The following is a 104,050-nucleotide window of genomic DNA, read 5'->3' as shown; positions in this document are numbered from 1 at the left end:
TCGGGTGGGAGCGGGAGGGGACAAACTGTGCTTTTTTCGTCCACGAGTTTTCAGTTGATGAGGACTTCTCTGCATGGATCACTTTTTTTTTCCAACTCATGCAACCACGGGAGAGTCGTCGTTTACCCCCTCGGTTTCTTCCTTTACCTCTTTTCTTCCTTTTCCCCCCCTAAAAATCGCATGGCAGCGACGCGGGGAGGCAGGGGGCTGCCTGGAGGACCCCCGGGGAGGACGGGGCGCACGGCGTGGCCCCGTGCCCGGCAAACAGGGTAAGGGTATCTGTGGCACGGGACCCTGGCGTGTGCGCCCACCCGTCCCACCCGTTGCCATGGGGTCTGGCTCCTTGCCGTGCTTTGGGTTTGGTTTGGGGTTTTTTTTGTTTGTTTGTTTGTTTTTGTTTGGTTTTGGTTTTGGTTTTGGTTTTGGTTTTGGTTTTTTACTTTATCCAGCTCTGTGGGTCAAATCCCAAGTGCAGATGAGAGAAGGAGAGACAATCAGCCACCACGACCTGAGCCGGCAAAAGCCACAGGGCTCCTCGTGTGCTCTGAGACAAGGGAAATGGCCCCCAGGCACCCCACACCTCCCCCTGGGGCTGAGACCTTTCCAGGGGATGCTCCCAAGTCCCCGTCGCTTGGGGTGACCCCGCAGACCTGCCTCTGCCCTTGCCCTGCATGGAAGGAGGTGCTGAAGACGGTGCTGCATCAGCGCCCAGCCGGACCCAGGGATGGACTGGAGCGGCCCATTTCTGAGGTTTTTATCCCCAAGGATACACAGTGTCTGCCCCTGCCAGGCTTTCCTGGGCCACCCAGCCTGGCTCTTGCCCTGCCCGGAGGCACCCGCTCTGGTTGACGGGGTAAGAAGAAGGGTCCAGCCAGTGGAAGAGGTCCTGGCCGCCAGTAGGTCTCAAGGGGCTTTGGAAGATCTCCCTGCCTGCCCTGGACAGCCAGGGAGCTTTCTGCAAATGTCTAGAGAGCCCACCCCGAACAGGGCTGCATCCTCTGCTCCTTCCTCCCCCCTGCTCCTCCTCCTCTCCTTGCTTTAAGACGGGAGGAGAGCAGCGGTAAAGGAGTCACGTCTTTGGAGGTCAGGAAAGTGATGGAGGCCTGGAGGAGGCAGTGGAGCCTGCTTCTTTCTGCTTCCCCACCATTACCAGAGCATTTACCTTAAAATGATGATTCCCCAGCCCTCTCTGGCATCTTCACCACTCCATCCTCCACTTTCATCACTAGAGGTGACCCCAAAACTCAGCCCACTGTGAGGAAAGAGATCTCAGCTTCTTCAGGCCCCACCAAAGGGCCCCCCCAAAAGCAACGTTGGGTTTTCTTTTTTAAATCTGCATCTTTCGTCTAATGCGGTGTCCCTGCGGCCTTCACCTTCTTCATGGCCAGCGCTGGGATGCTCAGTACCAGGTGGCAATGGGAGACATGGGACCCTCTGACCGAGGACCAGGGTTTTAAGAGGACATGATGTTTATTCCAACAGCACCATTCATCTACTAACCAACTGTCCTCTGGGGAGCTCTGCATCCCTGCCACATCCCATTTCCTCCTACAAGACCTTGTCCAGCACGAGAAGCTTTGATACTTGGAGGCCAAGACCTTGTTTCCAACCGCAAGAAGGTCTCACCAGGCTTGGATGCAACCCGCAGCCACAAGTCCTCGGCCCTTACAGAGACCAGCTGGTTTCCCTCACAGGGCATGAATCAAGTGGCTTGGGAAGCCCTGGAGAAGCCAAGAGCCGAGCTCTCTCCCCTGTCCTTTAGCCCACCAGGACTCGCTGGATCAACCCCAGGCAGGCTGAGCCCTGCCCCACGCCGGATCTGGCCGTGCCTGCTGCCCACATCAACCAAAATACCTTGAGGAGCAACTTGCCACGATACCAAAGATTTTTTTTTTTTTTTTTTTTTTCCCTTGCAGGTAATGACAATCCGAGCTCTGTCCTAAAGACAATTCTCTTGACCAGGGTTGCCCCCAAAGGGTGTTTTTGTGCTGTGGTGAGCAGGAGCAAAATTGGGGCCCCAAGGGCACCTCCGAGGGTGATGGAGAGCAGATGACTGAAGGGTGAGGAAGAGGAGGGGACCCAGGATGTCCCACTGAGACCTGCTGGTTCAGCCTGGCCACTGTGTTCTACTTCAGTTGTGGAAGTTTTCAGGGATTTGGGTCATTTCATTACTCATGACACCCTCCGGGCACTCTGGTACTACCTTGGGTGGAAGTTTTCCACCGATGGCTTTTGTGCTTTGAAGACCCACCACTGGTGGCAGGGCAGTGCTGTCCCTGTCCCACGGGGCAAGCAGGAGGAGTGCGGGCTCCCGGGGACACCCAGATGGGTTTTAGCCATTGTCACCTTGCTGTGGCACAGCCAGGGCCGAGCTTTTTCCTGCTCTAACGATGGCTCTGCTGATGGGACATCGGCGCAGAGCGGGCCAGGAGCTGGCGTCTCCCGTGTCGAGAAATGGCTTTGCAAAGAAAATGACCCTCCGTCCTTTTCCCTGAGCGTCCGGAGTCTGGGTGGGGAAGATGATCGGCTCCTCGTTACCCCCTTCCCCAACCTCCTTTGGTCACCGTGGGCCGGGTTGGCCGCCGGCGCCGCGCCAGCCTCATCACCGCAGCGCATCCCCCGCGTTAAATCAGCTCGTTTTCCCTTGTCTCAGAGGACACCCGCCCCCGAGGTGGCGTTGGCAGCCGGCGGTGGGGCTGGACCTGCAGACGCTGCTGTGCAGAATCCAGTTCCTCTTATGTCTTTCTTTGTTTGGGGTTTTTAAAGGGAGGAAATTAAAAATGCAAAGAACAAAATTCAGGTGTTTGTTTTTCTTTTCCTTTTTCCCCTTAAATTTCTAACGGGAAAAAAAAGAAGTCAGACAGAATTAATCCCAGCCAGGAAGAACCTGCAGCCTCGGGTTTGCCAGTCCAGCCACCTCCAGAAAACATTGCTCATTTTTCTGTATAGCAATAGGCAACGCTTGCCCTCATCCCACATGGTCTGAGGGCCACATGTCTGAGTTTTTAAATTACTTTTTCCTTCTAATTAAATTGAATTTTTTTTGTTTATATTTTTTTTTTTTTTGCTACTGCTTCATTGTTACTCTCATGGGATAGGTTTTACTCTACAGCGAAATGCAATTGTTACTCCTCTGTGTCTTGCAACTATATTTGTTTAAGCTATTTACAAACGTTAAAAAAGAAAAAAAAAATTAAAAAGAGTCTTATGTGTCAGGCACTTTATCCAAACTGTGCTGTGTGCTCTGGAGTTTGTTTCTTGTTCTTTGCAATGACTTACGCAGGGGAAGTTACTAGGAAACTTAACTCCAGCCTGTCAACAGGTTTTAAAAGAGAAAAAAAAAAAAAAAAATTAATCTCTATTTGTTCATCCTCTACTGGTCATGACTGTGTTGTATTTCTGCAGCTTTCTGTTTCTTCAATAAATTATTTTCTAGTCATTCACCCTGGGGTGTGTGTGTGTCCCGCAGTGATGCTCAGGGGTCAGGTCCCTCCTGATGCCCCAGGAGCTGCTCGGGCAGGACACGGGCTGCTTTGCAGGAGTAGCCTCATTTTAACCAGCTCGACTCCTCGCCCTTAGACCTGCCCTGGGAGCAGCAGGGGCGAGATCTGGGGATCCCAGGCAGCTGGGAAAGGCTTCCCCCCCTCCCCAGTTTTCCACCTGGTAGTTGCAGGGGTGAGAGCTTTCCCAGAGGAAGCCTCATACTTTTATTTCTTGGCACCATCCAGCATCCTTCTGGCCAGAGCCCAAAGAAAACACTTTAATTCTCACAAACTCGGTGTAGATGAGGCCAAAGCACTTGTTAAACAAACCCATCAAGTCATGTGTGCTGCAGGCAGGTCCAAGCCCCCAGGGCTGATTTAATCATTTTTCTTTTTACCCAGATATCTGGTCCTACCTTGCATTTTGCCATGGCACAAGTGCTGGCAGGTGGCAAAGAGCTGGTGACACCCACCAAGAGACCACAGGACCTTTCCGTGAAGCTTTCTCCCTTGGTAGCATAGCAGAGATTTACAGGGGAGGAGAGAAAAGCTGAAGTCCTTTTAATTAAAAAATAAAAACAATAAAAAGGATGATCTGATCACCAGTCAGTTGTTCACCGACAGCTTCTCCAGCAGCCACCGCTGATGTCCCCCAAAAGTACTTTTCAGGGCTTTGCAGCAAACAGCCTGTGGCTACCAGCTGTCCCCAAAGATGGGGACATCAGTCCTGGGGGCAGTGGGACACGGCCGCTGCGGAGACAGGACATGGCACATAGTAGACGCCACCACCACGTGCCCCTCGTGCAGGGATGGCAAAGACAAGGAGGTAGAGACGGTGGGGAGCAATGAAGGCTGCAAGAAGCTGGGCTGGTTTGGTTGAAGAAGAAAAACCTGCAGCTAATCAATGCTACCTAGGTCCTGCTCCAGGAAAGAGGGGGGCATTTTAAAACTACGGTGCTGGGGTCTGATCTGGGTTGGGGCGACGCGTATGAAAGCTGTGGGCACTGGATCCAGCCCTGAGTGGGGATGGTGCTGGCTCTGCCCTGCACTCCTCGCAGCCGCGGGAAAACCAGATGAGGATCTTCATGCAGCCGCTGCAGGTCAGCCCCCGGCGTGGGAGCGGGTGAGCGGGGCTGAGGGGCTGCACTCACCACCCGGCCCCACTGCTGGTCTTGCGTCAGGGCATCTTATTAATTCAGAGGTGGAATAATAAGCCCTGGGACAGCAGAATTGCTGTTTGTGGGTCCAGCCTGGAGCGAGATCAGTCTCGAGCAGGAGGAGGCCCTGGCTCCAAGGGGGCTCCGGCTGGGGTGCCAGCCAGGATCTCGTAGGGCGAGGGGCCGAGCGTGGTGGCAGAGGTTGGTGGTTTTCACGGTTTTACAGGCTCCTGCAAAACCCAGGCACACACTGCATGGAGGAGAGGGAGCCACTGGCGGGACACGTCCCAGGGCTCAGCACCCAGAGCCCTCCAGGCTGGGCCAGCCTCTCTGCAGCCACAGGGGCTGCTCATGCTTCAAAACCATTCAGATAAGGTTTAAAAAAATGCCCCTCATTGGAGGGAGCTGGCCGGTTCTGTGCCTTGATGGCACCTCCCCTGCCCGCCATGGCGGGAGGCTGATGCCAGCCAGAGCAGCTACGCTGGGGGTCTGGGGAGGGAGGACAAAGCCGGGGCGGTTTCTGGGTGCAGGAGACCTGGGGCGGTGCTGCGGGTGGTCCCGGCACGCAGGCTGTCCCCGCGGGTGATGAGGCCGGCGTAGCCCTCCTGGTGGGAGAAGGCGTAGCTGGAGCGGCGGTGGAAGGAGCCGCGAGGGACGTGGGCACGCAGCTCCACCAAGGGCTCCGGCTCCCGCTTGGCCTTCAAGCGGATCTTCTGCAAGGAGATGGGGAGGTCAGGGCTGTGACCACCTCGCAGGCAAGCCCCCCCACCCCAAGGCAGGACACACAGCACAGGGACCCCCTCCACCGAGACATAGTTTGGCTCCCAGCTCCACCATGACCTGAGTTACCATGATGGGACACATAATGTGGGGACCCTCCCAGGGGGTCTAAAAAGCTCCCGGAGCTCTGGAGCACGATCTCAACTCCTGCTCTCATCTGGGACCTTTTTGTACCACCAGGAAGGTATCATCCACAACCCAGATGGGGATGAGCTCTTCCAAGGCTGGGGGTGGCACCAAGACCTGCATCAGACCCCAGTGCCTGAGTGTCAGGTCCGGAGAGTCCCGAAGGCCTGTTCCTTACTGCAGCCAAAAGCAGACCCTCTCCAAGAGCTGAAACCAGGGTCTTGCCCCAGGGCCATGAACCCATTTGGGGAGAGGGCTCTGGAGCCAGACTTGGGCACCAGTGTCACGAGAGACCACCACCAGCTGAGCGGTGCCACTAAGGAGCGTTGACACGTCCCACCACTACAGTCCAGGCAGTGGCTTCCCTGGGCAACCTCATCCTTCCCATGACCAGGAGCACCGTGACCAGCCCCGGACACCAACGGCAGCAGGAGGCAGACCCCCCCACCCCACGCCAGCCCCTGCACAGCCCTCACCTGCGCGGCAGTTTTGCCTGTGATGGTGCGGTACACGTGGATGGTGAGCGAGGGGATGGTGTTCACAACCAGGGACAGCAGGACCACGAGCAGGACGTAGGGGTCAGTCAGGGCATTCTGGCTGGCATCTGTCAATGAGAGAAATCGGTGGGCGTTTTTAAGTAGGGAAGGTGGAGAGAACAGAGGGAGCAACTGTTGGGGAACAGGCCCCCTCCCATGGAGGTGTTGAGGTGTCTAAAGAGGAGACGGCACCTAAACTGAAGTCAAAAATCAAGGCAGCGAGATCGAGAAGTGGCGATGAAGAGATGATCTACAAGGTGGGAAATGGCTCATAGCACCAAACCCAAGCTGGGCTTCCCTGGCTGGGACAGGGAAGGACCGTGGGGGTCCCTGGGGCATCTCACCTGGGAAGCAGAAGATGGCAGGGGCTACCCTGAAGGCATCAATGCTTTGGGTCAGGAAGGAAAAGAGGCAGAAGAGCAGCAGACTGGCTGTGACCATCAGGAAGGACAATGCCGTCCAGAACTTGGTGTCCAGGACGATCTGCAGGGATAAGTGCAGAGCACACAGCGTCTCATGGAGGCGGCAGGGACCCTCTTCCATTTGACGGCTTGTCCCGAATTCCTCCCCTGCCTCAAGGGAGATCACCCCCCCAGCCACAAAGCTGCTGGGGATGGTGTCAGAGAGCTCAGGGCTGCAGTCCTTAAACATTTACTGCTGGGCCAGGATGGGGAAGGGCAGATCAGCGCTCACCTCTATGAGGACCGATAGCAGCGCTGACGTGGCCACCGTGACGGCGAAGGACTCGTAGTCGCCAACAGCCTTGCTGCCAACGCGGTCCTCGAAGGCCCAGAGTGTGATGTAGAAGCTGGCGAGTGAGGTGCTGACCCCGTGCAGCAGGGTGACACCAAAAACGCGGTAGTTGAAGAGCTCATCTTGCTGCCCAACCACATAAAGCTCAGGGAACTCCAGGCTCTTCTTGGCACTCACATCCTGCCAGGAGAGCACCAAGCATCACCCTCCCCACCCACACTGGGGAGCAGGATTGGGCCGCCCCACCCAACAAACCCTTGGGTGAGTCCCTCCACCTGCTTCCTCTGGGGCGATGGGGAACAGGGGCACCCCAAGACCGGTGGTGAGCTCCAAATCCCCATCGAGAGGCTTGGAACCACGTCCCAACACAAAGAAGCGTGCAGATGGGGTGCAACGGCCGCTGGGCTGATTCATACCCGCTGGGGATGCAACATCCAGGCCCAGGGGCTGGGTGCAGCCCGAGGAACCCATACCTGCTCCAGAAGGCCCACAGACAGCACGGGGTAGGCAGTATAGAAAATGTTGTAGAGTGCAAGGAACCAGCCCTCGTACAGAGGCTAGAAGGGAGAAGAAAGCAGCTGTGAGCTCAGTAGTGCTTTGGAAAGACTCAGAAAGGGTGCCTAGGCACCAGGGGTGAGCCAAAGAGGCTCACACCCAAACTCTGGGGAAATCTCCACAGACTTGCCCCACATTGTTGCAGTGACCACGGGCCGTGCTGCAGCCACACAGTGGTGGTCAAGTCACACTGATGGCCCTTGGGATAGAAGCTCCCATTTTAGAGGAAACCAGCTTAATGCATGTGGGAGCTTTCCCTGTGTCTATCTGAGACTGAGCTGCAGCTCACAAAGACATCCCGAATCTCCCCAGGATGATTTTCCCAATCCGGCCAGGTAAGAGGAGGATAACCAGTTGCATCTCAGCCAGACACTGACGTGAACACGTGCCCGTCAGACAGTACCAGCCCCGAGACCTGCGTGGGATCCTCAGCAGGGGGTTTGAAACACCGGTGTGCAGACCTCCGTGGGATGGATGGGACCCCTGTTAACGGCAGCATCCCTCACCTGAGCTGTGAATCCGCTGTGGAAAGCGAACCAGACCTGGGCCATGAGGCCAGCAAAGGTCTTGTAGAAGAAGTAGCGGAGGAACTTGCAGATGCGGAGATACGCCCAGCGGCCGTGGATGAGCAGGAGCCGCTGGAGGTAGGAGAACTGCGCCAGGGCGTAGTCGCTGCACTGCACGGCTTGCATGCCCTCCAGCCCGCTGATGCCCACCCCGATGTCAGCGGCTGCGGAGGACAGGGGGGTGTGAAATGCCGGTGGGGAGGTTTTTCAGGGGATTGAATTTCCCTGTGGATTTCCCCCAGGCTGATGGGCAGAAGGTAAATCCAGGAGTGACGGGCAAAGGGAAGAAGCTGCCGCTACCGCATGCCACGGCTGCCGGAGTGACATGCCAGGCACCACCACTCCCCACCAGTGGGATGCACTGGCTGAAACCCCCCAGTCCCCCCCTGCCCCAAACCTCACTTTTGATCATGTTGACATCATTGGCGCCGTCCCCAATAGCCAGTGTGGTGGCCTTCTTGTGCTTCTTAACCAGCTGCACGATGAGGGCTTTCTGCTTGGGGGTCACCCTGCAGCAGATCACTGCCTGGCAGCTGGTGGCCAAGTCCACAAAGGCCTTCTCCACCAGGCTGCCCTGCTCCTGTGAGCCTGTAGTCTTGAAACAAGCCAGCCGCCGCCACAGCCGCCCCTTCTCCTTCAGCACCTCTCCCGTGTGGAGGATTTTGTCCTTAGGGGAGAAGACATGTGGTTGGGACCTCACCCATTGCCTTCATGGCATGAGGGCCCCCAGCTCCTCAACGATGTTCTTAAATCTCGTAGGTGCTACAAAGGAGTGACCCCAGTTTTCTCCAAGTTCAACACGCAGCAGGCACTGTGACCATGAGACCAGTTTATCCCAGTATGACCAGGAGAGCATGCGATTACCCACCAGCCTGAGTCATCCCAAAAGACCAGGCAGGCAGGTGTGGTCAAAGCCCCGCCAACGCCAAATGATGGGTGCAAGGTTGTCCTCCTCTTCCCTTTTCATTCCCCAACCCAAAATGGGCTTTTCCCACCCCTTGGACAGGAGGAGCATCACCTCCTCCACGTGCTGGTGCCAGCCAGGACTCTGACAGCACCAGGGCAGAAATGGCAATCTACCCGTGCAGGCAGGGAGCAGAGAAGAGCATCCGAGTGCCACCTTACCAGGAAGTCCCCACTGATGATGAGAGCTCTCTTCTTGTGGCACGAAGCCTCTGGGCGCTGCTGGGAGAGGCGGCCGCTGCACAGGGCTTCCCCGCTGCCGCTGAGGTTGTTGTTGCTCACCCAATAAACCTTGAGGATCTCGCTGTGCGAGGAAGGGGTGGTTGGAGTTGAGCCGGGGGCACTGGGCTCACTGCCTGGCTTTCACTGGGACCTACAGTTGGCCTTTGCCATCTCAAATCCAGCTCCGGGGAGGTGGAGTTGGTACCCGGTGGTGGGAACAGAGGGGACAGAGAGGGGGCCCCAAGGGCTCACTGATATCAGAAATCAGCCTCTGTCCCTGTGGTCTAGAGGCTGGAGAGACAATGTAAGCTCTTTCTGGTCAAAGCCTGCTAGGGAAGAGAATGCTGCAGGGGCAGAAACAGATGGGGAGGCCTGGAAAAGCATCGGGTCATGGACATCCAGGCTGGGACAGGGAAGGAGAAACATCTCTGCCAGAGTCCAGCTCTGCCCATCCTGAAAGGGTTCCTATGCCCTCGGGTATCTTCAGTGGGACAACAGTGTCCTGAACCAGGAGGCCACGGTTCCTCACCTGATCTCCTTCTCCTCCAGGATCTCCATGTCGCCCGTCAGCAGCTTGCACGCGTAGCCAATGTTCATTGCGGTCTCTGCAACACGCAGGTGTCAGTGGCCGATGGCCACGTGGTGCTGCCCCCTCCATCCTGGGCAGCCCCCAGCCCTTGGGTCCTACAGCCCTCGGTGGGCACCAGCTGCTGGGGGCTCTGCTCCAGCTCCGTGCCACCGCGCAGATGGCTTCCCCTGCCTCAGTTTCCCCGTGGGCGACATGATCTGTGGGATGTGCTATTACTTTATATTACAGGGAACATCAGAACCTGGTTGTTGCCCACTCCCAGGGTCTCATCTCTCTTCTCTGGTCCTGGTTAGGGGAAAAGCTGAAGCGTGTTGGTGGGGTCTGGCGTTGCCTCCACTGACCTTGTTTATCTCCCGTTAGCACCCACACTTTAATGTTGCCCAGTTTCAGCAGCTGGATGGTCTCAGGGACTCCATCTTGCAACTTGTCCTCGATGGCCGTGGCCCCAAGCAGCTGGAAGGAGGGTAAGTGGGTGTCATGCCGTGGGACAGGGCGAGATGCAGAGGTGGGACTTGCCCCTGGATCCAACCACAGGTCCATGCCCGTGGGTGGACACGACCTGACAGATCTCTGAGTGTCTACTGGCATTTCACCAAGTCACCCTTGGGGGGCAACTCCACCTGCCCTCCCACCCAGGGAACGGGTGCTGGGTTGGAGACTTCACTCCCTCATCCTGGGAAGCAAATCCCCACACTCCTGCCCTCCATGGGACCAGCACAGCCGGTTCCTCCTGAACCCCAGCCTCATCCCACCTGCAGGTTCTGCTCCATCTCCTCATACAGCTTGTCCAGCTCCTGTGCGCGGTCCTGCAGCAGGATGCTGGCCTCGTGGTACCTCCTGCTCCATACGCTGTACTCGACCTCGCTCACCTCCTTGCTGGCCAGGCACAAAGTCCTCAGTGTCTCCTCTGCAAAGCGCTGCAGAGATGAGACATCAGGTTTCCCTTCTCTTGACTGAGATGATTTTCCTGATGGACCAGGGCATCCTGCCAGCCAGCCAGGATGCTCCCATGGGCAGGGACAGAGACCCTCCAGGATCTGAGGGTCTCTCTCTGGGCACTGACTCCCTCCCCCATCCTATAGCATCCCCCATGAGCATCCTTGCAATGCAGCTGGTCCATGCAGAACACTGAAGGTGGATTTGATGCCCTCTTAGCCCCTGTCCCATATGCAGGTAAGGCTCCTAGAGCAGAAGGAAGAAGGAAGGACCAAAATCCTGAAGCCAGAGGGAGAAAGAGCAGCAGGGGACTCCAGAACACCCAGCTCAAAACCAGCAGCAGGGAGACCTGCCCTTTCCACCTCAGACTGGCATGGGACTCACATCCAGCGCCATCTCAGTGAAGGTCTCATTGGGCCCTCGCCGCTGCAGTCTCTCCAGGATGACGGTGTCAGCCCCCTTGGTGTAGAGCCGGATTGTGCCCTGGGGGTCTCGCACTGGGAGGGAGGGGAAGGACAGCTTAGGTACCCAGAGACAGATCCCACTCATCGCTCTCCCCATCAATGGCTGAGCTGCAGAAGGTGCCACGGGGGACACCAGTGCTTTTCTGCTTGCAGTCATAGGAAGCACAGGAATGTCCCCAAATCTACACCGCCATGAGGTACCATCAGGCTTCAAGGACTGTCAGTTCCTCACCCGCCTCCTCTGAGCCCCTGATTTACTTGCTCTCTCTTGGCTGCTCAAACCTGTCACCAAGGTATCAGGGTGAGCAAAACCACAGAGATGACCAGGACAGTCCTTAGGAGTCCCTGTGCCAGTTGAGGTCAACCACAGCCATCCCGTTGGCATCCCTTGCAGGGTTGGGTATGGAAGGGACCCTCCGTGTTCCTGGAGGGCCCCCTCCCTCAGACGCCCTGTCCCGCTCACCCAGGACAGACATCCTCTTGCGATCGCTGTTGAAGTCCAACATGGCCAGCACTTTGTACGTCCTCTTCACCCCCAGCTCGCTGATGGTGATGGTGTCTTGCGTTCGGGCCAGAAAGACGTACCCCAAGTTCCTGGCTGCCAGCACCAGCGCTTCTTCATCTGGTGAAGCTGCCTGATAAACCAGCTGGTCTGCACAAGAGGAGTAGGGGTTAGACAAAGATTCCCAGCCAAGCAGCTCTTGGACATCTGAAATACCCTGTTCTTGCCCAGCACCAACATTATCTATGGAGATCCTACAGTCCAAGCCACCAGGCTTGGGAAACTCAGTCCTGCTTTCTTATGTCTTCTGCTCATTATCCCAGGCAGGACAAGTTCCCAGACAGGGATAGATTATCTCTCCTGTGCTTCTGTTCCAACTAATTAGCTAATAAACCCAAATGTACACGTTTGTGATGCAAGGACCGTGGCCCAAAGCATCCCCGGGCTCTCACGCCACCTGCACCCCCACAGCAGAGCTTTGCTGGGTGATGCAAGAAGTCACCGCGGCCTCAATGCCTTGAACAGCAGCTCGACCCCACTCGGAGCGCGTCGACCACCGCGGCCAACCCACCACCCTTCTCCTCCACCATGACGGTGTGGCAGAGGGCCAGCAGCCTCAGGAACTCCCTCAGCACGGGGTCGCTGTCCCGCCGGGCAGCTTCCAGCAGCGTTGAATCGCAAAAGTCCAACTTCTTCTCCCCACGGTGGCTCCAGGTCAACCCCGACCCCTGCAAGAGGCATGGGCAGGCTGCAGGAGCCCGGGAGAGAGACCGAGGATGGGGCTCTGCACGGGGGATGCGGCTGGCTTGCAGTACAGCCACCCTGGGCTGGCACAGTCCGATCCAGATCGGAGTCCGTAAGCCAAGCTCTGCCCTGCCTACACAAAGGGGCTGAGTATAAAAAGGTTGGAAATAAAAAAAAAATTAAAAAAAAAAAAAAAAAAATTGGAACTGCATTATTTTATACACCAGGTTCCCCTGTCCTTAACCAGCAGCTGAGAACTGGCAAACTCGCCTGCCCGAGGAAGCACGTGCCTCTCTGTTACAGCATGGGACCCCACTGTAAGCAAGCTGTGCCCCAGAACAAAAGGCTGGTCCTGCTGCCGGTGTGATCAATAACTGCTACAGCTTTGGCCCCGATGAGGAGCAGCATCCAGCCCCACGCTACATGGGAGAGGAGAGTTACGCACCGATGGTTGCTTGTTCTCACAGTCTGTGCCTGTACCTGCCAAAATAAAAATAATTCCATTAACAGAGAGCTGACAGGGGGCCTCACTAGGAAGGGCTTGGAGCAGTTTCTTTAGATGGGACTGCTGCTTTTGCTGGTCAGAAGCCTGGCAAGAAGGGATCTGCTCAGTGCAGATCCAGCATCTGCTCAGTGCCGGTCATGAGCCAGACTCTGTTAGGATGTCCAGGTTTGACTTATTTGGCTCTTGTACTGTTCAGACTTTCTACACGTTTTTAATGTTAAAAATTCAGGTCTAGCCTTCATCCACGTTTCCCGGGAGACTCTGCAGTTGGCCAGAGACTAGTGGGATTATGGCGATGCTGCTATCACAGAGGTGCAACACAATACATCAGGCAGGGGAAAATTGGTTTTATTCCTGCTTAAAAACCTTTGCTAGATTTTTTTTTTCCCCCTCTTTGCTTTTATCACTGTCCATTTGTCTCAAGTGCCTGATACTTTCCTGATCCTCAGGAAAAAGGAGCTCCATGCTAAAGCTCTGGCCCACCCCACTTGCTAAATTTCACTAATTAAACACTGAAACAGCTCCCAAAAGCCAGCTGAGAGCTTGAGTAAGTATATCAATAAGAAAAGGAAGAACTTGGCAATTCTTGGGCTTCTAAGGGGAAAACCAAGCAGAATCATAAAAAAATCCCAAAGAGTAAGCACATGCGTTCACTGTAAAGAAACAATATATTGGAAATAATTATTTCTTTCCCTCCTCCATAGGTCACTTGAAAGCCTCAGAGTGCCCAGATTTGGAAACCAAGCTGGAGATCCACCAGAAAATGATGCAAAGAAAAGCAAAACCTCCTTTTTCTCTATGAGACCTTCATAGAAAATTAAAATCCATGGGCCTCACTGGCCCATCACCTCGTGGCTCCTCTGTCTGCCCAGTCCTGGACACCTGGGCCAGCATCAGATAATTATTCCAGGTGGGATCCACCTCACTCAGAATATGTGTTTGCCATGTAGCTGTGCTGAGCTCCTCACCCCAGGCTCCCTTTTGTACCAGGGAAGACCTAGCTGATCTCAGCTGAGTTTGGGGCACGATACATCTCCTGGAAGGTGGGCGCCCATTTCAGGAGGGCAGAACTGTGCCCTGACTCAATGCATTGGGAGCACAAGACAACTGTGCCTGCAGGTGTTGTGGCCCCTGCAAAGCACCAGTAACATGGGAGATGAGAACAAGCTGAATTCCTACAGCTTCTGCTTACACACTGGACCACCAACATCAATCCACATGCCCCAAGCTTCCTAGCAAGCCAGGAGTGGAAATAACCAAAGTGGCCTAAATTCAAGGTCTACCTCACGTCTCTACAAACTTGTGTCCACCAAAAGTTACCATAGATGGTCCCATTGATGCAGCACTTCTTGAAGCTCATAACATTTTGTGTCAAGGTGCCAGTCTTGTCCGAGAAGATATATTCGATCTGGCCGAGCTGATCATTGAGGCTGGTGCTTCTGGCTTTTGCTGGAATGTCCTTGACAGCGTAATACATTCCCAGATCCCAGTTGATAAAAAAGCTGTTCACCAGATAGATGAATTCAAACCTAGAGGGTGAGATGGAAGTAAACTTATGCTGGGGAAGAAGATGGCATTACTTGCATCCCAGGGACACTTGGGGGTCTGACACAGGAAGAAAGGGCAGAGGGGGACTCCCCACCACGATCGTATTGCTCTGAGCTTGGGAGAAGCAAGAGGGTTTTCATTGTTTGTGGCCAGTTTTCCAGAAAGCTCATCACACCAGACTGAGAGCTCACGGGGTCCCAGGCAGCTGGGCATCCCTCTGAAAATCTGGCCCTTGATGATACAAATTCATAGATCTGGAGATTCAGTGAAGGGCTGAAAAGTTTGGAAACTGCTTCTTCCAGCACAAATTGTGATTATTGCCTGCTCAGAACGGCTGTGCCCTTCCTCTTCCCCACCCTGCTGCTGCTGCTCAGTGGGGAAACATCACCTTCATGAGTCTCAACCTCAGCCTGCCCACAAATTCCAACATCAGTACGTGTCTTTGCATTTCTTTTCTGGCTTTTCTCTGGGAAGATCTCAAAGCACTTCATCAATGTTTGTAAGATACACACCCCATCCATCCTTACCCTCTTACGGCTAAGGGAACACATGGGAATGACTTGCTCAGGGCCACGGCTGGATCTCTGTGCAGCCCCATTTTGTGGCTGTAAACCAAGGTGCCAGCTGATGGCCAAGGACGGGGAGTGGGGCACTGCCTTCCGATCACTTCCAAGTTCTGTTTTTTTCTTACGTTATATACATGGACATGGGTATGATGATGCTCAGGAGGATCGTGAAGCCCCAGAAGTTGAAGAAGGCCTGCTGGGCAGGAGTTGTGTGTTTGTAGAGAGCAGAGAGGTAGCTGTGCTTCTCCTGGAACATCCTGGCCCAGAACCCAGAGGCAACGGCGAGGCCCAGCGACGTGACCAACAGCACCAGGAAGATCTGAGGTGGGAAGCCAGGATGACAAAGTCCCATCACACAGAGCCCACCAGACTCTTTTCTAGGACCAACCATTGCCCCTCCCAGACTCTTTGTCACATTTAGCTGTAAGCCTGCGGAAAGGTGTTCTTGTGCCTGAAATTGGCTCTCAGAGCTCATTCTGGGCTGAGGTGAAGGATTGCAGCACCTATTTCAGCTCGACACGTCTGCCACATACACACAGCAAACCCCAACTTTCCCACCCTCCTAAATGCCTCAGACACCATCTCCCTGGACACGGGGTGTCCTACAGCCTTCCAGCTGAAGTACCAGGACTGCTACTGGCCCATCTGAGAAGTGATGGCACTCAACCCCCAGGGAGAGGACTAAGAGCCATCCAGTTCCTCGTTATGACCGTGCTGCTTTGCTTCCCGCGGAGGAAAGGCTCCTCCTTCCTCTGTCCTCCATCTGCTCCGTGCTGAGCCACAGCCCGCAGCCCCCCCAGCACAAGGCACCCCCCCCGGGACCTGCACGGTGAGGCACTAGAAAAGCAGGCCGGGAGGGGTTGGAGATCCTGAATACTGCAGCTCCGTGGTTCAAGTCCTCTACAGCCGAGGACACAGAGCTACCAGGGTCCAGGGTTTAAGCAACACAACCATGATGCAGACTGCTCCAGACCCAGCAACTGCCACTTCCTGGGAACGTCAGCTTGGTATTTGCTCATGAAACGTTAAACGCAAGATATTTTGAACAGAATATCGCAAGCTTAAGAAAATCAGCATCAATCACCCAAGCAAGAAGCCTTTCCTGAGAAGACCTAGAAAGCCCAGGAGGCCGGTGGACCAGGGCGGGAGGTGTTTGCACCACACTCACTATGATCACCAGCCGGTCCATCATGCGGTCCAGCTTGGTTTTCTTCCGCTTGATCTTTCCACAGTTCCTCATAATTTTGGAATCAAATCCTGGACGAGAAACATTTTAGAAGTAAAGACGCAAGTCCACAGCCCCGTGGAGGTTGACTTGCAGCTAAGTGATGCTGGTTTCCTCCACAGCAACAGCTCCCCCCCCCTCTGAAAACCTCAGAGGACTGCATCTCCTGATCAAGCTGTGGCTGCACACTCGGGGAAGTGCTGCTTACTGCAGATCCTACCCCTCCTACAAAATGCATGAGGCCACAAAGTGGAATGGATCCGGGACATGATGCAGGTGAAATATAACCTGGGATGAGTAGAAGTTTGGTACCACCACATCATCTCCCTGCCAGCAAGTCCAACACCAACAAAGCTTAGGACAAACTTCAGGGGGGGGGGGAGCGGACAGGGGGGGCGTCGGTTACAGCTGCAGGTCCTCCCATTTTTGCATCAGCTGGGAATGGGACCTGCTGATGCCAGAAGCACTTGGGCAGCTTAAAATCCCCGGGAACCTGAGTGTTTTCTGTCCTTCCCGATCTGGGCCCGGGCACTCACCTGCGTAGATAACCAAGCCGTAGCAAACGTCGGTGTTGCGAAGCTTGCAGCCTCGCAGCAAGATCCTTTCGCTGTCGAGCGAGTAGGTCTCGCCCCTCCACTCCAGCGTGCCGGTGAAGCTGTGCATGCGGCTGTTGGGCTCCTCGCAGGTCACTCTCCCTTGAGCAGAGGGCACAATTCAGGTGATGGTGCTGGGGGAAATAAGAGGACCTTCCTCTCCCTCATCCCCCATGCCTGCCCCCCTCCAAAGAGGGGTGCTGGGGGCTTCTCAGGGAGATTCAGGTTTTGTCAGGGCATCTCCAGGTACAGTTGGGATATGGACGGCTCAAATTAAGGCTAAGCAGGAGGGCCACCCCGCAGTGCTGGGAGGGTGCTCAGCCCAGGAACCGCACTGGGCTATAAATACTGGAGAAGGTACAAACACAACCCCCTTCATCCCCAGAGCCTCTGAGAGGAGAGTCTGCGTCCTATGGAGGTCTGAGCTCAGGTTTGGGAGCCAAGCACTTGATTCCAGTGGGGAAATCAAGAGCCAGGGCAGGGGGAAGGTGCACAACCCCGATGGCCCCATCACAGAGACACTCTGCTGGGGAAGGGCCTCCACGCAAGGTCTCTGGCTCCTTGCAGACTGGAGCAAATGCAACCTCCCGCTGGACTGAGGACACTTGGTGCCCGAGGGGACAGAGACTTCCCGAGGCTGAACCCTTCCCATCCCAGCGGGCTGGCCGCATCCTCGCCTCTCCGGGAGACTCACCATCAAAGGCAGCCATGCTCTCCTCGCTCACCAGCTCCTGGTGGGTGGCCAGAAGGGCTTGTCTGAACTTCAGGTTTGTTTCCCTGCGAACAAGAGCCAGAGAGGGAAAGATAAGACGACCCTGTGGGGTGACAGAGTTGTTAATTCTGCTCTCAGACCCATGGGATGGAGAGAGCCATTAATTATCAGGTGATTACATGAGTGATTGCAATGAAAAGCGAGCTAGGGATCTATCATGCCAGACATCGAGCACTCATGCAGGGAGAGAGCCCTGGCCTGGAGACCCTGCCATTAAATCATCCTGCCGAGGGAGGCGGGAGGCATGGGCAGCTGCTCTCCTCAGCCTGGCTGGGAGGAAGCCAAGAGATGGAGGGAGATGCTCGAGGTCACAAGCTGTGCTGCGGAAGCCTCAAAAGTGTTTTTGGAGTCCCATTTTCAAAATCTGGGGCTCGGATCCCATTTCTGGGGCGTCTGTAGGTTTAGCTTCCAGAGGATTCCCCACAGCCCGTGGTTTCTGCTGAACTTGCAGCCCTCCCAGCCTGCCTGAGCCCCCAGTGCCAGGGGATCCGCAAGGCTGGAGGCTTCACCCACTGACTGGGATGTCTCTGTCCCTCTCCTCCCGTGGTAACGGTGGGCCCCTGCCCCTCTCCTTACCCATCAATGTCGGCAGTCTCCACGTAGCACAGGCTGCTGGGCTCCGAGCTGCACAGCAAGAGCATATCGGCCTTGGAGAGCAAAAAGGGGGAGAGAGCATCTGGCTGAGCTTCTCCTCACCAAACCCCCCCACTACTATGCCTGGCACACAGAGAGCTCCAGGCCACTCACCGGGACCAAGCTCTCCTTACGCAGGCGGACGATGTCCCCGACGCAGATGTCGCGCCATTTTTGCCAGCGGAAGCTGCAGGAGAATTAGGAGGGAAAATTTTATCCTTGAAGGGCTTTGGGAATGGACGCTGTGGCTGTTTCTGTCCTCTGGGCCAGCCTGTGTCTGTCCCAGCTTCTTGCATGAATGGGATCTCTGGACTGTTGATTCCTCTGCCACCGTGGTGGCCTCCCATCTGCCGAGCACCGAGGATGGCACGGGACCCATTTGTCACATCCATATCCCCTGTACCCACGGGTGGCAAGGACTTTCAGCCCCCTGGACACCGGTGGGAAATGTTGGTCCTTCCCCAAATCAGTGCTTAGCAGTGATAGGACTCCATGGATTAAATATGAGGGCATGAAGGAACTTATGTGGCCAAGGAGACCCTCCTCCAAGCATACCACAGCAAATCAGGGCTTTTTTTAGACCTGTTGTCTGTGACTGAAGTATGATCATCCCTACAAGGGAACAGCTGGGCCTGCGGCAGATTTTGGGAAGCGATGGGAGTTTGCAGAGTCAGGGACAGTCCCCCCAAACCCCTTCCCAGCTGCTCTGCTCAAGGATGCTCAGTGCTTCAGATGATCCATCGTTCTACACGGGCCTGGAAAACACAGGTACAGCTTCCCAAAGCCCCTCACCTCTTCCCAGACAGGATTTCACATGGCCTGCTGTTGATGTTTCTGTCACTTTGGTGACGGCCCTGCAGAGAGGCGAGAAAGAAAGAGGCCAAAAGAAAGGGTTGGGCCATGCCAGACTTACTCGTCCCATGAAAACAACCCTCTTAATGCTACAGCTTGCCTCCTCAGCCCCAGGGCAAGACCTGATTTCTGAAGCAATCAGAAGATGTATTCTGGTGAATAAAGAGGCTAAATTCCCCCAGGGTATTTCTGGGGACCAACCTGGGAATATAGCCATTGCTTAAGAAATCAGAGATGGGGATCTATACCCCGAGGAAAGCAACTGGCTGGTCACATCCTTCCCAAGGGATAATACAAAGCAGTTTGGACATGGTAGAGTTGATGGTACCTCAGAAACGATGAATGACAGCAATTCCCAAGCTTTTCAGTTCACTGCTGATCATTGCCCCCCAGAACCTGTGCCGAACAGTCACTTCACAACCCATACTCACAATGTCATCAATCAGGTCTCGTAGACCCCGGATGGTGAGAAGGCAGCTCAGGGGGAACAGCAGAGTGTACCAGGGCAACGTGGAGATCTCAGGGAAGGTCTAGAGAAGGAGAATTTTACACCACTGACACAACTTTCATCCCACCTTGGGATGTATGAGGTGACTGAGTAACTCCTCCTTGCTCCCAGCTCCTCTCCCTAGCCAGTGCTGAGGACAGCAGGACCCATCTAAGAAGAATCAAATCAACATTTCTGTCTAGAGAGAACTGCTTTGTTGAATTTCCATCTCTTTTTAAAGTGGAGGTGTGAAATACATGTGGGTCCCTGAATGTGGAGGGTAGGATTTCTATTTCAGTGTGATCTACATGAGCTTTGCTTGCATCCAAACCAAGTCAAAGTAACCAAACTTAACATAGGTTAAACCCCTCAAAGTTCACGAAAGACAATGAACCCCACTGAAAAGCAGCATCCTCAGCACCATTTGAGACCAGGGTCCCCTATTCTAAACACCAGACAACCCTCCTTTGCTAGGCAGGCTCACACACACTTGCTCTTACCTTGGTGTTAATCTCACCTGTAAAAGGATGACAAAGACAAAGTAGACGTTGGCCATTCGGTGGAACTGCTCATAGAGGTTCAGCGGCAGGAAGGTAAAGATGTTGTACTTGGCTGTCTTAATAGCGTTGCCCTGCAGAAGAAAGCCAGGTCAAAGCCACAGTGGGAGTCCAGCCACATGAAAGCTAGGATGTGTTTTGAAAATGCCCAAAACATTTTGATGTTTTTAGGACGTCTCAACTTTTCATGCTGTAAGAGACGCCATTAAAAATTTACCAAAGCCATAAAGAAAAAAAAGAGGTTTATTAGAGCAAAGTGCTATATAAAATTGAAACAAAATATTTTGCTCCTGATCATCTAAAGCGTATTTAACTGACCCCCAACTAGATGGTCATTATTTAGCTGGGAAAAAAAACATCTGGTTTTGTTCAATCAAAACTTTTAAAAAAATCTTTCTATTGATTTGACCATCAGACTAAAAATTATCCTTCAGACAGTTCTGCTCCTTGACTGACTGCTTCAGAGGGCATCTGGGGCACTAGGCAGGAAGCAGCCCTTCCTCTCCATTGAGGCTTACCCGTGTGATGCTCCATCCTACTGGAGATCACTCTGCAGCATCTCTGTCATGTCCCCCCCACCCCCCACCAGCTCTGAGTAAAGAAATGGCCCAGGAGTGGCCCAGGCTGACTCACCGCATATTTCTTCTTGGTCAGACAGAAGGCAAATTTCTTCTTGAATTGCATGTGGTAGTTTCGGTCGTTGGCCCTCACCTCCCAGGTGAAAGCTGGAAAAGCAAGTAAATACCCAGCAGCTCTCATCAGATCCAGGCCATGGACATCAGCCTCTGGCCCCTGAGGACACAAGGACCAGTGACGGTGCCACTGGGCTCACGGTGACCCACTGCTGGTCAGATGGGCTTTCCACAGAGCACTTACACCTTGAGAGATGCTGGAGGCACAACTGGGACAGAGCTGGATCTTTGGGATCAGCTGGGTTACAGAGTGGATTAGAGGAGGCAGGAGGCCAGAAGCTTCCAGAGATGGAGGACAGCAGTGCACGCTTCCCCTCTGAGCCCCAGGCTAACCCTTTGGGCTTAGGTTTTGCTTTAACAGTATAACCAGGCCAGGTGAAGGACGACTCCTCCAAGCACAGTCTTTGCTGTTCTGAAGACTGGTCCTTCATCTCCTGATTTCATTTTTGCTATCCCAGTGCAGATACTGCCAAGCAAGGGACATCCCAGGCATGTTCCCCAACTCCTGCAACCCAGCTGACGGTCCATCCTTTCAGACCATTTCACCCCAAATCTGCTGCTTCCCCATCTCACAACCCTGCCCACATTCAACTTTCTCATAAACTGTCTGAAAAAAAAGAAAAACCCCAAAAGACACTCATTGCACACTGACCTGGCAGCTGCTTCTTTCCATGCAGGCAGCCTGGGGCTGGGTCCTGCTCAGCCATGCTGGCACTGCTGCCAGGATCTAGGAACAAGGACAAGCACAGATATTTGAGCAATGACAACATGATCCCACTGGGATGCTTCAAAATGCCAAAGCTGGATCCTCCACCTCTCCAAGACAGGACATCGTGCAGATGGGACACTCTTCTGCACACAGCTGGGGATGGGTGTCTTCCCCAAGCTGCAAACTTACTTAGACCTTTTTATTACCCCAGAGATGTAAAACCCCACACTGACATGCAGTCCTCTGTAGCCATCTGAGTGTCACAGATCAGTGACATCAGGCTGAATATTTGTTATCAGGAAATGTCTTTCTCCCTTTAATGCCCGATGTTCTTTTCCCTGCCTTCTGCAGGACCGGCCACAGCTCAGATCTGAATTGAAATCCACTTCACCCGGGCATTTTTTTCCAACAGTCACAGAGTCACCCTTCACGGGTGCCTTATGCTTACTCAAATCTTGTGTGGGCATTGGTGCTGGGGGTTGCCTGGATAGACCCCCTGCCTTCTCAGTGGCCTCAGGGATGCTCGACAGCTTTGGCATGGGCCATCTTTCAGACCCACCTTCGTCCAGTCCCAGCTGCCCCTGACAACTCAAAGACATTTTTCCTCTCTGAAGAAGTTATGGGAAATCATTTGAAGTCATCAGCGAGGAATAGAAACTCTCCCCATCCTGCCATCACACCCGAGCATCCGTCATGCCTAGAGAGCAGCCACCTTCATCAATGACAAGATTTCCCTTACGCTCAGTAGCTCAGTGACCTTCCCTGCAGGGATGTTAGGGAAGATTAATTAATGTTTGTGAAGCGCTTTGTGATCCTTACATGAAAGGATTCAGTGAGGTATAAAGCATTAATTAACTTATTATTAAATAATCCCACACAGAAGTCTGTCCCTGCCATTATTTTTTATCTCACTCCTTTGATCACTTCTTTTTTAACATTCCTTCACTGAAGTATCTACTTCTCTCACTATTGCTCTTCATGGTACAAGGCAAATTTGATATTGGTTTATCCCAACACACGACACTGCCCTGAGATGCTCACGGATGCCACCAGCTGGGCCAGAGCTGTCACCTCATCCCAGGTCAAAGAGACCCTGAACAGCAACACGGGCAGCGCCTCAGCCCCTGTGTCCAAGAACTTATCCCCAAAAAGCTTTGATCCGCAACATCACCCTTCTTTACCATAAAGGACTCAGCATTTGTCCCTATACTTGGATCCTAAATGGCACCCATGAACTCAGCATCTTTGGGGCCCATCTTTCTTTTCACGACGTGGCTGAGAAGGAAGGAAGGGTTGCAGGGAGCCCCTGTGCTTGGTGGGAAACTCATGCTACATCCCACGGCTCCAACTACTATTTGTCACCTGGATAAGAGAGCATGGGAAGAACAAGGCTACATGGAGGGACGAGATTTCTTCCATACCCAGCTGCACAGAAGCCCCTTGGGGCCCAGACTGGCTGTTCCCGCTTTGTGTGGGCAAAATAAGGTGGCAAAGGATCTTCCCTCTTCAAGGACTTGACACAGAGAAATGCAGATCTCCCACCTTCCTCACTGCTGTGACCCCACTCGTGTCCTTGGCCCACTGAAGCTGTCAGCCTGGGACATCTTTCCCTGCAGACAGCCAATTCTGGGCTACATCTAATTGCAGAGAGACAAGGAGGGGGGGACACCAAACCACCCTCCACCCCCTGCTCCTGCCAGGCATGTTTCCCTGCCTCCTTCTAGCAGAGGGTCACGTACCCCCCAACCACTCAGGGGTACCTCCTCCTCCTGGACCATAAATGGACCAAGGGATACAGGCTCACTGGAGGCATCTGCACCGTGGGAAACATCCAACAGGAGACAAGATGAACCTCAGGGCGTCCAGAACGGGGAAAACTGAGCCGCCTGCTCACGTCCCTCTAAGCTAGCCACTGCCCCTTGGTTCATCCTGGTGAAGGAACCATCCCTGCTGTGAGCCCATCCCCAACGCGGGGCCAGGGCACAGCAAGGTCCTCCCAGCAGCCCCCAACCACGGGCAAGCAGGGAGGGCAGCCAAGGTCACCTCTGAGCCCAGATCTCCAGTCGAGCTTGTGATGATGGAGTAAGTCCAAATTCAAGCCAGGAAGCCAACGTGCAGGTCAGGATCCGGGCTGGTGACAAAGGCCAAGGTGAGACGCAGCCTGGTGATTGCTGGGCAGGTCCACTGGGACAAGATCAGCTCCAGGGCCAGGCCAGAAGGTCAGTCCATGAGTAGAGGGCTGGGTGATGGCCAAGCACAGGCCTGTGGTCAAGCTGGAGACAGAGCCATCTACAGCAAAGCTTGGGCTAGGACTGAACCCCAGGGCTGAGTTTAACTAGAGCCCGTGGGTGGGTGCAGAGAGGTACCAGGTGAGGCTGCTCAGGGCCATTAACTCCAGTCAGTGCCCTTGGGGCCCTGGCCCGTTGCTCAAAGCATCTTCTGACCTTGCTCCTTGCTCCAGGATATTAAGATGAAAGCTGAGGCTGACAGTGATGGGTGCCAAGACGTGTGCCTGGGCTCACTGCTTCCAAACCAGCAAACGGTGCGATCGCTTTAATCAAAGGATCAGGCCCTGCCCTGCCCCGAGTCTCACCGAGATGCACTGGAAAACCTTAATTTTGTCTGTGGTCATCCTCTCAGAAAGTCCCTCTTGTGCTCAGGATCAGGCCAGAAGTTGACTATCCATCATGTCCCCGCTGTGTTTGGCATCCCTGAGCCCCATTGTACCCAGTAACAATCACCGGCACCCCCTCCACACACTGCTCATTGGCTCCAAAGAGCCCCTGTTCCCAGGTGATGCCAAACGAAAGTATGACTAATTAAGCACCTGCAGTTGGCTAGTGCAGGACGCTCTGTGCAGCTGAGTGCTGTGCAAAGGCAGCCAGGAGAACAGCCTCTTGCCAGAGCCCAGGAGCAGGGGGAAGAGGGAAAACAAGGGAAAAAAAAAAAAAAAAAAAAAAAAAGAGAGTAATTGAAAGCACTGGAGAAGTATCCAAGAAACCTCAGTTCCAAGAAACTCTCGACAAGCCTCACTCATCGCCTCAATAATTAGAAATAAAAATTGCACTTAGGGTAGGCGGGAACGGGCTGGAAGTGGGTGCCAGGGCGCCCTGCCAGCCCCAGCCGTGCGGGCGGGCAGCCAGACCCTGCACCGGCCCCAGCCCGGCGCTTCCCGCGCCCAGAAAGGGTCAGCGATGGCCAAAGGCAGGAGACATCCTCTGCCCGCTGCTCCACACCTCCCCCAGACCAGCAGTGATTTACTAACCCACGGGATGTTCCTCCAGCTCAAAGCCTGGGATTGAACCAGCTGGTCCACCCACCCCAGCAGGGAACGTCCCGTCCCACCGGTCCCTGAGGTCTCCAGCTGTAATGCAGCCACACGGTGCTGCTGGGTGCTAACAAGACCCAAAGCAGAGCTTTCTCACCCCAAAACCCATAGTTTTAGGCTAGTGAAGGTTTGCATGGCTGAATACAAATAAACCAGTTTTAAGTGGGAACGGGCACTGCGCCACAAGGGTTTGGCTTAGGTTAGCGAAACACGCGGAGATTTATGTCAGGTGCTGATCCGACCCGCTGCTACGGGGTTTCTGTGACGGTTTTGTTTCTGAAATCTCCAGATAAATGTTGTTGCTCGGTACAGGAATCAGTGTGAGACGTGTCGGGTGCCCTGGGAGCTCCCAGCAGACCCAGCACAGCCAGCACCCGCAGCCGGGGCTTTCTGGTTGCCTTTGTACCCCTCCTGCTCCCTCCCAGCCAAAAAAAAATGGGGGACCGGGACCAGCCTGACCTCCCCCCCCCCCCCGGTTCCCCTGCCCAGGGCTGGTGGGTGTTGCTGTTGTTTACCCGATTGCAGCGTCTCTGCGGGACCCCGGCCCCCATCCCGCCGCCCCGGGGAGCCCCCTCACCCCAGGCTCAGCCCCATCGCGACAGCGGTCGGTGACCCCGGCCCAAGGACGGGCGACGAGCGGCTGGGTGGGCGCACGCAGCTCGTGTCTCCTCCTGCCCTCGTCACGCCAGAAATGCCCCCACGCTCCGGCCGGGTGGATCACGGCTCATTAAAGCCTCTCGGGGTATTTTCCCCAGCCCCATTGACGTGCCCGGGCCATGAGTTTCCCTCCGCTCGCCCTATTTTTTCCACCTGCTTTGATGTGACTCCAGGTGAAAAGGCGGCTCCCCCATCCCGAAACACTCCCCCGTGCCCAGCATCCAACCACAGCTTTGTTCGAGGGGTGCTGCCCTGGGCTCCCTCCTTCTCCCCGGGGTCCACAGGGAGGGACGCAGCTCCCAGAGGAGCCCCAAAGCACCCGCTGGCAATGAACCCCCACCACACCCACTGCCCACTCGAGTCCCAGTCGGCACCCATGGGTGCCCCGAAAGCGAGGAGGAGGAGGATGGCAGCTCTTGGGACCTGCTTCCCTGAGCGGGGCGGGTGCCACTGTGCCGCGCCCCCCCTGGTCCCCGTACCTGCACCAATCCTGCCCACGGCCCCGCCGACAGCCCCGGGCAGCCGCTGAGCTCCTGCCACCGCAGCACCCAGGGGGAACTGCTGCCACCCATCCGGCCCCACGCAGGGACTGTGGGGACAGCCCATGCCACACCTCCAGCCCTGGCCAAGCAGGGACCTGCCTCCCATCCTGGCTGCCTGCCTCTCCCTGCCTGCTGCCCGGGCACCCCCGGGGGCTCCCCCTCCTCGCTGGCAGCCGGGCACGGATCAAAACCTGCCCTGATTTATCGTCTCAGCGCAGCCTGGGTCAAAACAACCCGGAGCCGCTGCTGCAGGAGCTGTTCCCGTGGGATCTGCCAGGGGATGGGGACACGGTGTCAGGGCCAGGGCGTCCCCACCACCGTCCCAGTGGAGAGGCAGGTGGTCCCAAACTGGGTCTGAGGACAACGGGTGGGCACAAGCATGTCCAGGGCAGTGTTTAGGAAGAGAGCAGGCAGATTCGGGCAGCGGGGGCGTTGGGCTGCACTGGGGATGAACTGGTTTCACTGGGGAGTTCCCAATCCCCCCCACCTCAGAGCCCCCGGGGCCTGGCAGCAGCTCAGTGGGGCTCGGGCTGTTCCTTGAAAAATGAGGAAGGTGGGAGCAGGGGCCAGCTGAGGAAGAGGAGGCTGAAGGCACGAGCGAACCCCGCCACCTCTGAGCAGCCCCGAGGTGACAGAGCTGGGACTGCAAACCCAGCTGGGGACAGAGGCCGCCTCGTTAGTGACAGCATCTAACGAGATGAGAGCCAGCCCCCTCACCCATCCCACCCCACCCTCATCCCGCCCGCCCGCAGAGAGGCCCCACCATAGTGATCCTGCAGTTCGCCATCATTAGATTAATTGCTCGCTGCAATTAACCACAGAAACCCGGAGGCAATTAACCAAGCGCTGGCCCGACAGTCCATAAAGCATTTACTGCGCAGTCAGGAATAACTCGTTTGAGGTCCATAAACAACACAGCTGTGCCGTGTCCCCACACCCCCACGTCCCCATGGGGCACTGGGCGACACTGGCCAGCACCTGACCTGCAGTGGTGGGGGGCAGATTTGGGTGCCTCCCCATCCCAGGGCTGCTCCTCGCCTCCTGAAAAGGGAGAGGGAAACCTCGCCCAAGCGGCTAGGGCTGTGAGAGCAGCCAAATTAATGAGTTATTATTAATTCTCATGTAAAGTGGTGAACAGCGTCATTTTGAAATAAAACGTGGTGGCTGCACGAGAGGGATTCAGCTCGAAGGGAGAGATCTGGGTCACAGCGGGCAGGGCAGGATGTTTTGATTAGACGGGCTGAGCAAATGCCAGTGCTGAGGTTGGGCAGACGCCGGAGCGGGGCCGGGGCCGGGGAGTCTCCATCCTTGGCCATGGAGGGGTCTGGCCAGCCCCACCGGGAGCAATTTTTTGCATTTTTGCAGCCCCGGATCACCACCCTTAACATTAATCCAACCTCTCCCTCTAAATACAAGTGGAATTTCTCCCTTCCAGAGCCCACCGCCTGCCTTTCACACCTTCTCTCTCCCGGCAGCTCCTCTGCTGCCGCAGTGATCCCCGGCAGCTCCCGTGGGGCTGATACCCGGCCCTGGAGCAGCACCCACAAGGAAATTTGGCGGTTTGGTCCTCACCTGCCATCTCCTACCCTCTCCTTCCGAGCCGGTGGCATGTGCGGCACCGGAGGCCCTTGAAGAACCTCAGATGAAGGCGGCACCAGCGCCGCTGGGAAGTGCCAGCGGCTATTTGGGCATGATGGGGACAGGACCCGGCCCCAAAACTCCACGTCCCCTCAGCTTTTGCAGCCGCTTGCTGCTTCTGGCAGCAGCGGGCCAGATCCGGAGGAAGGAGAGGGATTTCCACGTCCTGCCCCGGTGTCTCCCCCGCAGGGACATGTGGCGGGTGGCTTTGGGCACCCGGGAACCAATAACCCCGGCGGAGAACGGCTGGGGTCAGCCTGGCAACTGCAGCCAGCGAAGATGATATTTTTTGAAATCAATTGCCCCCTGCAATCAGCTGAACACCCACCCCCTGCCCCCCCGTGCGATGAAGTAAGCGCTGGGAGGCCGCACACGGCCCAGTGCCGGAGCAGAGGATGCTCCTCTGGGCGCTGCAATGACCGTCCCAATGCGTCCCCATCTCTGGGTGCAGAAGACCCTGGGGGGGGGGGGGGGCTGCCCCACGGCAGCAGCGGCCAGATCCTGTGTGCAGCCTCCTGCGCTTGCAGGGAAGGGTTAAACCTTTGAGCCTGGTTTTTTACCTTTGCTTGTGGACCGAGCAGCTCCAGGTGCCCTGTTCCAACCGGCCGAGCAGCTACAAAGCCCCGCTTGTTTGGAGAAAATAATAATAATTTAGAAAAGTTTCCCTATGGGACAGGGGTTGTTTCTCAGCCTGGGAGCAGCCCCAGGTGCAGCCCCCGGCCTCGAGCTGCCACCTCCCTGGCCTCCCGTTAGTGCCCCAAACTTTGGTCCGGGCTCGGCTGCCGGCAGACGCGACGGCGGGGCCGTCACCGTGCGATGGACGGGCAGCATCCATCGCTGCCTCCGGGCGTGGCCGCCGCCTCCCGTGAGCCCCCGGAGCAGAACGGCCCCGCGCAGAGGCAGTGGCAGGAGTCAGGGATGCCCTCAGCACCCGCATCCAACACCCAAAAGCTCACAACTCCCCCCCTCCAAAACCTGCGCAGCCAGTTGGCTGCTGTCCCCGTTCCTGCTCAGCCCCTCTTCCTCCTCCTCTGATCCCGGCCACCGTGCAGCCACCTCAGGCCAGGGGACAGTGCTGGGAAGGGGACAGGGCAGGTCACTGGTGGTGACCCTGTTTCTCACCCACTGCCAGCCCCTGCTCCCCAGTCTGGCCAGTTCCCCCTCTCTTGCTGGTGGCTGGAGGGAGCAGGAGGACCCTGGTGCCTGCAGTGACATGGGTGTCACCCCCCTCGTCCTGCTGCAAGTTTAGGGCTGGGAACAGGGACCCCCACGTATGGGGAGCCCTGCAGGCCCCGTGCACTGTGGGGCAGTTCGGGGGTCCAGGGCCGTGGCAAGGGCACATCCCTCGCTACCACCCCGGGGGAAACTGAGGCACGGAGCAGAGCAGCTGAAGTGCCCGGGCTCAGGGCACTGACCCTGGGTCGGGCCAAGCGAAAGGCTGGAGCAAGGAGGAATGTGGAGCGAACGAGTGCGTGGGGGCTGCCACCAGATCCCTGTCCCCATTGACGGTGGCAGGAGGGACCTCACTGCGCCCATGTCCCCGCACAAGGAGCTTTCCTGCCTGCACACACAAGCCATGCGACCCCTGACACATGATGGATACTACCCCCCCCCCTCAGCCCCAGCCCTCGCCCTCCTGGACAAACTGTGGTAAAAAGCTTTTTAAAGAGAGGATCGATGACCGCAGTCACCTCTGACCCACGCCGGGTGGCTCAGTGGCAGGGGGTGACACTCAGATGCCCCAACGATGCTCCTTGAGGAGGCGGGGGACACACACACACACACACAATGCTGCAGGGTGAGACGGGCGCTGGTGCAAACCCTGGTAGCCTCTCCAAATGCAGGGTTGCATGTGATGAGCCGCCCAGTCTCAGCTGCAGAAAAGGGACACGTAATGACGCCATGTGCTCAACCAGCTCCCTGGGCCGTTCCAAAACCTCGCCCCTCCTTGCAAGGGGGCAGGAGGCTGCTTCGATTGGGGTTTGGAAACTCCCTCCTCCCTGCTTGAGAAAGCAAAGCCATGGGCAGGGAGGGCAGCGGGCGCGCAAAGCCGAGCAGCAGAGGCAGGAGGGGGACAGGGACCCTCCTCCAGGGCTGAAACAAGCTCTGACAGTGCCATCAGGGACCCGGCGGGTCCCTGGCCATGACAGCTGCGAGGACACGGCCAGCCCAGTGGCACCAATTTGCTGGTAAAGAGTTTAGACTGGGACAGGGGCCAGAGGCTCTTTCCACGGATCGATACAGGCACAGTGTGCGGGGACAGAGGCCAGACCCCTGGTGGGGGGGGGGGACAAAGTGGGGGGCTTTGTAACACCCCAGCACCTCTGAGCTGCTGTGGATGGTGAGCCTTCTTTACCAGCAAGCTACTTCGCATCATCTCTCCAAATTTCAGCTCACCCTGAAGGAGCTGGCTGTGCCAGCCCAGCCACCCCAGGGGGGTTTCGGGAGGTGAGGCACTGGGGTTACAGCTCAGGGGTGTCTCTGCTCAGTTTGCTTCCCCCAATTCAGCTCCAGCACCTGAAAGCTGAGCCAGTGGCGGGGACAGGCAGCACCAAGCCCAGGGGCTACCCCAAAGGAGCAAAGGTTTCAGAGAACAAGCACACTCCTCCCTGTGGGTTCTGTTGGCAATGCCCCAGCCGCCAGCAGTACCCCCGGGGTGAGAAGGTTTTCCAGGATAAAACAAGAGTCTCAGATGTCCGAGACAGATCTTGAACACACACCTGCAGCACCAGTGTCCATCCGCACACCTGAGGCTGCTCACTGGGGACCGGGGCTCTCCCTACCCTAAAACCCTGCCTGCCTCACAAGAGGGGGGAGTTGTGGGAGGAGAGGGGCAAGGGCTGGCACCCCAGGAGGTTAATGCCAGAGCTCAGCACACCCAGCACCTCGGAGGTCCGCAAAGGTGGCTGAGAACACAGGGCAGCCGTGACTTTTACAGCATCTTAAGTAACCGCTGCCAGCACCAAGCCATCACCAGCACGTTAAATAAAACACATTGCCAGTGAGGTCATCTAATAGCCCATTATTTTTTTATTTGAACTTTTTACCTTCACCTCTTCCTCCGTGCTGAATCAGCTCCTTCGCTTGGCACTTTCATTCCTGCCCCATTTGCGAGATCGATAAGGGCTCTCCTGGGGAGCCCTGCCAGGCGGCGGGAGGGTGCCCGAGGCAAGAGGAGCCGGGACCTGCCTGGAGGGGGAGAAGGGTTTGCACAGAGCAAGGACACAGCCCAGGGCATCCCGGGCATCACCTCGTCTCGCAGTTCCAGAGGGTTGGGCTGAACTTTTGCAGCTGCTGAGTGGCACCGGTTTCGCCCCCTTTCCTCCAGCTCCTCGGCTTGCCCCGGCAGGCTGACGTGCCACGGAGAGGCAGGGACCCCTGAGAGCTGGTGACAAGTGCTGGGGGAAGGCCAGGCTCTGCTGCAGAGCCACTGTGTGAGGAGACGAGGAAATAACAGCAGCTCCAAGTTGAAGGGATGCTCGAGGGAAGCCTGCCCAGGCCCACCCCTCCTCCGGGATGGCTCCAGCACCCAGCCTCCCCAATCCGGCCGCAAGCAGAGCAGACCCAGACTCAGGAGCGTGCGTCTAGTCAACACTCTTTTATTAAAAACAATTACAAAAAGTTACAGGTTACAATAGTTATGTACAACCCAAAAACCTCTTACCAACCACAAACCTCTGGGTTTACAGTGTTATGGTGCCCGGGGGTGGAGGTGACAGCAGCCTGTGTGTCCGACGCTTGCTCTGACCCACACTGACTGGGTGGAAGTGGTCTGCTTTCCCACAGGACGGGCACCTTCCCCCCCCACACACCCCAAAAGCCTCATTTTAGGGGGTCCCAGCTGAACAGTGGGGAAAAGAAGGGGAAAAAAAAAAAAAATGACCTGGCAGGACTCATGCCTGGAGGAACACACCCTGCAGCGATGCTCTGCCTTCCCCAGGCCCAGGCGGTGGGATGAAGCCAAGCAACCAGCTCCCCAAGCGGGACAGCAGCACACCAGGTCCGCGTTAGGAACGTGCCGGCTTTTCCAGGGAAAGCAGCAGCTGCTGAGGGCCGGGGAACCGGGACTGCCTGGCGGGTAACAGGGGAACCTCAAGGCAAGAACCAGCTTTAAAGTCTAACGCGGCTGCGCGGTGGATCGGCGGGTTGCTCCAGGTACATTCTGTCACTGCAGCCAGGCGTGAAGATAAATGGAGGGATAAACAAGGGAAAGAGGCAGAAGCGGGAACAAACCTTCTCTCCCTGGTTAGGAAGCACTGAACTTTCTCGCCGCCTCTCCCATGGCCTGGGCAGGAACAGCATCAGCGTCATTCCCTGCCGGCGATGGGAGAGGGGGGATGAGACAAGGTGTCCTGAGGCTGCTTCATGCGGAAGCGCCGCGGCAGCGGCGGCTGCAACGCCTGGCAAAGGTGGGCTGCAGGGAGAGCTGGATGCAACGTGCCCCGCGGAGCAGCGGGGGAGTGGCAGGGAGCTGCACGACCCAAAATTTGGGGGTAACCAACAGGCTGGGAGGCCGTGCCACTGCGTGCCAGAGGAAACACAGAATGGCTCAGCCGTAACAGGAGGCTTTACGGTCCCCCACTTTTCCCGGTGGCTTTAGGAGCCCGGGAGAGGTCAGACACTGGAAGCCACATCCTCGTCTCTGAGGACGGCAGCAGGGCAGGGAGAGCCCAGGGCTTGCGCGTGTGCCAGCATCCTCTGGCCCACACAGAGGGGCCCAAGCAGGAGACCCCTGCCCGCGGCACACAGCCCAGCCCCACGCTCCTCCCCACCGCCGCGGTGGGACAGGTCAGCAGGACGTGCCAGGGGACACGCAGCAAGTCCCCAAACTCTGAGGCCAGCGCTGCCAGCGGGGGGGACAAAGGAGAGAGCCAGAGCCAGCCCCGACAGCCACCAAAACCCAGCAGCTCCCCTGCCCCAGGGCCACCACAGCCAGCCCGTGCCAGGGAGCAGCACAGCAGCCACCGCTGGGAAGCAGTGCCAGTCCTGCCTGGGAGGGGCCAGGCGATCGCTGCTCCAGTAACGGGGCTGAGCCGCTCCCTGGACCTCAGCTAAAAGACCTCATCTACCAGGGACTATTTTCCATCAGCTCTGCTGTGCCCCCACCAGCCACAGAACTGGGCAGAGACCGACCACTGGAGCCCTCCAGTCTGCCTGTGCTCCTGCCCCAGTCACCCCAAGCACGACAGCAACAGGTCTCAACAGTTCCTTTTGTCCCGGGGTCAGACAGACACTAACTGGGTACTCTGCTCTTCTTAAAACACCCAACATGTAAACTGGTTTAAAAGAATAATTTCTACCTATTGCTGTTGCTCTTGCCTGCATCAAGTCCCTGCTATCAGAGACAGACTGGTGGGGAGCCCTGCAGACTGCTAGGGACCACCCTTCGGTGCAATCTTCACTGCACCTAGGTCTCCCCCCCCAGCCCCCCAAAACCTTGATCCCTACATACAAGCTTGCCAGAGACATGCTGGAAGCTCGGGGTCAGGGGGAAGGACAGTTTGTCCTAACCTGCAAAGACACGATGGCTGCTCTTACCACTGTCCTCCCCAACGCGGCTCCTGCCCTGGAAGGCTGCAAGTTGCTGCTTGGCTCTGGGAACCCGGTTTGTCCCAGCTGTGCTGTCCCTTGCCTCACTACTACACACACAGCTCTCTGAGGTCTGGGCAAGGTCTGACACTTGTGGTTTCCCCCTTTTGCAGCAACTGCAGAGCCAGGATGCTAGCCCCTGGCGAAGAGAACACCCGGGTCGCAGCAGGCCGTAATTCCCCTGACCCCATCTCATTCCTCTCAGACCTGCTGCTCCCACCACACACTCTGAGACAGGCTCCCTCTCTTGCAGCTCTGGCTTTCTCCTCCACAGTGGGACCACACTAGGATCTCCTCCCGGATGGCTTAAGTCCTCAGCTCTCACCACCCTCTGCTTGCCATTCACACACCAACTATGCAATCCATTCACTTTACAGCTTCCTGCCCAACTCTCTTCCATTTCCCTCCATCTCCAAACACTGTGGGAATCTACCAGTATTGAAGTACAGAGGCAATTTAAGTTACATTTGAAAAAAAAAAAAGTCTACCTTTAACTGAACCAGAAAGAACCTTCTGCACATATCCAACCTACCTCTAAAAGCTTCTCCTAGGAACCAAGAAGTTCTCTCTGGTTGTGCTACTCAAAACCACCTTGCCATGCCTACAAGGCAATTGTTGTACCACAGAGTATCCCTCAGGTGGAGTAAAGAGGATCTGAGAGCCACTATCTGGACACCAGGACCTGGAAGCAGTGAGCTGGTGCCGTTCAGCTGCGCCAGCAGCAGTCCTTAAGTCCCATAGATAGCTGCGAGTGCACGGGGAGTCTGGGGTAGCATGCTGCTGTGGACAGGTGGACAGTGTTACTCTGAGCATTTATTGCACTGCTTCAAAGAGGTGGAGGAGGAATAGGAGAGAGAGAAAGCACAAGTCATCGTTTCACTTTAGCATCTTCTTTGATCTTCCAGACCATCAGCTCCATGCAAGCTCTGGCATCCTCGCTGGAGTCGTGCCCTTCCACTGGGGACAGAAAGACAAGGAGGGCAGTCAGCACCCCGGCCCCGGCAGCCCCTCTGCTGCACAGGGGCTGCCAGCCCACAGCACAAAGCCCAGAGGAAAGCTTCCCGAGACCAGGGCCTGCCTGCCACTGCTGGCCCAGCAGCTCACTGCCCTCTGCCACAGCAACCACAGGTGCATCTGTGACTACCGTGAACCACAGCGGTGGATTTAAAGTAGAAGAATTCCCACTAAACACATTTTTTGCTGGACTTCAGCCTGACACTGCTCCCTTGTTTAAATTAAAGGCTTGAAGTCCTGCTAGTCTGTAGGCCCTCATGTTGTGGAGTAGCAGGTTAGAGAGGCCTCCATTTCCCCAGCAATATGTTTACAATGTGCTCAAGGAAGATGGAAAGGTACATGTCAGTTTGCCAGAGGAAGATGGGGGGGCATGACATGGCCTTGAGAGAGGTACCTCTGACCTCCTCACACCTCTTCTCTAATCCCCACTCGGCACAGAGAGGGAAGAAGCAAGTGCTGCTGGCCCTCACTCAGGGCAGAGCTCAAACTGAAACTGCCTGGGGCAGAGACTTCATATCCTGGCCCATTCACAGCTACTGCCAGACACTACGCAGGAAAAAAATAAAGATTAAGAGCAAGAGGATCGGGCTTGGGGAGAGCAGAGGACGGCAGGTCCAAGGAGCCCGCATCCAGGTGGGATGGGACACGAGACCCTCACTCTCAGCTCCTCCTTGGTCTCACCATTGTCCTGGATGATGCGCTTGAGGTAGTCTGCCATCAGCGTCCGGAGAGCCCGTTTGTAAGGCAAACCCAGCCGGTGGGGAAAGACGATCGCAGTATCCACCACCGTGCCATGGATAAGCTAGAGGGAGGGAGCAGGAAAAAAAAAAAACGTGCTTATTTTCCCTCTCCCACAGGGACAGACACTCCTTAAGATTAACCACGCTAAAGCAATCTTCCGGTCAGCCTCTCGGGCTCGGTGTAATGCTGTCACTAAGCTCCAACCCAACCAGTCTTGCAAGAGGCTCTGTTTGAATCAAAGATGACTCCCCCTTGAAGGGTGCGTGCACACAGGCTTCTCAACGCTCTGCCAACCACCCTATGTGTGCCCTCAAAGTTCTGCCTAACTGCACGTTCAAAGCAGCAGAAATTCAGTTCATAGAACTCAAACAACAGCACAGGTCAACCCTTAATATCCTGACCTGGAGAAGCTGGCATACCTCCAAGAGCGTCTTTCACAATGAAAACCTAAGCTGAGGAAGGAACCAGTTGACCCCATAAAGCTTGTAACAGCCTTTCAACTACTTCTCAATATGCGGACAGAAGTGGGAAGGATTGTGCACATCACTGCTTCTATAGAAAAGGCCTGACCTTCAAGGTGCAAACCAACCTGCAAACCTCCAGTCCATCAGCAATGAGTCAACAGGAAGTTTTTAACCAGCACCAGCTCAGCAATGATGAAACAGGACACAGAGATCTTGTACTTCTGGGCATAAGGAACTACAGAGTGGGTGGGAGGGGGGCCCTGGCTGGTCCCACATCCAGGTCAAAGTCCCTGGGCACACGGGAGAGGAAAGAGGTTTGCTGTCCTCTAGGTATGAAGTGTCATCACGCTGGAGACACTGGGGACGCTGAATAGGTCAACATGCTATCTACCCTGCACCAAGGGGCCCTGGGGAGGACCAAAAGCCACATCTGACAGAGTCCATAAACATAGGGTAAGCTGGCTTTTTTTAAATATGAATTTATTACTCTCAGGCTAAGACGAGATTAATCCTCTGTTGCCAAGAGCACATGTTCACCGAGAGCTAAAGCCACATGGAGGAAGGCAGTCCCACACCTTGAGAACAGGAGTAAAATGCAAGGTCTAAGAGATAAACCTGGACGCCTGATTAAAAGACAGCTCTGCAAGTCTTGACACAGGATGTCTCAGATAGGACCCTGATAATCCAGTCTCCTCATCTGCCTCGACTCTTCCTAGGCACCAGCTAATGTTGCGTGACAGCCCGTAACTTCGTCATTAATAGTTTCATAGCCCAGCTCCGTAAATGCCTGAGAACAGCTGCAGTTTAACAGAAACAACCTGCTACGCTCTTCGGAGTATAAAACTGCCAACATTATGGATAATCTCTCCTAGACTGCAGTCAAGTTTGGCACCCACCCAGGCACAATGATAATTACTTATGTAGATCAGGAAGGCTGAGGAAACAGGGTAATATAGCTTTAAATAAAAATTGAAATGCTATCACCATGCGGAGCTTGCCACGGCCATTAGCGAGACGTCAACTTTACTGCCACAGCCCTCAGACATTACGACTTGACATGCCACTGCCTGTCACGCTCTGCTATATTGCTCTCGGGTTTGTTCTCTTGGCAATGTCTGCGACGTTAAGAGAAAATCATGCCTTTAAGAGGCCAACACAGTCATCTTGTGCGGATAAAACTGTAAATAATTTTTTTATGATGACGATGAACTCTCTGAGAAGCTGGGAGAAAGGGTGCCACGGAGAGGTAAAGCGCTTTGCAGGCATTAAAACCTCCTGCTTCCAAACCCTCGCCGCGAGTTGGCAGCCACAGCTTCCTCATCGAAGGCGCTGCACAATAAAGAATGGCTGGAGGAATTCTGGCCCGTGAGCATGGGCTAAAGGCTCAGCTCCTGCCTGCCACATGCTTTCTTGGTGACCCTGGACGAGCCCCCGGGGATCTGTGTTCAGAGTGCAAGGGGAGAGGACAGCCCTGCATTGCAGGACAGCCAAGACAGCTGAGACACATGGAGGCTACACTGATGAGGGCCAGGCAGGAAACGAGAAACAAAAGGTCAAAATAGTTTGGTCAAAGTAACACCACAAATCTTAGCAAACCAGGCAGAGAACCTCCCCCACAGAAAATAGACATTTTAACATTAGAGGAGAAACCATGAGAATTATCTCCAGTTGCAGAGGCAACGAAGAGGCTTGTCCTGTTTCTAAGAGTTACTGAGGACATCCAGAAGGCACAGGGGACTTGGGCCTCCCCCTGTTCATGCCCTGACCCTGGCTGAGCACAACTTCAAGCCAGTCAAAGGATGTTTACACCAACGGAGGATTCTTGACTACATGGCAGGGGTAAAAGGCAAGTGATTCGAGATCAGTCCTTCCAACCAGCCCGGCTCTATCCACCCTCCCCAGTCACCTCTACAGAGGTCTGTCACCCAGGGCAGCACCACTCATTAAAAGCTGGGGTGACACCACAAGTGACCTTTTGCTCCCTTTGCTCTTCTACCACAGACAGCTTCCCACTGGCTCAGAGACAAGACAGATCCACTGTGTCCTTCCCATTCTTGGAAATAAACAGTTCCTACATTTAAAGGAGACCTATAACACACACCAGGGTGGGAAAGAACCAGCGGGAAATGTAAACGCAAGACATGCAAATTACCTTTAGTGCAAATAAGTCGCTTTCCAAGCTGTGCCCTATCAATATGGTATCTGCACTGAACATGTTCAGTAGGACGGCTTGGACATCCCGCAGGGTGATACTAGTGTTCTCCAGGTCCTCTTCTGTCACACCTGAGAATCTGCAGAGCGAGAGCGCCGAAGGAGAGCTGCCGTCACTAAAGGAACACCTCAAAGCGTCTCAGCCGTTAGGAAGCGGTGGTCAGTGGAGTTTCAATATGTGCTCCCAGCCCTTTTTCTGACGTCCCTGATTCTGAGCACAGCCCTCTGACCCCAGGAAGCCTGTCCTTACCTGGTGTTATAGTCCACCACCTTGGTGTCCGGTTTGACGAAGGTGTCATATACCACTTTCAGGTCAGAGTTGATCACAGTTACTCTTGTCAGCTCCAATCCTTGCTTGGTGTAGCACTGCAAGCAACAGAGCAGGGATGAAGGAAAGTGCATGCCAACCACAGGATGGTATCAGTGAAACCATTCACCGAAATGCTGCAGCTCCCAAAGTGCAGCACGTCTAGTGCAGCAAGGCCAGCTAGCTGCAGATTTTCAGGGGTGCACACAGTCCTCAAATGAAACGCACACTGCTAAAGCTAATTAATAAGAGCTAATTTAAATGTGCAGGACCAATATGATGTAGAGTCCACAGCACAAAGGAAAGAAGATGGTAAAGAAACAGAGCTTTCCTTCAGCCACTTGTATCACACCCTCAGCCTTCCCCAAAAAGCTTTATTTTGCTTATGCATTTCTCCTATCATTAGGGACCCACCATTTCACAGTCTAACGCGTAGATTCCAGGGTAGCCATCAGTTGTAGGTAACTTCTCAAAAGTCTTCACAAAGCCATCAAGGCTCTCCTTGCGCCCATCATGGACATGTTGCTTAAAGAAAAAAAAAAAACAAACAAACAAAAAAAAAAAACACAAAAGGGACAATTGTTGATGGTAGGAACAAGAATCCAAAAAGTCCACTTCAACAGAGCCTCCCACTTAAACAAAAAGATTTTTTTTTTTTGTCATTTCTAAAGGTTAGTGGGAATAAATTTTGCCTATCATTCGGTCTGAGAAGTTCACCGTAATATCAGACATAGCCATGCGCAACCCTGATTCCAAAGCCAAATCAGGGCTACTGGCATCATACTGACAGCTCAGGTAGGAGCAAGACATCACACATCTAGGGACAAGGAGCTTCAACTTTCAATTCAGAGTAGAATTGCTCAGAAAGGGTCACACTGATCTGACTCCAGCTGCTGGTTCCTGGTATAGCTGGTGGCTGAAACATGCCCAGGTGCAGGATTCTAATTCCAGACATCCCTGTTTGAGCTAATGCATCAGGTATATCATAGCCCAGAGACGGCAGAAACTGGTGTAATGAAGTACCAGCACATGTCAATGTCTGCATACAAATAAAATCCACTGTATTCCAAAACCAGACAGTTTGCAGACAAACAGGAGCTACTGCCTACGAGCACTTGAAGCAATAAATAGAGTATTTCCAACCACTCTTCATTATCCCCAACTAAAGCTCTAGGGTCAACAAGATCCAGCACAGAAGAGCTCCCTGAGCTATCAGAAAAACTCAGAGCGATTTCACGAGTGGCTTAAGCCGCTGTTGCGACGGGCACTCCCACTCTCCTTTCCTCTGCAGCCCCAGATCCCACCCGACTTGGTCAGCCTGAAAGCCTTCTTTGCAGGGGGAGGTTTGACCTGGATGACTGCACTGATCCGGTTACCTGCACCACTGTGGAAGCAGGAACACGTAACCGAGGGCAAGGCAGAGGTTGCAACTGCCCTTTCGCCCACTGACATGGTTTTAGGTCAAATTTAACTGCTGCACCACACCCAGAGGTGACGCTCTCTCCTGCATTCCCCAGAGGGGGTTTTGGTTTGTGTCTATCTCTAAATCTCAGTGTATTTGAGCACAATCCCAGCAGCCCGTGTACTGCCTCCTTCATTGTGTTTCTCACAGATCTCACCCTACGTGGAATCAAACCGTACTTGCTCGTCTCAGGATAGAAAGGCTGGAGGGATGAGGAACTGAGGCACTTGTAAAGCTGAAACCTGTAGGCAGAGGGATAACCAAAGCAAGAATTTGCATATTTTCCTGCATAGGTTACTACAGCAGGTGCAGCCAGAGAACTGCATCATCTGAAGTTAAGGAGGCAGCTGGGCCAACACTGTGTCCAATCTCTCCCTGTATCCACAGCCAGCACTGCTCAAAGGCCACATGGTTTGTTGTTTCCCATGAGCTGGAGGCCAAACTGCATCAATGCCCATGAATCTGGCCATTTTGCTGAAGAAATGGGTACAGAGGATTACCAGCCCAACAGATAGTAAACATTTCTCTCCCTTGCAGCTTGATTCCTTCCCTCTCTCTGTAATACAATATAACTGGGCAGTGAAGGAAAGAAAAAAAAAAAATTAGGTGTTTTTCTACACTAGTTGATGTTCTGCAGCTGTCCAATTCCTATTGCTGAGAGGAGGGCAGAAAAGTTGCTTCTGTTTTCAGACTGGAGAAAGAAGCAGACTCAGTTATCACAAAGAACAGCAGCTTCAGCCTCCTTTGCTCCCAGAGAGCGGCATGTATGAGCACAGCTCCATCCTGCCATCTCCTGCCACGCTGGCTAACTGCAGCATAATCCAGACAGGCACATCTCAAATATATTTGGAATGAAGAGACACAGATGTGCTTTTCAAACCAGCCACGGATCTGGTTACTTAGAGCAGTTCCTCACTGCAAATATTTGCTGTTTTCAATTCCCTCCTTCAAAGCTGAAAGATACTGTGCTTCCCAGTAGCCCAAACATCTCCAATATCTCATTGCATACTCTTGTCCTGAGCAGGCTGTGGACTCTAACCTTAAATCTACCAAAGGATGCTGTGAAACTCGCTTGTTTGGATGAGAAAACTAGGCAAGCCAGACCACAGTGATCTGTAGCAGCACAGCAACTAGGAGGCAGATGCGAAAGGACGCCTGAGCCCTGGAGCACTAGCGGCATGCTCCATTGAGTAGGAGGCTATTAGAGAGATTGTATGTTTCTTAAAAGGCCATGAGGTTTTATGGTCTACAACAGCCACGTAAAAACATGCGGAGAAGTCATGTTTTTATTGCCCCATCAATTTCTCCCGACTTCCCTGCTGCATGTTTTTTGGAACACTAATTAAAAAGAGATCCTAATTTCACATGGAAAAGAAATAGAAGTAGCAGCCTGCCTGATCCCATCCGTGGTTCAGACTGTGCAGGGCAGGCTGTTAGGGTGCCCATACAGACAATTCTTCCTATTTTAACAAGTCTGGAATTTTGCCCCAGAATTCACCTCCTAGCTCTGTCTTTTGGCCAGAACCTCTCCGGAACCTGCAGCCAGCTTTGCTGGCCCTGCATCGCTGAGGTCTTTCAAACAGTGGGACAAGAACATGTCTCGTAACAGATATGCTCTGGGAGCCCCTTCCACCGGACATGACCCTTTTAGATCCCCTGCCACTTGGTTCTGCACCATGCTCCTCTCCCCTGCGTAGCAGCTGACGAATACAAAAATGCCAGTGAAACAAGTGAGGAGGAACATCCCCAGAGACCCGAGGGAGAGGCAAAAGACAGATTGCTCCCTTCAGTCAATAGTTCAAGAGGACCAGTGATGCCAGGCTGGGAAGCCAACTTTCCTGTTGCCTACGGAAAAAAAAAAAAAAAAGCACCTGTGCAAATGTATTCAAAATAGTGTTCAGCTCTATCAAAGGGCCAAAACTCCATTCCTGAGCAGGTTTTCCATTCTGCTTGCTAGTGCTGGGATCCCTCCCCCTAATCCCTCCTCAAAAGAAGTAGTATTTATGAGTTAGAACAGGCTCTTTGGAAAGGTTCCTCCCCTTAATACAACAAAGGGCATGCAGTAAACAGAAAATTAAGAAAAGATTGGGCTAGCATGGGCATATGGGAAATGAAAAAAAAAAAAACAGGAAAAAGGTTTTGGCACACTTATCAAGGCCACAAGACTGTTCCTTAAAAGGAAACCACTTATCTCTCATTTCTTCCATGTTTCCCTAAAGAGGTCCATATATGAGCTTTTGCTGGGCTGCTTAATCCACTGGCATTTGCTTAGAACAAATGAAATCACCTCACCCCAGACAGCTGAGTCTCCTCCTTCCTGCCAAACATTGAATCTTCCTACCTTTGCATGGCAATGGATATTTGAGAAGTACTTGTTTTCCCCGCTTTTAAGGGAAGGCACCATTATTCTAAAGGCTCAAGTCACAATAACACAGCCATCGCCACTGTAAGCAGAGGACAAATGGCACTGAGAATAAAAAGGTGTTGCTTGCTCAACAACTTACTTTAGCAACCTGGCAGCCTGGTGAACCCACAGCTCCTGAGCAGCAGCTGTAATGAGTTTCCCATCCACCTGGCACTGAAAGAGCAAGAGATAAGAGTCAAAGAGAAGAGTCCTGTTAACAAGCGTCCTAAACTTCAGCTCTCACATGCACAGGTACCCCGGATGAGCACAGCAACCGTGTGTCAAACAAAGGGGGAAAATCAGTATGGTTTCGCATACAGCAATCTAAAGAGTTTAAGTCTCATACTCAGTCAGACAAACTCCAGAAGCCACCGGGATGCTCTGATGGAAAACCCCAGCAAAGCTCAAACTAGGTTAGTGTCTGGATGCAAATTCATTCAACCAAGACCAGTAAACTCTCCTGGGCAGTGACACACGTGCTCCCATGTCAGCCTCCTAAAAGGAGTGATTTTTTTTTTTCAAAAGGCACAGGAAGGTTGTGTCTTCTTTTACTTTTTTTTTTTTTTTTTTTTTTTTTTAAACTGAAAGATGAACAACCTCTGCTCCAACCCCAGTGTCAGATATTCAGGACTGTACCACTACTTCCCTGGAGCTTGTTGCAAAGCTATTTCAACAGCAGGAGGGCCACCCAGTGACAAAACTAGGAACTGTCACAACCTGTGAGAACATGACAAGCCCCAAAATGTTCCACAGCAACTCAAGCCCGAGGCAGACTCTGTTCAGAGCTAAAGCACAGCTAGCAGGTGACTAAGCCCTCTCTGAAGAGCTGTACCTCTCTGCTTGCGTAGCCTTCCCCAGTGATGGACACACTCCTCTTTGCGAATGCAGTTTCCAGAGGCTGAGACCATGTACTCAGTGCCACAGCGACAACAAATCCTGCAGGAGGCTTCAAGAGAAGAGAGAAGCAAGAGTCAGGTCACTAGAAATCCTTCATCTGTTAAACCTGGCCAAAACACAAGTAAATCAAATCAGTCAAGCCCCAAACACCACTGAAAACTTTTCTTGTTAAAAAGGCTTCCAAGTGCTGTTCCAAAACTCCCACAAAGACCCAACAATCCCTCTGAAAATGCAGGGCTGTAGCCATTTGCCCCCCAAACACTTCTCAGAGGCAAATGAAAGACTCCTTCATGGTTTTGGTGCACATCAGCTTCAACACAGTTCACAGCAACGTTTGCTGCATTGTTTCTGCATCCACAGTAAATTATGTTGTACTTTAAGACAGTTATTTTAAGAAACAGGGTAAGTCATTCTTTGGACATCAGAACTAATCAAGCCTGGTTTCCAGGGGATCTGTGCCTTGTCACTTCCAAATGGCATTCGAGTTCCTTCTGGACACAGCTCTTCTGTAAGAATTCTCCAGCATCTAAAACCAGGAATGCTTACAGTACAGCCTGGCCCACCAAGGGGGCAGTTAGACTTCTCCTTCCTGTCATCTGTGCTTGTAATGCCCACAATTCAGAGAGGGGAGATGCAAAAAGCCACAGTAAAGGAGTTGACTGTCATGCTTCTGATCTCCATGCAATTCCCCGAGTTCTAAGTGTGAGCATTTAAGCTGCTAACACATTCTCAGCTCTGCTTAACACCAGTCTAGGCCATTTTTTTTTGTCCACTGACCAGGGTCACAGCATTAACAGACCAGCAATAGTTTTAGTTAAATAAGAACAAAAACAACATCTGCAGGAAATTACAGAAACAGAACCAGGAACGTGATCTCAGAATCATATAAAGGAGCTGGCTGGTTAACTCGAGAAAAGGGCTCTAACAAATACAGTACTTGACAGTGTTAACGCAAGAGAGCTTTCACACAGGTTGCTTCAGCAACCACAGGACAAATGTAGACACAAGGTGTTAACATGGATGAGCACTTAACACACTTTAGCAAGGTCTCTCCAAAGGGATGCTCAGAGGACTGTGGCAAGGCACCTCAAAATATATCCTAAGTATGTGTTTTATCCCTGCTGCACCACAGCCTGCTCTAATCAGTTTGAGAAGCATAAATCCTGCTACAGGAGTTCAGAACGTTCAGACAGAGGAGGACCCCATCCTGGCCTGAGGAAACCTGAGGGATTATTTTGTCCATCTGCAAAAAGGGCTTTTGAGAACTACTCATCCCAGTGCTGTCAAGAGATCAAACAGAAAACTGTGTAATCCAAACCAGCAAGACGCAACCCCACTGCAAAACCAGCCTGGCCCACTGGCAGTCCACGTCCCACCGTAACAGCAGTTTATATTCACAAAGACACAAAAACATCCTTCCCCAGGAGAAGGGAGTGTCATCAGATGCCGAGCAGGATCCTCTCTCCAACCACTTCCCTTCCAAGAGCAGCAGGCAGCCTCCATCCAAGTTAGTGTAATGAACTTGGAGTCAAAACCTGCACGGAGTGAGCAAGTGCAAAAGGTGCCCTCACAGGGGGTGGCTGAAGGCAGCTTGTCCAGGGTGGCAACCTGGCCAATTCATATTCTTTGGCAGCAACCAGAAACCTCTCTCAGCCTCACAGCCCCACATGCCACAAACTATAAACCTTGCGTCAAAAAACAACATTCTTGTGACATGCAAGCTGAAGAAACTCGTCCTCTAGAAAGGCTGCAGACTTCTACAGCCACACTCCTCTCCTCCACGACCAGCTGGCCTGCAGACAGAGGTCACAGCCAAGGAGATCCATCACAAACAGGAGCAAACAGCTCCACACTGAGACCAAGAACATCTGTATGCTAAAAGACCACTTGCAAGCAGAATGGGCATCTCCAGCTATAATGTATCTAGCAAACCTTGCAGAATAAAAGGGCCAGCAGAGCTTACAGTCAAGCGTTTTTTTCTCCTCTGCAGCGAAGAGGACAGCACGGCCGGGCTTCTCTGGGTGAGGCATTGGGTAACCATTTTCCTTTAGCTGCTCCTCTGTCATGAGATACTCCTTCAGTCGCCGGTACAAGGCAGCTCCTGCACACAAAGACAATGCTGAAGCCAGACCACTTAAGTAGGGGCTGTTTATTTTACTGTTTTTTGCTTTATCGAGCCTCCTGGCAGGGACTCTCGTTATTTTGAACTTATTTCCGCTGCCTTTGTTCAGGATTGACAGGGAAATAGGTGTCAGGGCAGTATTTTTAGAAATCTGGTCATTGGTGCACAAGCTCATTTTTAACCTCTGCAACAACCAGCATTAAGTCCGGAAAACACAGCTGAAACAGAATTCCTCCAAGAGGCTCATCTTCAGGGCTTTTTGTTACCAACGTAAGACTTCTCTGATTTTAATGTTTTAAATGTTTTAACTGATAATTTGTAACACAGCCCAAAGAATACCCCCTCAAAGGCCACCCACATCTAGCTAAAAAAATTCATTATCAGAAGCTTTCTTCCTGCTGTTGACTTCAGGCTGCTCGTTTCATTTCACAGAATAATTATAACTTCTTGCACTCTGCTCAATATCTATTCTTTTGCTGCTACGTTAAACCCTTCCAATATTGCTGTGTACCCTTTGATGTTGCTTAGCTGAGCTATACAGGCCCTTTTAAGTTTTCTCCATGTCAATTCCTTCTGCTCCGTGGCCTCCCTGTTTCTTCTCTGATCTCCTCAACAACTTGCCTACATCTCTTGGCAACCAAAATACCCACAACTGATTTGAGCCAACATGAATAATGCTTGTGGCACAACCCTTTGGCTACGATATGACCTTACTATGACATTCGTAAAGGTGAAATTGAGCCCTGCAGAGCAGATGGAGATATCTGTAAATCGGCCTTTTAATCTGACAGGCCCATTGTAAAACACTGCTTCAGGGCAAGAAAGTTCAAGTAAAATCCAGACAGAAATAAAAGCCCAAAAGTCAGTAATACCCAAAACACAAGGGGCAGCTCTGAACAGTTACTGATGCTACATCAAAGCCACACAGACTACATCAGTGAATTTGCAGCCTAAAGCAGGGCAGCAAGGCGTACCGTTCACCGGGCGACCCTGCAGCACCGTACTGCAGTTAGGTAATAACTCATAACACTGGCCCACAGATAAATCACAGCACTTCACGCATCAGCCAGATCCTGCTCTCCCCAGCCACAGCATTATACCTCCAGCTATAATTTACAGGTTACAGCCTCGCAAGAGCAGTGCCTTACCTGTTAAATCCTCTGCTCTCAAGCTCCCTGACCGATTTAGAGTAAAGCTTGTCTTAGCAGCAAGCTTCCCTCCCAGCACAGCTTCATGGGACACCACTTTCTTGTTACTTGTCTCTGCAGCGAGAAGAGGGAAGAAACAAAACAGGACAGAGATGAGGTACCCAGCTGAGTAAGAGTAAGTGACTTCAGTCCTAGAGTTTGGGGCACTACACATTGGCAAAGGGACTGCATTTATCCTCTTGAATTCTTGGTCTGCTCCAGAAATTGGCACGTGTAAGGTGGTGGCCTAGCATTTTCATTCCAGCACTATGGGGAGCTTTCTGTTTGTGCCGTCACCCCACAGCAAATTTAATTTTTTTTTTTTTTTTTTTTTTTTTACAGGTAGCAAGGACATTTTTACAGTTCTCCTGAAAACTCTGGTAGCTCTACCTGCTTATTCTGTGTAGCAAGCCTCCCTACTGCCCAAAGGCGAGAGGACTCAGCACAGGAGCAACTCAACCCAGTCATGTGCTGCATGGTGGCATCACCCACCCACAGGGAGCAGCTCTGCTGTTGGGTCCCTGCAGACCGACTCCCACACTGAATCTTTAAACTTCTTTTAGAAAGGAGCTTCAGAGCTCTAGAATATGCTCGACACATCAGATAATGGCAGATAGGTGCTTTTTACTAATCATTAACTGGCAGCCCTCTCCTAAAGGCCAGCCTCCCAAGTTCAGCCGCTCTGACTAATGGCCATGAAGGTAATGAAGACAGAGGGGAGAAAAGGGAAGAGACCGGGAAAAAAAAATTCACAAGAACAGCACAAATTGATTGTTTAATGTACCCTCTCGAGAGCCAATAATGAAATGTCTTAACCCTCTTCGTTTCTCTCTTGAAGCTTAATGTGTGTAACAGATTTCTGCGGTGATGGACGAGTCTATCACTTTGAAGGCATCATGTGAAAGTTACTCCATTAGCGGGGCTTTTCATTTTAAAGAACTTGTGCTAAAAAAAAAAAAATCCATGTGGCATTATCTCCATTTAGGTTCAGACAGCCAACAAAGCATTGCAGGACTTGCCTCTTGAAGGCCCATTAAAGCTTGCCAGACTATAAAAAGCTAACTGGAGTTGTTTGCCTTTCAGCATAATGCTTCTGAGAAATGGGTCTGTCTTTTCAACAAGTTTCTCTCCGTGGCTTCTAATCCAAGCAGGGCTCCGATTATTAAACCACAAACGTGGTACGTACTGTTCGTACTGGACGGGCAATTGGGCACTAGGCTTCGGAGCTTCTTTAAGGTGTTCACTGCCACATTCAGGTAGATGTTGCGACTGGTGCTACGTTCATAAGCCACCTTCTCTTCTGACAGAGCCTGCAAACAATGCAATTCATTACTACATACTCTCTTTCCACTACTGCTTTCGGAGAAAAGAAATGTCTGGCTCTTAAAATACAGAATCCAGGTATGATAGCAAAAAACCTGCCTGTCAAGGAATTGAGTAATGAATTGGAACATGGCACAAATACGTACTGCTTCTGGGGCCTGCTTAGGCGAGTAAGAGCAAAAAAAAAAAAATTATATTTTAAAGTGCTGGCAGAAGCATTTTCATGTGAAACCTTCCCTGACAGAATAACAAAGCAGTTCTGGAACTGCCTGGGAAAGGCGGTTTTCCCCACTTTGGTGGCAGTGCAAGATCTTAACTGGCAAGAAAAGGAAGTCTGGCAAATGATCACTCCTTGGACGCAACAGGAACATTCCCCCTAGAGAGCTGTGAAGGTGAAATCCCACAAAAGAAAGCCTTGTGGCACCTGCTTTGGCTACAAAACACACCACACAATGTTCCATATTTACCCAACTAACATTAATGGCCAAAGTTTTCCAATAAAATGCATTACTTCCTCAACTCTAGTATTGGAAATCCTACTGTACTATTCCCTACAGCTAGAAGGCTCCTTAAAAGCCTCACAGTTCATAAGCAGCAAGTTTTACCAATTACATCTCTCTCAAACACTTACCTCTGCTGAACACTTAGATTCCAGGAGGTGTTTGCTGCTGTACCAGAGCAAAAGGCCTTTTTGTCCAGCTTGACCACAATGCACAGTCCCCTACGTCCCTCTTCTGGAGTTACTAAAAAGATTGTGCATGCTTTACGAATGAAGGGAAAGATGGGATTACCTACTGGAAACCCCCACTGGAATTACACTTTCTGCTATCCAGTCTGGGACTATTTAGTGTCAGTGTCCTCCACAGAACTGTATGTGTATGCAGAGTTTTCTGGGTTTGCTGCAACTTCAGAAGGTCTTAGCCAAGGCAGAGGACGTTACTCTCTGCTGCAGACTTTATTTCATAAGAAGCAAGTGTCAGTACAGACCTTGTCAAATGCTTCCTGGGAGGAAGAGCAGAATTTCAGGCACTCATCAATGAAGAGATTGAGGTATCTTTGACGAATGTTTGTTGGGACTTTAGCACCAAATTCTGTGGGAATAACAGGCCTCTGTAAACTGGCACTCTAGAGATGAGACAGAGAGAGAAAGAGGCTATTCAGAGTTTAAGAAGTATGTTGCTTTGAGACTCTCACATTTCCTGCTATGTTATTAATAGTGGCATGACTTCCCTTCTGAAAATCTGCCCAAAGCTAAACATAACATGCATCATTTTGGTACTAAGAACACCACTTGAAGCTTTGTGCCACCTTCAGTATCCCAACTACTTCAGAAACAACCCTGTTTCATTATACAACTCATCCAGCAGCCAAGGCCTCCCAGTGGCATTAGTCACAACACTACATTTACACATACAAGCATTCCAGACCATGAAAATGATGACGTTTACGTTAAGAGATTCAAGATTAGGATCGTACCAAGCACCACGCTTTGAATTGGAGACATGAACACATGATACCAGTTATGTGCACGACAGACATGGTTTTGTTTTTGGTACTCTGGCTGTGAAGAGACAATGGAAGGCCCACTCCTGCCAGGCTGGCAGCCAGCTATATTGTCACACTTTCTGTGGGATTCCTGAAACTTTACTGTTACTTTACATTAGTCGCCACATTACTGCATTGGCTTTTTTCTTCCTTTTTTAATGCCAGTCATGATGCTCCTGAAGGGATTTTCCCCTTAAAATGAATGACATGTTCTCCAGGAATAAAAACCGCATGTTGGACTGAGTTATGACCCATCACTCCAATTTTCCATTTAACACCAGTTTATTCCCCAAATCACACGCTTTGCCCCCTTTTCAGAGAAGACACTGTACATTCACCTCTAAAGCACCCAATCGTTTTGTCAGTCTTTCTCCATCCCACCCAAGAGATACCCGTAAACCAAACCACGTGCTGCAATCTGTAATAAAAACAGCTCTACGGAAGAGACGAGCACATTCAAAGGGGAGCAACTGGTCCTGTCTCAATGAGAAGAGTATTCATTTTCCACATTGACGGCCCGTTCAAGGGGATTTGGTCCTTTTCATCACCTATATATTTCTTCCTCAATCTCCAATACGTAACCCTTAAGCACCTCTGTAACACTGGTAAATATTTTACCCTTTCAGTTATTTCTTTTAATCAGCTTCAAGCTGTATGTTACTATGGGGGCTTTTTGGTTGGGGAAGGAAGAGGATGACTTTTCACCCTTATAGAAATAATCAGAGTATGTTATGAGGTATCTTGACACAAGTTATCATCAATAAAGATAACTTTAATCAAGTCCTGACACTAACCACATTCCTTGCCATCCACTCCAGCAAACAGCCTCTTATGCCAGCCACATGCTGCTACATGAGGAACTCTATTCTGACACGTCTTAGGGAGTAACATGTTCCCCAGTGCTCATGGGGAAAGGAGGGACTTCTTTGCCAAGGAACGCATAGCAAAAGCACCCAAAGGCCAGGCAGGTATCCCCAGGAGAAAAGAAAAAAAAAAAAAGAGAGGTTTTTTCCCCTCAAATATTAACAGCAGCATGAAGTTTGAATGATCACATTTTAACTATATAGGTCACTGTGGGACATTATTCATAACCACCTTCGTCAGTATGGCCCACAAAGCCCAGGAAGGCCATTAATCCAGCCATGCCTTTTGAACACAAGAGGCTCCAAGTCCCTGCCACAAACAGCTACACACCTAGGCAGACAGAACAACAGAAGACTCAAACAGAAAATGAGTGATCAATATTCAACGAGATCAGAGAAGCACTTAAGTATTTCTATCTTTTTAAGCTTCTACCCCTCAAGTGTTTAATTTTTTATACAGTGCTATCGAGGAAAACCACAGGAAGAAACAAACCCATTTAATCAACCTAATCAAAACACCGCTCTTTGGAGAGTGCTAAGTTTGAGGCAGCATGGTTAAACATACCACCCTTAGTGGGGAATGACCAAAAAGATTTCAAATTTCTCTTACCTGTAAGGAAGGAACATGTGCTATTCTTTTCGGCACAATGGTGCTGGTGGTCTTTGAAGCCATCCCAGCTAAGGTGCAAGCCTTCAGAGAAAGGGTGGGTGCTTCAGAGTCATTGGAAGGTGTAACGCTCCTGCCAGCAACAGTTGTCTTACTACTCATGAGGTCTGCAGAAAACAGAAAACATATTTAGGCAGAAATCTTACCACTGGGCTTCAGGTTGCCACAATGAACTTACTATAAAAGGTCCATGCTGCAAGCTGTGATTTTTTCGAATGGAAGCCTCCAAAGGGATACAAATTGGGTAATTTTACCACCTTCCAGGCAAGGATGAAGGAACATTCTGCCAGGAAACGTGCCTCATTTCTGTTTGTTTTGGGGTAACTGAGTCAGCAGAGTTTAAAGAGGTAACCCTGTCAGCTATAATGCACTAACTGCCCATCACGTCAGCTCTGAGTCCTTCCAACTACAAAGGGATACCAATGAGCGTTAATTAGTACTTCCCTCCTGTTTGTGCTGCCTCTGAAGGCAATGGAAGAGCAAATGAGGAGCAAACATGCTCCAAGGAAGAAACAGAAAAAGAACAGGCTGAAGTGAGGGAGGCTGGGTGAGACAGATGGGGGAACGGGGCTGTATATCTAGTCTGTTGATTTTCAGACTAGGACGGTATTTCTCAGTGGCGAGACTTTCCACTGGTCACTATCAGCAAAGATTCAAGTCATGGCCAATGCTACACATCTGCTGGTAGTTACACATCTGCTGACAGTTTCACATCTGCTCAGGAGAAATTTAAACAGAAGGCAGTATCTTTTAACGGAGGGGAGGACAGGGAAGTGATGACAAATAACATTGCTGGCTTACTTTGTTTGGCTGCTGCAGAAAGGGCTACATTTGGCACGTGAGCAATCCTCCTCTTTTCTCCTGGCAAAGAGAGAGAGGCCTTTTGAACAGCCACAGCCAGCTGTGCCGCCTGCTGCTGAGCCAGCTGGATCCTCTGGTAGCAGACCTCCTGAGCCGTGGGGGGACGGTATGGCCGGATTACGGGCTTGCTCGGGACCTCTGCCTGCACAGATAAAAAGGTTTTAGAGCCAGCACGTTTACCTGCTCAGTCCCCACCCTCTGGCTTCCATTCACCCAAGAAAGATACCTTTTCCTCAACACCTTTCTGTTAGCAAATACAGGTTTCTGAGAGGAGAAGATCCCAAACGTCTTCCAGTAAAATAGTATTTAGAGTGACCCACCAAAGCCCATTATATTAATGAATCACACTCTGTCAAGGCCTCCGAGCACTCTGGCATGTTCTTAAATTGGTAGGTAGTATTTGAACTTCTTGTTTAATGGCATGATGTTCTCCATCACTGTGCCTAAACCCCACTTCTGGACTGTCAGGACTCTCATCTCTACAGTCTTGCACTAGAAAATGAATCCAGTCCCATACTGCCTACCGCATGCTTCTTTAGTTTATATTGCAATGAAAAAGTGACCAACTATTCTCCATTTCCCTTTGCTACACGATGCTGAGTTTTACAGCTCTCTCCCTCTCTGTCTTTCCCATGCTGAAGAACCAGGTGCGATTTAGCCTTGTATTAAAGCAGCTGTCCACCTCTCAGCAGCCTTGTTTCAGGTCTGCAGTTCCTGTAGCTACTTAAAAGTCTCACATATACCTATTTATGGGATTAGAGCATTACATAAACTGAGCTCTGAATTTTAAACAGGCTCTGCCCCTGCCTACTTCTGGAGGCATTTCACTGCTTCAGCTGTTACTAGCACAAAGAAGTTACATACACATTTTCTTTGACGTCCAAATTTAGGTTGCAGGAAAGGTGCCAGAAATTATGTCAGCAAAGGGAGAAGTTTTCTAGCAGAAGTACAAGAGAAGCAGCAGTAATACAAACTTCTCCACACTATTTAACAGCCTTTGAAATCTGAGAAACAGGCCTTCCCTCCTGAAATTTCTTCAGAGAAGGGCGCGCTCGAACAGCCCATGTGTAACATGGCATTTCTGACACCGCAAATTGAGGGCAAGCTGGCACCTCCTGCATTCCTTGTCGCTGATGCTGACACCAGCTTCTGGATACCAAACTGAATGCAGTCAGCCATTAAATTATAATTACAGACTTCTGAGCAGGACAGGACACTCATTTTCTGCCTCACCTTCAATTCCTTTGGCCCACCATTTCCCCCGGCGACTAAACTAGAACAAAACTCCCTCCCCTTCGCCTTGCTCAGTCCTTGAGCTATAAATCACAAGCAAGACTGAGCAAATATTCAACTTGGAGGGACATGGCAAAGCACAGGCCTCAACTCTGTGTGTAGAAGCAGCAGTTCAGGTCCTGCTGCACCTCCTGAACAGCGCTGGCAGCAGCACCGAGCTGAGGTACTCCGGGGAATGCACGTCCCAGTGTGTGCTCACGGCAGCTGCTGCCGAGCACACCAGATCGGCTCTGTTTGCCCATGCAATGGCTGTGCTGGGGCTCACATCTTTGGAAAGCATTTTGGGATCAGCTGTCACATTAAGAAAATATATTTAAAGGTTCGTACATGTCTAAAAGGCACCTATTTACAACAAATATTTGAGTTAATGAATTTCCAACCCATTTGTTTCAGTCTCTTATCTCTTCACTTTGGAAGAAAGAGCCCTTATCAAAACACATGAACTGGCTGAAGATATGTAGTTAAATAAAACGCACTGTATTGACCTCAGGGCTTCAAATTATTAAAAGCAAAAAAGCCTTTTCTAGGCAGAGAGGAAAGGGAGAACAATTAATTTGGACTACCCAGCTCAAATCAGTGTGTAAGTCTCCACTCTTATCCTGCTGGAACATAAAACTGACTAATCTGTGCTCAGCACCTGGAGGGAAACACATTAAACCCTCAGAAAAAAAATATGAATTAAAATCCCAGTGAGAAAGAAATTTAAAAATCAAGATGTTTTCCTTGAATTTCTTTTTTATTCTTCTCTGTATTTAAAGTATTTCAACAATTGTGAAAGCAGAGTATCAAACAAGATACTGTTGGTATCTTGGCTGATGCAAAGCAGATATAGTGTAACGGTTTTAAACATCTGACAAAATTCCTACAGCTATCTTTTAGGACCACAAGATGAAGAAAAGTACTATCAGACACAGGCTGACCTGGCATCCATATAGTTTTTAACTAAGTGACTGAATGAAGCCATACTATAGAAAATTAACATCTCCATCTGTTCCAGGGACTTGCAAAGTGCAGAATCCATTACACAGCTTACCCTTGGTTTTATGAAAGTTTATTAGAGTTTCACTGCCATTTTTAACAGATGCCTGACTATATCTTTCAGAAATCAGAAAGGGGAGGAAAGAAATCTGACACAGATGGATTCCAGCACAAACAACTCATACACTACTGCCTGAGTCTGGGACTGCATCACTTGTCAGTGTCATAACAGGACAGAAAATCCTCGCTTCAAAAAACTTGCTTCTAAAAGCTGCACTTACATTTCCTTGTTTGACAAGATGAGAGATCCTTCTTTTTTGGCCCGGAAACAAGGTAGTTAAATTATCTTCTGTCTTTTCTTCATTTCCTTCCTCTTTGGACAGCTGGAAAACAAAAGAACAAGCTTCCAAAATCGAATAGACTTGAAGATCCCTTTCAATTAAGGGATGTGAAAAAGTCTCCTTTTGAGTTAACAGAAAGTCCTTGCAGGTGGCAGGTGAGAACAACATGTGGTCAGCTGCTGAACTACTAAAATAAACCTTGCTTTGAACCCAAGAGCCAAGAATGAAGCCAATGAACAGCAACATTAGAGTTTCCACCCAAGCAGTCGCACACCCACCTCACCTTTCATGGCATTCTTAAAACCCAGGGCGTTTGGGGGTTTTTTCGGTAAGAATCTGGGAGCTGACTCAGTCCTGCCCTTGTATAACATGCTGCCAGAGCAGGTTCTGAAAACCTGCTTGACACCAAACCACAGTGCCTCCATTCCACACTTAGGGAAATCTTCTCTTTAGTTTTATCCACAGCCATATCTCCAGAAAGACTGCGGTGACAAATCCCCAGGTCACACACTTGCACAGCCAGAAACCCGGGAGGAAGTAACAGCACTGCTCCAGCTAAAGCTACTTCTGAGCTAAAGTCTCAGATTTGCTCCTGGGCATAGAGGGAGCCACTTTAAAATCTTTTTTTAATTTGACTCAGCCGTTCATTTATACAAAACACACTTCACAAGCTTATTTTGCAGAACTCTAGCTTGCTCTTGCTTTCAGTTTTCCAACACAACCCCTGGCAAAGCTTGGAACGGAGACGAGCCTGACAATCTCTTAAGAAATTCAGAAACAGAGCTGAAGGCTGGATTTAGGGATAAACTCAGACTCCACTTAAGATGAGCTTGTGTTCATCACCACAAGGGCATTCTGGATGAGCACTTCACACTTAATCACTTCGCTCTCCAGGAACTCAGTAAGTCGGTTAATACAGTTACATCCCTAATAAACTCTCTCACAGCGTGATCCTTCCCGGTGGAAAAGTACCGCACTGCCCACATGTACCTTCCCTCTGGACGAGCACAATACTGAGACCAAATGACACTGGCTCCATCTACAAAATTATTCCATAAACAAAAAAATTCCCCATGACCAATCCCACCCACCAGAAACACAGTGGGGAAGCAGGTACCTACTTACAAACACTCATCTTTCAAAGTAGGACCCCGTGCTGTCATGCCTGTTCCTCCCTTTCCAAAACAGGGGGAAATTAAATTTCAGTGCAGGGATATAAGGTGAAGTATGTGCAAAAGAAACACAGGTGGCTGCTGACAGCTGAACATTGCCACTCCATGCCAGAATTAACTGTTTGCAGTGAGTGGCAGCCCCTGCTTCAGCATTTTCTGAATTCAGCCCATTTTGAATCACCCTGTATTTGGAAAGCGCCAAATGGATTGGTATTTCCCACTATAGATTGTGTGCCCTTAAACTATTTTCACTTAAACTGAGCAATTTGGAGAAACAAAGCCAAAAATAAAGTGCTCCTTCCTAGCTGGGAATTATACTAAACACTGAAGAAAGAACAGCTGAATTTTAAACAAGCAAAATCAAGTAATGCTTAATAGTTCAGAAGAAAATCATTACACTGAACTGCTTTATATAGTTGCTTCTACCAAGGCATTTCTTATGAGTGTTAAAAAGGTCTGTGCTTGTCAGCAACACAGACTTCTCTCTGAACAGATCGAGGACATTATTGCAACAGAGAATTCAGCAAAAAGCTTTAATAGTCCAGCTATTCTTTTCAAAAGATGAGCTCTGTTCCCCACGCTGCAGATCCCAGCTCACTTTGTCCTCCACATACAGATGGTCATGAATGGAAGAATTTTGTCCACAGCCACTTCACCCACCCAACTAACAAAAGCCTGAAAACCAGCACCAATTTCTGATGCTGTTTTTGGAATAAAAGTCAACAATCAATCATACCAGGAGAAACTGCCTTTCCACCATGCAGTTGCATGGTTGCTACTGCACTTGCCCTGTCCCTCCTTCAAATCAATAATGCCAAAGGGAGCCTTGCTGTATTTCAAGGGCTCTGAACTGGAACACACTGGAAGCCCTGATGGCATCCCAGTACCTCTGTTATCTTTTGGATGCAGGACAGCTGCAGCTCAAGCCACTCACACTCCTTCTTTGGTGCTCCCTCTCCCCTAACACACAGAGGGCACCAGATTTCGTCACCTTGCCTCATTAAGCCTCCCAGGTAATACAGCCGACTCAGCAACCCTGATACCTCTGCACTGCACTCAGGCACATCAGATGGGTAACGCCAGATACAAGTTTGGGGTGTTTTCTCAACACTGCCAAATTTGTCACCTTTTTTCTTTTTTAAAGCTCTTTCCAATCCAATTCCCTGAACACTTGCTCTGTACACAAGCAAAATCATCCCAACCAGAAAACCTGGGTGTGCTGGGTTTGACAGCAAGTCAGACAATCCCACCCATGCACAGGCAGCAGCTCCTGGGATCCAGGGTCTGCTCTTACTGCCCAGTCAAACTCGTATGTCAGCAGATGAAGGATGAGTTTTGTCTGCTCCTATTTCCCTGCCTCAGATGCTGTTAGAAGATTACTGCTAGCAGCTGCTTTCTAGCCTTTCACACTTGCTCCATTCTGTTTTAATCTTTGAAAACAAGATTCTTACATCCTCTGGGGACCACCTCACAGTCACTGGCAGAGGCCTTTTTATATAAATGCTGTCTTCTTACCCATTTATTCTGAGACCCCTTGTACTTTTTGCAAAAATGTTACCCTCCATTTCTTAATTGCACTACCTATGAGGTATCCACAGATCCTCTTCAAATAGCTGCAGTATGCATTTAAAATAGGAAACAGTAATATGGGGAATCTCCAAAACGTCCAGTGCCAACTACATCAACTTACTTGCACTAACACATTGTCCTGGTTCTACCTGCCACTATGTTCCTTAAACTGCAACAAGAAGGCATTGCCCAGATTAGCAAATTTAGATTAGCTTTGAAACACCCACAACATACTTTCTGAAGCATTTTGTCCAGCCATCCAGGCCACTGTGGTTCTTAGGCCAGATGGAGACAGAAGTAACTGATAACCCTGAAAGCTAAAGGCCTTCCACACAAAAGGTAATTGAATCCTTACATTTCACAGCAGCTTTCAATCCCGCAGGTAAATTCAGGTGCAAACTCTTCAAAGCACTCAGTCATGATATGGATGAGATTATTCCAACATATGGAGTCTCCCTTCATAGCCCTCTTCAGCTACTTGAAATAAGCAACACCACTAAACTAAACCAGAACCCTTTCACATTTAGAGGTGAGAGCACCAAGCAATCCCAACCAGCATTACCTGTTTCCCCAGCCTTCCCTTGTCTTCAGTTTTCACATCTGTGGATTCATTAAAAATCCTGAGACACTCTTCCATTGGATCTGACTCAAAGTCCAAGTCTTTTTCAAGGATGGAATAATCAATGTCATCAGATGTTGAGGAAGACGACGATGACTTTGACAATTTAGAGCGCTTCACTTTCTTCGTCCCTTCATTTTCACTCTCCGAGTCTGAACCACAGTCATTACCATCTGAGTCCGAGCTCACATCAAGTAAGGTAGATGGCAAAGGCCGGCCTTTGTCATCGTCATCTCCACTCTCGTCGCCAAACAGGTCAACATGACTCAAACTCTGCTGCTTCCGACCCTTCTTTGGATCTCCTTTTTCTGTAGAACCGACCTTTTCTTTCTTTCGCTCCAATGCTGGTGCCTTAGTCCCTTTCTCTTTGTTTTTACGACCTGAGGTTTCCTTACCATTTTTCACATCAGCTGTTTTCAGCTTGGAGTCTTTCTTGCCGCTCCCCAGCTTCTCTGTGCTAGAGCCCTTGATGACACCCTCACTCTTGCTTTTCGCTGAACTACTGCTGGCAGACTTGGATTTTTCTTTCTTAAGCCCATCCACTTTCTCTGACTTTTGTTTCTCAGATTTCTTTAAATTCCCATCGGTTTTCACTTTGACACTTTTATCTTTGTAGCTTTTCTCTTCACTCTTCGGTTTTAATTTTTCTTCTTTCTTAAGCAGCTTGTCTTTTTCTGTATTTTTACTTTTCTCCTTCTTACCAACCTCACTGAAGCCAGGTGTTTTACTAACATCTGATTTCTTCCTTTTTGTTTTGTCTTTTGAGTCTTTGTTTTTATTTTCAATTTCCTGGTCATTCTTACCAGAACACAATTTTGCTGCTTTTGCATTCTTGTCTGGTAAGTTTTTGGCAAGATTCTTCTGCGAGCTTGGAAGGTCCTCCATGCCACGTTGTGCTGCTGCTTCTTTGCTATCCTGGGACGCAAAGTCATCCAGTTTGGTCCTCTGCTCTTTGTTGGATAACCCGTCATTTGACTCAGTTTCAGAACCAGCTTTTGATTGTGAACTAACAGAGGTTGGCTTATACTCAACATCAGCCTCATCTTCAGAGGAAGAGAACCTGGCATACACTTCATAATCATCGGGCACTTCGCAGAGCTTCTTTCGCGAAGGAGAGTAAGATTCCTCATAGCTAGACACCCTACCCCTTTTAGACCCCTTTGGCTCCTTTGTCGTGGCTTTGCTCAAAAGCCTGGCTGAGTAATTTGAAAGTGGGTCATATTCCAAGTCTGTAGAAGGCTTAGAGTCATCAATCACGTATTTGCTGTTAGTGACAGTGCTACTGTATTTTTTATTTTGTACTACAGCCTTGGGAACATATTCCAGTGAGCTACCTTTAGATCGGGAACTATCCAAAGTGTATTTGTTTGACCGGCTAGCAGCAGCAAGAGGAGTAGGGTTGTAGTCCGAGTTATTATTAAAGTTGTAGCTACCTGGATTATACTCTAAGGAAGTAAATGAATCATTCTGTGTCCCAGAAGATGACACGGGCGTATTTGAAATGAGTGAGGAGGCCTCTGAAGCACTGAACTCCTTTGTCGTTTCTAGCAGCTCTTCATACTTTTTCTGCTCTCTCTCAACTTCATTTTTGACAGCCTCAATGGCCTTGTTGACCAGCTCCAGCTCCAGAATACCAGGTGTCACATCTGTAATGTCGGCCAGACTGCCTTCCTCTGCTTCCAGCGAGGGCCTCGGAAGCTCTGGATTGTAGGGATCATAGCCCCGCTCTGTAAAAGAGAAAGAAAAAAAATAATTTACTGCCAGCAATTGAGGCAAAATTTTCTTTGGAGTAAAATTTCTAAATGGCCTTTTTAAGGTCTCCTCTCCTCAAAACTCAGTACTGAAAGACACTACCAAAAGTCATGCTCTTGTCACTACAGAATAAACATTTGGCACCAAAAGCCACCAATGATGTTCTCCGGTCAGCGCCAGGTGTGTGGCTAGACTCGATTTTACAAACTATTCCCAGGTCATAAGGGCTAAAGATCTATTAGCAAAGTGCTTTTATCACTCATGGAAAAGCTCTATAAATTAAATGCTCTTCAGGGCACCAATGAGTAATCACTGTATTAGGACCAAGAGGAGATGAGTATGCGCAGAATTATCTGCTTAATTCAATGAAGCGACCAAGGGAGGAAAGAGGATTCCACTACGGAAACTGTGGATTAGGTTCTCGCTTATCAATGCCAATGCCTAAAGCCCACTGAAAGCCTCCAATATTCCTCAAGCTCAGTATTTCTGACAGCAGCTGCAGGAAAACCAGTCTTATTTGGACTGACAACCGGAGTGCTGCCAGTAAGAAAGAACTGCAAGTACAAAGGCAACACAACTCAACCAACACAGAACAACCACCAAGAAATGAACATTAAACACCCAGAACACTTCTCTTTTCTGACATTTGTCTTCTCAGAGAAGTCCCCTTGGTGGCCTCCCTTACACAGGCATTTCTAGGACTAGGAACAGAGGATCACTCTGACCACACTGCACAGCTCCGCCAACCACAGCTCTGCAGGAGAGCTTTTGGTGAGCGATGGTTCACCCTATGGAACTTATATAGAAATGCCCAAGCAGCCTGTCCAAGGGACAGCTTACAACTGAGGAGTCTCTTAACGCTCATCCTGTAACAGTCACCTTGAAAAGGACATTAGAGTCGTCGTCACAAGCATAAATGCTGTCTAGTTTCTGCCAGGGTATCTCAAACTCTCCCACCAACCTTTCCAACTCATGGTAAAAAGGAAGGGAAAAGGATGTCATTCACATGCGTGTGCAGGGTGACAGGCACTCTGCTTGCCAAAGAATGGGCAGGAAAATAACTTCACCTTGAAAAGTTGGACTAATAATGGAGGAACCCAGCAATAAAGATGACTGCATTTAACAAGCTAACAGAAGCTACAGGTAAGTGAATGGCTTTTTTTTTTTTTGACTTTGAACAGTTTTCAGTCCTTCTTTTCAGTGTCTCTGGATGCTGCTATTCCAGAGGAACTTTGCTAGTTCTTTGATAGAAGGACAGTACTAAAACTGGATTTCCAACACGAATACGTAGAACAAAACAATAAGCAGGGAGATTAGAAAAAAACCCACAAACCTCTCAAGGTCTAAGAGGGATGAGAGAATTTCTTGTAACAGCCAGAAATAAACAGTGTTTACAGGAGCTGTTTCTACCATTCTCACAAGATTGAGTTTTTTCTCCAATTTTTTTTCTTTTTGATAGGATCCATGAATGCACAGCTCCCTTTGGTAATAAGAAACGAATCTGTCTAGCAGTTGGCTGAACTAGCCTCCAAGGAAGCAGAATAACAGAGACTGGGTTAAAATAAAGGCAGTGGTTTCATAAAATACTTTTTACCCCTTAGGTTTGCAAAGTTTTTTTCCAAACCAATCAGCTCCTGATTGAGCAGGGACTCTGGGCAATTGCAGTATTATGTCACCATCTTCCAAAGGACAGTCTGAGCTGTGCCTCGGACCAGAAATGTGGGGGAAAATGAACAAGGTGACACCTTTGTATAACCAGCTCCCCCTCCACCCATTACAAAGTGCTTTACAACCATGACACGAAGAGCATTTCCCAAAGTAGTGTCTGCTCTTCCCCACTACGACACCCGGCACAGCTCGCTCCCTGGGGGAGAGAGGGAGGGACAAGGTGGCAAACCAGAACATCTCAGCGGATGGCGTACACCAGGCAGATATCCAGAGTCTATTTAGAAAAATAAACCATAAAGAAATGCAGGTAACAAGAAAAAAACTGGAACAAACCTAGATGCAAACAGCACCATCATCAAGGCTGGTATATGTAAACAGATTATCAAAACAATTAGGTATAAATATTAGCCTAACAGCTGATAAAGAACAGAGAGCCCTCAATACCCACCACCTCATTGCAAAACATCAACTCCATAGTGGTAGAAAAGACCAGTACAGTGAGATCTGGAGGAGTCAGCTACTACCCTGTCACACAAGATGGAGACTGAAAATTTAGCACAAGCAGTGATAAGGCAACTGCTGAAAGACTGGTAATTTGTGCAGAGATAAGTATTAGCTGGCCTACAGAGGGGAGGATACAGAGTCTGGATCTAAAGACTTGTCAAAATATATAAAAAAAAAAAAGCGCTAACACATCAAAACAACTCACCCCAAACTACACAGAATACATTCTGTCCACACAGAAAAGCAAACTATTTTAAATATATCAGGATACAGAGAAAGTAGAAGACAACCTAAGCACAGATCTGGTATCTGATTCTCTGCTGTTCATCTATAGTATAAAACTAATTTGCACATTTACTTTCAGTGGAATGACCAGATGTAAAAATACATTATAATCTCTGAGAATGCCAGCAGGCTTTGAGATATTGTCATGTAAGAGCTCTTTTGTAGGTGTGTAGGAAGCCTGATGGATTACCCAAGCGCCGCTGATCAAAGGCTACCTTTTCCATGAAAGACACTTGTGTAAGTGAGCTCCACGATACTAATCAGGACTGTCACCTTTGGCCACGATGCATTTGCAGACAATGTAGTGGAAACACAAGCAGAAGGGGATTTTATATATAACTATATATATACATACATATCTACCTGCAGAGCCATATACATACAAGTCCCCAAAGTCAGAGAAATTAAATATGCTAACTGAAATCAGGCCATCTTTTCAGATGCCTAATTATACTCCTAGGAACCTAGGAGAGGAAGGGACCTCTGGGTGCCTGAGCGCAGAGCCACGCAGGCAGGCACCCAGCTAGACCCACATGCCCCTTCTTACAACCTGGATACAAGATTCAAAGGAGTTGTCTTCAGCTTTTGCATTTATTCCTCTTAATTTCAAACACTAATATGAATACCCATGCTGTAAAGAAAGATTACTACGAGATGAACGACGCTGGTCCTGCTATTCTGATATACAAGATGCAGTATTTCTGTTGAAGCAAAATGAGTGAGAGGCACCACGTAGTGAAATAACTCCTCTTGGATAGATGTAAAATTAAGAGTCTACACTGTCCTTTGAGAATCACAAGATAATGAGACTCGAGATGACAACTCCTTGTAGGATTGTGAGCTAAACTGATATCAGGACACTCGTTAAAATACAAACTATTTTAATAAATTAATGTACCTGAAGACATATGAAATAGTTCTTCTGAGACATAAAAACATGAAGTTAACATCGACACTATACAAAATGAGTTGTTAATAATTTACAAGGGACCTCATCGAACAATTTATTTAACCTAGAACTACTTTAGAATATATCAAAATGAACTGTATTTAAATCAGCCATTTGAGCACAGAGTATACAGAAGTGTAAAATAGGGTTTCTCCAAATAAACAAGGCTGATTGTTTTTTTCCTGTCTACACTCATGCTGGTTCTCAGAAACGAGGCCTCAGTTCTGAGGTGGAGCTGTTTTATTACAGAGCTTCTACAAGCTAACGACTCCTTGCTGGACACTGGTCCTTCTAGTTTGTGCAACAGGCAAAGGCAGTAAACAAAGGCTGACATTAAAGGAATAATGGGAGCACAAGCTCACCCGTTTGATGTCAAAACTTACTTTACAGTGAATCATTCTGGAAAAAAAGATGTCTCTTTTTTCCAAGTACCCTACCAGAACACATACTTCAGATGCTTGAAATACAGAAAAGCCCAAACGTATGACAGGTATTGGTCATTATAAATCTGCAGGTTTTGGAAGAGGAGTCAAGCTCTTGCATGCATGTGGGACATGGATGACAACTACCTTCCTTCCAGATATAACAGAGTCGCTCAGCAGCAGCAGCAGCTGCTAAACAAAAGTGAGGCAAAAATTAAAAACTTTCAAATTTACGGCCATTAGGATCTCATAAAGGAAGGGTTTGCTGGCCAAGCCACAGCGGGACCAGCAGAGGCCAAACAGCGAACATTTTCAAGATGCATCGCTGCTGACATCACCCATTCTCCCGGGTTACCTGGAGCTGGCAACAAAAGGTGCATTCATCAGGAGATGGGGAAGGTGAAAGCTGTTGGGAGACCACTTTGGAGAGGAAAAAAAAAAAAAAGGTACTTTTATTTTAACGTCATCAGGACAGCTTTATTAGCTTAACAGCTTGCCTGTGTTTACAGTGTCAGTATATAGCAAATAGACAACCTTTGTGATTACAGAAAAATTATCACCATTGGAAAATTATTTTAAGCTTTTCATGTAATGCTTCACAGAAGAGACAGTGCTTCCTCAAGAACAAAATGTTTCAAAAAGCTTTCACCAGTAGGCTGAGTTTTGCTACTCTTCAGAATTAAACAGTGCAAAAGAAATGGCACTTTTTGGCGCAGACCTCATTTGCAAGTACCCAAAGCATACTTCCAACAATTAATTTAACAATAATATCCAACCACTTGGAAATAATTAACACTGAGATTTAAAATAGTACATTTCAAATAATTATCCAGAGTAAATGGGTTAGGAGGGCAGGTAAGAGGAGCAAAGAGAAATGTTTCTTCAACTTTAAATATAACCCTAGTCCTAAGAATCTTTTTTTGCTCCTTTCTCTTTTTAAATAATAAATTTAAGTATTAAAATTAAGTATTAAAAGTATAGATAACCTTGGGCTGGCCTAAGAACATCAGGGAAGGAAGGCCTGAGAGGTATTACAGCCAGTCTAGTCCAAACTGGCTTCTCCCTATGCACCCCACTCCTTGCATTTGTTACTCCATGAGAAGTATTTGATGCCACAAAGTACAACATGAACCAACACACTAATTTCTTTAGTGGAAAAAAAGAAGCAAATACGAGAAAAGAAAGTCTTATATTAGCAAGGCTGAAAAAAGTTTGAACAGTCATCTGCCACACTGTGGTATTTTTAAACCTGCTGTGACAAAGCCTGCTTAAGGTCAGGGTATAGTTTCACCAGATGTTGTCAGCCAACATAAGCACCTGGTGCCACCCAAGGACTGTCTCTGGGCTGAACTGGTTGACCAGGGGGCTCACTGGAGGGTGTCACAACCAGCATAGGGAGGGGTGGATCACACCGAGGGACAAGAGGAGCCAGGCATCATCCTCACACAAGCCATAAACCATTTTCTCAGCTCAGCTGCCCAAGACTGCTGACATGCTGGAGAAGAGACACGGACCTGCCCGAGTGGGCTCAATCCAGCAAGGGAGCAGCTCCAACGTGGGCCATGTCACTGCCCAGCAGGCAGTGTGATCAGTAGGAAACTCACTTTGACTGGAGGAAGTTAGGGCACATCCCTCAAAGCAGTTCAGACAACAACATCCAGGGAAGCAGTGAACACCTCCTAATTCTATTCAAGAAAACGCAACTTTGTGCAGTTTTGTCTCTGGCACAGCAAAAGAGAAATCTCAGAGGTCCTCCAGCCTACTAAATACAGTAGCTGCACCCTCCTGAGAGCCTCACAGACAGTCCTGGAGGACAGCTGGGACTGCCACTGCTTCACACAGCAACCTGAGTTGAATCTAAGGATTCAAAAGCCAGAACAGGACAGTCTGGCCCATGCAAACGCCATCATTTACATTCCTCTATAGCCACAGTGATTTACAGTCCCACCCGCTCTGGTGCTACAACAACAGTAGGCAAAGAGCATCAGAGGGATGTCAAGATCTGATAAATGTAATGTTTTCCTAAGAGGGAATCACACCATGGGTACATTTCTCCCATAACCTAGGAAAGAACGCAAGAAGAAACAGTCGTGTGTTTGCCAGGAGAGGGGCAGAAAGCAAAGGCTGGCACCCAAAATATCACGATTGCTCCCCAGTCTGCTACCCCGACCCCACAGCCTGTCATCATGCAGGCTAGAAGGTGTCTCACCGTTTTAAAATCGATGATACATTAATCTGGATATTCAGTGTTTGGATTCTTTGGAGATCTTTCCATTCCCTCTCTCATTTTAGCTTTAAAGTTATTCCTCAATATACAAGAAAAGTTGAAATTCTGTTTGAAAAAAAAAAAAAAAATAAGAGACTTATTTTTTTCTATTTCCGAGAACAAGACAGACCAGAAAACATTTCCACATCTCCTATATAAAACTAAGGATCTACTCTAAAACTCAACTAGTAGAGCAAGTCTTCTTTTCAAAGAAGCAGAAGAAAAAAAAATGCTTCAAGTATTCTGGTGTCTTCTTTTCTCTCTATTCAACTCCAGCTTGAAAAATTACTTTGACCAGCATGGTCACAAGCAGTAACACTACTCCTCACCCACCAGTCCCTTAATTTTCCAGCCTTCCTATGGCTTTCTCAAGATAAGTTATCTTCTCAACACCTGATTTATTTCTTTAACTATTTCAGGTGAAGAATTCTCATTTAAGAAAAAAAATAAAAACACACACACACAAAAAAAAACCAAACAAACAAAAAAAAAAACCACAAAAAAACAAAACCCAGTGTTTCAATACAGTCACAACTGGATACTTTGAAAAACAAAGTTTAAAACTAAAGAAAAGCACCTTTCAAATTATATTACATTTTAAAACTTCAGCTGTGACTTATAAAGGGCTAAAACCAAAAGTTAAACTGGTTTTAAAACCTGTCTGGCTTTAGTTAACTCAAAAGCAGGAATTAAGACTTTGCAGCTCCCTTACGGCAGACACCTGCAGCTCCGCAGACTTTAACCAGCTAACCCAACACACTCCTTGATTCTCAGCACAGATCCTCTCTTTAATAAAAAGGCTAGATCTCACAGGGAAATGAAAATCTTTGTGCAACTAAACCCTACAAAGCAGAGCTGAGTTTTTTGCATAGTCCATATATTTTGGAGGCAGATGTAACCCTAAGGACCAAAGACTCATGTTAAATGAATGGCTAACACGTGAAAGCCTCTCTGGAGAAGGCACTTCTCTCACAGCTGCTTCTTCACGTACTGCAACCCACACAAAAACACAAGTTCACTCCACAGTAAGTCAAAAACTTCAAAGAATTACCTGAGCTCCCCGCGGTTAATAAATATTGCAGATATTTGTTCATGCTGTACTTGAGGCTTTTAATATCTGCTTGGTACTGCTAAGACACTCCGGCAAAGGCTTATGGCACAATACCGCTGACCATGTGCTGACACAGCACTTTCTGGGCTGCAGAGATAATTAGGGCAGGACTTACCAACCCAAAGTCCCGCCTTCACCCTCATTTACTCCCAAGTCAGACTGGGTTTTACTCCACTGTCTGCAGGGGCTTTTTGACTCGTTTTCTTCTTTCCTAGCGCTACCACTCTCATCTTGGGGGATTTTTTTGACATCTTACTCTCCCCACTCCCCAACTGTACATGTTGCTTTTTACTTGATTTGAGCAACGCAAGTTGGCAAGCGCAGCGGTTTCCCAAACAGCAATCCCCTCGTCCCGCCAGGTCCCCCAGCAGCAAGCTCCCCAGTCCAAGCCCAATTCCACCCCACTTCTCCAGCCCCCACAGCCCACGCTCAGGCCCAGGGGGGGAAGGAGGCTGCAGGGCAGGCAGATGGGCTGGCCCTGCCTGTCGGTGCGTGCCTGCCCGCAGCCCAGCGCCGCCGCCTCTCCGGGATACGTGAGCCGACACGCCGCCCCGGCACCTCCAACCCACCTCGCCCAGCACAGGGAACCCCCCAGGAAAGCACGGTGGGAAACTCTGGACTAGCAAATTGGGCTGCTGGCTTCTCCAGCGCTAACACAGCGCTGTGGTGTTTGACTAGAGGAAAAGAAAAAAAAAAAAAATAAATCAGAAGAAGTGTTTTTAAATGGCAGGTGAGATATCCCACATTGGAGAGAGAAATGCTGTAAGAACAGACAAAGGGCCCCTGTGGCTGGCAGAGGGGGGACCTGAGGAGCTCACAAACGCCAGCACGATGCTAGTGCCTCTGACACCCAAGCAGGTCACTGCACCTTTAGCCTTCAAAATCCTTCCAGCTTGACAGAGGAGATTCGCTCCCACCTTCTGCTTTTCACAGTGTAACTGGAGTGAGGAAGAGCCACGTGCAAGCTCGGGACCGAGTCTCCCCACAGCCACACTCCCACTTGCAGAAAGACCAAGAATCGGAAGTGCCAGCCCACACTGCAATCCTGAGACATAAAGCAGCTGCACCTGCCTACCCACAGGAAACCTGCCATAACTGACAATTTAGTTAAATGACAAGAAATCCCTAACTGCTAGAAAGCCATGACTGCTTTACATGAAAAGACATGTCTTGACCTTACCGTCAATTGGGTTTTCTATTCTTTATTTCACAACTCACTTAAAAAAACCAACACTCACCAGTGACATTTTGGTAATTACTGTCCTAATCGCAAATGTGGAAAAAAAGAAAGCAATTTTGGCAATGTCGCCCACATGTAGTTCATGGACTAGAGCACCTGACACCCATCCACCTGATTTCCTCTCGGTGAAGAAATACCAAAGGCAGCTCATAAGTTTGCATTTCTGCTCATTCAGTTTCCCTGTAGCAAATACAATAATAAAAGCTCTTTCCTACAAGATGCTGATCTTGCACAACATCAAATAGAGGAAGGAAAACGCATCTGTTAAAGACTTCTTTTAATCCTTTCTACACATGGTGTGAACCTGCACTGCAATAAGTAATACAAAGCAATCCCAGACAATGCAGAGAGGCTGCTCCCACCAAACACCGCTGAGTTTAATGCGCAGCCCCTCAGCAATGTGCTGACAGGGGAAGAAGACAACGGCCTTGATCCTAGGGTGACATATGGTCTGAGGATGATTAAAGCTGGCTTTTAACATTTAAAGAGTCACTTTAGGTTTTACCTAGCATCATTTTACACAGTGTTTTATATACAAGTCACAGCCATCCCACGTGGCTGCTTTCTGGTTGAAGACTTTGAAGAAGGGAGAGGTGAAGTGCCCTCCTGTACCAGTGACAGGATCAACAGAGTTAACACTGGGGAGATAAGCCCAAGGATTTCTCTGCACCTGACCTGAGCAAACAGGAGCCAAATGGTGTTACAGCAGCTTACTTGTGGGCTGGGTAGCGTAAATCACACAGAGGTGAAACACTCATCGCTGGATGGTACCACACAAACTCATGCAGTCACCTTTCAAAGATACAATCTAGATTTTATCTGCAAAGTCTTGCCCATCTAAATAGAAAATCCACACAGCAAGAAAACCGTTCCACAAGCTTTGGACCATACCAGAAAACTGCAGAGCAACTGTCAGTAATGCACCACTCTTGGATAAAGTATTTCAAGGCAGGGTGCTGAAAGCCTTCCTCTTCCCATCTCACACTAACACAAAGATTACGGCAAAGAGGAACTCAGACCTCCAGACCTGGATGCAGCTTTCTGCTGTGGGTTCAAAAAACATCCAACTCTTAGGCATCTCCTGACAGCTACTATCAAACCCAGCAAACCAAAGAGCTGGCTTCCTTAAGATAAAGAGATGTATTATGCTTCTTTTATGTCTTTCAGCATACGCAGGCCCTAGACTTTAAAGAGACCTATTTTTCTCCACTACAGATCTTGAAGACACGCTTTTAGGACTGAAGGCAGTCCTTCCCTCCTACTTACACAGCACGCTTTCAAAGCACTTCACATGCATTCAATAATCTTTTCATCCTGCTCTGAAGCAGGTGGGTTTTAGTCATTTTGTAGATGGAAAAAGCACTTCAGCCAAGTCAGGATTAGAATTTGCAGTCTCCAGATTCCCAGTCCTGTACAGGCTTACATCCCATTTCTCAGCCCAACACTGCTGTGGAAATACCACATCGGTGCATGCTACCACCTAGCACCTTCCTGAGCTTTCAGCCAACCTCGAATTTCCACAAGTCTCCAGGTAGCCACACTCTTTTACCACGCAGGCAGATACTTGCAGTAAAGATACTGGAATAGATTTCCCACGTGAAGCATCATACATTTCAGAGCTCAGTTCAAACACACCCTACGGACCAGCTGCATCACACCGGTTCCCTTTGCACCCAACAAGTTTGTATTTACTTAGCTGCTTTCAGAGGGGAAGAGAAGGGAACTCCTGCTATGCAGACAGCAGCAGACAGGAGAGAACTCGGTCCTCCGTGCCTGTTAGGGCATCAGCAGCAGCAGCAGGAGGCCTTTCCATCACTGTCTCCCAGTGGTTGGGACCATGAGAGAACTATATGAAAAAGAAGGATCATTTTTTACAAATATCTGAACATTACACTCCTCAGGAAATCTGGAACAGTGAGGGGGCAGAGAAGAGGAACCGTGCTAAGCCCCACTAACACCTCTTTTCACCTCCCCTCTGCTCCATCTGGCATGAGTCCGCAGCCTCCTCCCACCACAACCTGGCAAGGCCAGCTCCAAAACCTCAGTTTTCAAAAGCTACTTTCAAGGCTACGAAAGATCTACTAAGCGTTTTGGGGTTACTGCCAGTCCTACAGTGATCCAAAAACAACCAAGTCAACATCAGCCTTGAATCAATATGTTTAGCAGACTGATTCTTCAGACATTATCCTTTTTTCTAGGCACTATCCGAGAAAACACAGATCTACACTGTAGGTCTTGGTGTAGGTACCTACCTGCTTTGGCAAAAAAAATATACTTTTAAAGCTTATTTATCGAGTGTCATGATTAAATAGGTCAAATATGCCCCAGTGCACTGTTATAAGGCTACTTTACAACGAGGCAAGCGGTTTCACTGACAGGGAGCAACTTACATTGGATCGAGAACCTGCTTTCTAGAAGATGGTTGCCTGGTTGCTAGCTAAACTACTACACCCTCTAGCGTAAATCTTAAACACATCCTTCCAGGCTAGATGAGCTTCAGACAGACAGAGGAAAAGACACAAGCACTTCAACCTGAACCCTTCAGATGAAGCTAAGCCATAGCACTGCTTAAAAAATGCAAAAGCATCTTCTGCTCCTATAGAAATCAAGCACCTTACACAAAGTCCTTTCTAAAAGACAGATTTTTGCAGCGGATTCATTGCCCATTTTCCATTTCTCAACTGAAATCAACACTGAAAAAAAAATGGCTGAAGTCCAGCACTAAGCTGAGGCAGAATTTACAGATCCCTGGTTATGACAGCCATGCCATGCATTAAATGCTAAGAGTTTGGGAGAGAGGGCAGGAACACACGCTGAGCCTGCTGGCAGGAGTGGGAGGCAGCAGGCTGGAAATTAAGCCTCACAATCCTGCTTCTTTCGCAAGTGGCAGACACTTCACCTAGAAAAACTAGACCCACACTATAGCTTTTGTTTTTCAAAATCCAGAGCTTCTTTAACAGCCATAATACAGTAAGTAAACTGGTCTCACTCCCCAAAGCACGAGCGTTTTCTCCTGGGTCACTAACGCACCTGAGCCAGGCCTAACAAGACATTGGAATAATTTCTTTGTCATTCACACTCAGCTCTTACATTAACACTTTTCAGCCAGTATCAGAAGCTGCACACACTTTCCAGGTGCACCAGGCGGTTTTACTAAAGAGCAACATTCATTTCTCCATTTCAAAACTCAAAACCAGCACCAGCTTTTATTTAATAACAGCAGCGTGTTTCAGGTGGCAGACCAAAATGAGCAAATCTAGTTCCCAAACAGACGCCTGACAGATATCTGAAGACAAACAGGAATAAGATAATGATAATTTCAAGCATCTAGAGGATCATTCTAAAGAGTTCTAGGGCGCTTTTCAAATTCAAAAGAACACTGACAGAGGCAAAAACTTTTGTCTTTCTGATATGGTATCTGCCTGTCTGTGACAGCCCTGAATGTGCTTCCTTTACTTTAAATTTAACCAGTCTTGGAAAGTTCACATGGTAACCAGGAGACACGAAGAATTAATAATTTTCCAAAACTGCGAATAATACAAAGTTAAGCAGGTACAGAAAAAGCACAAGTTGTGCTTTATTTTGACAACTTATGCTTCAGGTTGCTAGAGACCATACATATTAGCAAGTATATCTAACTGAAACAACAAAGCTTCAACAAAAAGAAAGGAAGCAGCATTTTTCTAGGGAGAAGAGTGAAGGCTTTTCTCTCCAAATAAAATAAGCAGATCAGCAAATAACACGTGTAAGTAAAACGACAAGAGTTGCTGGAAGGACAGAGGAGAACAATAGCTCACTGGCTTTTTTGTAGCCAAGCTTAATTCGAGAAACCTGGCAGCACTCCATGCCTTACTGAAGTCCCTCATCAGGAGAAGGCCCAGCTCACTGCAGCCCCACCACAACACCCCACCAGCAGGACCTGCCTCGCAGCAACTGGACTAGAGAACACATCACCTCCAGCTCCCAAACCCATGCACCTCCTGAAGGGTTGTGACAGTACAGCCACTGTTAGCAGAGGTTTGAAGGACTGCCCTGACACCTCACCGCCACATGAGCTAGCGTGCCTGGAGGGACAAAGAAAGGAATCAGAACAGAACTGCCCTTCTGCAGCCTCCTTCCTGGTGAGGAGAGACAAGCTGTCCTCAGGCAATCGGACATTTTGGAAAGCCACTCCCCACCACCCCTGTGTCAGGTGGCAACTGTGGGATCTGACCAACAACGATGACGAGATACTCATCTCTCCCTCACCCAGCGGGGCAGAAAAGGCCCTTCGACCCTCCGTCAGAGGCAACAAGAGGTGACAACCAAGGGCCCAGAACCCGGGCAGAGCTGACCGCATGCAGACCCAAGAGCTCAGGGGCGAAGGGGACCCACCTGGATGATGCTGACAGACCCCCGTGGGGGCTCCCCGTTTGAGAGAGGGAATACCAGGGCCCCGGGAGCAGGTGGGACCTAGAAGAGTCAGAGGCAAATTCAGGCCCTGAAGGGTCTGGGAAGGCGTCCGAAGCAGGAAGGGAGCGGGTCTGTCCTTCCCAGGGAGAAGGACACCGTGCTGCTGGGGGGCAGCGCCGGGGTGGGAGGTGAGGACGGCGCGGGCCCGGGCACAAGTACAAACCCGGGGAGGGAGAGGGGAGGGAGGAGGGGAAGGAGGTACCGTGACCCGGCGGGCCGGGCCGAGGGCCGTACCTGCGCCGTGTCCGAGCGCGACCCCCACGCCGGGGCCGCCGGAGGCTCCGCACCGCGTCGGGGGGTGCCGGAAGTGGCAGTAGGGCCGGCGGCAGGGCGGGCCCCCGGCGCTGAGGAAAGGGCAGTCGATACCGCGGAAGTAACCGGTGGATCTCAGCATCCCGCCGGCTGCGGGCTGGGGAAGCAGGGCGGGACGCCGGGCGGGGGTGGTGGGGAAGGAGGAGGAGAGGAGCCGCGGGCAGCAGCGACACCCTCCCGCCTCACACGGCCGGCGCCGCCGCCGCCATCTTGAAACCGCCGGGCCCACCGCTGAGGCCCCCCCCCCCCCCCACGCGACGCCGCTGCCCGCACAGGGCTGCCCGCGGCGCGCCTGAGCGGAGCGCGGGGCGGGGCCGGGGGCGGAGGAAAATGGCGGCCGGGGGGACGGAGGCGCCGGCGCTGAGGCGAGCTCGGCCCACCGGCCGCTCCCCCCCCCGCTCCCCTCAGGCTCCTCCCGCCTCAGCCGCCTCCCTGCCCGCTTTCTGCCCAGCGCCTGCAGGCCCGGGGGGAAGCGGCGCACCCGCCGAAGGGTCTCCCTCAGGAAGGGGCCCGGGCCTCCGCGGCTGTGTGGGGGGGAAAGACACCCCCCCCCCCCCCTCCCTCCCCGAGGTTGGAGATCTGCCCGTCACCCTCCAGGAGCCGCAATGGGCGTGTGGCCAGTCTGTAGGCGATGCCGGCGGGAATATCTCCCAGGTCCCGCTGGTTTGGGGCACACCGATAGAGCCCCCCCCCCCCCCGCCTCAAAAAGGGCCGCAGGGCGGGAGGGAGGTGAGGGGGAAGGAGGGTGCAGGCCCCGGCCCCGCAGCCGCCCCGTCCTGCCGCACCCAAACACCGCCGGATCCCCCGCTGCTGCGGCCGGAGGGACGGCTGCGGGCTCCTTGTGCCGCGGCCCGCTGCTCCCAGCGCGGCCTCAGCCTTCTGGAAAGCGGCAGGCCACCGGCCGGGTTTTGGTAGAGGGACCCGGGGACACAAAGAGGAGCAAACTTCCTCTGAGCTTCCCCCCACCAGGAAGACCCGGCCTTCCCTCCTTTACCTAGGCAATCTTTACCAGTGGGGAAACTGAGGCACATGGTGACAGAGATTTATCTGTGCTGAGTTCATGCCAGAGCAGGGACTGGGAGCCGGGCCTGGGGGGTTCAAGCCGGCGAGGAGCATCCGCAGCTCCTGGGAATCTCCCAGCGCTGCCCCTGCCTTGAGTTTTCAGAGGGGGGGAGTCTCTACCCTCAGCAGGTATGAGGCCATTTTGGGACAACAGGGAGCAAGCAAGCCCTTTGAGGAGAAATCCCAATAAGTGGAGCCAGAAGCCCCAGCCTAGAGAGAAGGGACGATGCAATAAAGCTTCATCGCTTGTGAAAGGAGAGGTGGGAGAGAGGGTGGAAAGCGCTGGGGCAGTGCAGGGAGCCAGCTAGATGATGTAGAGAAAAGTGTACAAGGAGCAGTCACCCTTGGCCTCAAGGAAGGCCAAGGGAAAGATCACAAAAGTCATGTTTCATAGTAGTCTTATATAAAAAAAAAAAACAAAAAAACAGCTTTATTTTCAAATACAGCATCATAAAGAGGCGATGATGCTGCCTCCTCCCTACCCATCGCTTCCCCACGGCGTCCCAGCAGAGCGAGTCCAGGAGCCGAGGACGTCGGGAGAGGAACCCACCGCCGTGCCTGGCCAACGTGCAAGGGGGAGCGAGCAGCACGCCAATGCCCCGGCACTGCTGAGGTTTGGGGGCGAGCAGCTGCCAGCCCCGGGAAACCTGAATAATTGATAAAACCCTTTTAAAACGCAGGAAACACCGGGAGGTCAACAGCCTTCCCTCCGGCAGAAACACGCAACCGACACAAGGTGCTTTGCGAGGTACCCAGGGAGGGCTCGCGCTGAGCATCCCCACCCACACTCCTGCCAGCCAGCTCCCTGGCTCCCACGAGTGCTAGAAAAGCAAGCTATTCTTTCCCCCAAAAAAAGAAAGCATATTTATTTTTATGATATAGAAAAATCTATTTTATATAACTTCAGCTGTAAGAGAGGACTCTGTAGAAAGACCATGCACACAGATATATGCTGAATCTTTTCCCTTCCTTATAATTCTTGCCCCATGCTTATTCAACTCACAAGCTGGCAAAATACAATAATATAAAATAAACCATTCATTTCTGTCCAGACTTGGAGGACCCCACATGGAAAAACTGTCCAAAATGAGTTCAGGCTGATCTTGACTACGCTTTTGCTTCCCCACATGGGAAGGGACAGCTTGGTTAACTGGGATGCCCACTCAGCTCCCAGTTAGCAGCACTGGAAAAGGTCCCGAGGGTCCCTGTGCACACTGAAGCAGCCCCTGCGAGAACAGGGACCCCCAAATTCACCTGTCCTGGCGGATCTGAGCCTCTCCCCCCCTCAGCTCAGCACCCCAAACGAGTCCCTCCGACCCTGCCAAGGACCTGAACTCCCCACCACAGCCACCCAGAGCGACTCATGGATCCCCCAGACTGACCTCATCTCCCCCCACAAAATACCCTGACCCCTCTGCAGAGAAACAAGGTGATTTTCCCAGCCTCTTGTCCCCGGGAGGCCCCACTGGTGCTCACTCTGCCTCCCAGCACAGCTCACATCCAACAGGCAAATGCCTCGATTGACGTTCAAGAGGGGAACAACCTCAGGACAGGTTTTGGGCACGTGGCAGAGTTGTCACAGCACCTCGGGTCCCCACGTGGGACAAGGGGCAGCACAGAGGGATGTCCCTCCGTGGTTTCGCCCCTCTCCTCCCCAGGGAGAGCCAGGCAGAGGGATGGCACTGGATCGGGGCCGGACCCATCCCCACCGAAGCCCGTTACTGGTGCGGGGGGACAGCGGGGACCCGCTCCCTGTGCTGGGGAGACCTCGCACTGTGCCGGGCTTCCCTGACACAGCAGGGACTGGACGGAGGATGCGACCCAGCAACGTGGCTCCAGACCTGCCGCGGGGGATGCTCCCGCTTTGCTCCCCAGGGCAGGAGGTCAGATCCAGCCCTGGGGCAGCTGGGGCTCAGGGGTGTCCCCCCCGAAACCCCCACCCATCAACAGCCACAGGCAGAGCAGCTCCTGCAGGGAGTGTGTCCCTGCCTCCCTGCAGCCAATTCCCACCCTGTGATTAACCCATGGCTGGGTGAATTGCATTGATTTTTTGGGGGGAAAAGAGCCAAAAGAAAATAAGCCAGCCGGAGATGCTCATGGGGTGGGAGCCTCCTGCCTTGCAGACCTTTGTTCTCTGCTCATTATTTTGCATCACCATAAAAAAATGCACTTCCCAGGGCAAGTTTCCACTCCTCAAGGTGGGAATTACAGATTTTCTCTACAACCACACAGGAACTTTCCCGTTGTCCCAGCACGGCCCCAGCATGAGCTGGTACCAGCCAGGAGCTTGTGATGTTGGAGAAACAGGGTGGTGGGAGAACAGGGGCTTCCCCGGAGCTGCTCAGACGTCCTCACGCAGGCTCGTGGCGATGCCTGTCCCGATGCTCCCGGTACCGCCTCACATGTATCCCACCATGGCCCGTGGCCCCCTTGGCAGACTCCTCCCCAGCCCTGCTGAACCATCCCGCTCACCCCCCACCCCCCACCCCCCCCATAGCCAGGGGTGCTCTGTGACACCCCATAACTCCAACTACATCCTGGGGCAACAGCTCGGCCGCTGCATCCCACGCTGCCCAGCTCCAACCCGCCAGCCCGGGGAGGATGCTCCAGCTCCCTGAGGGTGCTCCCAGCCCCCCGAGGTGCTCCTGACCCACCCAAAGGGATGCTCCCAGCCCCCTGAGGTGCTCCTGACCCACCCAAAGGGACGCTCCCAGCCCCACGAGGTGCTCCAGACCCACCCAAAGGGATGCTCCCAGCCCCCCCGAGGTGCTCCTGACCCACCCAAAGGGACGCTCCCAGCCCCCCGAGGTGCTCCTGACCCACCCAAAGGGATGCTCCCAGCGCCCCGAGGTGCTCCTGACCCACCCAAAGGGACGCTCCCAGCACCCCCGAGGTGCTCCTGACCCACCCAAAGGGACGCTCCCAGCCCCCCCGAGGTGCTCCTGACCCACCCAAAGGGATGCTCCCAGCCCCCCGAGGTGCTCCTGACCCACCCAAAGGGATGCTCCCAGCACCCTGAGGTGCTCCTGAGCCACCCAAAGGGATGCTCCCAGCCCCTCGAGGTGCTCCTGACCCACCCAAAGGGACGCTCCCAGCCCCCCCGAGGTGCTCCTGACCCACCCAAAGGGACGCTCCCAGCCCCCCGAGGTGCTCCTGACCCACCCAAAGGGACGCTCCCAGCCCCCCGAGGTGCTCCTGACCCACCCAAAGGGATGCTCCCAGCACCCCCGAGGTGCTCCTGACCCACCCAAAGGGACGCTCCCAGCCCCCCCGAGGTGCTCCTGACCCACCCAAAGGGATGCTCCCAGCCCCCCGAGGTGCTCCTGACCCACCCAAAGGGATGCTCCCAGCGCCCTGAGGTGCTCCTGAGCCACCCAAAGGGATGCTCCCAGCGCCCCGAGGTGCTCCTGACCCACCCAAAGGGACGCTCCCAGCGCCCCGAGGTGCTCCTGACCAACCCAAAGGGACGCTCCCAGCCCCCCGAGGTGCTCCTGACCCACCCAAAGGGATGCTCCCAGCGCCCCGAGGTGCTCCTGACCCACCCAAAGGGATGCTCCCAGCCCCCCGAGGTGCTCCTGACCCACCCAAAGGGATGCTCCCAGCGCCCCGAGGTGCTCCTGACCCACCCAAAGCGATGCTCCCAGCCCCCCCGAGGTGCTCCTGACCCACCCAAAGGGATGCTCCCAGCGCCCTGAGGTGCTCCTGAGCCACCCAAAGGGATGCTCCCAGCGCCCCGAGGTGCTCCTGACCCACCCAAAGGGATGCTCCCAGCGCCCTGAGGTGCTCCTGAGCCACCCAAAGGGATGCTCCCAGCCCCCCGAGGTGCTCCTGACCCACCCAAAGGGACGCTCCCAGCCCCCCGAGGTGCTCCTGACCCACCCAAAGGGATGCTCCAGCCCACCCCAAGTGTGCTCCAAGCCCCACCCCACCCAGGACTCAGGCCCCAGCTGCGTGGTCCCATATGTGCTGTGCAGGTGGTGCGGCCGCAGGGCTGTGGCAGCCCGTGGGCCTCCCTTCACCGTCCCAGCCTCCAGGCATCGCTCAGGCATAGGATGACAAAGGGAAGCTCACAGGGGGCAGGGGGCTGCGGCCCCGCACTCCTCCCGCCGAGCGCTCCTGCGGACGGAGAAGTGAGCCAGGAAGGGGGGAGCTGGGGGGGCTCCCCAAACCTGCGCCGCATCTGCAGGGGGTGAAAACCAGCCCACGGATCTCCCCGGTGAGTCCCGCCGGCCCCGGTGCTGCTTCTCCCCTCCCCGGGGACGTGGCGAGTGCGCAGGGTGCAAGTGGGGCCACGTTTTTGTGTTTTTTTTGGTTTTTTGGGTTTTTTTTTGCCAGGGGGGGGTGGGGAGGGTGTTGTAGGTGAGCGGGTGGGTTTGCGTGTGCAATCCTGAGGGGGTGCGGAGTGCGGGCAGTGTGGGGGTGCGCAGGGGTGTCCGTGTATCCATCCGCACGGGCCGGGGTGTGAGCGCGTATGTACACACACGTGTGTGGGCGTGTGCAGCCCTCGGTGCGCGGCACAGGGCTGGCTGGGTTCACCCCACGCTCGCCCACCCACGGAGGCCAGACCCAGGGCACCCTCCCCGGCACAAAGGGACCCCAGGGACCAGTGGGCACCCAGCACCCCTGTCCCCGCAGCCGGCAGGGCGGGGTGGGGGCTGCCCCCCACGCCCCGTGCTCCCTCCTCCCCGTGTCGCGAGGCCACACTCGCTGTCTCTCACCGGGGAAGTGCCGGTGGGGGTCTGGGCGCAGCCACGGGCACAGTGGGGTGCTCGAGGAGCGGGGGCAGACGGGCTCTGCTCCCCCAGACCTGCCACCGTCCCTGTCCCCAGTGTCCCCCAGCCCCGGGTCGCTGCCTCACTCACCTGGCAGGGCAGAGCCAGGAGCTGCTGGCAGCGCATCCTCTCCTCTCCTTGTCCTTCCCTGTCCCCTTCCCTCCATCTTAGCCAGCGCCGTGCAGAGCCCCTCACCCTGGCATCTCTCCTCCGGCACCCTCCGCTCTCCCCAGCCTGGCCATGGATGGGATCCTTCCCCTCTGCCCTTTTATACCGTCTTTGTTCATATGACAAGCACGTGAAAAAACGGAGCAGAGCTCGGAAGAAAGCTCCTTAAGATGCTTTAATTCAGTTTCCTGGATCCCATGACTGAGCTCGGCCTGTGAACAGGGTCTCATGACTGTGGCACGCACCCCCCGGCCATCAAAAGCCTCATTTATGACCCCAAAGAGACTTAAACCCCTTTTGGCCGGTCACTCGGTGAGCCCGCTGTCCCCCGCGCCCAGCCGCGGCTGCAGCCCCAGCCGCCTCTGCCGAGGGCTCATCGCAGCGAGAGCCCCAGCCCTTCCACACACGCTGACACACGCAGGCACACGCAGGCACCACAGACACACGCAGGCACACGCAGGCACGTGCAGACACGCAGGCACGTGCAGACACATGCAGGCACACGCAGGCACATGCAGGCACACACAGGCACCACAGACACACGCAGGCACACGCAGGCACGTGCAGACACACGCAGGCACCACAGACACACGCAGACACACGCAGGCACACACAGACACACACAACCACACGCAGGCACACGCAGACACATGCAGACACACACAACCACACGCAGGCACACGCAGACACACACAGGCACCACAGACACACGCAGACACACGCAGACACACACAACCACACGCAGGCACTCCCCAGCCCAGCCCCGTGCCTGTGCCTCTGCAGCGGTGGGAGCGGGAGCTGCCCGTGCCCCAGCTCTTCTGTTTGGGGACTTCAGAAGGCCCCGGGGGGACGCCTGCCCCGTCCCCTCCCTGCCTCAGCTGCGCCAGGGGCTCTGGGGACACTCTGAGCCCTGACTCTGCCTTTTCCCTCCTCCAGGCCCTGCTGGGACCCGCAGTTTCAGCAGAGGCCCCCTCCAGGCACCAAACCCCGTCGAGGTCCAGCCCCAACCCAGCCCTTTTCCTTCCCATCCCCTCCTGGTGCTCCCGAACCGTGGCACCGGGGGTGGGGACAGAAGGGCCGGGCCAGTAGCTCATGGTCCAGTTTGGCCCCACTGGTGGGGGATGCTGCACCCAGGACCCCCAGGGCAGGTCTGGCTCATGCCTTTGGGGGGACCCTGCAGCTCGTGTATGGATTAGTGCTTCTCCCTCCCTCCTCCATCCACGCCCGGGTGGGGATGGAGCCTGAGCCCCCTTGGGTCAGGAGCAGCGAAGGATCCAGACCTAAAAAGCCCCTGTCCCAGTGACGATGGGTCACAGCCACAACTCCCCATCACGGAGGCGGCAGCCAGCAATGTCCATCTCATCCAGATCCCACATGCCCAAGTTGTGTCTAACTTTTGGTGATGAGGCTGAACTGTTCTGTCCTTTTGCCTTTTTTTTTTTTTTTTTTTTTTTTTTTTTTCGGAAACGGAGACACAGTAAATACAAACTCGAGCCACGCTGATATCCCCCCTGAACCCAACCACCAGCTCTGAGACGTCCCGCTGGCGATGGCAGAGCTGCTCTAAAGCATCCGCAGCTCAACAGGAAACAGGCAGCAGTAAGAGGATAAAAATACCCTCGGTGCAAACAAAAGGTCTCTATGTCGGGATTAGGGCACCGGGGGCTGCTCCAGCCCCGCTGATCACGGCCAGGGCCAAAGGGGAACAGGGCTGGGTGACCGTGGTGGCTTTGGCTTCCAGCACACGTGTGAGCTAAAGGCTCTAAAAATCATCCGGCAGCTGCGCGCGGAGAGCTGGGGAAGGGAGGGGAGGGCTGGGGGGATGCTCAGGGAGAAGGCAGACATCCCGGCTCCTGGACAACAAACCCCCTCCCCGGTAAAGGGGGGGGGAGACCACCCTGAGCCCCAACATCCAAATCCTCTTCGAGCTCCTGCGGAGCCCCAGCGCCAAGGAAGGGTTCCCCTTCCTTCACCGGAGCACCCTGCCTCGGCCTGGCAGGAGGTGGGGGGGGAACAGGGGGGGGGGGCGGGTGCCACCCACAGCTCCAGCCCCAAACAATAGGTGCATTTGAGTGCGCCGGGCATGGGGCTGTGGCGAGGCCCCACCACAAGAACCCTGAGCCCCTCCGAGAGCCGCCTAAGGAGATTATCCCTCCTCACATGAGCCGGCCGAGCCCCACGGCCTCGCGCTGGGGGGGGGGGGGAACGGGGACACGAGGGTGACAGGGAACCAGCGCCTGGGAGCCCCGCGAGCATCCCTGGGGACACAGGAAGGGGCAGAAGGGTGCTTTGCTGTTTGGGTTGGGGTGAGGAATGCCCCCGGGGGCAGGAAAACACACAGACACTGAGCAGCTCCTCCCCAGGGTGATTTCAGAGGAGGCTGCTGACCCAAAAAACCACAAAGCCCAGGCGCTGCCCCTTCTGTGGGGCAAAACGCCCTGACCGCCGGCGTGAGGGCACAGGGGGACGGCCCACGCGCCTGCCAGGAATCGCCGAGGTCCCCGCGCAGCCAGGGGACATCAGCTGGGCACGGAGCAGGTCAAAAAATAAGATTCGGTGCCCCCCAGAGCCACTCTGCCCGTGCTGTGTCCTGGTACACTGGCAAGCCGTGGGGACATCTCCTTCCCCCTGCAGCACACTCGAGCCCCCCCATACCCCAGCTCCGAGGAGGCCGAGGCCAGCCCCCGCCTCTGCCCCCCTGATCCCACGGGAGCCCTTAATGAAACAGGACCAGGGCTGGCAGGGGAATGGGCCCCCCCCTCTTCCTCACAACCCGATTCAAAGAGACAGACCTTGGCAGCCCAGTCCCGGGGGGGGCCAAGGGCTCCTTTCCCACCTGCCGGCACCTGGGGGCTGCCCAGTCCCCCAGAGGAAGGTGACAAGAGTTGGGGACTCAGCCAAGTGCAATTTCCAGGTCTGAGGGGCCGGACCCCGCCAGGGGCTGGGGCTGGTCCCCCCCAGCGTACCCAGGGAAAGGGCGCACACGGGTAAAACGTTAAACCTCTGCTCTTTATTCGGTGCCTGGCTTCCTCACCCCGTTTCCCGAGCGCGCCGCAAGCGAGAGCCACGGAGGAGGTTTTCCAGGGGCGACCTGAACACAGGGGGTGCTCTGAGAAGGCAGAGCAGGACCAGACTGGAGGGGGTGTGGGGGTAGGGGGGGCACCTCCTCCGCGCATCCCCAAACTCCCCTTGGGGACACGGCTCTGCCCCAGCCACGGGGCGAACACCAGGCACCCCGCTGCCACCAGCGCCGCTCCCGGGAAAGCTCCGTGGAGAGCAGGAACTGCCACCTCCTCCGTCCCGCCCCGCAGCGACGCCGGGGAGGGGGCCGGGCCCCCAGCCCCTCTCCAACTCGCCTTATTGCTATAGCCAGAGCAGCCAGGAGGACCTCAGGAGTTCGCTGTTCTAGGAGAGGGGACGAGGACATGTCCGAAGCCGAGGATACGCCATCAAGAGGGTGGGCTCTCATCTTTCTGGGGCGGGGGGAAGGAGGGAGCTGCCATCTCTCGCCAGCCCGGCTGGTGGTGCCAGCAGCGCCGGGGCTGACACCGGGAGGGAGGAGAGTTGTGCTCGTGTCCAAGAGGAAATGCACCGTCTGCTCCAGGGCCTCCTGCCCTCTCCCAAGCCTGGAGCTGAGGCTGTACAAACTCAGTGCACCTCCTCCAGCAAGGACTGGGGAGGGACACTGGGAGAACTGGAAGAGGAGGCAGAGACCCCCTGCCCGTCCCCGCACCCTGCAGCTAGTTGCGTTGGCTGGCCAGCTCCTGGGAGATGAATTTCCGAAGGCGCTCGAGGTACTGGCTGTAGAGTTCAATGTCATTGTGCCCGGCCCCGTCCACCCACAGCGGCTCCACAGCCTTGGGGCAGCGTTCAAAGAGCGCCAGGCCGTGGGAGAAGTCGATGACTTCATCCTCCGTGCCGTGGATGATGAGGACGGGAGAGGTGATTTTGGAGATCTTCTCAATGCTGCCAAGAAGGTGGGTGGGGAAGAGATGAGAGAGGGGGGGGGGTAAGTACAGGGATCAAGGCACTCCCGTTCCTCCCGCCCCCCCCAAATCACACCCCCTCTGGGACAGGGACCGGGAAATGCTCTTTGATCACAGCAGAGCATGGGGACACCGAGTTTCTGCCAAGGATGAGCCCCAGGACAAGATCTCCCCCGGCGTGACAGACGAGGACCAGACAGCGGTGACAACAGCCCCGAGGGAGCTGGGCAGGGCTGACGGAAAGCGCCGCGGGACAGCAGGAGTGCAGGGCCACCCCGCGCCGGGACGGTCGTGTCCCACTCCGATGAGGGAGACAAGCGACTTAGATTCCCTGTCTCGGGGAGTCCCCAGCCATGCCAGGCTCTGGGGAGTGGAAGCACGGCTGCTGTCAGCCCGGTCCCAAAGGCCGCGTGAGGCCATCGGGACGTGGGCTGGCGGCTCCCGGTCGCGGCTCAGGGCCCGTCCCTCGGGCCCCGCTGGCCTGGCTGTGAGGGAGAGGTGAAGCAAGAGCTCATCCCGCCTCAGCACTGCCTTTCCATGCCACTGCCCCTGCTGTCTGTTGAGGGGGGGGGAAAAAAAAAAGCCCAAGAAATTGCCTCTGGGGGAGAGAGGGGTCCCAGGGACCCCTGGGGTTTGTCATACCTGACACGGGGCCGGTGGCACAGCCCCAAAGCTGCAAAGACACCGGGACAGGATGGCCAGGAGGTGATGCCAGTGGGGTGCACGCATGGCATGGCCCTCAGGAAGGGGCATGGTGACCCCAGGGAGGGTTACGACCCCCCGGAGGGGACCGAATCCAAGGCAAGAGGGTGCCGATAGGCACGTTTAAGCCTATTATGGGACACAAGTCCACATTTTTCACCATAACCCTTCTTCGTGGCCAAGGGCTGGCATCCAGGACAGAGCTGATCTGGACACTGCCCGTCCAGAGCTGACCCCTCTCTCTTCTCCTCAGGCCACTCACTTGGGGAAGGCGTCGAACCAGTAGGTCTTCTTGGTCTCAGGGAAGGCGACTCTCATGCCAGAGGTGAGTGGGGAGTGGAGCACGATGGCAGCACACTCATAGCGGGAGGCCAGATCAACCGTGGGCACCGTGCCGATGCTTTGTCCATATAAAATAATGTTCTCTGGGCTGATCCCATACCTGGGAGAGGAGAGGGCAGGTCAGCACCCAAGCACCAGAGTCACACTGCCAGGAGATACAGCCCGGGGGGTCACCCTGCTCTGCTCAGAGCACCCTGCAAGGCTTCCTAGGGTGGGGGAGGATGGGGTTCTGTCCCCCTTGCCTTCCCCCAGCTCCTCGCGGGCTGGGCCCAAAGCAGCTGCCCTGCACCCCCGGCAGGACCAGGCAGCAGCCAGGGCTGAGCTGCCAGATGAGTCCAGAGGGGTGTCAAGGCTCACCCTCGCCAGGAGCAGGGTTACGGGCAGGTTCACGGAGCCCGGATCGCAGCCGCGTGGGGCAGCCCCATTCCCGGGACACGGAGCCGGGCCGGGCTGCAGGCAGGGCAGAGGAGGCAGAGCCCATCACGGGGCTGCACCTCCAGCCCGGCTGGGGAACCAGGCCCGGGCACAGCCGGGGGAGAGCCCGGGAACGGTGAGATGGGGAGCACAGCTCGTGCCAGCGTCCCCAGGGCGAGGTCATACCCCCGCAGCATCCCTGCCCCTCCACGTCCTCCGGCCCGCTCCCCCTGCAGCTGCTTTCCGGCCACCCCTTCCCGTCACGAGCAGCCTGGGTTCCCTCTCTGGGAGATTTCCTGTTTTCCAGACTGCCGGACCACAGGGTTTTCCTGGCGGCAGCATGGATGTCCTCCCTTCCCCCTGCCCGGTGCCCCGCTCACCGCGTCCGCAGCGCCTGCCACGCGGCATCGATGTCAGAGTAGAGGTTCCTCTCCGAGGGCTTGCCCGTGCTCACGCCGTAGCCCGAGTAGTCGTAGGAGAAGATGTTGCAGTTGATGCGGGTGCCCAGCCCGATGTAGAAGCTGCTCATCTGCCCCAAGTCCACGGCATTGCCGTGTGAGAAGAGCACCGTGTACCTGCAGCAAGCGGCGGGAGAGACGGGCACGGGGGGGTTAATCGTGGACTCTGCTGCGGTGCTACCACGCTGCCCGGCCCCGCCAGCCAGGACGTCTTCGGCGGCTGAAACTCAAACCCCAGGACACGACGGGCCATCACCCCCTCCGGCCACCCAGGAAGATCCTCGTAACATCCCCAGTCCAAGCCCAGAGATACCCAGACCCCCCTCACCACCTGGGGCCGGGGGCTCACTCCCAGCAGAAACCGGCAGCCCAAAGGCAAGATGATTCTGTTCAAGTTTTTGAGTCTATTTTTGGTAAAAAGCTCAGGATTTGGGGCCGTTTGCCCAATGGGGATTTCAAGTAAGAATTCTGACAGCGGATTTTTTTCTCTCCTGCGTCTGGCAAGACACCAGACGCTGGTAGAGAAGTGAATTGTGGGAGTGACAAGGCACAAGAAATTTCCACCATAAGGGGAAAAACAATGTTAATCATAAAAATTAACACTAATAGCACATTGATGGAAGCTTGGCTCTCTTCTGCTGGAAGGAGGGAGCCGGACTCGCTCCAGGCTGAGCCCCCACAGTTGGTGTGAGAGGTTTGTGACCAGCTCGAGCCACCGCGTCCCAGCCCGGATGCCGCAGAAGGCAGACGGTGGCAGGATGAGCTGCGGGGAGGACAGAGAGCGAGTGAGAGCCGATACCCCGGCGGGTTTGGGAGGGCTGGATCTGTGCCCCCCCAGCCCAGGCCCTTCCCTCCAGCCCCGCAGCCTGTGCCGAACGGTTGGTCCCGGGGGGCTGGCGGGGCGCGGGGCCGGGGCGCGGGCAGGCGGATGTGCAGGCAGAGCAATCCCGCCGACGGTTTCCTCTCTCCGGGGACGCACGACGCAGGCAGGGAGGGAGCGGATGTCCCCGCCGGGCAGCCTGCGCAGGCCTCCTGGAAGGCGGCTCTCCGGTCCCTGCGACAGCCACCCCGCCTTGCCCCAAGCCCACCCAGTGGGTTGGAAGCCCTTGGCAAGAAGCCGAGGGCACACGTGGGCTGCACTCCCCCCCACACAAAGGTCGCGGGGGACGCCGTTCCCTGGAGGGTGAATTGCTCCCAGGAAGATACCGGTGTGGGGGGTCAGTCAGGGTGCTGCAGGCTTTGAGACCAGCCCTCCCTCCACACCCGTACCCCCACGTTGTGCCACCAGCTCGGGGAGCGGCTGCCCAGTCCCCCCGCTGTCCCCACGCCATCCCCTCGTGCCTAGCCACCAGCAGCTGGGAGGGGGCCTCCATCTCGCACCCCCGGGCTGCCCTTCTCCAGCTTCCCAGTGGGGATGGACCGGCAGCAGGTTGTGCCTAAACCCCCCTCCTGGCCTTCGCTCCTAACGCTCTCCCTGGGGAATCAAACGGGCCCGTGAATTACACTAAACGTGCAGACCCGGTTCGGCGCAGGCTCTCGCCCATCCGCACGGTCACCGCGGGGCTGGGGGGGCGAGCAGCCGGCACAGATCCCCCGGCACTCACAGAGCCTCACACGGATGCTCGGTTCACAACTGGAGCGTTACGTCACGGGCGTGACATCGGGCGACCCGAGGGACAGCCGAGTAAATCCCGACGTCCCTAGAGCCTCCAGCTTTGCCTCCGCTCCACGTTTAACCCCGCTCCCAGCTGCAGCCACAAGCCAGACCGGTCCCGGGAGCTGAGCTCACCCGCCCCACGAGATGCCTCCAAAGCCCCGTGGCACGGCTTCAGCAAGGCGCCGGGGCGAGGAGGTGGCACCCGGCTGAAGGAGGGGAGGGGGCAGGATGGCGCCGTGCCCACCGGCGCCGCACCAGCCCGACGTGGAGCAGGCCAGGGTCAAACCGCCGGCAGCAGCGCCGGGCCGGCGCATCCACGGGCGACTCACCTGGCTCCTGGCACGCAGCGGACATACATGCAGCCGATGCGGTTCCCTCGGCTGCTTTTGGTGACGAACACCTCGACGTTGTCCAGTTCCCGCTGGGAATACTGGAAATCCGCCCGGTCCTTCAAGTGCAGCTTCCACCGCCCCGCGGCACCACCGCGCAGGGAGCCGGTGCTGGTGCTGCCCACGGGCTCGGGCTCGGGCACCACGGCGTAGGTGGGCTCCGGGGGCAGGAAGGCCAGTTTGGCGGCGATGCGGCTGGGGCAGGGAGGGCAGCAGAAGAGGCAGCAGAGTTGGCTGATCGACAGCCCGTTCATGACGGCGGCGGCAGCGACTGAGGTGAAAAGCCCGGAGCGAGGGAGGATCCGAATCAGACAGCCCGCCCGGAGAGGCCCACGTCCTCAGCTGGCCCTGGGCACGGCTGCCGCCGGCACTCCGCCGCGGGCCGGGGCGGCCGCCATCCGTCCGGCTGCGGGCAGCAGCGGTGGCCTGCGGGGCAGGTCAGGCAGCAGTGAGGGCTCTGCAACAGGCACACACACCCCACCCCACCCCCAAAAAAAAAAACAAAACACGCACGACCCACAGCTGGGGACAGCCACGCACCTCCCCGGCACACCCACGTGCCGGCAAACACACGCACCCCCCCACCATGAGGCGAGGGGCACGCCGTCCCCCCCTCTTCCCTTTACCACACGCACACCCACCGCTCGCAGCTCCCCACGCCCGCACCGCCCCCCAAAACCAAGCCTCCTTCAAGGCTTTGCAGCCCACGCGCCCCCCCGCCCCACGCCACGCAGCGCGGCCCCCCGCGCGCAGGCCCACGCCGGGGAGAGGAGGACGGCAGGCGCACAAACACACACACACACACACACACACACACTCCACAACAGCCGCACGGGCGGTGGTACAAAGGACACAGCCCCCCCCCCCCCAGGACCCCCCCCAGCCCTTGGCCGGGGGCCACACAGGCGTGCGGCAGGAGCGCTGAGCTCCTGAAGAAAAAAAGGGGAGGGGGGAGAAAAAATGACACACACACACACACACACACACACACACACACACCCCCAAAAAAAAAAAAAAGAAAAAAAAATTTAAAAAAAGCAACTATTTTCTGCAAGTTTGGGCACCGACTCGCACTGAGGAATGTCAAACCAGCCCACACCCCGAGGAATTTGCTCCATCTGCTTCCGAAGGGCTGGGGAAGGCGAGGAAAGGGTGGGAGGGGGAGGCCTCCCGCCCAGCCGAGAGGGGAAGGTGTGCGGTGCCGAAATATTTGGAGCGAAGGGATGCGCCGTGGCCCGGCCCCCGCGGCAGGCCCTGCGCTTCGGGGGGCCAGGGCTGAATTCGGGGTGTCCTTCCCCCCCCCCCCCATAACGCGGGCCGGTGGCCACCCGGAGCGGTGTCAGCCCCGGGTTGGGCAACCCCGTGTGCCGGCGGGACCACCCGCACCCCCGGCAGAGCGGGGTGGCCGGTGGCCGCAGAACCTGCGGGGGCACGGCGGGGCGTGGGTCCGCGTGGGCAGGGGCTGCCGGGGGGTCACCCCCCTCGGCCGAACCCCGGCACCCCCTGGGGACACGCACCCCCAGCCCCCCGTGGGTAAGCGGCCCTGCCTGCCCGGTTGCCCTCGCCCCACAGCCAGTGCGGGGGGCAGGATCCACCCACACACACACACACACACACACACGCTCACCCCACGGGCAGAGGTGGGGATCCACGCTGCACCCACTCACTGACCTGAGTGGGACACCCTCCCACACTGACCACTGGGTGCCCCTCAGCACACACTGACCCATGTGGGACCCCCCCCCCCTCCCCACATACACTGACCAGTATGGGCCTCTCACCTCCCACTGGCTGGTGGGGTGGGGGTGGTGTCCCCCCCACACGCCCTGACCTGCGTGGGCCCCCCCCCCGACTGCTGTTGGACCCCCAGACACACCCTGACTCGCGTGGGACCACCCCCCCCAGACCCACACTGACCCGTGTAGGACCCCTCCCACTGACCAGTGGGTGCCCCCAGCATGGGCCTCCCCCTTCAACGGCTGGCGTGGGTGTCCCCCCCCCTCCACACACTGACCTGCGTGGGCCCTCCGACTGCTGTGGGTCCCCCCACACCCACACACTGACTGGTGTGGGACTGTGGGCGTCCCCCCCACCCCCAAACACATACTGCCTGGTGGGCCCCCCCCACACACACACTGTCCTGCATGCCCCCCCCGACTGCTGTGGGCTCCCACACACCCACGTACTGACCAGCGTGGGCCCCCCCCACACCCACACACTGACTTATGCGGAACTGTGGAACACCCCCCCCGCCCCCCCCCGATCACTGTGGGCCCCGCACTCCCCCACTGACCATTGTGGGCCCACACATCCCACCCCCCGACCAGCGTGGGACTGCTGTGGGCCCCCCTACACCCCCCAAACTGACCGGTGTGGGACTGTGGAACCCCGCCCCCCCCCCCCCCCCAATCACCGTGGGCCCCACACCCCTGCACTGACCGTTGTGGGCCCACACACCCACTGACCTGCGTGGCACCCCCCCCCCCCCCGACTGCTGCGGGCTCCCCCACACCCACACACTGACCTGGGTGGGGCCCCCCCCCACACCCACGCACAAACCGGTGCGGGACACCCCCCACCACTGACCCATGTACGCCGTGTGCCGCCCCCCCCCCCCCCCCCCCCCCCCTTCCCTCTCGCCCCACGGGACCTGTTCCCCCGCCGCCCCCACAGTCACCCCCAGCACCCACGCGTGCTTCCCCCCCCTCCGTACCCGGACATGCTCCGCCGCGCCCGGCCGGGCCCCCCCGCGCTCGGGGCTGCCGAAGGGACGGGGCGGCCGCTGCGGGACCTCCGAGGCGGGGGCGGCGCTGCACAGAGGCCCCCCCCCCCGCCCTTCTAGCATCTCCCGGAAGTGACGCATTTTCTCCCTGCCCCCCGTTACCACGGCAACGGCGCGGCCTTCCCGCGGGGCTGCCCTGCGCGGTGCCGGCACGGAGGGACGAAACCTCCCACGGAGGCCACGCGGGGCCGGGATCCCGCCCCACCTCCCCCCCCCCCCAAAACCCGGATGCCAAACGCAGCCCAGCTCCCTCTAAAATGGATACGGGGTGGGGAAGGCGGTTTGGGCCTTCCTGAGGTCCCACCCGGCTCTTAGGCCTGCGCCCAAACCGCACCCCCCCCCCCCCCGCCTCGGTCTCAAGCGCCGTGGGGTCCCACTCCAGCCCTGCAAACGCGGGTGGAGAAAGCAGCTCCCCAGCCCTGCAAACGCGGGTGGAGAAAGCAGCTCCCCCACCAAGGGGGAATCCGCTCCCCACCTGGTCCAAAGGAGAATTTGGGCCTCCCAGAGCCTTGGGGAACTGGATACCGGCTGGGTACTGGGATGGTGAGGAGAGAAACTGGGAGTCGGGGTGCCAGGAGTGGGGCGCGCCACACGCGGGCAGTTATTATCCGTGGGGAAACTGAGGCACGGAGCCCCACAGTCACCCCAGAAGAGCCCAGAGCTAAACCGGCGCCAGCATGTGACACATCCGCACCCATAATAAACCACCCACAACATCCAAGCAAACTAGACTGTATTAATATTTACACTTATGAAGAGGAAGGAAACAAAAGGGGAAAGGGAGGTGGTGGAGAAGCAGGCGGCTGCCCTTTTGCTGCGCGGGCTTTCCCGTTGCGCCCCTGGGAGCTGCGTCCCCTCCCCAGGGGCTCGCGACCTTCGTGCAAACGCAAGGCATCGGAGAGGGCGTTGCAGTTTTTCATGGCTTTCCCCCAAAGCGACAGCTCATTCTCAGCCAAAACCTCCACGGCAAACCCCAGCCTCGCCACACACCACCGGCGCCGTGCTTACGGCCCAGGTGTGTCCCAGCACTAAAACGTGCCGCCACTCGCGTGCTCTGGCCGTGACAGCGACATTGCCTGGAAGCAAAAAAACCTGAGGAAAAGGCTGTCGAGAGCCAGCCTCACCTCCACTCCGTGCTGGCAGGGGATTTGCATCGTTTTTGGAGGTCTGAATCCTCCCAGCAACGCCACACAACAGTAGTTGCCACAGGGCACACACCACTTTGGCTGAAAGCGGATAAAAAAAACCCCAAAACCTTCGGCACAATCCCCCTGCAATCACGGGGGCAGAGTGGCCATAAGCTGGGGTGGAAACTGCCAGCGGGAAGCAGCTGCTGAGATTTCCCCCCCTGCAGCTCTGCTTTCCGATGCCCTTGGACGAGCCGATGCCGAGGGAAACGCTTCCAAAGCGTGGGACGGCCAGAAGCGGGGCAGAGGCTGCTGCTTCTCCCCGGGGACACATCTGGGTTCCTCTGCTCGTCAGACTGCAGCCCCGCTCCTGCTGTTCCCAGGAAGGGGAACCCCCCCGGGGGCAGGCGCAGCCCCTACGTGGGGGGCAGGTGGCTTCTGGGGCGCCCCAGGAGCTGCTGCCTGCCTTGCGCTGTGTACCCAAGCCCGGTGTTTTTCTTTCTAACAGCCCAGAGCCTCCCACATGTTTTTTTCTGGAGCACTACTGAGCCCAGCATTTGGCTTTCCCTGCACCCCAGAGCCTTCCACAAGCACGTGTGTGTGCACCCCAGAGCCTTCCAGGTGCCTTTTGGGGTGCTCAAGTTCTCTGAGTGTGTTCACTGTACCCCAAAACTCTCCTTTTGCCTTCCCTTGCACCCTGGAGCTCTCCCTGAGTCTTCCAGCACCCCTGAGAACTCCACGAGTCTGTCAGTGCCTCTCCCTGCTCCCCAGGGCTCTTTGTGGGATTTTCTGCAAGTCTCCATCTGCTCTTCTGGGTACCCCAGGACCTTCACTGTGACTCTTCATGTGCCTTTCCCCGTGCCCCAGATCCCTGTGTGGCTTTCAGAGTATCTCCTGGGGATCTGGTCCTGCCTCTCAACCCACGGGGACAAGCAGTGAGGCAGGAGAGCGAGGCAGTTAGGTGGGCTTCCTGAGCCATTGTGCTCACAGAGGAGAAATATCAGCCCACGGGGGAGGAAGGGTCCCCGCCATCCGCCTGCACGCAGGAAAGGAAGCGGAGGTTTGGCGATCTGAGCTTTGTGCACAGCCCTGATGAGAAAGAATCGTGTAAGGCAGAAGGCGGGGAGCAGGGGGGGGAAGAGGAGAGGGGCAGGCACCACTGGGTTGCAACAAACCTTGCTTGGGAAGCGGCCAGCGGTTATTCAGGGGGTGTTGAAGCACGGGAGGCTGGCGCAAGGGCGTCCCACAGCCCAGCCACGTCCTCGGATGCAGCAAACCCAGCAGGCTGGCTCCCTCCCTGCGGCGAGAGGCACGAGGCAGCGAGCGGTACTTTCCTAAAGGTCCTGACCTGCGGCTAAAGCGTGTCTACGTCGCTTCAAGCCACAAAATAACTTTACTGTGCCAGTACTCTGCTGCTTGACCATCCCAGTGCTTCAACAACAGCGTCTCAAAGGGAGGGGAGGGGTATTTTGGGGCGTTAAAACTACAGAATCATCTTTTCTGCATCGGAGACCAAACGCCTCTCAGGGAGCAGAAGGCAGCCTTGCTGCTGGGATTCCCCAACTCCCGGTTTTACATCTGCCACAAACAAAGAGTGGGGCCGAGGGGACAAAGTGCAGCGGCTGCTCACAGGCTCCAGCTGTGAATCCCAGGCGGTTCGCAGGACTCAAGAGCTGCTGGGTGAAGGGAAAGGCTGCCCGGCAGAGCCCGGCTGCCCACGCCGTGCAAACCGCCCCACCGGAAGACAAGTCCAAAGATCTGAGCACTGGAGCAGCGGGGCAGGACGGTCCCTTTTCCTTTGGGAAGCTGGTAGAGAACAGATCAGTTGAGCTGTGACTGTCAGACAGGCAGGAAGGGAGAGACGGAACACCAACTGTCTGCCACAGAGGTGCAAAGCGTCCCCATGTCCGGGTGCTGGTTCCTGTGGGCTGCTGGAGTCCCCACTGCACCACCTGGGAGGCTGGGAGGAAGAGGAGGAAGGCTGGGAGGAAGGGGAGGAGCACCAGGTCACCTGGCTGCAGTTCGAGCTGTTCAGCCCCCTTCACAACTTCTGGATCTTCTCAGCGATAACGATGGGGTTTTCCTTACGGATCTTCTCAGCAGCTTCTGCCTTGTAGTCGTAGGGGCAGGCGTGCATGTCGGAGTACCGGTGAATGGCACAGAAGAGGTTCCCGCAGCGGCAGTCGAAGCCTGAAGGGAGGAAGAGCAGAGAGACAAAGCTGTTGTTAGTCCCCGTCCAGCCGGACAGGAAGGTGACAGGGCGCCCGCTCTTTCCTGCCAGGCCAGGAAACTCCACTAATGCAGAAAGAGGGTGAGATGAGGGAGGGGGTTGCTGTCCCTGACAGGCGAAAGGCAGTCTCAGGGTGGGGGGAAGAACACGGGTGGCTCTTTGATTTCATCTGGCTTAGCAGCTCCCTTGAGCGCACGCGTGTTCTGGGCAGCCCCAGCTGTCGCAGCGCGGGAAAAGGCTCCCAGAGCAGCTGCTCTCCGCGCTTCCCGGGGACAAGGGACACGTTGGGGACTGCAGAGTGCCAGATTGCTAATCCAGACCAGGCTCCCCAGGCAGCGAGCAGGCAGCCTGAGCTGGAGCCGAGCCCTCCGAGCCAGCCGGGCTCCCCAGGCGTCATGCAGCAGCATCTGGACTGACCAGCAGTAAGCCAGCAAAGCAGCAAAACCTTCACCTTGTTAGGATCACTTTTGAGCTATTTAGGCTTCAAAATTCGTAATTCAGTCACCACTCGGAGACAATGCTGTTCAGGAGTGCTACTGTTACCACAGCACACTGCGGCAGGGAGGGGGTTTGCTGCAGGGTAGCAGATCAGCTCCCCACCTCGCTGGCAGTGAATCACGCTCTTTCCTTTCACATCTTTCCAACTATAGGCTGTAAAGACCATAAACACCTTGCTACAAGGTGCCTGTTTACTTTATTTGAGAAAACTCATTTTATCCTAAATGCCCTGAATTCATAGAGTTCTCTACAAGTTGATTCCTAAAGGAGAGGAGACTTCTCACAGTTTGAAGCTCTTAAGGAAATACTCATCCAGGAAAACAATCCACCCTGTAGATCTGAAGGCTGGGCACAGACCACCCTGCCCAGTCTCAGGCCAAAATTATTCTAGGACAGCGCCCTCAAATCTCCAGGCAAACTTGGGCTCCACCGTGCCAGGCACTGGGCAAACCTCCCGGGCTGGACTCTGCCAAAGCAGCTGACATCAGTGAAAAGAGAAGTGTGTGTGCAGTCCCTGGCTGCTGAACACACCAGGGATGCTAAAGAGGCAAGCGCTCTGCTAGAACAGCATGACCTGCACGGCTCCAGAGTTAACTTTTTCCAGGGAAACACTAAATGCCAGGGTCAATTTAGAGGAATGTTTTTATTAACAAACCACAGCCAAGTTAATTGCTTCACTTTCCAGGGGCAGTTTTCCCACTGATACCAGTCACCCGACACCATCTCAGAGGTTCTCTCTTCAGTTTTACGGGCTGAACGCTGAGAGCCATCCTGCTCTCAGAAAGCTAACGGTGGAAGTCAAGTAGCAATAACAAATGGGATGAGTCTTGGAGTGGGACTTTCAGCTTGGGCCTAACTCAGTTCATGCCACTACTATGAAAGCTTTAGCACTGACTTGAATAGGAGCAGAATTGGATCCACAGCCAGCACTGCCTTTGCTTCTACAAGCAGCTTTTGCCAAGTGGCAGAAATAACCCGAGAGGCACTGCTCCATCCAGTTCCACAACCCTGTATCCCAGGGCTGGCAGGGACCCTGACAGTGAGTGGCAGATTCCCCAGGTGATGGCCTCGGACAGCACTGTTTGCAGGTCAGAGCTTCTGTCCCACCTCTCCTGCAGCGCCACATCTTGCAGATGAGAAGTAATTTTTGGAGGGGTACCTCCAGCCACTGACCCACGCCGACCCTCTGAACTCAGGCACAAGCAGATCTGACCGCAGGGCTATGAACCCAGACTACTTAGACCACCAGCAAGCTTTCCCACAGCCAGGGACTTACCAGTTAGCCCTATCTTCTTCCGGCAAGTGAAGCAGCGATTCTTCTTCTGTTTCGGTTTTTCCGAAGCTGTCTTACCCTCAGCTGTGTTCTGGGATATTTCAAGCAGGGTACCTGAAACAGAGGCAAGAGCTTTGCTACCCTTCTTGATAAACCAAGCAACACATTCGCTTTATTACAGGAGCTGATTAAGGCCCTACTAATTCTAGGTCTGTGCCAGACACCTGTGTGCATGTTACCCTGGCTGACACACCCCAAACTGTGAGATTTGCCTTGTTCCACAGAGATCTACACCTCACGCAGCCTCATGTTTTTTCTCCGTTTCAAATTCCTTAAGCCCAAGCCTCAGAAACACCAAGAAGATACGGTTTCACTAAGGCATACATAAAGTAACGTGATGCTTTTTCGCTCCTGCTGAGAAAAGGTAACACTAAGTAGAATTACCTGGTGCTTGCCATAGGTTAAGCATGCATCTGGATAGTCCCTACAGCTTAGTTGATGTACAGTGACTCAACTGCACAGCTGAGCCTAGAGTTAATCTTTGTAGAAAAAAAAAAAAAAAAAGTTAACCCCTTTTAAGTACTACTAATTATTTCTGCTGACTCTTATGTAAGTGTTCCTCATATGTAGGTCTCGGAATGCTTTACACAGATACTCATCACCGTCTCTAATCTACCAAAAGGAAAACTGAGCTCTGAAAGCCAGATTGTTAAAGGTCACTGACGCTTAGCAGGATTTCCTACAGTACCTAAGCAGGTTAGAGAAGTCAACAGGAGGGAGGAGCTCCAACTGCTAGCAGATACACACCTGCAGTGCAGGCCATTGAAAATCAGGCTAAGGAGACAAACAGTCAGAGGCAGCTTTGTAGATCTGACCCTAAACAACTTTCTAAAAATCACAATTAGAAGAAAGGGGCAGGCTCTTCCAAGCCTCTCTTTCACCAAATAGTCTCTCACCTGCCTGCTGCAAATTGTCTCCTGGGCTTGCAGGGAAGGGATTACCAAATCCAAAATGCAGAGTCATGTGCAGTGCCTGCGGCCTGTTTTGTTAGCAACCAACAACTCTTGGGGTTTTTTTTAGCTTTGAATGCAAGCAAACCGTCAGCTGAACTAAAGGAGGGCGTCTCCAATGCAGTGCCACTTGGTTGTGGCTCAGCTCCAATGCAACAGCTCACCCTGTAACTCATCAACTGGAGGATGTACCCCACCGAGCAACACCACTGGTGCCTCTCTATCACTTCAAGGTACCCACTTTGCAAACAAAGCGACAGCGTTAACGCTCCCCTCCGAGGGGCAGGAATGCCTCCCAGCACACAGGACGACAACAACCAGGCCGGCAGCTGCCCTTGGGCACCATCACAAAACACACCTCCTCTCTCCCAAAACTACACTGGATCCATCTCCTTTCCTCCCTCGAGAGATGGCAGGGAACTGCAGCCAACAACAGCCGTGCAGCAGGCTGTGGGACGCTCCGGGCTTTCTGCCATTCACTAGGATAGGCGTCATGGAAGATTATCCTCCTGCCAGCGAGTCGAGGGCTGGCAGCTACTCAGCCCTCAGCCCACAAAGCAATCTCTATCGGCCTGCCCTCAGGCACAGCATTTTCTCTCCTCTCTGTTTCAGAAACAGACAAACTGTTTTCTCCGTAGCTCTCTTGCTAGGTGTACCTTTACTGCTGGGAGGTAACAACTGTCCCCTGGAGTTAGCAGCCAGTATTGTACTTGCTGCTCAAACTGACCTGTGAGACAGGTGTCATTCAGACTTGTGCAAAAGCCAAACCAATCAGTCTACCTGATGAGGAAGATGCTGATGAGGCTGCTTCTGTCTTGATGAATTCTTCTGTCTCATTGCTGCTTTCTTTGGATATGCTCATGGCCGTCATCTGATGGGTCACAGGAGTCTGAGCACTGGGAGCATTTGCAACAAACAAACAAATAAACCACAGAGCAAACACAAGTATTTTCTTTTGCTGAATAGTTAGGTGGGAGAGATCTTCAACCCATAAAGTTAATTTCATTATACTCAGAGGTAGCTCAGGAGTACGGCAGGCCAATTCTCCTTAACATCTGGCACCAAAGTTCTTTACAGACACAAATGGAATGAATTTGTGCTGATCTCAGTTTCCTTTTCCACCCAATTATGTATCAAAGCCAAGGCAACAGCCCATCCAAACAAGTCCAAGGACAGGGAAACAGAATTATGAGTTAGGACTGTGATGCAATGATAGAGGCCAGTGCAGTACTATCTTCTTTCCTATCAAACGTGAGTGAGGTCCTTAATCCTCCGTTGCGGCTTCCAGAGTGGATCATCACCAGGTGCTTTCGCTTAGGTCTGAGTTGAAACCAAACAGTTTAATACAGCTAGTAACAGACAAGGTGCACTAGCTCCAAGAGAACTAGGATGCCACTTACTTTACTACAGGTTTTAATTTACCACCAACCCTCTGGTACCTGACTCTACACATCAGTCATCATCATCAGGGACACCCCAATCTTCCAGACAAACCAGGGTCACAATGAACACTGTTTGATCCAGCCTGATTTACAGATCCCCTTGACCATACAAAGGATGGGAGCCTCTGGTCTCCTCTGGGACCCTTATGTCACAGAGCTGTTTTTCAGCGTGGCTGTAGATCCTTCCCCACCAGACTGTGCCCCTACCTGGCTTTCGCATCCTCAGGCGTGGAGTCTCCCTCAGCACACTGCCCTGCAATTGAATCTGAAGCCATGGGGCTGCTGTTGGGACCACTGGATGCTACAAAACAAGATCACAGTCTTCATAAACTCTTAAAAATATCAACAAGTTCCTCAGGTGTTTGACAGCCAAGGAGAAAGCAAGATGAGGACTTTCAGCAGGGTGGGGATAACACATCAGGCCTGGATGGACCTCCCCATGACCCAGCGCAGCTATTCTTACATTAGACCAGGAACAAGTCCTTGTATGAGGATCATAACATCCCTCTGAAATTAGCTGCTCATTTTCCTGAGAACCGCAGGCCTCGTTTAGGGATCTGTTCTCCTCAAGATCTGCAAGCTCCATTTTGAGGGATGACAGTTGATTCACAGGAGTTATGTGCTGAATGCCTTCCATTACTGTGTGTTTTTTTAACGTCTGATAAAATCTAACTGCAGTCACCCTTGACACCTCCATCATTCTTTGATTCTCCTCTTCCTCAGCGTTGCAAAACAAACTCTGCATCAGCATAAATATTCTCCTATCAGTGTAAGTGAAAGTGCTGCAGATGCCAACATACCTTGAGCCCAATGTTACTCTGCAACTTCTCCAAGATACAAGAGCCAGATCCTCATCTGCTGAAAGGAACTGGCTTCAATCAAAACATGTTGGTTTATGTCAGCTGAGGATCTAAGTCAGGATCTTTAGGAAAAACCCTTTGTTAGGACAAGCTGTGTTCCTAATATATATTTTGTGGGGGTAATTCAAGAAAAACCATTATTACACTGAGGAACAAAACTGCAGTAGATCTTTAGAAGGTGTTTCTCACCAGTATTGCAGTCTATACATGAGGCATCTGCACAAACTTTCAGTAAAAGAAAATCCTGCTAATGATGGAAAGAGCATCCTTTCTGTGCACCTCGCTGCCTCCCCGTGTGGTGACGTGTCAGCTATAAGAAACAAACCTTTTACGTCATAGCTTTTGATTGTCACTGCTGTTAAGATAAGAAAATTATACAAACCCAAAAGGCCCAATTCTTCCCAAATAAAATTTAATTCCAGGGATTATCGTGGTTCCCAACAGTCAGCATGTTACTCAGGGAGCAGGTAATAGCTAAAAATCTGTGTCACTGTTAGCACAAGTGAAGTTTTACAGTTTGCTGGAAGGTGTTGACTGGGACGGGGCTTCACAAACAGCTGGGACTGGGAAGAAAATAACTGACTCCCTTAGAGTTAACAGAAATGCTCAATCTCAGGTCTTTGATTTAGAAGCTTGGGTCTACGTGAAAAGGGAAAGACATGAGTTTTCTAGGAGGGAGTAAATCTGCTGCTGGCCAGTACTAATACCATGCTCTATCCAGTTGTTTAACACAGTTTGCATCCAGGCACCCATTTAAGATAGATTTCTCAGACAAAAATCCTCTACCTGGGGGGCTGATCCGGTCACTGCTCTGCTGTCTCTGTAGAAACTCCTTATAGCAAACGGAGCACATCCCGTTGGTCCGGGGGCTGCCATAAAATCCACAGCCTGTGGTACACAACAGAGGCACCTGGGTTTGGTTTGTCTCCTGAGCCATCCTTCCTCCTCCAAGGTGCCAAGCTACAAACAGGAATAAAAATGAGACAGCTGTTAGAGCCGGAGCGCTCCTACATTGTATGCTGCAGCTGATCAGGAAGGAGCACAAAGGATCCCGAGAGAGTCCGGTTCCACACGTGCACAACAACACAACTGGAGTCCCTTGAGCACGGGATACTCAGGGCTCGTAAGTAGCCACAGGATCCGGGTTCTGGGGCCTTGAGCCATCCGGAGCTCATCAGCCAGAAGGCTGCCCAGAGCCAGGCTGAAAAGCTGACAGCAACTGGCTCCCGGTACTCCCTCCTCGCACCACGAGGCTCCCTAAACTCCCGGTGAAGGACGACAAGCACATAAGACCTGAACGATCTGCTCTCCAACAGTAACAAGAAGCGCCATCGTAGCACAACTAATGACTCCTGCAAACTCCGAAACAAAGAACACCACTCAAACAGCCAGTGTCCAGCCTAAGTAGTTACATTCTGTGCTTAGCAGCGTTTAATTTCAAGCCTGTTTTACTTCTCTATTCTCAGGAAGATGATGTAAGTGATGCAAAAAAAACCCCACTGACTCTCAGTTTTGACATACTCATGTATTTCCCGACACATGCTGGTGGATAAGGGGAACGTCAGCATAGTTAGGCCGCAAATAAGGATAAGGTTTCTTCCCAGCAGTGAGATACAATTCTGGAACACCTTCCCAGGGGAAACAGCAGACACAGTGAAACCTACTTTTAAAACAAATCTTAGTAATTCCTCTCTGGATCACAGGCCCAGAAACCGTCCCCTTCCAGCCACACGTGGTATAGCCTTTAGACAGCCAAACAGCACTGCACCCTTTTAAACCAGAACCATAAGCAATAACTCCCGGCAACAACAAACACCAATTCACATGTATGCGAACAACATGGCAGCAGCCGACCAAACTTCGGCAGAGGACCAGGGGAGAGGGCATTTGTGGGACCGCGGCGGTGCAGGCGGCTCCAGCTCGGGCACAAAGACACGACATTGCTGGTGAGAGTCCCCAGCAGCGATCCCCTTCTCCCAGCGCGGCAGATGCACAAAGTATCCACCACTTCACAGCTAACTCTGCCACTTTCTTTCACACTCCCATAAAACTTGCTCTGCTGAGAGAATAAAACAATGGGAACATGAAATAATTACCCTCCCAGAAGCAGTCCCGTGGGATGGAAGTGGATCAGCTCTTGTTTATTCTTCCTTGTCCTCGACTGGGTGATATGAATCTCTGCTCTGCACTCAGGGCTCAGACCAGCATTCCCATTACCAGCCCAGGAGTCCTTCCCAACCCAAACCGACCTCTCCTTCGGCACCGGCAGCCAAGGGACCCTCCTCCGCACCAGACCCTCTGGGAGCAGACCTGGCAGGCTGAATCTCTGTGGAGGTAACTGGATGGTAATCACTGCTGCACACGGGCAAATCTTCTTTTTGATTTTGAGCGTCCCTAGAAAGAGAAGGCAACGACTGCTGCGACTTCAAAAGAGTTCAGCTCTCCTTTAGCCAGCAGCCCAGCGGTGGGTGACCTGCAGCGGGAGCCGAGCAGCACAGGGCTTTACCGCAAAACCAGCTGAAATGAACCGCGGGGCAAACCAAACCGCTCCCTCTCCCGCTGCTCTGCCCCGGCACCCCGAGCCTGGGCAGGCCGGAGCGAGCCGGGTAACTCGCCGCTCGGCCAAGGAAAGCCGCAGGCCACCCGTCCACCCCGTCACCCTCTGGCTGGGCTGCACCAGCCGCCGACCCGCTCCAAGGCCGCCGTTCCGCCGGGGGACATGTCTGCCCGTGCCCGCCCCCCCCCCCCCCCCCCCTTCCCTCGGCCGGGCCCGGCGCCCCGCTCCCCGCCCGCGGTGGAAATCGAGGCCGAGGCTTTGCGGCCTGCGCGGCGGCGGGCAGGGCCGGACCGGGCCGGGCCGGGCCGCCGGGCCCCACGGGGCCCCACTCACCGGCGGCGGAGGCGGGGGGGGCCGCCGGGCCGGGCCGGGCCGGGCCGGCCGCCGGGAGGCTCAGGCGGGTGGCGGACAGGGCGGGCTGCCGGGAAACATGGCGGGCGCGGCCGGCGGGACCGCGGCCCCCGAGCGCCCTCCCCCGGGGAGGGCCCGGCCCGGCCCGGGCGGGACGGATGGAACGGGAACGGGACAGGGACCGGGCTCGCTGGCGCGGCCGGGAATGCCCGGCTGTGGGGGCTGGGGTATAGGTGTGCCCCGGCTATAGGGGAGGGGGCTGCGACCCCCCCCCGGCTATAGGGGAGGGGGTATAGGTGTGCCCTGGCTATAGGGGAGGGGGCTGCAATCCCCATGGCTATAGGGGAGGGGGTATAGGTGTGCCCCGGCTATAGGGGAGGGGGCTGCAATCCCCATGGCTATAGGGGAGGGGGTATAGGTGTGCCCCGGCTATAGGGGAGGGGGCTGCAATCCCCATGGCTATAGGGGAGGGGGTATAGGTGTGCCCCGGCTATAGGGGAGGGGGCTGCGACCCCCCATGGCTATAGGAGAGGGGGTATAGGTGTGCCCTGGCTATAGGGGAGGGGGCTGCAATACCCACAGCTATAGGGGAGGGGGCTGGGACCCCCCCCGGCTATAGGGGAGGGTGTATAGGTGTGCCCCGGCTATAGGGGAGGGGGCTGCAATCCCCACAGCTATAGGGGAGGGGGCTGGGACCCCCCCCGGCTATAGGGGAGGGGGTATAGGTGTGCCCTGACCATAGGGGAGGGGGCTGCGACCCCCCCCGGCTATAGGGGAGGGAGTATAGGTGTGCCTTGGCTATAGGGGAGGGGGCTGCAATCCCCATGGCTATAGGAGAGGGAGTATAGGTGCGCCCTGGCTATAGGGGAGGGGGCTGTGACCCCCCCTGGCTACAGGGGCTGGAGTATAGCTGTGCTCCAGCTATTGGGGTGGAAGTGGTGACCCCCACTGGCTATAGGGCCTGGGATGTAGGTGCACCCTGGCTATAGAGGAGGGATTTGTCATCCCCCTGGCTATAGGGGCAGGAGTATAGGTGTGCCCTGTGTATAGCTCAAGGGGCTGAGACCCCCTCTGTGGGGTATAAGGGGTGAGATACAGCCAGACTCCACTATAGAGAGGGGATCTGGGAGCCCCCACTGTAGGGACTGGGACACAGTCAGAGCCAGGCTATAGGAGGGGGTGTTGAGACCCCTGTCCCCCAGGCTATAGGGTCTGGGACACAGATATTCCTTTACAGGTGAGGGAGTTAGGACCTTCTACTTCAGCTATAGGGGCTGAGATATTGGCTGGACCCCAGCCATAGGGCAGAGGACTGGGGTCCCCCACCTATAGCCGCTGGAGGAGAGGGTGGGCAACACTCTTCCCCCTCCCCAGCTATAGGGGCCAGGATGCAGCTGGCTCTGCCCCAGCTGTAGGAGAGGGTCTGGGAACACCCACCCCCAGCTGTATGGGGTGAGCCGGCGGGCAGTGGTGCCCCTCGCGCATTTCTGCTGCAATACAGAATTAATCCGCCTGAGCACCCACACTTAGTCTCAGCCCCACCCCAGACTGTTTCCCCACAGCCCGAGGACCCACGGGGCATCACTTCTGAGCCCAGGGGTCAGTGTTGCCATCCCAAATGGAAAGGGAGGGTGGGATGCTCCAGGGGTCACCAGCTAGAAGGGATTCCCAGCCGAAACCCCGTCCTGCTACTCTTTTCCAAGCCCTGGATGATATTTTTTTTTTTTAATTAATCAAAGCTCTGCTCAGGTGTTGTCATGCCCCAGCTCATCACGGGGCTGATTCATCTCCAAGCCCGTGCCCCAGGCCTCCCCACTGCTCTGACAAATTGGTGATTGTAGGGTGCCCAACGCAGATCCCCGCAAAAAGTGCCAGTTGCCCAACTGTGCTGGGGCTCAGGAAACACCCAGGAGCAAAACTCACGGGAAGCCACCACCAAGCCCTGCTCAGGTGTCTCTCCACCATCTCCCTGGCTTGGGGGGGCTATGAAAAAACCTGCTGGGCTAGCCCTAAGCCCAGGGCAGGCTGGCGGTGCAGGGTTTCTGCTTGTCCTTTGTTTGTGTCAGAGGCATGTCTCGGCTCTCGGGGCCAGCGCTGGTGGCGCGGAGGCGTCTGCTGGTGCACTTTGATTTATTTGCGCTGCCCGGCATGGGGAATAAGCTCAGCTGAGGGGGTGGGCAGGTCGCTGCCTGGGCACCCCCGGCCCCCAGAGCACCGGTTGCCGTGGGGCTAGCCCCGGCGAGACCCGCAAGCCACGGGCTGTGGCCACCAGGTGGCACCAGGCTCCCACGGAAAGGCGAGCACACGCGTGCCCGCGCACCCCGCACCCATGCGGCCCCTCACCCACGTACCCTCCACCCTCCCGGGCATCCCTCGCTCAGCGCCAGCCCCACGCTCCTGCAGAGCGGAGCGGGTCCCTCTCTGACACCGGAGCCCCACTTGGCTAATGAGGGTCACTTGGCTAATGAGGGTCACTTGGCTAGCGATGGTCACTTGGCTAATGCGGACCAGTGGCCCTGGGGGCACCAGCACCAGCCTGGGGTGCCCCTGGCCCCCGGGGGCTCTCAGTGCACCTTCCAGCACTGCCGTCCTGCTCTTCAGCCCCTTTGGCTTTACAGAGCCCAGTGGGACAGGAGGGGGGTGAGGGCGTTTTTTCGGGGGGCAGACCCCCCAGCAGCCCTGACTGGGCAGGTGAAGCACTGGGACTGCTCCGCGAGGGCAGTTGCAAGGAGACCAGGAGTGGCCTGACTTTGCAGGCTCCAAGATCCCAGCTGTGGCTGGAGCAGCGTGGCAGGAACAGGGGACACCTTGCTGGGGAGACGAGGGGATGGGGCGAGGGCACTGGTGGGGCACGGAGAGCCGGGCAGGCCGAGCGGCGGGGCTATTAATACACATTTTCCCGTGATGCTGTGGCACAATTTTCAGAGCCAAAGCCGGAGGGAGCTCCTGGCTGACACAGCCTGGATTTGTCCCTTCCCTGCTCTGCTCTCCCTTTGTGCCCAGAACCGCTTCGGTCGCCCACCACTGTTACTCCCACAGCACTGGGACACGCTGCTGGAACATCATCTCCATCTGCCCTTGAGCCGTGACAGCAGAGAGGGGAGCTGCCTCCATCTCTACCCACGGCCTGGCTGCATCAGCCCTCTCCTAAGCATCTTCTCTACCTGGGTTATCTAACGACTATGGCAGAACATTAAATGTCACTCCACTAAAGGGAGCAAGGCATCCGGGGAGGGGAGAGCTGGGTGAGACAGGATGGGAAAAACAGAAGCAAAACAGTATCGATTTCTAGCCAATTATCACTGTTATCAAAGCAGAGCAATTAAAGGACAAGGACACATTTCCAATACTCTGCCTGCCCCTCCAAGGCAAGACACTGGTTCATCAGCTCTGCCGGACACACACATCTGCACCCACACAAGTACTTAACGTCTGCACACGCGTGCCCGTGTATGCTTGGAGCACATACATGTGCATGCAAACACACACGCGCAGCTGCGCAGGCGTCCTCAGCTCGCCAGCGTCTGCTGAGCTTGTTTTCCCCGTGGAGTTAATCTCCCCAGCCCGCTTCGCTGCCTCGTTTTTTCTGCGCCGCCAAGATGTGTCTCCATCTGGCTCTCGTTGATCCCAGGGAGGGTGGAGGGCTCTGGGGATGGCTGGCAAAACACTGCCCAGGGCTGTCACCCAAATTGAAGCTGGAG

General features: G+C 53.5%; 4 protein-coding genes and 1 long non-coding RNA gene across 9 annotated transcripts; all 5 read right to left on the bottom strand.

Annotated features, from left to right (window-relative positions):
• Positions 1-3,984: 3,984 nt before the first annotated feature.
• Positions 3,985-22,113, bottom strand: ATP8B3 (ATPase phospholipid transporting 8B3). Its single transcript, XM_042794272.1, has 29 exons — positions 22,074-22,113; positions 21,458-21,532; positions 20,747-20,838; positions 20,074-20,187; positions 19,501-19,599; positions 19,010-19,071; positions 18,332-18,404; positions 18,161-18,231; positions 17,507-17,589; positions 16,756-16,914; positions 16,163-16,251; positions 15,120-15,313; positions 14,201-14,409; positions 12,821-12,855; positions 12,203-12,359; positions 11,593-11,781; positions 11,050-11,162; positions 10,482-10,646; positions 10,071-10,182; positions 9,670-9,745; positions 9,081-9,222; positions 8,358-8,622; positions 7,896-8,119; positions 7,308-7,391; positions 6,775-7,014; positions 6,426-6,564; positions 6,022-6,149; positions 5,175-5,352; positions 3,985-4,869 (listed from the first exon to the last, which is right to left on the bottom strand). The coding sequence occupies exons 1-29, from the start codon at positions 22,111-22,113 to the stop codon at positions 4,673-4,675; spliced, it is 3,804 nt and encodes a 1,267-aa protein (XP_042650206.1). The 3' UTR covers positions 3,985-4,672.
• Positions 22,114-31,258: 9,145 nt separating this feature from the next.
• On the bottom strand, positions 31,259-72,486 carry REXO1 (RNA exonuclease 1 homolog). Of its 3 annotated transcripts, XM_042794226.1 has the most exons (17): positions 72,192-72,486; positions 71,880-71,957; positions 57,252-59,035; positions 53,889-53,990; positions 51,277-51,478; positions 50,419-50,582; positions 48,388-48,525; positions 47,264-47,387; positions 46,039-46,152; positions 44,732-44,869; positions 42,704-42,817; positions 41,972-42,045; positions 38,420-38,530; positions 37,949-38,064; positions 37,640-37,778; positions 34,964-35,084; positions 31,259-34,225 (listed from the first exon to the last, which is right to left on the bottom strand). In XM_042794226.1, exons 1-17 carry the CDS (start codon positions 72,349-72,351, stop codon positions 34,137-34,139), a joined length of 3,768 nt encoding a protein of 1,255 aa, XP_042650160.1. In that variant the 5' UTR covers positions 72,352-72,486; the 3' UTR covers positions 31,259-34,136. The 3 variants fall into 3 exon arrangements, with proteins under 3 accessions (XP_042650160.1, XP_042650161.1, XP_009961525.2); XM_042794227.1 differs by lacking the exon at positions 71,880-71,957; XM_009963223.3 differs by lacking the exons at positions 71,880-71,957; positions 72,192-72,486 and adding an exon at positions 66,206-66,319.
• A 1,262-nt stretch (positions 72,487-73,748) lies between these two features.
• On the bottom strand, positions 73,749-78,379 carry LOC122153622. The gene is made up of 2 exons (XR_006165481.1): positions 78,299-78,379; positions 73,749-73,978 (listed from the first exon to the last, which is right to left on the bottom strand). It is a non-coding gene; the product is annotated as an uncharacterized LOC122153622 (long non-coding RNA).
• Positions 78,380-81,261: 2,882 nt separating this feature from the next.
• ABHD17A (abhydrolase domain containing 17A, depalmitoylase) lies at positions 81,262-89,055 on the bottom strand. Its single transcript, XM_042794225.1, has 5 exons — positions 88,933-89,055; positions 86,160-86,645; positions 84,096-84,290; positions 83,222-83,401; positions 81,262-82,237 (listed from the first exon to the last, which is right to left on the bottom strand). Exons 2-5 carry the CDS (start codon positions 86,471-86,473, stop codon positions 82,012-82,014), a joined length of 915 nt encoding a protein of 304 aa, XP_042650159.1. The 5' UTR covers positions 86,474-86,645; positions 88,933-89,055; the 3' UTR covers positions 81,262-82,011.
• Positions 89,056-89,717: 662 nt separating this feature from the next.
• On the bottom strand, positions 89,718-100,465 carry LOC104362275 (AN1-type zinc finger protein 5). 3 transcript variants are annotated; one of them, XR_006165510.1, is made up of 8 exons: positions 100,332-100,465; positions 99,538-99,835; positions 98,228-98,401; positions 96,789-96,882; positions 95,920-96,035; positions 94,133-94,243; positions 91,304-92,318; positions 89,718-91,217 (listed from the first exon to the last, which is right to left on the bottom strand). XR_006165510.1 is itself a non-coding variant. In XM_042794823.1 (7 exons), the coding sequence occupies exons 3-7, from the start codon at positions 98,376-98,378 to the stop codon at positions 92,170-92,172; spliced, it is 621 nt and encodes a 206-aa protein (XP_042650757.1). In that variant the 5' UTR covers positions 98,379-98,401; positions 99,538-99,835; positions 100,332-100,465; the 3' UTR covers positions 89,718-92,169. The 3 variants fall into 3 exon arrangements, 2 of the variants coding, with proteins under 2 accessions (XP_042650757.1, XP_042650758.1); XM_042794823.1 differs by having other exon boundaries at positions 89,718-92,318; XM_042794824.1 differs by having other exon boundaries at positions 89,718-92,318; positions 99,538-99,767; positions 100,332-100,464.
• Between the last annotated feature and the right edge of the window lie 3,585 nt (positions 100,466-104,050).

This window comes from Tyto alba, unplaced genomic scaffold (assembly GCF_018691265.1).
Source record: "Tyto alba isolate M040663 unplaced genomic scaffold, T.alba_DEE_v4.0 Super-Scaffold_20000042, whole genome shotgun sequence".
In the NCBI taxonomy this organism is placed as follows: domain Eukaryota; kingdom Metazoa; phylum Chordata; class Aves; order Strigiformes; family Tytonidae; genus Tyto; species Tyto alba.
The sequence above is the reverse complement of the archived record's forward strand: the minus strand, read 5'-3'. Positions and strand labels throughout refer to the sequence as shown.

Bases quoted from the DNA above. Each gene is read 5' to 3' on its own strand.
- ATP8B3 (XM_042794272.1), bottom strand. From the start codon at position 22,113: ATGTCTTTGAGTTGTCAGGGGCAGCTGGGACTGGACGAAG. The intron at 12,360-12,820 runs GTGCGTAACTCT...TGCCTCTTGCAG, and splicing joins GTGAGAACAAGCAACCATCG to GGGTCGGGGTTGACCTGGAG. The intron at 6,565-6,774 runs GTGAGCGCTGAT...TTATCCCTGCAG, and splicing joins TGCTATCGGTCCTCATAGAG to ATCGTCCTGGACACCAAGTT.
- REXO1 (XM_042794226.1), bottom strand. From the start codon at position 72,351: ATGCTGAGATCCACCGGTTACTTCCGCGGTATCGACTGCCCTTTCCTC. The intron at 59,036-71,879 runs GTGGGTCCCCTT...TCTCTTTTACAG, and splicing joins GGTCTGTCAGCATCATCCAG to AGCGGGGCTATGATCCCTAC. The intron at 48,526-50,418 runs GTAAGAGAAATT...TCTCATCTCTAG, and splicing joins CACATGTTCCTTCCTTACAG to AGTGCCAGTTTACAGAGGCC.
- ABHD17A (XM_042794225.1), bottom strand. From the start codon at position 86,473: ATGAACGGGCTGTCGATCAGCCAACTCTGCTGCCTCTTCTGCTGCCCT. The intron at 83,402-84,095 runs GTGAGCGGGGCA...CTCCTCTCCCAG, and splicing joins TGGCAGGCGCTGCGGACGCG to GTATGGGATCAGCCCAGAGA. The intron at 82,238-83,221 runs GTGAGTGGCCTG...CCTTCTTGGCAG, and splicing joins TGGTTCGACGCCTTCCCCAA to CATTGAGAAGATCTCCAAAA.
- LOC104362275 (XM_042794823.1), bottom strand. From the start codon at position 98,378: ATGGCTCAGGAGACAAACCAAACCCAGGTGCCTCTGTTGTGTACCACA. The intron at 96,036-96,788 runs GTAGGGGCACAG...AAATGCTCCCAG, and splicing joins CCTGAGGATGCGAAAGCCAG to TGCTCAGACTCCTGTGACCC. The intron at 92,319-94,132 runs GTAAGTCCCTGG...TCCTCCCTTCAG, and splicing joins GAAGAAGATAGGGCTAACTG to GCTTCGACTGCCGCTGCGGG.